The sequence below is a fragment of the Helianthus annuus genome, chromosome 12 (genome assembly GCF_002127325.2).
Source record: "Helianthus annuus cultivar XRQ/B chromosome 12, HanXRQr2.0-SUNRISE, whole genome shotgun sequence".
NCBI classification, from domain to species: Eukaryota; Viridiplantae; Streptophyta; class Magnoliopsida; order Asterales; family Asteraceae; genus Helianthus; species Helianthus annuus.
In genome coordinates, this window is record NC_035444.2 from 130175055 (window position 1) to 130319233 (window position 144179).

Below are 144179 nucleotides of genomic sequence, written 5' to 3' on the forward strand. Positions count from 1 at the left end.
TATATTGTTGTTGATTGATTTGAGTGATATTTGATTTTCTTAATTTGATATTATAAAAAATACTATTACTTGTAATTCATAATTATTATTGAAAAGTATATTCATTGTGATGATTGTTTTAGTAATATTAACATAAACTAGGTTTAAAGAATTTCGCCACATTGCGGAAAATTTCTCTTGTTATTTAGTCTGTGTTTATATGCATTTTGAAATTGCTACGAGCGTGTTGCGAACGGAACTGCTGACAAGAATAAAAAGAAAATGTAGAAAAAAACACTAAAAGATAACCGAAACAAAATCAACCAAAAAAGTTGTATGGCAACGATGTTCTTCGCATGAAATCCATGGTCAGAGATGAGCAAATTGTTTTGGGTACCGATACCAAATTTGCCGAACCGAAAGATCTTAAATACTAATTCGGTACCGACTTTTGGCGTTCCTTGTACCGGTTCACTACCGTTTTTTACCTTCATATACCGGTACTGTAACCGGTATTTTCGGTATCAGTACCGATTCTGTATCGGTTGGCACCGAGCTCATCCCTACCCCTGAAACTAAAAAAAGAAAAAAATAAAAGTTGAAAAAAATCAACAAAAAAAAGTTGTACAATACCGTTGTTCGTACGGTACCCGTGATCAGGGATGAGCAAATGGTACCGGGTAGCAGCACTGAATTTCCCGAACCAAAAGATTTCCAATATCAATTCGGCACCAACTTTTGGAGTTTTCTGTATTAGTGTCGTTTTTACCTTCATGTGCTGATACCGAACAGGACCGTACCGGTATTTTCGATACCAGTACTGTTCGATACCGGTTGACACCAAGCTTATCACAACCCCTGATATTAGAAAAAGGATTAAAGTTAAAAAATAAAAAAATAACTATTATTATAATATTAAAATCACTATTTATTTCAATTCGTTTATTAATATGTAATATGTAATATGTAATATGTAATAATAATAATAATAATAATAATAATAATAATAATAATAATAATAATAATAATAATAATATAATATTAAAATAATAAAAGTATTTAAAAAAACTATATATTATATTAATATTAAAACCACTGTTCATTTCAATTCGTTTATTAATATATACATATGTATTAATAATAATAATATAAATTAAAATAATAAAAGTATTAAAAAGCTATATATTATATTATATTAATATTAAAATCACAATTCATTTCAACTCATTTATTAATATATAGTAATTAACTTTTTTAAGCGTTCCATAAAGCCATTAAAGAATAAATTACTTATAGATTGTTAGAGTGTTGCAGTGGTTTTTTTTTCCAATTCTACATGATTCTTTTTAGATATTTATATTAAGAGAAACAAACAAAACGTAAATGAATCTTGGGCACTAGCATAGTTGTAAAAATCGCTTCTAGGTGGTGATTGGTCGCTCGTCGGAGGTCTACCGCTTGGATTATGCCAAATCGGTCAAACTAGGCGGTTAAAGTCAAAATATGTCAAAATCGGACCTAGTCAGTCAAAATTGGATTAAATGGGTCTAACTGGACCAAGTCAGTCAACCGGAATGGGTTATTACCTCAATTTGAACCATAATCGGACCAATTTCTAGCCTCCCTAGTGTTGCATGTGATGATATTCCATGATTCTGAACCCCCATTGAAGAACCAATCCATTACATGAAGCGAATTTAGGGCTATAGTTTCTTTCATGGTTGTCGTATGATGATACGAGGAAGAAGCGGAAGAAGTTATCTATTATGTACGTGTGTTCGATATTAGGTTTGAATAAGTTTAGGTGTTTTAGCATTTAACCCCCCCCCCCCCATCTTCCTTAGTTTACATATGGTCCCTAAAATTATTCCTTTATGCATAAAAAAGAATAAAAATAATGTTACACACACACACACACACACACATATATATATATGTGTGTGTGTGTGTGTGTGTGTAAATCTCTAAATAAAAGTCAATCCGACTAATTTCGATTAATCCTTAGTCGATACCAGTAGAAACTTTACCTAGTTATACGTCGCTATGTCAGATGACCTGATTGTAATTGGCCTAAACGTCAATCTACAAAACAAAACACCGTTAGAACTCGTTACAGGAATGTGGTTATTCTTGTAACCACCCTCCTGTGTGAGAATAAGTACTAGTAGATGGGAGAAAAAGTGTTTGAGAGAGAGATTGAATGAATTTACCTTGTGATTTCATCCTTTATTTATAGTTTCTTGCGAATTAGGGTTTCCCCTTAAATCGGAGATTTGGTTACACAACATCTCCTATCTTCTCAGAGATCATATGAACACTCTATTTGCATGGGGATATTTTTCATATCTTCATTATTAATATTCCTTATTTAATGAAGATTTACCTGACCCGGGATGACCGAGCCGGGTCATTCCTCCATATGTCCCCCCCAGTCCGATACTATGGGAATTTACATTGGGTCAGACTTAAGAAAAAACCATCAAAAAATAAAAAATAAAAAATAATGGGAAAGATAAAAAATGGAAAAATCATTGTCAAGGTACACCTGCGGAGTCAATTGGCGACGCTAGCTGTCATATGACAGAACCTGTAAATGAGTGCATCCGTGTACACGTGTCAATTTGGGCTCCAACTTTTGAATTTCGAAAAAGTGGATAGGAAAGTATAAATAGGAGTGTAACCCTATGGTACGAGAGCTTTTCCCCAAAAATTTCAACCGTCGTTTCTATTCTTCCTTCTTCTCCGATGGCACCAAAAATATCCGACCAATCCCCTCGCAACGATGCCCTATACTTCAAATGGAATAAAACGTCGTTCGATTCTTTACTGCAGGCGTGTTGTATTAGGCTGGAGTGGCACACGGTGATGCCCTCGGAGAAAGACACCGCCTTTCCCTTACGAAATGGCCAAATCACTCTGTTTACCGACTTCTTTAAGTTCTACAACTTCCGGCTTCGGATCACCAAGTTATGCAAGGAAATGCTCGATGACTATGTCGTGCATATATCATAGATGCGCCTGCTTGGCCTTTCTAAACTTCGCTATTTCGAATACACCTTCTTGAGTTTGGGGTTTCTACCGAAGCCTTTGGTATTTCGTGCTTTGTACACCTTTGCATGGAAAGCACCCTTTTTTACCTTCGATCGCAGGAGCACCGACGAGGCATGTCTGCGATTGGTACCCTTGAGCTCTCGAGATAAGGAATGGAAGAAGAAATTATTCTTCATTGATGTTGACGTCATCCCTAGGGAGATGCATTGGAAAACGATGGCATCGAAAGAAAAAGTGAAAGATGTTGGCCTAGCCAAGGCGGAGTACCAAGAAAACGTGCTGTTCAAGGCCTTGACCGCTCACCCTTTAGAGTGTATGGTTATTCCTGAAGGTGCGCTGACGTTGGTTGGGATGAGCCTGTGTTGGCATAACATCCAAACCTATCTAGCTTTCAGGACCACTAATGGAAGTAAGCTTTCTAAAAGTTATGTGTTTCCCAATTTTCCACTAATATGCATAATAAAAGTCTTTTGCAGCGCACTACGCCTTGGCGGATTTCTTGTACCCGGAGAAGTCTTCATCTATTCTGACCGCAGACTGTCCGCTTCAGCCAAGGGTAGAAAACATCTTACGGATGCATGCGGGGAATTTCCTGGTGTCCGATCCTCATCTCGATGCTGTGCTCCAAGGTTTCCCCGTTATTGGAACGGTAGGTGAAAGTGGGACAGTTATGATTGCCCCTAAGAAAACTATTCGCATCCGAAAGACTAGAGGAGAGAGCAGCACCAAAGGTCAAGCTTCCAAGGGCATCATCATTGCGACGTCACCTGTGACTACGGGGGTAGCCAATGTGTCGTTTACGAGTTCCATGGAGACTACAGCAACATCAGTTCTAGAGCCGTCGTTGAAAAGAATGAAAACCACCCCTCTGCTAGCCCAAGTTGACGCCAAAAGGCACGCCGTGCTAGCAGGTCTTGGTAAGTTGCTCAGACTTTCCCACCCGTATCATGTATTTTACTTGTGTCTTATTCCTATGTCACTTCTACGGGTCCTATTCCTAGAGCGACGCCAGGCGCTGCAACTGTGCCCTCTTTATCTGATTCCCCTAAAAGCAACGAAACAGCCGCTACTGTTGTTGGTGACGTGTTTGCTACTGAGACAAGTAAGATTATGGATATTCCGGTGGGCATTAGCTCGGGAACTCCCATTGCTACTGTTGAAATTACTACCCCACTTTTTTCCAAAGTCACGACTGTTACAACCACGATAACCCCCCGGCTGGATCAAGCAGCGGGATGCACGATGAAGGTAACGCCATTGAAGGGTTATATTTGCCTACCATAGCCTAGGATCCCCAGATGCCTAACAAGCCTTACAAGCCGCGGTGGAAAATTGCTGAATCTACCTGCCTGATATATCCCAATGTGGTTAGTCTTTGCGTAGATTATGCCTTCCCCCCTGTGGAAGTTACATATGTGGAGGGTCACGTAGCCAATTGCTAGATGCTACTTTGACGGATGCTGTATCCGGGGTTAAGAGGCTTGCAGAAATAAAACGTCGATGGATCCAAGACAACCGTGAGCTTCATCAAGCAAGCCAAGCTGTTCAAAAAATGATGGATGAGCTCCATCGGCAAGATAGTTTATTGGACGCCGCCAAAGTTAGGGATTCTCGCCTGTTGGCGGAGGAGGACATAAAACGGGTAACCTCGAATCTTGCCGAGGAGCGTGTGACATGGGATCGGGATTGTCAAGAATAAAAGCGAATGATATCTCATGCGTTAAAAATACAAAAGGAGGTGCAGAGAAAAGCAGTGGTGGAAGCGCAAAAGGTTTGTGTTCTGACTTGTTCTGACTTCTCAAGTACAAAGTCTTCGTATTGACTACGAGTTTGTATCACGTGTGTAGGAATGGCATACCGCCTTGATAGTAGAAATGGAAGTTACCCAAGCACAATATGAGCAAGCGATTCAAAAGTGTGACGAGCTCATGGTCCAGAGGACTCGCCTTCAGTAGGACCTTGATGCTGAGAAGTCCCGCCATGTGGAAATTGAGAGTGTCACCAATCAAGCATTAGCCGAAGTGAGTGAGGTTACCACTCAACTTGGCATGCTGAAAGATGAGAAAAAATGGTGGGGCTCGCACAGCGTAATCTCCTGCTTTAAGTATCTTAGGAGATCTCCTCATTTCAGTGGCTTGCTAGATGACTTGGCGACTGCAGCATACGAAACTAGACGGCATGATGGTATGCATGTTGCGTACCTGGGTTGCAACCACCAGGAATTGCTAACTGAAGAGTTCCAGGCCGCAAATTCTGCAGCATCAAACCGTATGGTGGAAACTTTATATGCTGTGGCCAACGATCCGCTCTCAGAATTTCAGCAAATCCTAGATGCCACGGGAAATGAAGACCCGAAAGTATTACGCCACTTGCTTGACTATTCCACTTCCAATGTTGCTGTGTTAGTTAATATTTGAAGTACATGTCGCTATATTTACAATTTAAAACAATATGTATTAAGGCTACTATTTCCTTTATTTGTTTAATCATCATACTCAGACGTAAGCATCAGGGCTATGTTTAGTGATTTACCATGATTACTCTGGTTCCGCCGCCTGACATGGAGGCGATGTGACTATCTGATGTCCATCTAATTAATTGCTCTGATTTATATATAACTATGATTAATTAAACACCTAATGACCATTTTAAGACCATGAGTAATATTTATCATCGTCGTCGTGTTTCTGAGTATTAGATACATGTGAGGCCGCTGAGACCTTACTATACCTGCAAAAAATACCTGAATGTACCAGCATACTGTCTCCTAGCCGATTTCCATCAACTAGAGATAACATGGGTACATCATCGTCAAATCATGGTGGACTACTTCCCATCATGCCTGGTTTGTATCCTCCTTTCCCCAAGGGTCCTCGAGGGAAGTGTTGTGCTGCAACGAGAAAACCTGCCGAAGATACTGAAACTCGTCGCTTTGGTCTCTCCTATGTCCTTTATCGGAGGAGTTTCCAAATAGTGACTAAAGCATCCCTCTACGAGGATGTTGATGCGATGCACCCAGTTGTACTAGAAGATGGTCTGCTTTTGTTTCCTGGTTTAGTTGGTTTGGACACCTTCATACTCTATACTCCTACAGAAGTAATGGAGATGCTGTCGAGTGTTGATTAGCAGATTTGTTAAGAAATTTGCTTTTTGTTGTTCCCAATTATGTAGGAACGGTACAAGTACTTGGTTTTTGTACTATGATGAGAACGTATAAGTTCCATGTAAGTCAAACAGTAGAAAGTTAATGCACCTTTTACCAAGGCACCCATATTAGCGCTATAAGTTATTAGGGATTTTTGGTCAAAACGACGTGTTTGTTTAAGTCGTTGCTTTGACGCTAATGTGTTGTATACTCCTTGTTACTTAATGTTGAAAGTAAAGGTTTTAATTGTATTATGCACGAGTGTTTATTAAGACAACTGTAATCAAAAGATCGAAATTTTATTTCAGACAAATGAAGACATGTAATAAAAGGTGATCAAAAGATCAAAACTGTATTATAAAAGAATAAAGACATCTAATAAAGAGAAAAAATAAAATAATCCTCTATACCGTTAAGGGCGAGTATCACATGTAGCACTTCTTGAGTTGAGCGACGTTCTAGGAGCGCGGGATAGGAGTTGCATCTAGGTGTTCCAGCTTATAAGCTCCCTTTCCTGGAACTTCACTGACCCTGTAAGGTCCTTCCCAAGTGGGGCCTAGTTTTCCTGTACTTTCCGCCCTGCTGGCTTCGTTGTCCCGTAGAGCGTAATCGCCTATCTTGAAACTCGAATGAGACACCCGCTTGTCGAAATAGTTTGCCGTGGCATGTTTGTGCCTTGCTTCGCTGATGGCGGCTGCTTCACGTTGTTCTTCCAATAGGTCCAGGATTTCTCGCAGGCGCTGATCATTGTCATCCTGTGTGGTTAAGCGTCTTAAGAACGGGAGCCCCACCTCCATCAGGATCATTGCTTCTATGCCATAAGTTAGACTGAATGTTGTTTCCTTGTTGCCAGATTTTGGTGTGGTACGATGAGCCCAAAGGACTGTTGGTAATTCGTCCACTCAACATCAGCCTTCCCAATCAAGAAACTTCTTGATCTCATCTAACAAGCTCCTGTTGGCTCTTTCCACTTGTTCGTTGCCCTAGGGATGAGCCACAAAAGTGAAGATCTGTTGTATTTTCAGCTCTTTGCACCAATCTTGAATTGTCTTGTCGGTGAACTGTGTTCCATTGTCACTGACCAAGTATAGTGGTAGACCGAAAAGACAACTATGTGTTCCCACAAAAACCTTTTAGCATTATCCGCCGCAATTTTCGCCAAGGGTTTAGCCTCTATCTACTTAGTGAAATAATAGATTGCAACAACGAGGAATTTGACTTTCCCAGGAGCCACTGGGAAAGGGCCAACAATGTTAAATGCCCACTTCTGGAAAGGACATGCCGCGGTTACCGGTATCAAACTGTTTTTCGGGCGAAAGGCTTGCGGTGCATACCGCTGATAGCTCATGCATTTACGTAACTCCTTCATAGCGTCCTCATGCATCCCGGGCCACTAATACCCAACGTTGGTTATTTTTTATGCCGGCATTTCCCCACTTGTTAAGTATTTGACAAAGGGCGTCATCCAGCATTCTTCCAAATCATTCATAGAAGACACCTCTCCTAATGTTGTAGACGGCGTGTTAAGTGTTTCTACTCTTACTTCATGCTCTAATTCCGACGTAGCCAATTTGCTAAGTGCGTCAGCTATCTGGTTTTTTCCCCTATGAACGTGTGTCAAGCTTACCACTGGATGAACCATTCGTATAAAACTTCCAGATTTTGTTAGCGGTGTCAGATTCTAGGGGCATCTGGAGCTATTCCCGGGATATGTTCCCCATCCGGGATTTCAGCTATGAAGTCGGCCAATACTTGGCCCTTAATGGATGTTCTCTTTCGATACTCAATATCCTGCGCGCCTAATTCAATGGCCCAATTTACTAAATGCCCAGAAATCTCCGGCTTATTCAAAATTTGTTGCAGCAAGTATTTAGTCAAGACTTGAACCTTGTGCCCTTGAAAATATCTCCTGAGGCGTCGAGAGGTGCGGACTAACGCTAGGACCAACTTTTCCAACTTTGGGTATCGCGTTCTGGGTCCGCCAGTACTCTACTGACGTAGTAGATTGGCGTTTCTACCGCCTCTCGCTCTACCATAAGAACTGCACTGACCGCGTAATGAGCAGCAGAAAAACACATTTTCAAAGTTTCTTCAGGCTTTGGAGTGGCTAGCGTTGGTAAACGGGCCAGGAAGCGCTTCATTTCTTGCAGTGCACCTTATGCTTCCGCCGTCCACCGAAAATTGCTTTTATTCAGACAATCTTTCAACTCTTTATAAAGGGTAGTGATCGTTCGGCGTGTTTGGCTAAGAATCTATTGATTGCTACCAACCCACCGTTAAGCGTCTGGGCCTCTTTGAGCGTTCTCGGAGAAGGCATGGCGGTGATTTCCATAACATTTTCTGGATTTGCCTTGAAGCCATCGCGTGTAATGGTAAACCCCAAGAATTTGCACTCTTCAACACCAAAAGAACACTTCTTTGGAATGATCTTAATGTTGTATTCCCTCAATGTTCGGAACATTTCATCGATGTCCCACAACATGTTTTTTTCTTCCTTGCTTTTAATCACTAGGTCATCTACGTATGTCACACCCCGACCGTGTATTACATGCAACCGCGGCGGAAACGTCGGGGAGTGTTGAGACAGAATTATTTGTTTCACAACCATGGCATACAAAGTTATATTTTATTTATCAAACAAACGTGTTACATTGTCTTCAAACAGGAAATAAAGAGTTTATAACATAACTAAACTAAGTCTATCTTCGTTTTATGTCTCTAAGGCACAGGTCTGCCCTAGTATCACAATCATCATCCTAAGCGACAGCTCCTGAAAACACATGTGAAAGTAGGTACGTCAGCATAAAAATGCCTGTGAGATACATAGGTTTTGTGAAAATAGAATTCATGACTTATGTTTGTGAAAATGTTTAGTCATGAACCTTGTAATTTGCTTTGTCTTATAAATCATATGAAAAATGATAAGATCGGATGATATGTATAAATAAAATGTAAGGTTAAATGAAAGTAAAAAATGAGTTTGTATAAGATAAGTTGTTTGTAAAACAATGTCTTGTGAAGAATATGTTATTTGTGTAAAATGTAATATGTCTATACTGAAATGATTTAAATAATGCTACGATAGGAAATATTATACAAACATTTATATATAGGAAGTACCAGCGGAGTATCCACCATGTTTGTATCATATTACATACACCACGTTACTCAAACCATTTACCCAAACCAACCACCATGTTAATTGTTCATGTATAAATCAATTGTCAAGTGTTATTGTGTAAACCATATCAAAATGTTCATGTCTAATGTAAACCACCAAATGTGTATATCAATGTCAGATTGTTTATGTTTACTGTAAATTATATAATGTGTATCCAAAATATCATGTATGGCATGTGAAATATATCAACTAGGCCATAGGTAAAAATGCACAAAAACAGGGTATTGAATTAAACATAGTTTAAGTCAAAGTTATGTTTTGTGGAACAAATGCATGCTATACTGATACAAACATTTATGCGGTATTGTGAAAATGCATACATTCAAGCCTTTGTGACTGTGGTGATAGACCTTTAAACAAATTAAAGGTCTATATGTGTTATTGTTTATCGAATTCGGTCATTCCTTCCAATCCAAACAAACCCGAGATTTCAGGAATGGGAGTTGTCAAGTCCTATGGTACCATTACCTACTAACGAGTGGCGTAGCTAATGTTAATGAATGTACATTGTATCATTTGAACAAACCAAATGTCATACCAAAATGTAAGCATGTGATGAATAAATGTACTAAGTACGCACATAATGGGCATACATAGCATAAAATGTAATGTAAAATGATGTACTAAGTACGCACACAATGGGCATACATAGCATAAAATGTAATGTAAAATGATGTACTAAGTACGCACATAACGGGCATACATAGCATAAACACAATGAAATCATGTACTATAAGTGTACTAATGAACATAATAAGCATATGATATAAAATCATGGAAAGCATGAAAGTAACAAGTAGGCACATGTGTTTCACCCCAAAACAGTTTGGAAAACAGTATAAGAGGGGTCTATGTACTCACCTGAGATTGCTTTGAAGTCCTTGTATAACAACCAAATAATGCTAGAGATCACGGATATCAAACGGCACCTAATATAGGTAACTATGTTAATATACCGGACCTAAATCGGAGGATTTGGATAGAATGAGGGTTTGTAAACCAAACGAGTATGGAGACTCGTGTAATATGGTTTAACAAAACCTTCATACTAAAATGAAACCTAACCTAAGTGCTTACGACCCATTACGACCCGTTTAGGTAGCTTATGCTACTTTAACGCGTCGTTCGCGTGAAACGCCTTTGGAACGCCTAACGTCGTGACCATAAGGTATAACCTCGGAAGGTTATTCCCTATACCGCTATGGTCACCTAATGTGTTTGGTCAGATCCTAACGATCGACCAAATGGGTTGGGTTCGAAAGTATAAGCGATTGTTTAGATCGCTTACCTTACGACCCTATATAAGCACTATACTAAAACTGACGAGCTAAGCATGTTAGAACATGCTTAACTAAGTTTAGAAAACAGGTTTGGTATCAAAACAAACGGTTTTGATACCCACAAGTAGTTTGGTTACAAAATACGCAAGAATGCGCATTTTGGCCGAAACTACGACTCGTCACTGAGCCTAGATAACATGGTAATCAGTAGGTATAGTCACTATGGACTATAACCATCGTGATCACGCTCACGTTATGAAGTTCCAACGAACTTTGTGTTGACCATAAGCTGGTCAACGCAGAAAGTCAAACAAAGTTTGACTTTAGCACTTGAAAAGCGATAAAAGAACGAAAGAACACTTACGAAGGGTCCCCGAAAGCTAATCTTGATCCAGGAGCTCAGGTATGAAGCAATGGCATCAACTTAGAGCTCTTTGATCAGATTTGTGGGTTTAAACAAGAATGGGGGGGGGGTATTTATAGGATATGCAAGACCGTTAGGATCGTTTCTTGAATATCGTGCCTTGATCTCATTCGTACACTTGTCAAAATGTTGTGGTATCAAAATGTGACCCCAACCCCAGAGATTGTGAAGAGGCATTGCCCCTTGAATGCTTGAAAGGCCATTTTCAGCAAGAAAAACGAGTTTTTGCATCTGCAGGGCTGACGCGGGCCGCGTAAAGGTTACCCCTAGGCTTACGCGGGCCGCCTGGAGGTTCTGATCAGAAGCCAAGTTTCAAAAATGACAGTTTAGGTCCCTGTTATGGTTTAAGGCCATTTTCGACACGTTCAAGGCCCGTTAAGCCATCTTTAAGGCCCTAAAATGATGCCTAAACATTGAAGACATGAAACATGCTCAAAAATATGACGGATTTTGGTTCGTTTGGCCGTACGATAGCGATGATCGCTTAATTACGACGGAATGCACATAAGCGCGAAAAACGATCCAAATTGCGCGACGAATGGATTTTTCTCATGCCAAACACTAAGGCATAATATTATGATGCTTACATAAATTTTTGGATGTCCGGACGTATTCAGAACGTAAGTTATGCGCGAAAGTGCAAACTTATGCACTTTTTTACACTTTTAGTCCCTGAATGATCCAAAAGTCTATTTTAGCACACCGGACACCTCAAAGCCTATTTCTAAGCTTTGTAAAGGATATTTAAGGTGTGTTTAACTTATGGTCATGTTCCGGAATGTTTTTTATAGTTCAAATTGGCATACTTTCGCAGTTTGTCAAGTTTAGTCCCTGTAAGCGAATTAACTTGTTTTTGCCATACCAAAGCCTTCAAAACTTATTTCTAAGTTATGTAAAGGTTATTTAAGGTATGTTGAGTTTATGTTGATGTTCCAGAGTATTTGTCGCATTAAACTGAGTACGTTTACGCACCAGTTTGCGTATAATTCTCCAGAAAGCGATGTAGAGTTTAAAATCGAACTAAAGTCGAAACATGAAAAATGTAAAACATAACCAAACAAACGTTGGGATCAAATAACATTGTTTTATTGATAACTGAACTATTCACAATGATTATAAGCACAAATGTTACAGTCTCCCCTACTTGTGGAAAATTTCGTCCCGAAATTTTATTTAGAGGAAACTCGTGGAAAAAGATGTGGATACTTTGCCTTCATTTGATCTTCGCGTTCCCAAGTAAACTCGGGTCCACGTTTAGATTCCCAGCGAACCTTGACCAAAGGAATGCGCTTGCGTTTAAGCCACTTGACTTCACGTTCCATGATTTCCACCGGTTTCTCAACAAATTTCAGTGTGTTATCAACACGAATTTCGTCAAGCGGTATGTGGAGGTTCTCATCAGCTAAACACCTCTTGAGATTGGACACGTGAAAGGTTGGATGAACATTTCCAAGTTCAGGAGGTAACTCAAGTCTGTAGGCTACCTTACCTATTCTTTCGACACGTATCTAGGTGCAAGTTCTCCTTTCCTTCCGAATCTGATCACACCTTTCCAAGGTGAGACCTTAAGTAATACACGATCACCGACTTGAAAATCCAAGGGCTTGCGTTTTTGGTCCGCGTAACTCTTTTGACGGCTTCTAGCTGTCTGAAGGTTATCACGAACTTTCTTTACCTTATCTGTTGTCTCTAAAATGAGGGCAGGTCCAGTAAGTTGAGCCTCGCCGATCCCATTCCAGCAGATTGGTGAACGACATTTTCGACCATAGAGAGCCTCGAAAGGAGCCATGTTGATGCTGGAGTGATAACTGTTGTTGTAGGAGAATTCAATCAACGGAAGATGTGAATCCCAACTACCACCAAAATCGATCACACAAGCTCTAAGCATATCCTCCAGAGTCTGGATTGTTCTTTCAGATTGACCATCCGTTTGCGGATGATAAGCTGTGCTCAGATTAAGTTGGGTCCCCATAGCAGATTGCATGGTTCTCCAAAAATGAGAAGTGAAACGAGCATCTCTGTCAGAAATGATGTTCAAAGGAACACCATGTCGAGCTACATTTCATCCACATAGATTTTAGCAAGTTTGTCAGCAGAAAAATCCTCACGGATTGGCAAGAAATGCGCCGACTTGGTAAGACGATCAATGACTACCCAGATGGCATTATGACCTTTCTTTGTGCGCGGGAGTTTAGTAATGAGATCCATAGTAATGTTTTCCCATTTCCAAACTGGGATCTCTGGTTGCTCCAATAAACCAGAAGGACGCTGATGTTCAGCCTTAACCTTAAGACAAGTAAGGCATTTTGATACATATAAGGCGATGTCTTTCTTCATACCAGGCCACCAATACTGAATACGAAGATCCTTATACATCTTATCTGAGCTAGGATGAATAGAATAACGAGACTTATGGGCTTCATCCATAAGTAAGGTACGAAGATTATCTTGGCTTGGGACCTATAACCGGTCCATGAAGTAATACGATCCATTGTCCTTCAGTTCCAGATCAGGCGTTATGTGGTAGGGAAATTCCTTATCCATCAAGCCTTGTGAAACACAAGATTGTTGAGCCTGAGAAATACGTGCTTGGATATCGGATTGAGCTTGAATAACAGATTGGACACGAACACAATGAAGCTTAGTATGTTCCTTGCAACTCAAAGCATCGGCCACGACATTCGCCTTACCAGGATAGTAGCGAATTTCGCAGTCATAGTCATTTAGAAGCTCCACCCAACGTCTTTGCCTCATGTTGAGTTCTTTCTGATTGAAGATATGCTGGAGACTTTTGTGGTCAGTGAAAACCACACATTTTGTACCGTACAAATAGTGTCTCCAAATCTTAAGAGCGAAGACAACTGCACCCAACTCAAGATCATGAGTGGTGTAGTTTTTCTCATGTATCATCAACTGCCTTGATGCGTATGCTATGACTTTGTTTCTTTGCATCAGGACGCAACCAAGGCCTAGTTTAGATGCATCGCAATACACGATGAAATCATCATTGCCCTTGGGCAAGGTTAGAACAGGCGCGTCGCCAAGTTTTTGTTTTAAAGTCAGGAACGCTTCCTCTTGCTTGAATCCCCAATCAAATGGCTTGTTCTTCTGAGTTAGAGCAGTTAGAGGAACTGCAATCTTCGAGAAATTTTCAATGAAGCGGCGATAATATCCCGCTAGACCAAGAAAAGAACGAACTTCAGTAGGAGTAGTAGGTGTATCCCAATCCTTAATCACACTGATCTTGGAGGGATCTACATGAATACCTTGTTCGTTGACAATATGCCCTAAGAATTGAACCTCTTTAAGCCAGAATTCACACTTGGAGAATTTGGCGAAAAGTTGCTCTTTCTTTAGGAGTTCCAAAGTAAGACGAAGGTGTTGCTCATGCTCAGCTTGCGTCTTAGAATATATCAAAATGTCATCAATGAAGACGATGATGAACTTATCCAAATAAGGCTTGCAGACCCTATTCATCAAGTCCATGAAAACAGCAGGAGCATTAGTCAAACCGAATGGCATGACTGTGAACTCATAATGCCCATAACGAGTGCGGAAAGCTGTCTTGGGAATATCTTCTTCATGCACACGAAGTTGATGATATCCAGATTGCAGATCAATCTTTGAAAAATAAGAAGTGCCTTGCAATTGATCAAAGAGATCATCAATGCGAGGTAGGGGGTATCGATTCTTGATGGTAAGCTTGTTAAGCTCACGATAATCGATACACATCCTAAAAGATCCATCCTTCTTCTTGACAAAAAGAACGGGAGCACCCCAAGGTGAAAAGCTAGGACGAATAAAACCTTTGCCAGAGAGTTCCTGAAGCTGCTTAGACAACTCTTGCATCTCAGACGATGCAAGACGATATGGAGCTCTGGCAATGGGATTTGCACCAGGTACGAGATCAATACGGAACTCGACTTGGCGTGCTGGGGGTAGACCAGGTAACTCCTCAGGAAATACTTCAGAATAATCCCGAACGACAGGAATATCTTGAATAGATTTACCTTTGCCCTTATCTGCTACAATATGTGCTAAAAAGGCCACATAGTTCTTTCGCAGATACTTCTGAGCTTTAAAACAAGACATGAGTTTAAGACCACCAGCAGGTTTCTCACCACGAACTTGTAGGATCTCGCCTGTCAAAAGTGGCACACGAACAATCTTCTCAAAACAAATTACCTCTGTGCGATGCTTGGCTAACCAATCCATACCCACAATAACGTCGAAGCTTCCAAGTTGCATAGGCGTGAGGTCAATAGGAAAAAGATGGTTGTTAAGGTTCAATTAGCAGTTGCGGAGAACAGAATTAAGAACAATGGGTTCACCGCTCGCCACTTCTACTGTCAATGGTTTACCTAGTTTCGTTCTAAACACGTGAAGCAATGGTTCAAAAGATAACGACACAAAACTCTTATCGGCACCCGAATCAAAAAGAACAGATGCTGGCTGATTATTAATAAAGAACGTACCGTTCACCACATTATCATCTGCTTGTGCCTCTTGTGCGTTCATGTTGAAGACTCGACCTCGAGCCTGAGCCTGATTCTGGTTGGCTAGCCTTGGGCACCGGTTTCTGTAGTGGGTCAGATCCCCACAATTGTAGCACGAACCAGGATGAAAATGAGGTCGTGCAGCTTGACCCTGTTGCTGAGCAGGAGGCTGAGCAACCTGTTGAACGGGTTCTGAACTGCCTGATTCTGAGCAAAACGACAAACACCAGCAAGATGACCTGGCTTCCCACAGTTAGTACAGATACGGCATGGAAATTGCGGCTGATGGTGACCGTTGCATCTATTGCACAAAGGTGAATTCCCTGCATAAGGTTTCTTCGCTGGAGGCTGTGCGGGTTGGTTGGGAGCTGCCTGGTTAACCTGGGTAGTGACAGCAAAATTTTGGGAAGCCTTACGCTTCCTTGACCCCCTTGAGGAACCAGAATCCTTTCCCTTCTTGTTTTGACCTTTCTTGCTATCTTCTTTGTCAGCTGCCTGCTTCTTACCCTTGTCACCCTTTTTGTGCAGCTTTCCCTTTCGAATCTGCAACTCAGTCAATGTCGCTGCTAACTCGATCGCCTGACGGAGTGTGGTAGGGTTACCACCAGTAATGATGTCTTGTACCGAGTCAGGTAGGCCGTCGGTGTACCTTTCGATGGCCTTGTCGAGTGGGGCAACCATTGTCGGGCAAAGCAGACTCAACTCCTCAAACCTATCAGTATATGCCCGGTGCTCGCCACTGTATTGTTTTAAGTCATCAAACTCTTTCTCCAAAGCTCACTGTTCATGATGAGGACATAACTCCCTCATCATTAGTGCCCTAAGTTCAGCCCATGTCTGTGCTAGAGCAACTTCTGCACCGCGATCCCTCATAACCCCGTTCCACCACGTAAGAGCCCTCTTCTGAAACACACTCGAAGAAAACTCGACCTTGCGATTGTCAGGACACTGCACGTGACGGAATGTATTCTCAATGATCTCGAACCATTGAAGAAGCCCAGTTGCTCCTTCAGAACCACTAAACTTGAGTGGTTTAGCCGAGTTAAAATTCTTGAAATTGCATGGAGCATTGTTGTTGTTGTTGGCTTGGTTCCATTGAGCAAAGAGGTTTGGGAATTGAGCAGCCATTTGCTGCGCAATAATTTCTGCCAGTTTGGCAGCCGCTATCTGGTTTTCGCGTCGAGGAGGCATTCTAAAAGAGGAAAACATGAAAGGAAACGAGTGAGATGATTGGATGAAGAGAATGAGATGAAGCAAAATCAACAAAAGCAAAGATGGTGGTTATTTGTCCGCATCGCAAAGCAAACAAGCGACACACAATGTCTAGTAAATGGGTCAAAAATAATGTATCGCGAAGACATGTTCGCTTATAAGTGAACACTCACCCCAAGAGTTCCCAGGTAAGAGTGACTGGTCCGATTGTGTGGATTTGTACGAACACTCTAGCCTTAGACAGAAAACTCAGGGTACAGGCATTCACTCTTCCAGTTTGCACTTGTTCACACTATTAAAACCCAAAACTTTGACGAGATTTTTGAAAATTCAAAAGGGTTCAAAACCTTATAACAGAGGGTTCAAAATCTAGTAATCAATCATCCTAGAACAGATGATTAATTTTCAAAGCGGATTCAGAGTCGAAGTTCTCGTTGTGGTTATCACCTAAGGATAGGTGAAGTGCATGTTTTAAAATCTAAACACAAGATAACTAGTGTTAGGGTCCTAGAAAGTTATAGTCTAGGTCAAAGCATTACTAATAACCTAATTCCCTATAACCATTGGCTCTGATACCAACTCTTCTGTCACACCCCGACCGCGTATAACATGCAACCGCGGCGGAAACGTCGGGGAGTGTTGAGACAGAATTATTTGTTTCACAACCATGGCATACAAAGTTATATTTTATTTATCAAACAAACGTGTTACATTGTCTTCAAACAGGAAATAAAGAGTTTATAACATAATTAAACTAAGTCTATCTTCGTTTTATGTCTCTAAGGCACAGGTCCGCCCTAGTATCATAATCATCATCCTAAGCGACAGCTCCTAAAAACACATGTGAAAGTAGGTACGTCAGCATAAAAATGCCTGTGAGATACAAGGTTTTGTGAAAATAGAATTCATGACTTATGTTTGTGAAAATGTTTAGTCATGAACCTTGTAATTTGCTTTGTCTTATAAATCATATGAAAAACGATAAGATCGGATGATGTGTATAAATAAAATGTAAGGTTAAATGAAAGTAAAAATGAGTTTGTATAAGATAAGTTGTTTGTAAAACAATGTCTTGTGAAGAATATGTTATTTGTGTAAAATGTAATATGTCTATACTGAAATGATTTAAATAATGCTACGATAGGTAATATTATACAAACATTTATATATAGGAAGTACCAGCGGCGTATCCACCATGTTTGTATCATATTACATACGCCACGTTACTCAAACCATTTACTCAAACCAACCACCATGTAAATTGTTCATGTATAAATCAATTGTCAAGTGTTATTGTGTAAACCATATCAAAATGTTCATGTCTAATGTAAACCACCAAATGTGTATATCAATGTGAGATTGTTTATGTTTACTGTAAATTATATAATGTGTATCCAAAATATCATGTATGGCATGTGAAATATATCAACTAGGACATAGGTAAAAATGCACAAAAACAGGGTATTGAATTAAACATAGTTTAAGTCAAAGTTATGTTTTGTGGAAAAAATGCATGCTATACTGATACAAACATTTATGCGGTATTGTGAAAATGCATACATTCAAGCCTTTGTGACTGTGGTGATAGACCTTTAAACAAATTAAAGGTCTATATGTGTTATTGTTTATCGAATTCGGTCATTCCTTCCAATCCAAACAAACCCGAGATTTCAGGAATGGGAGTTGTTAAGTCCTATGGTACCATTACCTACTAACGAGTGGCGTAGCTAATGTTAATGAATGTACATTGTATCATTTGAACAAACCAAATGTCATACCAAAATGTAAGCATGTGATGAATAAATGTACTAAGTACGCACACAATGGGCATACATAGCATAAAATGTAATGTAAAATGATGTACTAAGTACACACACAATGGGCATACATAGCATAAAATGTAATGTAAAATGATGTACTAAGTACGCACACAACGGGCATACATAGCATAAAATGTAATGTAAAATGATGTACTAAGTACGCACACAACGGGCATACATAGCATAAACACTATGAAATCATGTACTATAAGTGTACTAATGAACATAATAAGCATATGATATGAAATCATGGAAAGCATGAAAGTAACAAGTAGGCACATGTGTTTCACCCCAAAACAGTTTGGAAAACAGTAAAAGAGGGGTCTATGTACTCACCTGAGATTGCTTTGAAGTCCTTGTATAACAACCAAATAATGCTAGAGATCACAGATATCAAACGGCACCTAATATAGGTAACTATGTTAATATACCGGACCTAAATCGGAGGATTTGGATAGAATGAGGGTTTGTAAACCAAACGAGTATGGAGACTCGTGTAATATGGTTTAACAAAGCCTTCATACTAAAATGAAACCTAACCTAAGTGCTTACGACCCATTACGATCCGTTTAGGTAGCTTATGCTACTTTAACGCGTCGTTCGCCTGAAACGCGTTTGGAACGCCTAACGTCGTGACCATAAGGTATAACCTCGGAAGGTTATTCCCTATACAGCTATGGTCACCTAATGTGTTTGGTCGGATCCTAACGATCGACCAAATGGGTTGGGTTCAAAAGTATAAGCGATTGTTTAGATCGCTTACCTTACGACCCTATATAAGCACTATACTAAAAGTGACGAGCTAAGCATGTTAGAACATGCTTACCTACGTTTAGAAAACAGGTTTGGTATCAAAACAAACGGTTTTGATACCCACGAGTAGTTTGGTTACAAAATACGCAAGAATGCACATTTTGGCCGAAACTACGACTCGTCACTGAGCCTAGATAACGTGGTAATCAGTAGGTATAGTCACTATGGACTATAACCATCGTGATCACGCTCACGTTATGAAGTTCCAATGAACTTCGTGTTGACCATAAGCTGGTCAACGCAGAAAGTCAAACAAAGTTTGACTTTAGCACTCGAAAAGCGATAAAAGAACGAAAGAACACTTACGAAGGGTCCCCGAAAGCTAATCTTGATCCAGGAGCTCAGGTATGAAGCAATGGCATCAACTTACAGCTCTTTGATCAGATTTGTGGGTTTAAACAAGAACAGGGGGGGTATTTATAGGATATGCAAGACCGTTAGGATCGTTTCTTGAATATCGTGCCTTGATCTCATTCGTACACTTGTCAAAATGTTGTGGTATCAAAATGTGACCCCAACCCTAGAGATTGTGAAGAGGCATTGCCCCTTGGATGCTTGAAAGGCCATTTTCAGCAAGAAAAACGAGTTTCTGCATCTGCAGGGCTGACGCGGGCCGCGTAAAGGTTGCCCCTAGGCTTACGCGGGCCGCCTGGAGGTTCTGATCAGAAGCCAAGTTTCAAAAATGACAGTTTAGGTCCCTGTTATTGTTTAAGGCCATTTCCGACACGTTTAAGGCCCGTTAAGCCATCTTTAAGGCCCTAAAATGATGTCTAAACATTGAGGACATGAAACATGCTCAAAAATATGACGGATGTTGGTTCGTTTGGCCGTACAATAGCGATGATCGCTTAATTACGACGGAATGCGCATAAGCGCGAAAAACGATCCAAATTGCGCGACGAATGGATTTTTCTCATGCCAAACACTAAGGCATAATATTATGATGCTTACATAAATTTTTGGATATCCGGACGTACTCAGAACGTAAGTTATGCGCGAAAGTGCAAACTTTTGCACTTTTTGACACTTTTAGTCCCTGAATGATCCAAAAGTCTATTTTAGCACATTGAACACCTCAAAGCCTATTTCTAAGCTTTGTAAAGGATATTTAAGGTGTGTTTAACTTATGGTCATGTTCCAGAATGTTTGTTACAGTTCAAATTGGCATACTTTCACAGTTTGTCAAGTTTAGTCCATGTAAGCGAATTAACTTGTTTTTGCCATACCAAAGCCTTCAAAACTTATTTCTATGTTATGTAAAGGTTATTTAAGGTATGTTGAGTTTATGTTGATGTTCTGGAGTATTTGTCGCATTAAACTGAGTACGTTTACGCACCAGTTTGCGTATAATTCTCCAGAAAGCGATGTAGAGTTTAAAATCGAACTAAAGTCGAAACATGAAAAATGTAAAACATAACCAAACAAACGTTGGGATCAAATAACATTGTTTTATTGATAACTGAACTGTTCACAATGATTACAAGCACAAATGTTACAACGTACACTTCTAAATTCTGCCCAATCTGATTGGCGAAAGCCCTATCCATAAGCCTTTGGTAGGTTGCCCCTACATTTCGCAATCCAAAAGGCATTTTCATGTAAGAATAGATCCCAATGTCGGTATGAAAAGCTGTTTCTATTCGTTATCTTCCGCCATCTGGATCTTGTGATATCCTTTATACACGTCTAGTACACACTTGAAGCGGAACAGCACCAATAAATCAACTTTGAAATCGATCTCTGATGATGGGTATGCGTCTTTAGGGCACGCCTTGTTTAAATCTTTGTAGTTGACGCACATCCTCCATGTACGGGTTTTGCTACCCAAGTATGGTAACGTGTTTCTCGAAGTATCCCCGCTTCAGTTAACTTCTGGACTTCTTTCACAATCGCCTCCTTTCTGTCAGGAGCCATGCTTCGCTTCCTCTGAGCTATGGGCTTAACTCCTGGTAATGTGGATAAACGATGCTCCGCCCTATCCCGGGGTATGCCAGTCATGTCGCTATGCTTGAAAGTGAAAACGTCCTTGTTGTTACGGAGCAATATTTTAAGGCTATACATTGTTTCCGGGGAGAGAGTATCACCTATAGTCACCATTTGATCAGGGTGTTCAGTGCTTAATACCCACTTCTCAGGTCCAATCGCCCTAGTTGCGTCGTGTCTACATCTTTTTGCACTAATAACTTCGCCTACGTGGTCGTCACATACCATTGTAACCCCCTTGGAGTTGGGAATTTCACGAGTCCTCATGCTATGGAGACCACATCATCCAACTTACCAAGGGTATATCGCCCAATAATGACATTGTAGTGGGATTCCACCCGGACCACAAGGAATGGAATAACAATAGTTCTTTCATACGCGCTTTACCGAAAGTAACTGGAAACGTTATTTTCCCAATCGGATCCACCTTTTCTCCTGTGAAACCTTTAATGGAAACATAGATTGGCTTTAGAAGGGCTCTGTCCTCTCTTTGCATCAGGTTGTAACAGTGTTTATAAATAATATCTTCCGAGCTTCTGATATCCACCAAAATTCTTCCCATGTTGTAATCGCTAACCGCGGTGGTGATGATGAGGGGATCCGCGCTAAGGTGAGTATCCCACTATCGTGGTTCCACCAAATCGACCAGCATCCACGGTTCCAGAATTTTGATACCCCATTTGTTTTCTCGTCCGTCTTCCACGTACACAATATTCATGTCAGGTTGTTTTCTTCCTGTCTTGCCATCCTCATCTTTAACAGGTAAAGGACCTTGCTTAACGTCCTTAACCAGATGGGCTAGCTTTCCTGACATGACGTGATATTTGATTTGCTTCTTCAGCTGGAAACAGTCATTGGTATGGTGACCGTGCCCTTTATGATACTCACAATATTTGGAAGAATCTTTTCCGGACGAGTCCTTCAAAGGCTTTCGTGGATTAAGCTCAAGGTTCTCCAAAGCCAAAATTTTGGCTGGCGTTTTTCTTAGCACGGGGAAATCTAACTTCACCTGATTCGGGGAGGCCTGAGATTTCCCCAACATGCCCCGCGGTCTATCATATCTTCCTTGGGACTCAGTGTTACTTCCCCTCGTAAATCTTCCACTTTGGATTTTGAATTTTCCTCCATGACGGTTCGTATCATCATACCTCTTATAAGATTCTTTCTTTTTGTTTGTCGCATGACTTGCTATTATTGACTTTTCTTATCGTACATAAATCTTGGAAATCTTCATGATTTCTTCTATAGTGTCTAGGACCCCGTTTCTGTCATGTAATTTTCTGAGAAGCTCATCATCGTTCACTCGTTGTAAGAAAGCTCCACATGCCAAGTCCTGGTATTGCTATGCTTTCCTTATTGAACCTGGAAAGAAAATTCTCTACCGTCTCATTATCTCATCGGTGTATATGCAATACCTCATTTCGGTCTTTGGTATGCCTTCGCTGCTGACTAAATTCTTATGTGAACTTTAGCACCAATTCATCGAAACTATCAATCCCTCCGACCTGTAGGCTGTCCCACCAAACTCCGACCACCCCTACCAATGTCTGAACAAACATTTTACACCATAAGGGCATTGGCCATAGGGCCCCCTGTCATGCACTTCAGAAAAGGTTGATATGATCATCTGGGTCACTTGTCCCATCGTATTTGCCCATCGTTGGTGGCATCTTTGGCTTTTCCTTGAATGGATCTTCTACTATCCGTCGGGAAAACTTTGATCTGAACGTGATTTCGGCTGGCTTGTATGGTCTGGTTATCTCATCTTCCTCCGGGTCTACTGGTATCCCCAAAGGCAGACCCTGAGTGGCCGGGAGGTTCACAGATGGTGCAACGATAACGGTCCAGTTTGAGCATGATTAGGTTGTTGTCTTGCATTAGAAGTATTTCCCTCAGGGGTCGTAGTTGTGACCTTGTCGCCCGGTGTGGGATATGAACCAGTGCTTCCATACCAAAACGTGGGTTGTGTGTACTGGTATCCCCACTGCGCTGATTGACTTCCTTCGTTGGACTTCCAAAGCCACACATCTGTGGCGACATGTAACTATAAGGTGGCATGTAATAATAGGGCGGAACATATGCTTGATTCCCTGGTGTGAATGAAGCATGTTGTACAGCCCGCGGAGTTATTACCGGCTGATGGGGCGGTGTTGACATCGCTGCAGTTAAGGCCGCCGAATATAATGGTGGGAACAAAAAATTGTCTGCTGGTGGATAGAACCGAGCCATTGTCCTGACGGCGCATGTGTAGACAGGCTGAGTTGTTGATAATAGTAATCCCTTGGACCTGAGGTTGGTGTAAACCCGGAAAATTGGTGTTTAGGGATATCATGTGTGAAGTCAGTAAGGTAACCGCCATTGTGCTGATGCAGTTAGAGGTTGGGTCGGCCCTATGCTTTGGGTTGAGGGTCCCACTCCTATGACTGTTGTGCTGATGGACCGACCATCATACCCTGGTGGCATCTCAACATCAAACTCCATGTTCAAGGGCCTTGTAATCGTCGGAGAAGAAATCATAGCCGCCACAATCGTTAAAACTATACTTTCCTGACCGGTGGGAACCGGAACGGTACTAACTAATGTAGTGCTTACGTTCCAACCACTCATCATGCCAATGGATTCTCAGTATCTTCTGTCCCATGGATGACACAATGTAGAAACGTTACCTAGTTATACGTCGCTATGTCAGATAACCCGATTGTAAATGGCTTGAACGTCAATCTACAAAACTGAACACCATTAGGACTCGTTACAGGAATTGGGTTATTACTGTAACCACCCTCCGGCGTGAGAATAAGTACTCGTAGATGGGAGAAAAAGTGTTTGAGAGAGAGATTGAACGAACTTACCATGTGATTTCATCCTTTATTTATAGTTTCTGGCGAATTAGGGTTTCCCCTTAAATTGGAGAGTTGGTTACACAACATCTCCTGTCTTCTTGGAGATCATACGAACATTCTATTTACATGAGGATATTTTTCATATCTTCATTATTAATATTCCTTATTTAATAATGATGGCTTACCCGACCCAGGATGACCGAGCCGGGTCATTCCTCCACAATACCCATCGCCCAATTAGCGCCTAGTGATCGCTACAACATTGATCACTAGCAAATACACTACTTCTAATCACCATTTTAAAAAGAACACAATTTTCAATTGTAAGAACTTTAATCTATTAATTAATGAATATAATACTTATAGATTCTTATTTTGAACTTTAATATATTTATTAAAAAATACTATGTAGATAATAATCATATAATAGTGAATACAACATACATTAAGGGGCTTGCATATTCTAGTTTACCCACCAGTATATATAGATTCTTAGGACCTTAGTATGCTTAGTGGTGAACACACTAATAATGGTAGTCTTCATAGTTCATCACTATACATAAGTTACAATAATATTTTATATAAGACTTTCACTTAAAATAAGCTAAAAATTAAGAGAAATTTTTTTTCTTACTTTATAGAAGTTATAATAGATGCTAATATAGTTATATGATGTGTCACTTTCAAATAATTTTAGTCATATACAAAATCATAACCCAAGTTGTATAGTTGATACATTTATAAAAACAATTATGATTAGACTTATGGTGTAATGTCATTGTCTTTGTCTCGGGAGCTTAATCATGATCCACCAAGCTTTACCTGTACAACATTAAAGCTTAGTATAGAATTGTAATATCATGTATCTACAACAAGACATCGCTAAACAAAGCAATCGTACACAAAATGCCAAAAAATGAGTTTTGTAGACTAGTTTATACAAATTTGTTTTTCGTAGATGAGTTTATGTAAATACATTATAACGCCCCAAAATCCAATGTTTTAATAAATATGGCTTTTAGTAGATTTATGGTGTGAAATAACTTAACTAGGTTGTTCAACCTAGTTAAAATAAAAGGTTAAATAGAAAGAATGAAGGAAAGTACAAGGGCCAATTGTGACATCTTTGGAAATTGATGAAACTGGTCAACGAAAGGAAATTTAGAGTTAAAATTGTGTGCGCGCGTGCATCGATGTCTCTAGAGTGAGAGGAAGAACTTTCTAGTTCAACTTATCAAGTTCAAGACAAATCAAGACCAAATTTAATGTTGAAATCAATGCGTGAATGAAGAATCCTTGCATCTAATGCTAATAATCATGTGGTAAATTGTAGAATTTAATTTGGTGATTTTGTATGAAGTGGGTTTATGATCAATCCATGAATTAGTATGAAATTAAGCATGAATGTTGTTATAATCACCATATGGAACATGAATTATGCAATACTTTGAGTTATTTGATGGTTTAGGGTGAAACTCACTTGTAGCAGTAGCAGTAGTAGTAGTAAGGATGATGATATGGGTGAATCACCCATGTTCAATTCTTGTGCAATTTTGATGTATTATTTTGTATGTGATGAATTCTTGTTAGGTAAACTGACAATGGTATGGAATTAATTGATGCTTAGTTGTGTTAATGAATGAAAACAAGAAGTAGGGAGTAAAGCATGAAATACTTGTACATTTTTCTTAGATAGTGGTATGCACACAAAGTGTTTGATGAAATGCCTAGGTGAAATTAATAGATGAAATTGTATGCAAGTGATGGATGGAAATGTATAGAATGTGGATATGATGTATTTGATAGTAAACTAAACATGAGAAATATGTTTTAGATGGAATGCATGTGTGAAATTTAGTTGATGGGATGATTTGGTAAGAAACATGCATTAGGGGCTTGTACTCTATATTTCAAAGGGATGATACACATTATCCGTTTAGTTGATTGTGTAGTTGGGATCAAGATGTGAAATTGGTGTCATTGTATGACATGTGGATTTACTAGTAAGGATAATGTTAGGATCATGTAAGTTAGCAAATCTTGTATTATGGTGTCAATCGTAGAATCTTGATAATACTAGAATGTGTGGAAATGCATATAAATATCTATGTGTGTGTGACTAGTTAATCATGTTGAGTAATACAACATGAGTATGACATGTGTATGCTATGGTGGTTATGCTCTATCATGTCAAGATGAATGTGTGTGTCTAATTGGGAAGTTAGAATACTTGATAGTTGACTTTCTGAAAAGTTAACAAATGTGGGAAATGAAATGGTTAGGTTTACTAACATGATTTTAAGATTAGTAATATCATGTGAGGCATGATAGATCATTATGTGTTAAACTTGATGATATGATGATTTGTGTGGATTTGAAACGACGCATTTTTAATCTCTGCCTTGTTGTCACACCCCGACCACGTAAAACAACAAAACGTGGCGGAATCGTCGGGGAGTGTTGTAACAGAATCATTGTTTCATAACACATGGAAAAACTAAAATGTTGTTATATTGATATAAAGAGTTACAATGTCTTAACAAACAAAGAAGTATAACAAAATTAACTAGTCTTGCATCTTTTATTGTCACTAAGGCCCAAGTTCGCCTATGTGTATGTTGATCAATCCTATGCATCATCTCCTGAAACACATGTGAAAATAGGTACATCAGCATAAAAATGCCGGCGAGTACATAGGTTTTATTGATTTAGGATTCATGACTTATATGTTTAGAAAAAGTTGTTTAACAAAAATCAGTCATGATCCTTGTAAAATGTTTTGTTTTATAAATCGTTTGAAAAGTGATGATAGATATGTATAGATAAAAGAATGTTTGTAAGGTTAAATGAATAACCAAGTAAAATGAATTTGTATAAAACAAACTGTTTTGTAAAGCAATGTCTTGTAAAAAAAAGATATGTTATTTGTGTAAAAATGTGTAAATCCAAATTGAATGATTTAAATAACGCTACGACATGTAATATAATACAAGCACTTATATATAGGAAGTACCAGCGGCGTATCCACCATGCTTGTATCACATTACACACGTCTCGTTACTTAAATCACTTACCCAAACAAACCACCAATGTAAATTGCCCATGTCTAAACCAATTGTCAAATGTCATTGTGAAAACCATGTCAAAATGTTTATGTCAAATGTCAATCATGTAATGTGTAAACAAAATGTCATGTATGGCAAGTGAAATATGTATCAACTAAACCATAGGTGAAAATGCACAAAACAAAGAATTGAAGTAAAACTCAGTTTAAATCAATGTTATGTTTTGTGGAAATGCATGCTATACTGATACAAACATTTATGCGGTATTGTGAAAATTCCATACATTCAAGCCTTGAGACAGCATGATAACTTTCGGGTAAAAGTTATCAAAAAGAAATGTTTTTTCGGATTCGGTCATTCCATCCATCCAAACAAACCTAGGATTTTTGGAACGGGATTTGTCAAGTCCTATGGTACCACTACCTACTACCGAGCGACGTGATCAATGTTAATGAATGTACATTGTCCCATTTAAACAAACCAAATGTCATACCAAAATGTAAGCATGTGATGTGATGTGTATGTGAATGTACTAAGTATGAACAAAATGAACATACATAGCATGTGATGTGAAACAAATGTACTAAGTATGATGAACATACATAGCATGTGATGTAAAACAAATGTACTAAGTATGATGAACACACATAGCATGAAAAGGTGATGTAAAACAATGTACTAAGTATGCGCTAAACGAACATACATAGCATAAAATGTCATGTAAAACGATGTACTAAGTATGCACACAATGGACATACATAGCAAAAACATAATGAAATCATGTACTAATAGTGTACTAGTGAACATAGCAAGTATATGATATGAAAACATGAAAAGCATGAAAGTAACAAGTAGGCACATCTGTTTCACCCCAAAACGTTTGAAAAACAGTAAAAGAGGGGTATATGTACTCACTTGAGGGTGCTTAGAAGTCTTGAACAACAACCAAGCAAAGCTAGAGGGATCACGGAATCAAACGGCACCCTATATAGATAACTACATAAATAACCGGACCTAAATCGGGGGATTGGATAGTATGAGGTTTTGTAAACCAAATGAGTATTGGAACTCATATGATATGGTTAAACAAAGCCCACATACTAAAATGAAACCTAACCTAAGTGCTTACGACCCATCACGACCCGTTTAGGTAGCTTATGCTACTTTAACGCGTCGTTTGCGCAAAACGCGTTCGGACCGCTTAACTAGTCCTATGACAAGTAAAATATGCCTTAGCATGCCTAATAGAGTTACTTAAGCAGTTTAGATGTCAAAATTTAGATTACATACGCTTAAAATGAATTTATGTGTAAAAAAGGTATTTTGGTAATTTTCCTAAGGCATATAAACTACCTATCATACAACTACTTAAACGATGTGACCATAAGGTATAACCTTGGAAGGTTATTCCCTATACAACTATGGTCACCTAATGTGTTTGGTCGGATCCTAATGATCGACCAAATGGGTCGGGTTCGAAAGTATAAGCGATTGATTAGATCACTTACCTTTACGACCCTAAACAAGCACAAATCTAAAAGCGACGAGTTAAACATGCTAGAACATGTTTAGTAAAGTTAGAAAACAGGTTTGGTATTAAAAAAACGGTTTTAATACCCTAGAGTAGTTTGGTTACAAAATACGCGAGAAAACGCATTTTGGCCGAAACTACGACTCGTCACTGAGCCTAGATAACGTGGTAATCAGTAGGTATAGTCACTAGGGACTATAACCATCGTGATTACGCTCGCGTTATGAAGTTCAAACGAACTTCGCGTTGACCATAAACTGGTTAATGCAGAAAGTCAAACACAGTTTGACTTTAACACTAAAACGAACGAAAAACGCGAAAGAATACTTACAGAAGGTCCCCGCAAGATTGAATTCCAAGTATTTCTCAGGTATGAAGTGATAACCACTCCAACTTAGAGAAAATCTCAGAATTCAAGTGACTTGGGGGTGAAAAGGGTGGGGGTATTTATAGTTTTCCTAGAACCGTTAAGATCGTTCATCGAGAAACGTGCTTCGATCTCAACCGTCCATGTGTGCCCCTTGTTTTGGGAAACCTTGGGCACCCATAGATTCAGTCCATGGTTTCAGAAATACCATTTGCAAGAGCTTTTTGGGTGTTAAACAGCTGTAAACAGCTGTTTGCAACAATTATGCAGATCTGGCACTCTCTCGCGGGCCGTGTATGGTTTTATGGGGGCTTACGCGGGCCGCCTGAGCCTTCTGATCAGCAAACAAGTTTGAAAAATGACAGTTTCAGTCCCTGTTGGTGTTTAAAGCCATTTCTGACATGTTAAGGCCCGTTAAGCGAACTTTTAGGCCCTAAAATGATGCTTAAACATTGTGGACATGAAACATGCTCAAAAATATGCCGGATGTCGGTTCGTTTGGTCGTACGATCGCGATGTTTGCTTAATTACGATGAAATGCGCATAAGCGCGAAAAACGATCCAAATTGAGCGACGAATGGAATTTTATCATGCCAATCACTAAAACATAATATTTTAATGATTGCATAAATTTTTGGATGTCCGGATGTATTCAGAACGTGAGATATGCGCGAAAATGCAAACTTATGCACTTTTTGACGCTTATAGTCCCTGAATGACCAAAAAGTTTATTTTAGCACACCGAATACCTCAAAGCCTATTTCTAAGCTATGTAAAGGATATTTAGGGTATGTTTAACTTGTGGTCAAGTTCCGGAATGTCCGTTACAGTACAAATTGACATATTTTCGCAGTTTGTCGAATTTAGTCCCTATAAGCGAATGAACTTGATTTCGGCATACCAAATCTTCCAAAACTTGTTTCTAAGTTATGTAAAGGTTAGTTAAGGTATGTTAAGCCTATGTCACTATTTCGGAGCATTTGTTGCATTAAACTGGTTATATTTACGCATTAGTGCGCGTATAACCTTCCAGAAAGCGATTTAGAGCCCGAAATCGAACAAGAATTGATATGTGGAAATGATACAAATATTTTTTTTTACAAATCCCAAGTATGAAATACAATATTTCATTGGTTTGGTATTTGTTTGATGGTTGAAGTGACATATGTGTCACACTTGTGATTGTTAGAATTGACTAATGAGGATCAACGTAAGATATAAATTGGATATGATTTAATGATATGGATGACCACATATGCTAACAAAGAATGTGAATGTGGTGACATGAAAGGATAGAAACCACATTAGCACGGACTCAAGCACAGAAGGCTAACGGGTCAAAAGGAGGCGTGGAAACACGCACGAACACGGACGCTTAAGGTAAGTGATTCCCGAACTCAATTTCTTATTATGCGTTAAAGTTTTGTATACAAGAGGAAAGGGAATCATGAAAGGATGGATAGATAATGATAATGATAATGGTAATACCAAGGTAAGTAATGTCGTAATGGGTTATTTGTGGTTTAACTATGAATGGATACACTTGTTGGGAGCAAACAGGTCAAACTTAGAATATGTTTATCACATGGATTGAGTTATCAAATACTCATTAGAAAGGATTGGAAATGATATAATAATGTTTTTATGTATTGATTAACTTATTTGGGGATCAAGTATTGGTTGTGGGAAAAGGGATGCCCAAGCCTACAAAATATTTAAAGGAATAAAGATGCCTAGATGCTACACGACCGTGTTGAATTCTATACATTTTGCTTAGATACAATATATATACATGGGCAAGGTTGACAATTTAAGCACTTGTAAGGGTTATTACTCACTTGTATCGATTATACAAAACCCTTGAGGGTATATGACCAACATGATAACTTGGATTACGCCCAGTAAAGATAAATGGGTCATGAACCAAACGACTCAAACCGAATAAACATGATATGCTTGTAGTACGTGAAAATAGTGGTGTAAGGTACGGGTGAGTATGAAACTCGTATTTAAGCACGTAAAAGGATAAAATAGGTTTGTTGGTGCACATGTACATATATATGAGATCAAATTGTATGTAAGTAGACGGACTAATATGTGTGTGCTTATGTGTGTTTTTTGTATGCATGGGTATATTTGACTAGGATTTGTAACGTATGAATGTATTAGTACGTAAGTTGTATGTATGTGTATTTATAGAAAGGTATGAATTGGAATTTTGGATATACGAATGAATGGGACTTGTATACGTGGTTTTAATATGTATGAGTATTAGCGATGCTAACCATATTGATTTTGAGAAAAGAATGAAAGTGCAAGTATGCTATTGTTGGCCTTATGAAGTTTCGACATTGGGATGCAAAGATTGAGGGGAGATATCCGAATGGATTAGTATATGTAGATAGAATGTAACGTGGTCGTTTAATTAGGTACGTTTAGATCATGTATAATGTCACCAAGTACTAATGATGTGAATCTATGTGCTGACTGCAATTTACACAACATCACGGATCATCGTCATGGAACGTAAGCGTTTGAAGATTGAGTCATAACCTAGATTGTACGGGAGTGTGTGGTCATGTAGTTAGTAACGTATGTCATGTTTTATTTCTTAAATGAGAACGAATAATGTAAATATTTTTAAGGAGTCATTTTAAAGGGATTTTCAAGTATGCTAGAATGTTCATAACGAAAGAAACTTTAAGGTTCGTATTTCCGCTGTGTATTTTCACTTAAAATGTGTTAGGGTCTTACATACATTCACATATAAATTTGTATAACTATATTGATGAATGAGCTTCTATGACTGTCACACCCTGACTTTCGCGGAAGCGTATGATGTGTGACTTGTTCAATACCATTGCATTCAATTATAATAAACAACTATATGATTAAAACATGATGTTCATCCATTCATAAGTTCAAAATGTTACAAACACGTGTCATTAAGTTTCAACCAAAATTCTCAAGTTACATTAGAATACAAAAGTGGATGACATCTAAACTTGGATTTTACGTCTTGTAAACAATACATGCGCCCAAGATCCATCTTGTTTCCTGAAATACATGTAATTTTGAAAACATCAACAAAAGTTGAGCGAGTTCATGTGTTTCTATATGAGTTCGAATAGTCTTGTAAACATTTGTATGTATGCCTTTGTAAGCCGGTATGAAAGCGTCTATGAACAGATCAATTAATGTGTAGCAAAGACATTAATATGTGTGCAATGGTGCAGGAAGGCTCAAACCTTGCGGATTTTGTACCGGGCTTCCGGCTGTAAGACATAGTCACCACCTTCAGCCACTTCCGGCCCAGGGGTGGGACTCGCAACACCCAAATAGATCTATCACTCATGTCCCTCGGTCCTTATACGAGGAATAATGATCTTAAGCGTTGTACCCACCACTCACATGATCTAACAGTTCATTCCTTAGCTAACCATACCATATGTAAACGTTTGTAAACAATTTGTAACATGTACTTCACCCCCGAAATTATAAAACTGAAAACAATTAAAAGAAAAGGGGGACATGAACTCACAGGTTTGCGTCCTGTCTCCTGTATACCCAAAGTATGTATCCTTACGCCGTACTACAACCTACACACGTGTTATGGTTTATTAGACAGCTGGGTCATGCCACGACTTTTAGTGTTGTTTGTAATGACTTAGTATCTTTGTGTTACATCTTTGATGTACTTGTGTTATTCCAAAGTGTATAACTATTTGTTAATATAATAATATTTTAACTTAAATTATATTCATTAATTATTTGGAATAATTGTTAAAATAATATATCTTGACTTTGTATATCATGTATTTCACGTATTCTCCCAAGGATGGGTGTAATTATACTTGTGTATTTTTGCCAAGTCTTGGTGGCGTATTCCGGTGTGTATCTATACGTACGAGAATACGTATCTTTATTGTATTTTTTAAGTATTCTTATACTTAATGCTTATATTTATACTTTCCGAAATATTATTTTTAATAAAAAAAATCACCAATTTATATATTCTAAATATATATATATATATATATATATATATATATATATATATATATTAAGAAAAACTTTTATAGAAAGTTACCTATAACTTTTCCCTTGGCAAAAATAATTGTATTTTTATATAAACCTCAAAAATAATATATTTTCAAGATTAACTTAGAAAATATTTATAAATCCAATTTTTTCACCCCAAAATAATATATTCTAAATATATATTTTCTCCAAAAATATTATATTTTCTATTTATTCAAGAAAACATATATATTTTCCTCACCCAAAATAATATATTTTCTTCTTGACAAAAATATGATATGTATTTTTGTAACAATTGTAAAAATCATATTTTCGTTTTCTTGGTTTCCAAAATACCGTTTTACCCACTTGTCAAAATATGTATAATTTCCGGAATATATATGCAATCCATATCCCTTGTTCGGTTTGTCTAATTTTTGGGGCATAAATTATATATTCATTTTTTGGAACTTTTGGTAATATTTTGTATTATAATTCTTGGTATTTTGGTGAGTTATATTATTTCAAGTCCTAAAATAATATAACTAATACACATAATATATAAGTAATCACACAAATTGTGACATCTAAGTATATATTTTCCTACAACATATTTAGTCACTTTTATTTATCAAAAACTAACCTCCAATATTTGTAATTTTTGTAACAAAAATTATGGCAAGTTTTATATGAAACCATGGTTAAAATATACTTGTAAACACTTGTTTAAAAATATTTTTCTAAGTGTTTAAATCTTAGAAAAATTTTTCCATAGTTTCTCCTTAAAAATGGTGGTTTCCATGCTTTCAAAGCATATCATTCTCTTTTAAAAATCATCACAAATTAACAACAATTCATTCAATGCTTACCAAGTGCCAAAATCATGCATTCTACACTACAACGTGAACTTGAAATTTGGTAAAAATTTGTAGTAACTTAGTATATTGTTAAGTAAGCTTAGTTACCCTTTAAAGTGTGGTTATTTATTTATAAATCACATTCTTGAAAATTTTAGACTTTCACAACTTGTAAAATGATTTTTCTAAAAATCATTCTTTTGAATTTTTCTTGTTAACAACATATTCCTACACTTGTTTTAACACTAAAAATGTGATTAGTTTCTTTAAAAATCATGGTTATGTAAATCTTGTAAATAAACTTGGTTTCTTGAGAAAATCATATTTGAAATCATTCATGTTCAAGACTAATAACATGTTTCATACTTCATCATTCAAGAAAACACTTCATCTTTCAAGTTCATATTTACATAAAAGGATGATCATCTTGATTCATCACAAAATCATCCTCTCACTTGCTAGATCATGTGTTTAATCACAATCTAGCAAGTTTCATATGATGTTTAACATCATAAACACAAATAATCAACAATCAAGAAGCATACATACACTAAAACAATAGTGATTCTTATGATTTTTAACTTTATGTTAAGAGTTATGTTCTTGATCTTTGATGTTCTTCATGTTTAGTCTTTTACAAATACTTTTAACCAACATAATAAGAAGTAAAATGGAATTATAAGAGCCTTACTACCAGCACAAGGCTATGGAAGAGATCAAGGTTGAAGAAGATGATGAACTTGGTGGTTAAAAGCACTAGAGAAAGGTCCTTCCACTTCTAATGGCAACAAGCTTCTTATATATGCTTGAAACACCCTAGGATCACCTTTGAATGTATGGAAGAAAGCTAGAGAATGAAGATGATGATGGTGATGTTGTGGTCGTGAGTATGGGGAAAGAAGAAGAAGAGTTTGAGTGGTGAGAATGGTAAAGTGATCTTGTAGTTTAGTCTTGTGGGTTTAAATAAAATTCCTCCAACATTTAATGATCCTTTGGTTCTTATGTTTAATAATCTTCCAACAACATCAAATAAAATATTACAAAGAAATCTGCTTGTGGGCCCCTTGTCTAACCGGTTATGAGGGGCGGTATAGTTGGATTGTAATGGTAAGGTAAGTAATCTAGTTAAGTTATAAGTGTATTAGTTAGTGTTTTGGGTGTTATAATGTTTTAGGATGAATTATGACGTTCGGTGACCATAACTAGCTTCATAACACTAAAACAATGCTTCTTGTGAAAATTTGGTGTTTCGGGTAGTTTCCGGTTGTTCGGTTGATTACCGGTTCGTTAAGGTGCTAAATTACGCAGTTTAGTGTGCTCTATGTTCCCTTTTTTGACAGTTTTGATTCCCGACACGTAGGAAAGTATTATGGACCATTAAACCCAAATTCTGCATTACTTTTTAGAGTTAAAATGCTGAAAGTTGCTGATTTGTGTTATTTTCGGCAGAATTCTGCAGTTTTTGTGTGTTTCGGGCACTTTCTGACACTTAAATCACCACTAGGAAGGCAGTTTTATGATCCTTACTTTCCTACACACTATACTAGTGTAACTCTTGGTTTCTGGCTCATTCTGTGCTCTAACATTATGTCTGTCTGAGTACTGAACTCCCATCAGTACTTCTAATTTATCTGATAACTGTGCTAACTTGGTTTCGTGCATCGTTTGAATCATAAAGTGTTGCATGCTATAATGATATGAAATCATGCAATATGTGATGCACTTGTATGTATATGACAATAATCAGAAAGCATTTATGTCATTAATTTAAATCAAGCACAGTAATTAAGCTGCAAATTACTGTTTAACATTGTACGGAATATGTGGAAAAGTACCGGTTGTCACAATGACTAGGTTCACATAAATGAATTTCCACGAGAATGAGTTTAGATAAAGGTAATTAATAGTCTTGGTTAATCACAAATACTAGCTGAAATAGGTTTATGTACATGATCTAGTAAAGTGGTTGATGTGTGAAAATGTATAAACATATATTTTAGCAAGTTTTAAAGTCAGATCTCAAATAAAGCACACCCGTACGACAAGTGTACAGTTGCAATGTAGTATACCTTATAAGACCAAATATTGAACCTAAGAACTTTGTTTAAGCAACTTTTAACGAATAACCCTACCAAATATAAGTCAATTTTTAATAATAATTTTTGGGATCTTTATTAAATTAATTTTAATTCTACTAATTTAACTAAGAAAACTAAGACAGATACTAGCACGGACTAACTTGGTGAAAATCAGATGAAGAAAGGAAACTACCTAGACAAAGGATTCTACTAGTAAACTCGTACACTTTTAGAATTGGATAATTGATTGGTAACCGGTTTCTAAAGATACGATTAACACGAAACTACTAGAACACGCTGAATCACATCCTAGTCACTCTAGTGATACCCAACTATCCCAGTATGTGTAAAGCTCAACAATACCCAAGACTATATCTCTTCTCGGTCTCACTAATCACAATACACTCGAAGATGTAAAGGGGTAACTTATCTACTATTGTTTGAACTTGGAATTGCTAAAGATCTAAAGACTACTAGGATAGATCTCCTCCGGGTCTCACCAAGACCTGTAAACTAGAACTAGACAACCCGATACTCTATGTTAGTACATTATTCGTGTGGCCATAGATAGAAATCTAGTTGTACATGTAATGTCTAGAGTCTTGAGTCTGTATTTTACCAGACAGAGGTTTCACTAGGTTTAACTAGGTAACATTATACCGGGTTAGGATACGGTACGACACGGTGCGTAGAGAGCGGGAATGATCGGATATGATGGCATCATTTCATATGATGACATCATAAATATGATATCATATATGCAACTAAAAATCTACATTCAAGTTATGCATGCATGAGAAAAGCAAAAAGCAAATAGTCAACATGCATGCAGATTATTCAGTCGTATAAAAAGCCAATCGCAGGAATGACATTTCTCCTCTCGTACGAGAGGATGCTTGTATAATGATTTCATTTGTACAAGAGGATGCAGGTATATATAGTGTGCATGATCATTCGTTCCAAGCTCAGACCTTGAAGACAAATCAAAGAAGCACATCTTCGCACGAGCACATCGATCCGATCTCGAGTGTTTATCGTAGATTGAGTCGAAACTCTGTCCGGTTGTCATTTTTTACGTACTAAACAAACAACGTTTATATTTACGATTACGTGTTCACACTTACGCTTCGTTTTACAGATTCCGTGTGTAAAAACAAAGTTAAACGCAGATCTTGTGTTCTTTACGAACCATTCCTGACTCACACTCTATCTCCTCCCGGTCTCAAGCATAACAGATGTAGGATCGGTTTCGACCTGAATGAGTCGTTCGGAAGAGCTCTCGTACGTTTCAGAGGCGGAAACTAAGAAACGCACTAGAAAACAGCTTGAAATACACTATAATCCTCTTATATATTCAATTAACAGTAATTACAATGAGAGGAAATACCGGCAGCACTTCGGTATCACTTGACCTGACCGTTACAAATGAACTCGTTTGACACCTATTTATACTAACAGCCTATCCGTTTGAAATCCTTCAAACGGTTACAAATACAAACTAAAGCCATTCAAACGGCCACCCTCAAACGAAAGCCTTCATTCAAACAATTATATACTTTCAAACGATTGGACCTCTAAATTTAGTCAACTTCTTCAAACGGTCAACATTTCAATCAACTTTCCTTCTTACAATTGGACCTCAAATGGTATCTCCTCATTGGACCATCAAATGGTAGCCTCCTATTGGACCAAATTGACTTTGTCTTATATGCCTTTGCAATGATGATGTCATCATTGTGATGTCATCATCAAAGATGATGATATAATGTATGATCATATCCGCAACGCACCGAGACTCGACATAAAACGAAGACGACAGATGACTGCACCAACAGACTCCCCCTCAGATGTTGACGAGTCTTAAGTGTCGAGTCTTCAACGACTTCAGTCTTTATCAGTCTGAACACTCTCTGAAATATCTCACAGTGTAAGCATCCTCAAATCTTTCTCTTCTCTTTTCATCATCATCTACAGACTCCCCATGAACAATCTTTACTATGATGTCTTCAGACTCCCCCTTTCGATATGCTGGGATCGCAGTCTGGCATGTTGAAATCACAAAGACTTCAGGTATTGGAAACTGCCACTCTATCTTCGGATATCCTGCACATTCTCTACCCAAAAATAAATTCTCTGATGATAACATGTAAAAATCTAATGAATCACTCGCAGAAATTTTACATTCAAAGAATGATTTTACAATTAAAGATATATCATTTTTTCAAAATAACACACTCTCCCAAACCATCTGTTCATCATGTTTAGCACCCGGAATTTTGAAAATCAACTTTTCAATACCAGTTATCGAAAATCTTTTTGAATTTTTCAAAAATTTATGCTAAAACACACTAAAAATCTTTTTGGATTTTTGACATAAGAGAAATAAAATGCAGTAAAGAAATATTTGCAAACATTATTTTTTGAGAGTTTGTGAAAGAGGATCATATCAGCTTAGGAGACCAATCACCAACACCGTTAAGCTTGATTTCATTTTAAGTTTTAAACAACTTACCTAGATTGTCAGTATACTGGTCCACTTAAATTTTCACACAAAGTTCAACTGATCAGAGATACTATATTAATGTTTGAAGCACTTAAACTTATCCGTGTGTCCCACTACTTGAATATACTCCCGTATCCAGATCCCCATATTCAGTCTTACAGGTGAGTATACCACAGATGATATCTGTAAAGGGTTAGGTGCGAAACCGTGAGAGCTCAGGTCAGAACTTCCGTTCAGCAGAGAGATGACGGCTCGACTTTTGGTGGGTCCCCTTTAGAGGATCTTTTTTACAACAGCAATGACTATCAATTTTATTGTTTCATCAATTTGCTGAGGGCGGCGCTTTTTCAAGCATTAGCAGAAAGTATTATCCGGGGACTAGGTCAGTACTTCCATATAGCAGAAGTCCCGGGATAATACCCCAGATATCACTGAGCATAAAGACCTAGTATCTCAGAATAAGGGACCTTTCAAACAAGATTTCAGGGGTTACCTATATATCCGAGAAGTTGTTACCCACAGAATAAGCAAGTTTGAAAATTAGGTTTATATCTCGTCACAGTTTATTAAATGTGTAAAAATCTACTGACACATCCACAGTAAGATTGTTTATCACTTTTAAACTTTCCAATTCTTTAGCATGTTGTGATAGACTGCTGACGTACTATCATTTCCTCTTTTTCACAACAAACTCATTTTTGGTTTTTATCATGTTTTTGTGTTTTTCAAATTTTCTAATGTTTTTGGATTTTCTGAAAAATTTCTACTCCCCCTAAAATGCAAACACATTATCGAAAATTGAAAACAAACTGTACAGAAACATGAAAACCGATATCAAATCGCCTCAATTCGCCATTCACTTGGCATAAACAATCAGAACTCCCCCTATCAACAAACTATTTTCTCATTTTGATTTCAAAACACTTAAGTTTGTTTTAATCAAAATGATTTTTCCGGAAAATAAGTTTGGTTGATTTTACCACTTGTAAGTATATCAATACTAAGTTCGGGGATGTGGTTCATCATCTTGTCTCTCAATCACTTGTAGGAAAATGCAAGTACAAATTAATGTCCTTGATTTACCATATGCAAAAGTTATGCACAATCAATTCTTCTAACCACTTGTAACACAAACATAAACAAACCTTTTTACCGTATGCATGATTGACATTACCATAGTAAATTCCTCAAGAAAGATGCCGATACCTGCTCCTCGCTTACCAACCTGGAAGCTCCGGCATAGTCCTTTATTCTGCAAAAATTTTAACAATTACAAACACTTTCAAATCATCCTAATTAACATGAAAGATGCCGATTCCTGATCCACGATTACCAACTTGGGATCACCGGCAAGTCCGGTGTTTTACTCAAACATAGTATCCACCCAAGCCTCACCAGCCTTGGGTGACTTTGGAACACATCTGTCCCACCAACATTTTGATTTATAAAATTCTTTAGCACCTTTTACCTTCTTATCAACCATCTTCCCAAAAATATGTTTGACTTTCCCGTTGAAAGCCTTCTCAACATCAAATTCTCCTTTATCAGCGAAGAATTGATTTGAGATCTCTACCTTTCCAACTTTCTTCATCAAATTTTCTTTTGACAATTTCGGAAAATTCTCATCGTTCATCACAGGAACGGAATTCACAATCCTTTTATCAACCAATGACTCCTCTGATTTTATGGAATCAGATTCATTGTCAGAACTACTTTCAGACTTTACAACCCATTTTTGTTTACTCAAACCGACTTGTCTTTTGTAAAAACGTTTTGAAGTTTCACCAACTTCCAAAGTCGATTTATCAACACATTTCTTTTTCATATCAGAGTTAGAAGACACTCCCTGTTTTGAATAAATGGACTCTTGGCAGTTCCAAGCAATGTGTCCAACTTTTTGACACTTGAAACAGGTTATTCTATCAACTTTCGAAGCAAACTTCCTCACATTATTCTTTACTTCAGCAAGAATCTCTTGATTCGACTGCTTCCAGAACGGTTTCTTCTGTTCATCCTCTGAACTTTCTCCTGAAATAAATTTAGTTTTTGGTTTATAAGTTTTCTGATTTTTATAATTTTCTGAAGAATTGAAACCAAGACCTTTCTTTTTGAGATTACCATTATGGTTTGGTTTCTTTCGATAACCTGAACCATAACCGTAACCCTTTTTCTTTTTCAATCTCTGTTGAACTCTTGAAGTGTACCTTTTAGGTTTTTCAGTAAGATTTACATCTTTTATTTCAGAAATATTCATTTCTGTTAATTTGAAAACATGTTTGATCATTTCAATTTTGACACTTCTTATTGGAAATTCCTCATCAGAATATAATTTGTCTGAATCATTCAATGTATATGCTACTTTGATTGATTCGTCATTCAAATTAGATTTTGATAACAGGAATTCTTTATTGTAAACCCTCTTAGCCGGTGAACTCGAACTTTTCTCAGACGAACTCGAACTATCTGACTTAGACTCCGACTTTGACTCTTCATCCATATCCAACACCTGATCGAGAACTCTCTTAACTAACTCAGACTCATGATCAGTGTCAGACGCTGTGAATGTGACATCAATATTGTCTGGTAATTCATCAGTGATTTCAGACTTTAATTTGATGTTTAGAGCCTTGTCTACTTGTTCCTCGTTTGGTTTCCTGGGGGAATAACTTTCAAAGATAGAAGGCGAACATCTGTTATACTTGACATTTGGTTTCTTACCAGTATCCTCTTCTTTTTCTTTTTCTTTCTTCTTGAACGCTTCAAGACCTGCAACAGTAGGATAAACCCGATCAATCAGATAATCGGTTAATCCTTTCACTTTCTATTTTCTCAAGTTCCAACTCCTTCTTCAAGTTAGCACAGTCTTCAATATAGTCATTGATGACGCTTTGCTTTGTCATTAAAGTTGCACTCATCTTGTCATTTGCCTTTTCAATTTCTGCATTCGTTCTTTTTAAACTGTCAACTGTCCTGTTCAGTACATCGTATGACTCTTTCACGTACTTCACATCTGACAGTAACTCTTCCTTAATCTTCTCTAAATCAACAATCTTTTTATCTTTTTCTTCACAAACTTTGCAAGCTTCTGAACATTTCTCACAAGGCTTTGTGACTTCAACCACCTTTTCAACTATCTTTTCGACTTCGACAGTCTTTTCAACTTCTACAAGTTTCTCGACTTCGACAATCTTTTCAACAATTTTCTCAACTTCCATGAGTTTCTCGACTTTGACAATTTTCTCGACCACTTTCTCTATTTCAACAATCTTTTCTGGTGCAATCTCAGCAATTGCTTCATCTTTTGTTTCTACAACTTCAGTCTTCGCCTTTTCATCAGCGAGTAGCTTTGCTGCTTCTAGCTCTCTCTGCAATCGAGTAATCTTCTTCTGATTCAACATCTCAACTTTATCTGCATAGAAAAAATTAAAACTGTCAGGATCAATGCTTTTTCTACATTTGTTAAGATACTCTTCCTCATCATCCGTATCAACATCACTTCCAAGATCTGGAAATATTGGAATCCTTTTCTGACAATCCTCATTTTGATCCAAAATCCTGGTAACTAATGCCACATCTGGTTTAGTTCCACTGGGTATATACTTATCCCAGCTAAACCCCTGTGCAACAAACTCATCACTTTGGTCTATTATCCCATAATAAGCTTTCCTATTGGCTTCTTCAATCATTTTCCCATGAGCAGTTTGCGGTTCCTTTTGTTGAGGTTTTTGATCGATTTGATGAAAGATCGATTTCTGATAATAATTGCTCTTTTCTTGACTACCAGTTGACTCTTGGTTCTTACATTCCCGTTTAAAGTGACCTTTTCCTTTACATCGGAAACATGTAACCTTTGACTTGTCAAAACCAAGTGGAGAAGCAGCCATTCCTCGGAACTCGTCTCTGCCAGTAATCTGTTGAAATTTTTCAGCTCTCCTGCAGGCACTAGCTAAGCACCACTTCACATCCATCAGCTCTAGCTCTTCTGCATCGATTTGGTCGTAATCTTCTTTTGTGAGCATCGGATTACCAATTCTTCCGGCAATCAGACTTTCATACGATTCTAACATGGCTACAAGAGATGCCATGTGTTGTTTAGCCACTTCAGGAGATAGATGTTGACCATTCTGAATGTTCAAGGTCACATGACACTGCAGATTTGTAGAATTTTGTTTCTGAGGGCTAGGTGTGTTGCTGTTTGGATCAAAGCTTGAGAATGATGAAGTAGATCCACCACTTTGAGTTGTAGTACTTGCATTTGGACTTGCAGAGCCATCAGCACTAAATGCAGTACTAATATTTGGACTTTGACTGGGAGTGGTCTCAAACTTGTTCCCTCGATAGTACAGACTAACATCTTGCTTTGCATTTGGATTTGTCATGATAGCAGTCTTTTGAATATCCAGCTCCTGTTCTTCGATTTTCTGAATAAACTGGGCCAAATTCATGCTCTCGGACTTTCTCATAAGTTTCACAACCATCAAATATGTTCCCCACTTATGCTGTGGTAAAGCCTCAGCTAATTTGTCGACCCATTTCCAACACCAAATGACAGTATCTATCTATAGTCTGCTTGGTTGTTTCATGATCAAATGCAGTAAACATGTCAAACGATTTCTTCAATAATGCCTTCTTGTTTTTGATCATATCAGCACTCCCTCTGAATTTTTGAATCAACGCTTCCCAGATTGATCTAGCTGTACCATTATGTTGAAGTAAGACAAAGATGTCTTCTTTAACTGCTTGCTGAAGGATGCTGATCATCATTTTCTCACTTGTGTATTTCAACTTGTCAGCTTCTGTAAAATCATTAAAACCCTTCTCTAATCCACGTTCATTCTTTGGTTTCTCATAATCTTTCAGCAATGAACACCATGCGTCGAATCTGTAAGCTTGAACCCAGTTCTCGAATCGATTCTTCCAACGTTGAAAATCTTCAATGTACATGAGTTTCGGCGGTTTTTGATGAGTTCCCGTCTCATTCTCATTATACAACGCTTCAGCAGTGGTTACAGGGGCAACGGGTGTCGCGAACGCATTGTAGAACTCTTCAGCCATGTTTCAAAACTCAGATGATGCTTCGGGAAATACCTGAAAACACACAAACAACACAGTCAGTTTAAAGTTTTATCAATTAATAGAAATGAACTGGTACTCGAACTGAGGAATATTCAGTGCGGACTGAAGGTTGACACACTTTGCGAACAGCTATGATCTTTTTCAAATGACCTCACTACACCTCACGACCTTGACCGAGTTTGAAATCAAACGAACTGAAAAATTATGAACGTGTGTAACGGTTGAATCGAACTTGTGTCGAAAATTTGCGGACTCGTTCCAATATGGTTTGAATGAAATCACCACTGAATGAATGAGCTTGATTGGTTGTGACTAGAAATATGCTTAGACTGATTTGAACTCCCTTTATACACACTTATCACCTAAAACGAGGCCGTTCAATACATGCAAATCAAACAACTGATTGGACCTTTAAATGAAGGTGATCAACAAACTTAATTCACAACACCACATATTCATTAATATGATCACATGTAACACTTCAACTGTTCGACAATGTTAATTCCCAAAGAAATATGATTGGTCGATAAACTAGCTTGTATTTGATAGGACCGATGTATGACACAACAAAATCCTATAGGACCTCTAAACTGAATGTCACATGCACAACTTTGATTGTATAATCACCTAATTAGACCTTCTAACATCAAATTTTAATTTTACCTCAACATATAGTGGCCGACAACTTCTTTACTAAAATAAGATTGTGCCACAAAATCACTTATCCAACAAGTGATTGGGCCGCACACAATATCAGACATTCACATGCAGCTTTGACTAACAAACTGATTTAAAAACTTTTGATTGTGCCGATTGATCTTAACTATGATTCGACCGTTTAACTTGGGCTTTTAATATGCACAACATCAGCCGACAATTTGGTAATATTTATTTCATATGGGCTTTTAATATCTATCACATGCAATCTGACAACATCCTTGATCGAATACTTTGAGATTATCATCAATCACATGCAACCTTTTTTAATTCAAACCAAATGATGACATTTTATCACGTGAACTAATAAACCATTTTCAACAAACCAAATGATGACATTTTATCACGTGAACTAATAAACCATTTTCAAACGGAAGTTGGTTCAAACGGTCAATACAGCTTCAAACGATTAATTCAAAGTTTTCAAACGGTCATGGCAATTTTCAAACGGTCATGTCACATATAAACTGTTATGTCCAGTTTCAAACGATAATGGTCAATTTCAAACGGCCAGTTGCAAATTTCAAATGGTAAGGTGCATTTTTCAAACGGTCAGGGTCAGATTCAAACGACAGATCAAACGGTCACTCTTGTTTCAAACGATAGAACCAATTTCAAACGGTCAGTCACTGTGCTCGTTCAAACGGACATCAATTTTCAGACCATTTTGACCAGTTTTATGTTGAGTTTTAAGCTGAAACTTTCAAGGGTTTGTCAAATGTCAAGTCCGAACACTGTGTAAAAATTTGAGCCGATTTTAACCGTGAAAAATATCAATTTTAAGAAAGAAGGTGTAGAAAATCAGATTTTCAAGCTGAATATGGCAAGAACTCTTCGTCCTGAGCTCTGATACCACTTGTAGGATCGGTTTCGACCTGAATGAGTCGTTCGGAAGAGCTCTCGTACGTTTTAGAGGCGGAAACTAAGAAACGCACTAGAAAACAGCTTGAAATACACTATAATCCTCTTGTATATTCAAATAACAGTAATTACAATGAGAGGAAATACCGGCAGCACTTCGGTATCACTTGACCTGACCGTTACAAATGAACTCGTTTGACATCTATTTATACTAACAGCTTATCTGTTTGAAATCCTTCAAACGGTTACAAATACAAACTAAAGCCATTCAAACGGCCACCCTCAAACGGAAGCCTTCATTCAAACAATTATATACTTTCAAACGATTGGACCTCTAAATTTAGTCAACTTCTTCAAACGGTCAACATTTCAATCAACCTTCCTTCATACAATTGGACCTTAAATGGTATCTCCTCATTGGACCATCAAATGGTAGCCTCCTATTGGACCAAATTGACTTTGTCTTATATGCCTATGCAATGATGATGTCATCATTGTGATGTCATCATCAAAGATGATGATATAATGTATGATCATATCCGCAACGCACCGAGACTCGACATAAAACGAAGACGACAGATGACTGCACCAACAACAGAACACTAGTTTTAGCTAAGACACAACTCATTCCTAGGGTTTTGTAAGATAAGAAACCGTAAGTCAAATCACAAACGTAAACTTAGTGATATACATGTGAACCTCAAATCGAATAGTACGAAATCAAACATCATCAGAACCATACTGAACAAGATCCTAAAGTTAGCAAAACATAGCATGCATACGTATTGATGTGCTAAAATTAGTTTAACCATTAATAACTAAACTAACCCTAAACTAGACACTAAGTTAAACTCAAGACTCTCTAAACTAAACTACTAACCGGCAAGTGATCCGATCGACTCTAGAATGGCTAAGTAAGTCTGGATATCGAACCCACGAGACTCTATTAATTACGTTAACTAGACTCAATTGACTTATCTACACGACTGATTTAGTTGTTTTTATGTTTTGAGGGGGGGTTTTTATTAACTTAATTGCAATTAATTAAAAACTAGCTAAAATTGAACTAAGATGCAAACTGGTATTTTGGATTGATTCAGATGATGATAACGTCACTACCTAGTACAGAATCCTACACGTATTGCTTTCTATCGCTGATGAAACTGTTGTGGAACCGGGACCTTAAAGTACTAAACTTACTGGATAACCTAAAGGACCCTTGACCCTTCTCGAGAAGAAACCTATGGAACCCTAATAAGCTATTAATATATCGGTTTAAATGTATTCCCTCACAGGCTTTCCAACTATACTAATAAAGTACCTTAAATGAAAGTCAAGGGTAACTATGGGAACCTGATTTGACTCGATTAGCAAGTATTGTAAGATAAATTAAGGCGGTCTTCTCACAAAGTACCTAACCCTAGCAATCTAACAACCTAGACAGGCCGATAATCTCTCACATCTCGGATATTAAGATTAGTTGAACACCTAGACCTACTTGATTCACGAGAATAACTTCTATGGATACTACGTCTAACAAACCATAAACTAACCAAAAACACACAGTAATTGATGTAACATGAACCTACCAATGAAAGACATTCAACAACGAAACATGTGAAGTTATAATCATGTAATCAAGCAAGTATAGATACGCATATACACCGAATCAAAGAAACTAAGTCATTACTTTATTAATTAACCACAAACATGAATCAAAACCGATAAAAATTTAAACTTTAATGTGTAATCATCTTTGTAAGTCCCGAAACGAGAACACAATGATATCACACAAGCTTGTTTGGTGGCAGAATCACACAAACAAGCAATGATTCAAGAAAGGAGATGAAGTATAAAGATTCTTTGATTGATGATTATAGATCTTGCATACAAAAGAGAATTGTCAAATATAAGATCTCCTTGATGTCACTAACACTAATGACCTAACCACAAATTACTATTTATAGAAAGTGTTTAGGGAGGATGCTCCCTAAACCCTAAGCCCATTTCCATAAAAGCCCACTCCAATATCCCCTAATCCACTTAGCCACTAATCCATAAACCTAACAAGGGTCTAACAATCTCCCCCTAGGTTTACTGGATTAGTTGTTGCATCAAACTTGAGGACTGCCCAGATCTGGCAATGGATCAACAAACAGATGATGTCTCAGTATATTTGCAGCAGCACTCGTCTATTCCTCCACACATACTTCTACTTGTCATTAAAGCGAATTTGATGATTGGATAGAACCAGGATGTCTTCCTCATGAAAACTCATCAGATCATAGGAATTTGGAATCCGGATAGATTGCTCTTGAGTTACAATCACAGCTTCGGCCATCTTGGAGTCATAGGTCCATAATTTGAAGTTTCTAAGAATTCCCTTTTCAAAATTTTTGTTGATAGGAATAATCTTCTCTTTGTCAGTTGCTGGCCAAATGATAGACTTGACAGTACGCTTGGTGTGGGGGTCACAAACCCCAAGATTCCTTTTAACTGTAGGCTCAGTTGTCTTCATCATTGCAAAGTTGCTTTTCACTTCCTTCTCAAGTCTTGAATGAAAGGCCCAACCTCTGCCTCTTTGATTCGGCTCTGGATCATAATAAGGGGCACGTGGGAGACTTTTCAGGTCGATCTACGTCCATGACTCAAACTGGGATTCTTTTGCATAGTACTCCCGATGCCTGCTTTCACGTGTGATCAACCACATCTGCTTGTCGTGTTCATACCTCCAGTTTGCGACTGCAAACTTGTTTCCCACTTTATCATAATGCATAGATCCTAATTCCATCCCAAATTTGTCACGCCTTTTTGTCGGATCCTTTAACTGAAAGTTTTCATCGAGAGGATTCATGTCTTCGTTCTTCATCACCAACATCTGTTTGTTGCTTTGTTTCTTCTTAGGCTTGCTACTTTTCTTCTTTGGCTCAGCGGCCAGATAGGCATTTAAGCCAGCTTAATGTTATGTGTCTGCTGCTACATTCGTTGCTGCTCTCTCTTCAGGAGTTTGCACTGGACGACCAACGTTATACTATTCATCTTCTTTATCAATGAATTCGTTTCCAAACTTTTTCTCCAGCTTCGCCTTCAGATCGTACACAACAAACATTAACATATCCAAATCACCTCGCAGCTGATCGATTGTTTGATCCCTGCTAGAGATTTGAACCTGAAGAGAGGAAATCTGAGCTTCTTTCAAGGCGGATCTTGTTGTAATGATGAAATCTGAGCTTCCTTTATTGCTGCATCCTGTTCTAATACAACCACTCGTCGTCGCAATCTTGTCACATTTGCATCTTCATCACTATCACTATCACTATCACTCTGATCGACGACTTTTCTTTTCTCTGTTGCATAACGGAAGGCAGCTTCATCGTGTTCAGTGATTCCAGCACCACTAGAGCTTCCTGCTTCAAACCTAACACCACTCGAGCTTTCTGGGTGCGAGGGTGTCGATTCAAAGTCAAAATTGAAATCATACAACTAGGCTCTTGTGTGTTGGTTTCTTTGGTAGCAGTGGCGGACTTTGGATCAGAGGACATGGTAGGCTCTGGATCCTGAGCTAGTAAAATCAGGATTAGGATCAGTGTCAGTTCTTTGTCTCTTACTTGATGCTTGTTCAACATCATCTACAATAGCTTAAATTTCATCTTAAACTTGATCTTCAGAGGTAGGTACGGATGGAGGGTTTCCGTCACCACCTTGTAGGGTCAAGAGTAGGGCTGCTAAATTCTCAGCTGATATCAGATCTGGTTGTCTCACGGTTTCTTCTTTCTTCTCAGACGCAATTACTTCCACTTCATCATCGAAATCGGATTCTTCTTCACTGAAGTCTGTTTCTGAATCTGAATCAAGTATCTCAGTTTCAACCTCAACTTCGTTTGTCGCCACTTGTTGTACATCATGTTCTTCAGCTATTTGTGCATTCATCGGTTGAGGAGCTGGTATAACAGGTACTACAGGCACAACGTCGCTAAATCTCCGTGCTTCTCAAGCGGAAGTTTTCCAATGAAGTTGTGCTGCTTGGCTCTTTTGGCTCTGTAGGCGTTCTCAAAGCAGCTGGCCCCATTGGATTCAAGTTCACATAATTTGGGCCCTTGATCAACTCTGGGTATTTCTCGTCTAGAATCATCTGGATGAATCTTGGATACAGCATAAAGATCTTCTTCTTCGGGTCTTCGAGCATCTTCTTCATTCTATCGAAAATGAAAGCTAAAAAGTTGTAATCCCATTCGTTGACTAATGCCACTAAGGCACTCGTCTATGTCTTGTTCAGCTGACCATATCCACCTTTGTTCTCTGCAATGCATTGCAGGAAGATGTGCACTAACAATCTCCAGTACGGCGGGAAAAGCTTCTTCAATACGGTGGGATATCCTCCTTCGTAGCTCATTCTTTGAAGTGCCAAAAGTACTCTGTTTTGCTCGAGGGAGGTAGGAAAGTGCGGTTGATCTCCAAGCCTTAACACCTCCTGAATAATTGCTTCTGTAACAATAATTTCCTTTTTATGTACCGAAGCTTCAATAGCTCCAGCTCCATTTGCTCCCTTTCTGCTCACTCTTGTAGTGTTCCAAAACGTGTTGACGCAGTCATTGCATATCACTGGTTCTGCCCTCAATGCGTGAATAATCGGACAGTTGTTTAATCCTGTCATCAGTGAGCCAAACATCTCCGCATATTCGACTAGAGGCTCGGAGAGATATGCCGCTTGGTTGTGAAAGAGCTCCACTTCCAGCTATTGTTGGTTTTGCATCATAACCTGCACCATAATCTGCACCAAACGTCCAAGTGTTAAGCTTTTTCAACAATGGTTAACCTTCATTTGAAATGTCAATGAGCCAAGAAAGTCAACAAGTCAAGAGTCCAAATGTTGGTCAACAGGTCAGAAACAGGGGTCAAAAACAGTCCAGGTCAACAGGTCAAAAGAAAGTCCAGTTCAAGTGAGGGTTCAGGATGATCAGGGTTCATCTCGGATGATCAGGGTTCATCTCGGATGATCAGGGTTCATCTCAGATGATCAGGGTTCATCTCGGATGATCAGGGTTCATCTCGGATGAATCTTAATCATCTTGGAATCAATCTCCTTGTCTGGGATGATTCGAGATGCAACCTCCTTGTCTGAGATGATCCGAGATGGGATCTCCTTATTCGAGATCATCTGAGATGGGATTTCCTTGTCCGGGATGATGTACCTTCAGTCTGTGATGAGTTCGAGATGGTTCGAGATGGATTGTTCGAAAGAGAGAATCTTCTAGTGTTCCGGGATGCTTCTGTTCAGTCTTGGTTCAAGATGAATGTCTTGATCCATGTCTGTTGTGCTTATATACACCATCTCGAATGGGCTTAATGGGCTCGGCCCATCTCGGATGACTGATCCGAGATGATACGCCTGTCAGACTTTGATCTTTGTTTAAAGCAAGTGGGCCCCATCCGAGATAGTGGGCCATGCCAGATCATTATTTTAATAATATTTTTCAAGACAGAACATACCCCTTTCAAAGTCAACGATTCAACCCACCGGGCAACTATTTGTTATCAATATTATAATAATAATAATAATAATAATAATAACAATAATAATAATAATAATAATAATAATAATAATAATAATAATAATAATAATAAAGTAATAAAATACTAACACTGGGGTATTTTGGGAAGACTGTCATGTGATCAAATCGTTCTTGAACTGATTAAGGAACATTTTTCAGCTCAAGCTTACTTAGACTGGTCCATGCGATTGTTAATATGCTTGTCCTCTTAAATCTAACGCTCAACCTTCAACTTTCAAACTTGTGATACGCTTAGGGTAGAATTATACTGTGACATCCGTGTGTCCCATTCCAAGGCATACCCCCGCGATCAAGGCAAGCACAACCGTTCATCGTAGCAGATGAGTATACTGAGTCCATTCTTTGTTTTTACAATGCCAGACTTTCTGGTGAACAGGTCAATACTTTCATACATCAGAATGACTAGAGAAGTCTGACGAGGGCTGGGCTGATACCTTTAACGGTACGAATTTGGTTTTATATAAGCGCACGGAATTCTCTTTGTGAGATTTTCTTCTGTTTTAAGGTTTTGGCCCTCTTTGCAGCTCTTTTTCAAGATATCCTGACTGTGCCTAGGTCTGCATATAATCTGGATGCAACAGAAGGACAGTCCTGATATCCCGAATGACTCATCAGTATAAAGACCCGAAACATCAGATGTTTGCTATCTATCAACGCAGAATTTAAGACCATGAAATCATACACTGTTGGTCTGTTACCCACGTGATGTCCAGCCCATTAGGTTTATATCACTTGGTATCTCTTTGCTTTTCGAGCATTAGACCTATCAACACATCGCAGTGGATCCTTGCCTTTTCAGCTTCGAAACCTTACTTATGTTAATCAAATTCTTTAGCACGAAATTTATTTCACTTCCCAGCAACTATTTCTCCCCCTAAATTTGTGCAAAAGTAAAATACTTTATGCCCAGATTTATTAGATGAGATACCATTATTCTTAAAAACCCTTTTTTTAAATGCTCAGTCGGTGAAGCACATCATTTTCAAATGGTCCACAAGCACATTGAACCTCGAGATGCTGACAGGTTTTGTAAAAAGATCCACTGTATTAGCATCAGTATGGATCTGTTCAAGTTTAATTAAGCCTCTATCAAAGCAATGTCAAATGAGTGCACCTTGATATCAATGTGCTCGGTTTTAAAGTGAAAGACAGGGTTTTTAGTGATCTGGATAGCGGCATCATTATCACAATAAATAGTAGTGTCAAGATAAGTCAAACCGTAATCCTCCAGCTGACGTTGCATCCAAAGAACCTGGGAGCAGCAGGCAGATGCTGCAACATACTCTGCTTCCGCTGTGGAAAGAGATACAATTTGCTGCTTCTTGCACTGCCATGAGATAAGTCTATCTCCCAAAAATTGGCATCCAGCTGATATAGATTTTCTATCCCTGTCCGTCCCTCCAAAGTTGCTGTCTGAAAAAGCAACCAGATCAAAGTTTGAATCTCTGGGATACCAGAGTCCGAGTTTTGGAGCTCCCTTTAGATATCTAAATATTCCTTTAACAGCAGTTAGATGAGAGAGTTTAGGATTGCTTGATAACGAACACACTGACAGACAGCAAACATGATGTCTGGCCGGCTTGCAGTTAAGTACATCAGTGAATCGATCATAGATCAATACAAAGTCTGGTGAACAGGGCTTCCTTCAGGATCATCAGTCAGCAACGGCCACTCTGAAATTGGGGAGTCTATCGGCTTTGAGTCTGTCATGCTGAATTTTGCAAGAACATCATGAACGTATTTACTTTGATGAATCAAGATTCCTTGATTGTTCTAATGAACTTGCAGGCCCAAAAACATCGTCATCTCTCCTAATGAGCTCATCTCGAACTTCCTCTTCATTACCTCTTCAAACCCTTCGCAAAGCACATCATTTGTGGAACATAAATCTCCTCCTTGACCTTCCCGTATAGGAACGCTGTCTTGACATCCATCTGATATACTGTAAAGCCCATGAAAGATGCATATGCCAATAAAATGCAGATGACTTCAAGACGAGCTACTGGAGCATATACTTCATCATAATCCAAACCTTCAACTTGCCTGAAACCTTGGACCACTAATCGAACCTTGTTCCTAACGATCACTCCAGTATCATCTTGTTTGTTTCGAATCACCCATCGTGTGCCAAGAGCATGTTTTCCTAGAGGTAGCTTCTCAAACTTCCGTACTCCCAGTCTTTCGAACTGATTGAGCTCTTCATTCATAGCATCAACCTATCCAAGTTCCTACAAAGCAACATTAATGTTCTTAGGCTCAATCTGTGAAATGAAGTAAGAGTATAGGCATGAGTTGATGTCCCCCAATTTGTTGCAAGTTTGAACACCGGCAGCTACTAGGCCAATTATATTCGTGACTGGGTGACTTTTCTGAACACGCTGTGGAATTGCTGCAGCAGGGGCTTGCAAGCTGGATTGCAGATTTGAGAAACTTATTGATGCTATTCCAGATTGCTCCCCCTCATTTGGTGTAGTAGCATTGTTGATCATCGGCGGATATACAGTGCAATCTGAGGGAATTGCTCCTGGAAACAGCGAAGTTCCTTGAACGTTTGAGGGTCCTGAGGAGGCTTCAGTGTTACGGAGTGCACCATCAGGGATAGCTATAGCAAGTTCAGAAATCGGCTCCTGAACTGTCGAAGAATGAAGTTGCGCTGGAGTACCTTTGTGAAATCCTGATGGATCCACAGTGAGTTTCTTGAGCATGTTTTGCAACGGCACATCTTCATCTTCATCTTCAATGGGAATAAGCATATCTGAACTAGAAGCACCTACATTAACAATCTCATCAGACAAAATAGGAATCGATTTAAACAGGGAGGAATAATCATATAACCAATTAGGTCCAATGCAAGCATCTTTTGGATTTTCTTCCAACCAATCCACATGATATGCTTCCACAATCTCTTCCTGTCACACCCCAACCGATGGCGGAAACATCAGAGTGAGACGAAACAGATTGCAAGAGACTTCATAACACTATTTGTGACAAGTATTTAAAGAATAAATTTTCATTTCATTTCTAAAGACTCAATTACAAGGATTTGAAGCAATTACAACATTAATAATGAAATACAATACAATAAGAATACAAATTCAAAGTGTGTATCTAAGCATCCTACTAGATTCAATGCATCACCAACGTCATCGCTAAACCTGCAACATGTTTTAAAAGTGTAGTTCAATACAAAGGTATTGGCGAGCATACAAGTTTGGTGCGTAGTATATAAGTATAAAAATAATAAGGAACAATTCAAATGGCAAACCTAGTTATCAAGATTGACGTATTAAACTGGCATGCGAATAACAAGTCAACCCTCTGTTTACACAAGTATGGATGAATAAACCTAACATGACCTCTCGTTCACGGGCGGTGGGTTATTCCTATAGCGCTATACATGTTAAGTGGAGGCTTGTATGAAGCTAATGACAAGTTCATCACATAAAAATCACCTAGAAAACACGAATCAAGCATAACAAATAGTAAGCATGTATTGGGTTGTTTGTTTATGTATTTGCATAAGAATATATGTTAAGTATGTTTTGTATAAATAAATATGTTACACCCAAAAAGTGTGAAAACGGTAAAATTGGTCAAGTATACTCACAAAATTGCTAAGTTTTCCGATTATCCAAGTGTTGACGAGTGTAAGAGATTAGAAAGTTGAATGTGTTCGATTTGGAGTTTAAGAGATGTTTACATATGGTTTAAGGATTTTGGAGTTCGAAGACATGAAAATAAACATATGAAAATTAATCATCTAGTCACATAATACTTGTTTGACACTACGAAACCCTAAGGGTTAGAATGTTTTCATGGGTTCAAATAGCCATTAGAATCATAACAAGTTGTTACGTCTTAGATGATGTAATCTAATACTTTGACAAATGACATTAATCCATCATCAAAGGTTCGATTATTTGGATAATATATATATGTATTACATAGTGTCCATCATATCGTATAGGTCATGTAGGAGGTAGGAGGATAAATCCACCATTTAGGAACCTCTTTGTATCATAGAAGTCATGTAGGAGGTAGGAAGAACAAGTCTTTCATTTAGGTACCTCTAGGTGTTCACTACTACACTTGATGTTATGAACATGCAAGGAGGGTCATGAACATGCAATAAGAAAGGAAATAATTACAACTAATTTAAGAAATCATCAAGTAATGTGTGGATTTTTAGTAGGCTAGCCCAAGCTTGTCCTATAATCTCACAACCATCAAGCTTGAAGCTTGTTCTGATTTTAAGTGTCACAACCTTGTTTTTAAGCACACTTAATCATAGTCTTGATTAGTGGCATAATGACATAGGAATGTATGAAGAAAACATGAATTTTCTTCCAAAACAAAAACATAAAAATGAACAGAATTATAGGTGCACTTTGGACCTCAAAAATGGTGAGGTTTCACCTTAGTTTGCCCAAGCAAACTTGTGAGAACCTTCCTAGAGGTTATCCAAGTGTTGTAGAAGAAAAACAACAAGAAGAAAAATGAAGTGGAAGTGAGTTAAAACTCACTTTTTATGGCTGGAACTTTCAAAAACGTGGCTGAAACTCAGCTGAATTTGGGAGAGTTTTTTAACTGTTTGGAGGCTTGAAAAAGTGGATTAAGGAGTGGGGAAGTGTTTATTATATAGGGAAGGGATTAGGGTTTCAATGGGTTGGGCTTTGGAAGTGTTTAGTGGGCTGAATAACTCAAAACAAAAGACTTAAGTGGGCTGATGCAAGGCTGTTAACAGCCCTATAATTTTTATTTTATTATTTTTTTTAACATTAGAAAGTATATATTTTATGTTTAATAAAGTGTTACATGTTGTCTAGTATGTATGTAACTTGTAACAAGGTCCAAAATGCATAAATGACATCTTTTAATTTAGCAAAAAGTGTGATAATATAGGTATGTATAACACATGAAATGTAACAAGTATGTATGGTTTATAGTTTGGTATAATTAAGTGAAAAACATACAACTTAATCATATAATCGAATAACCAAGTGTTTGAATGTATAGAGATTTAAGGATTACGAATACACAATGATCGTGTATGAGTTAAACTTATGTTTATGAGAATTACATGTCATGTATCAAACGAATGCACGTTTCAATGTAGAAGATTAATTTTATTACAATCAAAGTCTCGGATACGATTACAAGGAATACAAGTTTCCAAAAATAGAAACGCACGGCAAGCTTTCTAATTAAGGAAAGTTACGAAAAAGCACGGCGTTACAGTCTCCCCTCCTTTAGGAAATTTCGTCCCGAAATTTATTCAAGAAGAAGACTTTGAAAGGCGTTTTGGCTAAAATAATGATCATCAAAATTCGTGGCTAAAATAATGATCATCAAAAATAGAAACGCACGGCAAGCTTTCTAAAATAAGGATAAATTTGTAAAGGAGTTCGTTTGTCTAATATTGATTTAAGGTAATTGACAACGTATATGTGTGTATATGGCTAAAGCGAGTTTAAACAAGTTTTAAAATCTTACATTGGATGTGTATTAAAATGTGTCGTATTAGGAAGGAAAATTTTGTACAAGACGGTTTGTATTTTGATGGAAAGTGAGGTAGTTTGCATAGGAAGTTTTAAGGATAATATAAAATCATACATTTGTAAAAATTGTTTATTGAGAGGAACGAGAAGGTTTGGTAAATAAAGTGATAACAGTCTACTAAGTATGTTTATACAAGAATAAAGAATAAAAGACGTTTTTAAAGGTGAAGAGATAAGTTCGGGTTCGATGTTTTAAATCAATGTGATTGTGAACGAGGTTCGTATAAGAGGACAAAGAATAATGGAGAATAATGAGAGTATAAAAGTGAACAATTTACTCTTAATGAATGCAAGCATAAGATTGGCATAAGTATTGGATAGACGAAAGTAGCGTGCTAAGAATGAAGTCTCGTCGTGGATAATCGGATATAATGCGTTTGTGAGTTGTTTGAAGTTTGTATTAGGTCCAAAAAGGTCTGCAAAACACCGAATTTCTCATGGCACGCTTTACGAAAGTTTGGTAACATGGTGAAAACACTTATATATAGGAAGTACCAGCGGCGTATCCACCATGTTTTAACCATGTTACGTCCGCCTCGTTATTCGGTGTCATGTTACGTTCCGTGTCTTACCATACACAGTAGTACACTCTATAGTTTTCATACGCCTATCACTATAATCCCGTGTGCACCCGCGATTATTTTGATCGTCGCATGATCCGCATAGCTTATACTAATTGTGTATGAATCAGGGTATACATAATTTAAAATATAAGAACGTGTACGTATAAGAATGTAGTATATAAGCAAGTCCATGCTTAAGTATGTATGGGACCCACATAAGCGAATCCCTCGGATTACGCTCGCGTACGGGTATGAATGTATGAATCATGAGTATGAATGAAAGTATGAGCATAAGTATAAGTTTAAGTATGAATATGCACGTAAGTATGAGTACAAACATAAAACGTATGAGTAGTATGAGTATAAGTATAAGCATAAAATGTATTGTTATGAGTATGAGTATGAGTGTAGGTACGAATAATAAAATTTATGTATATAGTATGTGTTGGAACATAACAGGTTTAAGCGTATAAAAACGTTCCAAAAGGTTAAGTATGTAAATACGAACGATATAAATGAAATTGTCGCGAGATATCGACTAAAACGTGTACGAGGATATGGATGTATAGTTGTTTAAGCGAAACGTGGAGTTTATCAAATCAAAAATAGATTGAGTTTGATTGGGAAGGTAGAATATCATTTGTATATGTAAGAGAATATAAAGTACTCATTGGTTACGCATAACGTATTTTGTAATGAATGGAAATGCTACTTTTTTAAACGAGTTTACGTAAGTTGAAGATTGTCGGTCCCTATGAAGTCCTCTTGCCCACGTGTTCTGAAATGACAAATTGAGCGGTGTAGGAAAAGGTTTTCGAAAATAATGAGTTTGTTTCATTTGCATCAAAAAAAGAAATTTTGAATTTTGGAGGATCTTGTGAAAACGTTGATCCTTAGAAAAGAAATTTAGCAAAATGGACTTAGTGATCATTGAAAAGAGTTTTAACAAATGATTCGTTGATGTTGAAAAGAGTCTCTGGTAAAACAATCATATAATATCTATAAGGTCTTATAAGTATATGAGAAAGTTGGTTTGAATTCCGATTGAGAATGAAAGTCTTTAGTATGGTGATATAACGTGAGTGTGTTTTAGTGATTAAGTCGAATATGAAATTTCGTGGGCAGTGGATTTATTGGGCCGACTAAATTGATAAGTAGCATTTCGTGGGATTGTGAAAATCAAGAAATGAGCGTTTACGGTATTATTAAGAATTTCGTGGATGTGAGAGAATGTGAAATTAGATTGTAGGATAAGGAGTAGGTTTAAATAGACAATGCATGTGGAGACGAATAAGAATTTGACTAATAATAATCAATTTGGGTATAAACGTGATAGTGTGTACGTAATAAGGTTTATTAAAAGTAAGTCTTGGTAACGATCACCTACATAAGGGAATCACCCCTAACTCGTTGGTGAAGTCGTTGTAAGATGAGAAAAGGAACGGAGTTAGTCGTCAAGGTAAGGAAATCACTCCTATCTTGACGATATGCCTCCATTTATTGTTACAAGGGATATAAATAAAATTATGTGAAATCATGTATGTGAATAATGTATAAATGCATGAAAAAGTATTAGTACGATATACGCGTAAAAGTGAAATCTCAAAATAATTCGAATTCGAAAAAAGAGGGAATTGTATCATAAATGATCGAGAATAATAAAACGTAATTTTGATTAAAACATGGATGGTTCCAAAACGGAACGTTGACTAACCAAAGTGGTCGAAAAGTCTTTTGAATTTGAGAAGCATGCTTTGGCCTAATAGGTGGTATACTCTCGCCGACACGTCGGTTAACAGTATTCACCCTTCCGGTTACTACATGTCCTAATTCAATAGAAAATTCGAGACTTGGCGGGATTTATAAAAATCAAGGAGTGGGACTAGTCGACAAGATGCGGGTTTCACCCCTAACTTGACGATTTCATACCCTAAGTGTGGTTGGTACTCGTCGGGTCAAAATTTAATTTCGACACGTTGACGAGGGTCCAGTAGAATTTGAAATTGAAATTCTTCATCAATATGAGGACTTCACTCCTAACTTGATAACGAATCTCGTGTAAAAAGAATAGGTAGATTGAGAGTCATTCACCAAATTGTGGGTTTGATGCGTGTGTAGTGTGATAGGTTTTTATGTATATTTTTAGTCCTTTTTACACATTAGTCAAGTTCTAAATTTATAAAACACGATATTTTACTAACACTAAACACACATATGGGCAAGTGCACCCATCGTGAGCGTAGTATAGCCTTGGAAAGATACCAAGGTCGTCCAAGGACACAAGAGCTTTTAGTACCGGTTTATCCTCAACGTCTAATCAAATCAAAATTTTAGAAAAAGGTTTAAACATGAAAATAAAAACTAAAAAATGCTGAAAATAAAAATAAAAATAAAAACAGATAGACAAGATGATTCACTTGGATCCGACTCGGCTTTAGTGTAACCTTTGATTATTTCCGCACTTTGGCACTTGTTAAGAGATTATCTTAGTTATAGTAGTAGGCTCCTCTTTTGAAGGTGACGTTACCCTCAACCCAGTAGTTTGAGTCAGCAAGGATACAATCCTAAAGGGTTGGATTATTGAAAGATAATTAATTAAGTTATTAATGCGTAATGTGGTAGGCCCCTCTTTTGAAGGTGACGTTACCCTCGGCTAAATAGTTTGAGTCAGCAGGGATATAATCCTAAGTAGTCGGGTTAATGTTTTAATAGTAGTTTACATATGAGGGGATCAAGAAATTCGAACCCCCGCCATCCAATACCAGCGGGTATTGAAGAAGGTCCTACTAAGCTTGACCCAGGTCCTTGCAGGATCTATACACTGAACAAGGCAATACGCTTAGGGATGATATCGGTATCATACCGGTACCGTACCGGTACCGATACCGCAAATACCGTTACCGAAATTGAGGAAAAGTGGTTACCGAATACCGTACCGAATTTCTCAGTTCGGTAACGGTACGGTAGCGGTACCGGTATTTCGGTATTTTACCGCATTGGTACCGCTTTTGTGTTTTCCGTTGATTACCTAAAAAAATATCATGTAAATCCATCCATCCGTTATTAACTGAATTAGCGTAATATATAGTGGAAAAACTAGACAAACGTATGTAGTAAAAACTAAAAAATCAAAAGGAAAACATACATGGGTTCGAATTTTAAAGATAAGTTTAGAATAAAATATAACTTTAATTTATTGGTGGCAAAACTGTAACTTATTATACTGTACTCATAAAGTCCTCTTTTCTAGTTTCAATTTACTACAGCAAAGAGCTTTTAATCATGTTTTTCTTAACAAAAACTGTGATTTTACAAAGAGTATATGACGAATTCCTATGCCACGTAAGCAATATATTGACCCCTTCTGTTGATTAACGAATATACTTGGTCATATGAGTTCAAAGTCATGAAAATATAAAGGACAACAATGATAATTAATAGAAAATATAAAGGAGAACAATGCTAATTAATAGTATTGTAGTAGTTCTTTGAAGTTTGAATATTTTGAAGAAGATGGCTTTGGATCTTTAATTAATCACAAGACGTAGATTACTTTGGAATGGAAAATAAGATATTTTAGGTTTAGGCTATGTTTATTATTAGTACAAGATTATGATAAATTAATTATATTAGTCAAAAAAATACCTTAGTAAAATTCGGTATTAATACCGTTTTTTACCGAAAAATTACCGGTACCGATACCGTTATTTACCGATACCGAATTTTGAAAATTCTAATACCGATACCGGTACCGTTTATAATTATTCGGTACGGTACCGGTACGGTACTGGTATGGTACCGGTACGGTACCGGTATGGTACCGGTACGGTACCGGTATTTTGGTAAAAAATCTCATCCCTAAAGACGCTTACCAAACCATTCCCTTAACCCCTGACCACGTAGCCAACATATCCCCATATAGACCGTTGAGATATGAATGGTGTAAATCTTTTATTTTATACAGACAGTAAAATAACGCCAAGACACCTCGGATAAATGATAAGGAAGTTTCACATTCAACATAAGAAACTAGTTATTAAAGTCATTAATACATAACCAAATAAAAAGTACGAAAAGATTAAAAATAAAAAGTATTACACTAAATGCTTGTCTTCACCAAGTGATGTAAGAAACTTAGGCAAACATGGCCTTTGATTGTCAAGAACTCTTACTATCAATCTTGGACCCCGAGACTACTACACACACTCTATGATGGATGATGGATGATGGTGGTGGATGTGGGTTGTGATGGTGGTGGTGGGTGGGTGAAGTGTGAGAGAGGTGGTTTGCCAAAGGATGCTTTTGAAGTGAACCAAGCACCTCTATTTATAGCCTGCACAGAAGCCCGGACACGGCCCCGTGTCCATTGGGGGCCCCGTGTCCATCCATCTTCTCTTTCTTCAATAAATGCAGTTTGTCTGCATTAGTTGATCACGCCCCCGTGTCTGCTGGGCACGGCCCTGTGTGCAGAAGCGTATCTGTACTATCAAGATTTGCATGGATTCTGCGAATCTTAGCATTGACCATGGCTCCGTGTCCGCTGGGCACGCCCCCGTGTTGGGAAATATAAGCTTCTACAAATTTGCCTTTTCGGCAGAGTCTTGGGCACGCCCCCGTGTTCAATGAGCACAGGGCGTGTTCAGCCTTCTGTTCTCTTGTTTTTGCTTGGGAAGATGCGGTCGAGGGGTCGGGCATGCCACGTTTATTCCTTTTCTTGTATTATTGTTAGATTTGGTTGCATTTTTGCTTCTTTTGTTCATTTAAGCTCTTCTATTCCTGAAAATACAAAAGGAAGACAAAAGCACACTTTTTCCAACATTAGTACTAAAAATGGATTAGTTTTATGCCTCATTTGATGTATTTTATATGTTGCATTTTACACACATCAAATACCCCCACACTTGAATCTTTGCTTGTCCTCAAGCAAAACTCTTTATAATGTGGCTTACACTCCTAAATGGAACGGATAGAAGAGAAGGTTTTGGGCTTGTCATGAGTGTCGGGAATCCAAGATTTTTATTAGGCTTTATTTTTATGTTATTTACGATCCTATTCGTTATGATTTATTTAGAACATTACGTAAGAGAAATTATTTATTTTGGCATAACATGCCTCCTTAAAATTCCATTTATATACAAGTTCACATACCTCATGGGAGATCACTTAACACTCGGCCAAAGATGTATTTTTGTGAAACACTCAGGACTGGCATGGAACTTACTTCTACCATATGCTTGCCAAGTAATCAATCCTCCTCCTTTTTAAGTATACACCTTTGTAAATATCAAGAGGACTTTTGGGGAAGGGTTAGGCGTGGGTTAAAGGTAGGTGGTTTTGGGTTAGTGGTTAGCAGAAAAAGGTGAAAAGCGTAAAAAGCGTCGGTTTTCTTAAGACTTTTATTTTTGTGACTTTTTATTTTAATGAAGCAAGTTTTCAAACAAAGTTCCTTTTGATGAACTTGTTTGTTTATTTCTTGACTTCATCACCATATATATATATATATATATATCTTTTTTTATCTTTTTATTTTTATTTATTTATTTATTTTTTGATAGGGAATGTCATATGAAAAACCGAGTTTTCTACTAAAATAAAGGGTTTAAAATGAAAAAAGGGTTTTGGTGGGTAAAGGGTGTTTGTGTTTATGGGTTAGAAATGGAAAGGTTTAGGATCAAAGGGGTTAATTAGGGGGATTTTGGGTAGGTGGTAAAAAAATAATAATGGTGTTGAAAGAAAAAGGGTTAGTCCTAATGCCTCCATCATTTACTTACTTGGGTTTAAGTTGGTAAGGACCGGGAATGTATCGTCATGGCAAGTTCTAGAGTCGTAAGCAACCAAGCGGCTATTCACATAATAAACGAAAAATGAGCATTTAGTTTTAAAGATGTGTATTTGTATGCTCAATAAAGGCTCAAAACTCACTTTTGTGGGAATGGGTTTTTATGTGATCAAGTATATATAATCAAATTTTAACTAGATTTGTCATGCCGTTTCATAATTTTCTTGTGTTGGTTCTTTTTATCATGATGCTATCGGTTGTAAATTTGTAAAAATATAACATTTTTAGAACTTTTAATTCCCAAATTAAACCAAGACAAGTAAAAAAATGAAAAATTTTTTTGAAAAAAAATTGGGGTGTTTAGCGGTTCCAATAGAGTTTTGTGTAAGTCTTGTAATTAGGACTTGCAAAATTCAAGGTTTTAGCATCCCCCCCGCCCCCACACTTAAATTACACATTGTCCTCAATGTGTCTCAAAATTAAGTTTTTAGGTTGATTGAATGTATAAAAGGTGTGTTAAAAACAAAATTTAATGTTACTGGGCATCTGGACACGACCCAGTATCGGATGAGCACGGCCCCGTCATCATATTGCCAGTAACGGGAACTTACAGAAGGTGGACACGGGGGCATGTCTGGTGAACACAACCCCGTGTTAAACAAAAATCTGCATAATTTTGACAAACAGCAGGTCTGGGTGTTGGGCACGGGGGCGTGTCGGCTGAGCACGACCCCGTGTGGACAAACTGCAAAAACCTAAAACAGGTTTCTGCCTTCGGTTTTGCTGTCCCGGCTTTAGTAGCACTAATGTTTAGTGCCTTAAACCTCGTAGGTACCTGTTTTACTAATAAATACCACACCAAACAATAACAAACATCCTAAATTACCAAAGTTTAATCATCCACACCATAAGTTAAAAAGAAAAGAAATGCAAGACATAAAAAGTGTTAAAGGAAGTAAATTGTTAAACAAGTGGCACGCAGGCCAGAAATTGTTCATGAGATAAGGGGGTTAACCTGTGAGACCTCCAACCATGGGATGCTACCTCCAACTCCTTTCGCTCAATCCATGTCCTCGTCTTCATCATCATCACCTCCTCTGTGGCCTGCCATATACTCCCGGATGTTTCCAATGTCATCCGGCATGTCGGAGATGTTTCTCTCTATTACTCCGACCCGGGCGTATGTGTTACTAGCCATGTTGTAGGTGTTCCTAGTGCACATAAGGTTTTCCTACAATAAATCATGTAAGCTTTGAAAGTTAGGAAAACCGCCTCCTTGTGAGGAGGATTGACCCGGATCACCATGGTGTTGGTAGTGGTACTGGGGAGGAGGACGGATGTGTGGAGCGTGTAGGACTAGAGCTTCTTGAGGGTTCCATGCATACCCTTGAACCGTTTGAAATCTGATCGACCTGTCATCTGCTTCATAAATCAAGTTCATGGAGCGGCAAATGACCATGTCCACTCTTCCCGACCATGGGCTCTTTTGAAAAAGACCTTGGCATCCTAGCAACAAAGTGTTTGAAAAGGCGGTAAATCCACCCTCCAAAGAAGATAGGAGTCGGGGGAGTAGCAAGTTGGTTCAAGTGCATGTTACGGAGTGGCAGGTATGGAACATCCAGGTTGATACGGTTGTGGATGCAATGGAGGACTAGCAGATCCCGTAACCCTACAACATCGTTGCTGTCGTGTCTCTGGCTAAGAGAGTAGGTGAGGACCCTGTGGATGTAGCGGTAAAGAGGGTCTCCTAACTGTGTGCTCTTAGTTCGGCTCGGGTTATAGTTGCCTTCCCCTATTTGAGCCCAAGCAGTTTGGCGTTGATTTTTTGGAATCTCGCGGAGACCGCCGGTGTTTTCTTCATCTCCAGCATCCTCATCTGCGTACAACCCAACTATTGCCCCAAACTGTGCAATCGAGATCGAGTACACAGTCCCCCCACAATGGAACTCTACCCCATCATTGTCAAACGGATCGGCTTTTGTCTTGAAAGCGAACGTGCTGTAGAATTCCATGTTGTATTCATGCACGGAGCGAAGCCGAGTGCGAAGGGCAGCTCGTAGTGGGCCGGTGACAATGTTGTTGAAGCGGTCTAGCTGGTTCACTGTTCCTAGAAGATCCATGCACACTTGTCGTGGGTACTCCTCGGGCCTAGTTCTTAGCACATCGTATCTTGCTTGAGCATCCAACTCATTTGCATTGAATCGGGTAAATTTCTTGGCCATCTGAAAGAAAACACCAAACAATTAGCTAGAAACAGTGAAATTCTCAGAGAAAACTGAAAACAGTCGGCTGAACACGGCCCCGTGTTCAGCGGACACGCCCCATGTTAGAGTGAAATTGGCTGGACACGCCCCCGTGCTCGCCGAGCACGACCCCGTGTCCAGGCGTCTATTTCCCAAAAATCCCATTTTTTGACCCGGTCCCAAAAACTTGAAAATTTTTGGTCCAGTAGGGGCGGTTTTCCCCGAAAATGAAACCCCAAGTGCCTTTTTTCTCAAAACAAACCTTTTACCCCTTCAATTTTATCTTTTTCGGTTCAAAAACAAGGGTTTGGGGTTTTTGTGAGAAATCGGGCGAATCTACAATCAATACAAGTTGATTTACTTCCTATAACATGTATCTAAACTAATGCTAACAGATTTATGCAATAATTTGAGGTTCGATCCGGTTCAAGTTGAAAAACCCTAGATTTTCCCCAAATCTTGATGTTAAACTACATGCAAGTATTTAATCTAACTAATTATAAGCATAGAATCATACCTTGATGTTGTTAGAAGAAAGGGAAACGTCGAAATCTGTAGAAAAAATCACCGGAAACAGAGAGTTTGTGGGGAAACGGGGCGTGTGGAATGAAGAAAGTGAAGGAAAAAAGGGGTTTTATCCCGACAGTTGCGCGGACACGGCCCCGTGGGCGGGCAAATTAATTTTTTTAAGTGCTCGTGTGAGTGCCCTGTTTCCCAAAACTTTGGTTTTAGAAATCTTACCGATTTAGATGTTTTCCCGATTGTTCGTAACTTACCAGGTATGATGTTGATGCTTGTGTCACACCCTGACTTTTGCGGAAGCGTGGGTTATTGGTGTGACTTCTTATTACCATAGTAATCCATCATAACAATGCTATATGATAAAAACCATGAGATGTTCATCCATTAATAAAGTTTAGAAAGTACCACAACATACTTGTCTTAAGACATCAACCCCAAAATAAGTTACAAACCATGACTTGTTTAAATGAGTTCATAAAGACACGACAAAAGACTTTTAATAAAACGAGGTTTAAGACATGTAACCCGTCCAGGTAAGGGTTACACCTCCTAAACTTATTGCCCTGGATGACATCTTATTCAACGCAGCTTGACTTATGCATACTTCGCCAGATCCGCTAATTCCCTGAAATACATGTAGTTTGAAAAATCAACATAAAGTTGAGCGAGTTCATGTGTAAGTGAGTATGTATAAACCTTTGTAATGTGTCTGTATGTATTAAAATCCCTGGTATGTAGCAATAAGGAAAAAGAGATCACCAACGGTTTGCAAGGCCATTGATATGTGTGAAGTGATGCAGGAAGACTCAAACCTAGCAGATTTCGTACCGGGCTTCTGGCTGGAAGACATAGTAACCACATGGTCCATTCAACGGACTCAGGAGTGGGGCTCGCTACACCCAAATAGATCTATCACTCATGTCCCTCGGTCCTACAACGAGGATTGATGGCCTTAAGTTTCCGCCTACCCACTCACATGATCTAAGCGTCTAAACCCTCCTTAAGCTAACCATACCATTAATAAAAGCATCTGTAAATTGTAACATGTATTTCACCCCCGAAGTATAAAACTGAAAACAATTAAAAGAAAAGGGGGACATGAACTCACAATATTGCGTCTTCTGTGCTTGTAACTCAAGTCTTCTCAGCAAACACGACTCCCTACAATGTACTATGGTCTATTAGACGAACGGGCCGTGCCTTACCTTTGTATTTACGTTTTTGAGTTACGTTTCTGGTATTATTCCAAGTTATAATAATTATATTTAGCTTTGATGTAATTGTTTATACAATATTTCTGTATTAATACTTCTCAAGTATTTTTGCTTCGTATTTCCTTCCCAAATCTCACTCTAGCAAATATATTTGTAACTCATTTTGTCCCATAATAATGTGTTGTCCTGAAAATATATATTTCTCCAAAATAACATATTTCACTTTGTCCAAAGATAATATATACCAAAATATATAAGTAACGGTATTGTTTTTGGATAATAAATTTCACAGTACTTTGTTAAGTTATATAGTATAACCATTTCACCGAGTATGCAAACCCTCACACAAGTGTCTTAGTATGTATATATATTCTAAATATTTATGTTTACCCATTTTCATGTGCAAAACCAACCTCCGATACTTTGTATTTTGTTACAAAAATTATGGCGAGGTTTAAATTTGAGAAGCATAGTTCAAAACGTACTTGCAACACTTGTTAGAAAATATTTTCTAAGTGTTGGAATTTTTAGAAAATTTCGCCATAGTCTCCTTTGTAAATGGAGGTGCCCATGCTAAATAGCATATCATTTTCTTTAACATATAACCCGTTAGATCGTTCTCAAATAACCAACCTGACATTTGGACATGCAAAATACTATTTATATCATTTCAGTTTTAATATACAAAACCGGGCTGTTTTCGGGCATTTTAATAAAATAGTTATCTTATTCCAAAAATTTCCATTTTTTTACAGAATGTCTCATACGATCCAAATATTATTGTGTAAAGATATCGAGGTCCATTTCATTACCAATATTTTATAAAAATTTATTTATCGGACTGAAATCACATTTGTCACTTTAGGATTGCAGTCTACGAAATAATTCATCTAAAATTTATTGTAAGTCCGTTTGATGAAATTCCAGTGGGAGAATTATTAAGACATTAGTGGTCATCTATAGTACCATTTTCATGAGCTGATTCAACATATACTTCAAGTTATGACTAAAAACATATCACCCATTTACTGCAGTAAAAACTCAGCTTTAGCTGCTGTTACAAAATGGGTCTTTAAAAATAGTAAACGACCTCGAAAAATTACGATTCCAGTTCCATTTGATCAGTTTTTCGAAAATACATAATTTAGGCTTCAGAAAATCAGTTTTTCGATTTACTATGACCCGTTTGCAGCCCATTGAAGTCGGCTGAAAATGTTATTCAGCAAGCTGTTTCTAGTTTAAATATTACTAATATGCACACATACGATCACCATACTTCCTTATAACGATTAACAACAGATCATAAGTCATTTACAGCAGGTTAACGTGTATATAACTCAGATTTATCATGTATTATCACCTCTCTTTTCATGATTTTTATGCAAAGCTTTATGTGAACTTTTATGTTCAAGTTCCTTGTTATTTAGTGTTCTTGTATTTCATATGATCCCATCATAAATAATCTATCAACTACTCAAAATAGGCATAAACAAGAGTAAATCAAGACTTACTACTAGCTTATAGCTAGGGATGATTCTTAGTGAAGAAGATGATGAAGAAATGATGAAAAAGCTCGAATAAAGCCCTTTTTGAAGTTCCACAAGATGCAAGTCTCTAGTATCCACCTTCTACACTTGAAGGAAGCTTGTAAAATGGAAGATGGTGGTGGATTAATGGTGGTGAGGGTGGCGGTTTGGGGTGGAGCCGAAAGAGAGAGAGAGTGAGTGAAGTGAGAGAGTGAACTTGTGAATGATGGTTGTGATCTAGGCCATGCTTCTTATAAGATTACTTCAATATTATGTTCATGTCTACAAGCAAAGATCTAATAAAATAATGGGTTATAATCTAATCAAATATTGGAGGCATGGAGGATGATTCGTGTGGGTCCATGAGGACCGATTTCGGTTTAGTGGGGGGGGGGGGTTGGGTGTAACTTTTGTAACCAAAATGTAATTGTTAGTTAGATTCCAAGTGTCATGCTCATATATATTAGTTTGTTGATTTTTAGTGGGTGTTATGGTAAACGGGAACCACGACTAGTCAAAAATAATAAAACAATGTATATGACAAAAATTTGGTGTCCCGGGTAATGCCCGGTTGTCCGGTTAAATACCGTTTCGTTAAAGTGTTTAATTTCACCGTAAAGTGTCTTTTGTACATATTTTTGCAACACAAGTTATTCCCGGAACTTAGGAAAGCATACAGGATCATTCCACCATATTTTTGCACTTTACTAGTATGTTTAAATGCTGAATCTTTGTTAATAAATACATAATTCTGCACTTAAAGTGTGTTTTAGGCACTTCCCGGCACTTTAACTATCACTTAGTGACGCAGTTTTATGGTCCTCACTTCCCTACACTCCATACTAGTGTAGTACCTTGTCCCTGGCTCATACTGGGCCTCAATATAGTGTCTGTCTATGTGCTGGCATTGTCAGCATGTGTCTGAGTTATCCGCTCTCTGTGCTAACTGTGCTTTGTGCATCAAGTTTGTCACTAAAGTTTGTATGTAATGAATGGAGTGACAGTATGAGATGTGACGCATATGTAGGTATGATACAAAAATCATAAAGCAGTTTAAATTGTCAGTTGTAATCAAGCCCAGTCATTAAGCACATAATTAAAATTAATTAATTGTACGGATGCATGCAAATTTGACGGTTGTCACAGCTTGAACCTTTGTTTCATTCTTCGGTCGTTTGAAGCGAGATTTCTTCCTCTTCATCCTCAACGAATCCTTGATAGAGCTTCAGCCGTTGGCCATTGACTTTGAATGGAATTCCATTCCGAGATTTAATTTCGACTGCACCGTATGGGAAAATATGGGTGATGGAAAAAGGTCCTGACCACCTAGACTTTAATTTACCAGGAAAAAATCGAAGTCGTGAATTAAATAATAGAACTTGATCTCCTACCCGAAATTCATTAGGTTTAGTGTGTTTATCATGCAAATTTTTTCATTCTTTCCTTATAAATTTCGGAGTTAGAATATGCAAAATTCCCTAATTCATCTAATTCATTTAATTGGCAAAATCGATTCTTACCTGCAAATTCTAAATCCAAGTTTACATTTTTAATTTCCCAGTAGGCCTTGTGTGCTATTTCTACTGGCAAATGACAGCTTTTTCCATAGACGAGCTTATATGGGGTTGTATCTATTGTTGTTTTATAAGCAGTTCGAAAAGCCCATAAAGCATCGTCTAATTTATCGGCCCATTCTTTTTTATTTAACCCCACGGTTTTTTCGAGTATTCGTTTTAAACCTCTATTAGTCACTTTGGCTTGTCCGTTTGAGGGTGATATGTCGTTGAGACCCGGTGATAGACCCCATATCTTGTTAAAAAAATTTCAAGTTGATGGTTACAAAAATGGGTACCTCTATCACTAATCAATGCTTTTGGGGTTCCAAAACGAGAGAATAATTTTTTCAGAAATCTTACCACGACTCCTCCATCATTTGTTGGAAGTGCCTCGGCCTCGGCCCATTTAGACAAGTAATCTACGGCCACAAGTATATATTTGTATCCTTTTGACGGTGGGAAGGGTCCTATAAAGTCGAGTCCCCACACATCAAAAATTTCACAAACAAGAATGCCATTTTGTGGCATTTCATTTTTGGAAGAAATATTACCTGGTCGTTGGCAAGCGTCACATGTCTTGACAAGACTTTGGGCGTCTTTGTAAATGGTTGGCCAATAAAATCCTGAATCAAATACCTTTCGTGCGGTACTAGCGGCACCATGAGGTCCTCCGTATGGACCTTCATGACAATGGCGGAGAATTCTTCTTGCTTCACTACCATGTACACATCGGCGGATGAGTTGATCGGCACACATTTTGAAAATTCCCAAAAATAATGCTTTACATCGGCAAAGAATTTCTTTCTTTGATGATGTGGCCATCCTTTTGCGAGTATACCGCTAGCTTGGTAGTTAGCGTAGTCGGCGTACCATGGCTCTTCTCGGTATTCCACCATTTCTAGGGACTCTGTTGGAAATTTTTCATTTATTTGCTCATCCCTGGTTGCCTCCAAAGCTGGGTCTTCCAAGCGCGAAAGATGATATGCTGCGGTGTTTTCTGCTCCTCTTTTGTCTTTGATTTCAATGTCAAATTCTTGGAGGAGTAGAATCCACCGAATCAAACGTGATTTAGCATCTTGCTTCTTGAAGAGATATCGAATGGCCGCATGATCTGTATAGACTATTGTTTTAGAAAGAACAAGATAAGAACGAAATTTATCAAAAGCAAATACCACGGCTAGTAACTCTTTTTCTGTTGTTGTGTAATTTTCTTATACATTGTTAAGTGTTTTACTAGCATAATAAATTGGGTGAAAATGCTTATCTTTTCTTTGTCCCAAGACGGCTCCAACTGCAAAGTCACTTGCATCACACATGATTTCGAAGGGTAATTTCCAGTCAGGGCTATCATGATAGGTGCATTGACTAGCATTTCTTTTAGTGTTAGAAATGCCTGATTGCAATCCTTGTCAAAGATGAAAGGGGCATATTTTTCAAGTAATTTTGTTAGAGGCCTTGAGACTTTAGAAAAGTCCTTGATAAATCGTCTATAAAATCCGGCATGCCCTAGGAAACTTCTGATAGCTCTAACGGAGGAAGGGGTGGTAATCGAGACATAGTGTCTATTTTTGCTCGATCAACCTCCATTCCCTCGCTTGAGATTTTGTGACCGAGTACTATTCCCTCCGTTACCATGAAATGACATTTTTCCCAATTAAGGGCGAGGTTAGTTTCCTCACATCGGGATAGCATTCGTTCAAGGTTATCGAGGCATTGGTCGTATGAATCTCCAAAGATAGAAAAGTCGTCCATGAAGACTTCCATTGTCTTTTCTATCATATCATAGAAGATGGCCACCATGCAACGTTGAAAGGTTGCGGGGGCATTACATAGACCAAAAGGCATGCGTCGATAAGCAAAAGTTCCATAGGGACATGTAAATGTTGTCTTTTCTTGGTGCTATCAGGATTTGAAAGTATCCTGAAAAACCATCTAAGAAACAATAAAATTTGTGACCGGATAATCTTTCTAACATTTGATCAATAAAAGGCAAAGGAAAGTGATCTTTCCTTGTTGCTTCATTTAATCGTTGATAATCTATACATACCCTCCGTCTTGCGATGGCTCTCGTTGGTATTAATTCATTTTTCTCGTTAGTTATTACCGTCATACCTCCTTTCTTTGGAACTACTTGGACGGGACTTGCCCAAGGACTATCGGAGATTGGGTAAATAAGTCTGGCGTCAAGTAATTTGATGGCTTCGTTTTTAACCACTTCTTGGACATTTGGATTTACCCTACGTTGTGGTTGTATTACCGATTTATAGTCATCATTCATCAAAATTTTGTGTGTGCACATGGAAGGACTTATTCCATTGATGTCTACAATCTTCCAAGCAATCGCATTTTGTGTTTTTTTTCAAAAGCGTAATTAATTTTTCTTTTTCTAAACTAGTTAAATTTGACGAAATAATTACCGGTGATTTACCATCTTTGTCTAGAAAAGCATATTCCAAACCTTTTGGGAGTTCTTTGAGCTCAAGAGGTGGGTCTTTTGGAGACTCCTTATTTGGTTGCTCATTTTTGTAAAGAATTATAAAGGTTTGTTCTATGGCGACCTCTTCTTCAACAAAGTGGTCAATTTCTTCTCTTGTATCGGATAGTTCATCTTCATCTTCAATTAGGGGGTCATTATTGCCGAATGGATATTTCATTAAACGCTCAAGATCGACACTCTTTTTAAATGCCCCTAATTGAATAGATAGATTGTTGTACTTCCGGTTTTTCAAAGCTTCGTGGGTTGTTACAAAAGGTCATCCCGACGCTAGAGGAGCGTCATCAAGGATGACAAAGTCGGTGGGGATTACCATTTGGTGGGGTTGGACCAAGACATCCTCAACTACCACTATTGATTTTATTACTTTCTTATTAGATAGAAAAATGGGTATTTGAAGTGGAGAAAAATCACTAATACTTAATTTTTCAAAAATGTAATTTGGCATTATATTAACACAAAGATTTTTATCAATTGTGACATTACTAATAAAGGAGTTTTGAAAAAAACATGGAACCGGTGTATTGTTAATTTCAAATGGGTCTTCTTTAATTAGCGAAGTTTGATCATTTGTTAACTTAATGCTTACCATTTCGTCAATTTTAGTGTTTAACTCTTTTAAAAACTTAGCATGAGTGGGTACTAAACAATGATTTTCGAAAGAAGGTGACAAGAGATTAATTTTTTGAAAATAGACTCTTCTTGAATTTTAACGTTATCAGACTCACCTTTCTCGCTGTTTAAATCATGTGTCGGTTTTTCACTTGCTTGTTCTTCCATTTTTACATTTTCAACTATCTCTTCTTTATTACTAGTTAATTCTTCCTTTGCGCGGGACTCCTCTTCCCTTGCGCGAGATTCTTTTATGCAACGTTCGATAGTTTTAATGTGTTCTATTATCTTATCGGCTATATGGGTGATAGAGTAAGGATCAGGATCCTCAAAGCTTGAATCCGGATGTTCGATCCTTTGTTCCTCATAATACTCATAGGAAGTAGATGGTTCACACCATTGTTCTTCATTGTAAGTATATGATGGATAAGGGTCGTAATTTTGTTCTTCGTAATACTCATATGAGGTGGGTTGTTCACGCCATGGTTCCTCATAATAAGCATATGAAGGTGGAGGCTCATATCTTGGTTCCTCAAAGTATGAGTATGAAGGCTCATACCTTGGTTCATCAAAATATGAGTATGAGGGAGAAGGTTCATACCTTGGGTCTTCATAGGATGTGTATGAAGTTGATGGCTCGTACCTGGGCTCCTCATAGTAGGTGGATGAAGTGGATGGTTGAAATAAGTCACAATATTGTACCGAGTGAGGGTTACCACAAATGGTGCAATAATCTTCCCTATAATCATCCTCCTCATAGGTGTAGTTGTAATCTCGTGAGTATTGATCCATAAGAATCATTCAGTAGACCACAACAGAGTCTCGGGACCAGAAAACAAAAATAAAAACGGAAACAGAGGCTGGACACGGCCCTGTGTTCAGTGAGCACGGCCAGTGTTCAGATTCTGTATCTGGGCGTTTTAATAAAAGTAACTGGTTTTGTGCAGCACGGGGGCGTGTTCAGTGAGCGCGACCCCGTGTTCAGACTCTGTATCTGGAAGTTTTATGAAAAAAATGCAGCACGGCCCCGGGTTTAGTGAACACGGCCCGGTGTTCAAGCCACCGTAAATGCAAAAACTAACTAAAATGCAGAAAATGTGCGCGCGTTTTAAAAAGGTTTTCAAAAACTGATTAGGCCGTCGATTTTAAACTTTCTTAAAATCCTTGTGTCCCTGGCAACGACGCCAAAAACTTTATGTGCGTTAGGTTTGATAGGTTTTTATGTATATTTTTAGCTCTTTTTACACTTTAGTCAAGTTTTAAATTTATAAAACACGATATTTTACTAACACTAAACACACATATGGGCAAGTGTGTGACAACTCGAACTTTAGACTTACTTTGATGTAACGTTACGTGCTTACGAGAACTGAATTATATGTTGGATTTAATGAATGCTAGGTTATGAGTGTGCATTATGTGTGTATGTATGCTAATGGCCCGATTGCACAACACCACTTGTCCACACAAGCCTTCGGGCTTTACACTTGCTTGCGGATCACTAGGGAAGCCCAAGTGGGTTCGGCCCACTTCCCCTAACCGAATAACACTAATGGAGTTGTAACTATTCCCCACTTTTTACAAAACACACATCACACACAAGAACCTTTCTCTCTCTCGTTGCGTGGAGACCGACGGCACAAGAACCAACTCCCCATTCGGATCACATCCCTTTACTTGTAACCGGTTAGTATGTTGATTATGTTAGTATGATGATTATTGTTTGATGATGTTTGATATGCGTATTATATAGCCTAGCATGTTTGATCTAGGGTTCGTGATTAGCATGATTGATTATGAAACCGGTATTGTATGTGATGTTGTTAACAACCGAGAATCCTTGTTCGCATGATCTCTTGTGATTATAGTTAATAGTGTTTGTAAATTGGCTTTCATGTATTAATTTTATGGTTGTTGATGATGTGATAATCGGGTACTAGTTCACAGGATTTGGATGTTTGTTTATATAAAAACCGGTTGATAGAATGGCTAGATGATTGGTATGAATGTTGTATGGTTCTTGATGAATTGTTTAAGTGTTGTTCATGTTGTTGTTCATACGGATTTAGTACTAGAAATCCTGTTTGATCGATAATTGCTTGAAAGAGAAACTGTTAATTGATGGTGATTAATTTGGAAACTGATAGTGATAATTGATTTGCATAAATGTTGTAACCGATCTGCTTGAAATCAGGAAAACGGTTATACACTTGGTTGCGACACAGATTGCGACTCGAGACCTTATGATCCCGACTCGAGACCACAACAGCATGAACCGAAACCACGGTTGCGAGTCCCGTTGCGACTCGTAACCAGACCATGACAAGCCGAGATCACCATTGCGACTCGTAATCTCCTGTTGCGACTCGTAATCTCCTGCTGTGACTCGTAATCCCCTGTTGCGACTCGAGATTGCCGGTTGCGACTCGAGACCAAATATGCACGTACACTGTTTTGGGCCTACACTGTCACGAGCCAATCTATTGGGCCAAATAATTGGACTTATGACTGTTAGGTTTTTGGACTGCTTATTTGTTTGGGCCGGGTTTACAAGAGATCGCACAATATGTTGGACTTGTTGTTATTCGCACATTGTTGACTGTTATGTGTTTACCATGATATTCGCATGCTCGTACTATGTTAACCTATGTGAAACAAACGTGTATTATCTAAGTCAAGACCTGACTTGTATTATAACCATGATAGGACGTGGTTGACCATTTACTAGCTTACCTGTACTCTTTGTGTATCTACCGAGCAATCCAAGGTGAGTTCACACAGCCAAGGCATGGGATTCCCGGGTTGGGAATTGGGTTGGAATGTTGATATGATATGGTTACTCGTACTTACGCAATCACTAGACTATAGACCATCGTCCTCAGGATAGTCAGGACACGTTACGTAAAGCCTACGTAACCCAGTATTTGCCTTTTGTCTCCCGGGTTGGGAGGACACGTTACGTAAAGCCTACGTAACCCAATACCAACTACTGTCTTCCGGGTCGGAAGGACACGCTGCGTAAAGCCTGCGTAGCCCCCACGCGTACCACTGTCCTCGGGGAAGGGCACGTCACGTAAAGCCTACGTGACCCAGTACGTATTCTTGTTCTCGGTTTAAGAAGAACACATGGTTGCACTAGTCTAGTAAGTACCATAATGGGAATCCCCCATTATTAAGGATAAATGTGAGAATCCCTCACCGATAGAATATACTTGTATGGGAAGCCCCCACCAGTTGATTATACGCATTACTATTACGAACTTACTTTCTGTGAACTCGCTCAACTAGTTTGTTGATTATTTGTTGCATGCCTTGCAGGACCTTAGGTACCTTATGGAGCTTGCACAGAGAGGAGCAGGTCGTTGTGGGATGCGGGTCATGAACGATATTTGAACTTATAACTATTTCGAGTTTACATTTGCTTCCGCTACTTAAACAATGTTTGGTTTTGAAACATCAATCATGTCATGATGAACTACCTTAACTACCTTTATTATTATTAAATGCTATGTTTGATATGATTGATGGCTTGATCCTGGTCACGTCACGCCTCCAAGCGGTGGTACTCCGCGTGTGGGATTTTGGGGGTGTGACAGATTGGTATCAGAGCCATTGGTTATAGAGAACTTGGTTTTAATATGGGAAAACGTTTTTTATTAAAACCAGACTATAACCAGAACAGTGCTCTCAACGATCCACAACGACGCTTCGCTCCACGTGCAAGACTCGACATTCTAGGTAATAAGGTTTATGTTTATTGCCTGTATGCTAGAACTGCTTAGAACTTTGCTCGCATTACTCTTAGATACACATGATCCTATTACATGAGAATACCTATGTGCTTACGCTTTTCTGTCATCGCCCTACTCGCGAACCACTCTCACTTACATTACTTTTACTATGAAGATCATGTCTGGAAGAATTAACATGACACAAGCCCAGCTTGAGGCTCTCGTCCAAGCTCAAGTTGCTGCGGCACTTGCAGCTGCTCAAGCAGGTAGTATATCCTGTAGTCATAACTTACGCTAGGATCTTTAGATCCTACACTCCTAAACTAGCCCTCGTATTTAAACTTTGCCCTATTCGTACACAATAGGTCAACCAGCGCAGCAAGTTTGCACCTTTAAGAACTTCATGGACTGTCGTCCAAGTACTTTCAGCGGCACAGAGGGGGCAGTGGGACTCCTCCACTGGTTTGAAAAGCTAGAGTCAGTATTCGAAATGTGCGAGTGCCCTGAGGCTCGCAAGGTCAAGTATGCAACTGGCACCTTGGAAGGAATCGCGCTAACCTGGTGGAATGCGCAGGTGCAAATTCTGGGGTTGGCAGCTGCTAACGCCACCCCATGGAACGATTTCAAGGAACTCATCAAGCGTGAGTATTGCACGCGTGAAGATATTCACAAGCTGGAAGATGAGCTGTATAATCTGAAAATGGTTGGGTCAGAGATCGAAGCGTATACTAAACGGTCGAATGAGCTGGCCGTTCTGTGCCCAACTATGGTAGACCCTCCATACAAGCGCATTGAGATGTATCTCAAGGGATTGGCGCCAGAGATCCAGAGCCATGTTACTTCGGCTAATCTTGATAACATCCAGGAGATTCAACGCCTCGCTCATCGCATCACCGACCAGGCAGTGGATCAGAATAAACTGCCTAAGCGTGTCAACGCTACTGCTACAGTCACTCTTTCAGCTACTCCTGCTACTACTAGCGACAGCAAAAGAAAGTGGGATGGAGATTCCAGTAAAGGTTCAGCATCTGTTCAGTCTCAAGCTCAGCAACAGAAGACTGACCACTACCAGAGTCCCAGTCAGCAATCCTCTGGTGGTCATAGACGGGGAAGATATCAGGGTTTTCACCCCAAGTGTCACAATTGCAACAGGCACCATAGTGGCCCATGCAACAAGGGTCGTTGCCAAAGGTGTCTCAAGATGGGGCACGAGGCTAAAGACTGTAGGAGCCCTCGTCCTGCAAATCAGAACTAGCAACCTCAACTACCAGCTTCGCAGAACCAGAACCAGCAACAGCAGCCACAGCGTGGAAACCGGGGATGTTTCCAGTGTGGGGCTGAAGGTCACTTCAAGCGGGATTGCCCTCAATTGAACCAGAATCAGAACCGCAACAACAATCAGGGCAACGGGAATAACAATAATGGCGGGAACAACAACAACAACAACAACAATGGCCACGAGGCTAGGGGACGCGCTTTTGTGCTAGGTCGAGGTGACGCAGTGAACGATCCCAATGTGGTTATGGGTAAGTTTCTCCTCGACAATATTTACGTTACTGTTTTGTTTGATTCGGGTGCGGATACAAGCTATATGTCTGTGAAAATGAGTCAACTGTTAAAACGTGCACCAACACTTTTACCCACCAAGCATGTAGTAGAGTTAGCTAACGGTAAAAGTCTAGAAGCCACGCACGTAGTTCAGGGTTGTAATCTTATCCTAGCTGGTCAAGCTTTCTCTATCGATCTCATTCCTATAGTTTTGGGTAGTTTCGACGTCGTGATTGGGATGGATTGGTTATCCCAACACCAGGCAGAAATCTTATGCAGTGAGAAGATAATTCGCATTCCTCGTTCTGGTCAAGAACCTCTCGAAGTTCAAGGTGACAAGAGTGGTGCTGTGGTTGGCATCATCTCTTTCTTGAAGGCTCAGAAATGCTTACGAAAGGGGCACACTGCCATTCTGGCACTCGTTACAGACGCATCAGCAAAGGAAAAGAAATTGGAGGATATTCCAATTGTACGTGACTTTCCTCAGGTGTTTCCTGAAGACTTACCTGGCTTACCGCCTCATCGACAGGTCGAATTTCAAATCGAGCTCGCTCCAGGAGCAGCACCCATAGCTCGCGCACCATACCGTATAGCTCCATCAGAATTGGAGGAACTGTCGAAGCAGCTACAAGAGCTCTTGGAAAAGGGTTTCATTCGTCCAAGCTCTTCGCCTTGGGGAGCTCCAGTACTTTTCGTGAAAAAGAAAGACGGTACATTCAGGATGTGTATCGACTACCGTGAACTCAACAAGGTAACGGTGAAGAACCGTTATCCTCTTCCGCGCATCGACGACTTATTCGACCAGTTGCAAGGGTCGTGTTACTATTCCAAGATAGACTTGAGGTCAGGGTATCATCAGCTGAGAGTCCGGGATGAGGACGTCTCCAAGACAGCCTTCAGAACTCGTTACGGCCACTACGAGTTTCTTGTCATGCCGTTCGGGTTAACGAACGCGCCTGCTGTATTTATGGACCTTATGAACAGGGTGTGCAAACCCTATCTTGACAAGTTTGTCATAGTATTCATCGAAGACATCCTGATTTACTCCAAGAGTCAGGAGGAACACGAGCAGCATCTTCGCCTTATTTTGGAACTCCTTCGGAAGGAACAGCTATATGCTAAGTTTTCGAAATGCGACTTCTGGCTTCGTGAAGTCCACTTCTTAGGTCATGTGGTGAGCAAGGATGGGATCCATGTCGATCCATCCAAGGTAGACTCGATCAGAAACTGGCCTGCACCACGTACGCCAACGGAAATACGCCAATTCTTGGGTTTGGCAGGTTACTACAGACGGTTTATCAAGGATTTCTCGAAGATCGCGCAACCACTTACACTACTGACACAGAAGGGTGTCACCTACCGTTGGGGCAACACGCAGGAAACTGCTTTTCAGTATCTAAAGGATAAGCTTTGCAGCGCACCTATTCTCTCATTGCCAGAGGGCACGGATGACTTCGTGGTATATTATGACGCATCAATACAGGGTCTGGGTTGTGTATTGATGCAGCGGGATAAAGTTATTGCCTACGCCTCTTGTCAACTAAAGATTCATGAACGGAACTACACGACGCACGATTTAGAGCTGGGAGCTGTGGTTTTCGCGCTTAAGATATGGCGACACTACCTGTACGGTACCAGGTGCACGATTTACACCGGTCACAGGAGTCTCGAGCATATTCTTAAGCAGAAGGATTTGAACATGCGTCAACGATGATGGGTTGAACTACTGAACGATTATGAATGCGCCATCAAGTACTATCCAGGCAAAGCCAATGTTGTGGCTGATGCCCTCAGTCGAAAAGACACTTTACCTCGGCGCTTGCGAGCGCTACAGCTTACGATTCAGTCTAGCCTCCCTGCACAGATACGAAATGCTCAGGTAGAAGCATTGAAACCCGAAAATGTCAAAGCTGAAGCCTTACGCGGCTCACGACAACGAATGGAACAGAAGGCAGACGGCGCCTACTATGTAACGGGGCGTATTTGGGTCCCACTTTATGGCGGTCTACGCGAACTTGTGATGGACGAAGCACACAAGTCTCGCTACTCGGTACATCCAGGGTCGGATAAAATGTACCACGACATCAGCACTACTTATTGGTGGCCTAGCATGAAGGCCCACATCGCTATGTACGTTGGAAAATGCTTGACCTGTGCGAGAGTCAAGGTTGAATATCAGAAACCAGCTGGCCTACTTCAGCAGCCTAAGATACCTCAATGGAAATGGGAAGAAATTTCCATGGATTTCGTTACAGGCCTACCTAGATCCCAGCGTGGGAATGATACTATATGGGTGATCGTGGATCGACTCACCAAGTCTGCACACTTCCTAGCTATAAAGGAAACGGATAAGTTCTCCACTCTCGCAGACGTCTATCTTAAAGAAGTTGTTTCGAGGCACGGGGTGCCCACATCCATCATTTCGGATCGGGATGCACGATTCACGTCAGAACTATGGCAAGCAATGCACAAATCATTCGGCTCAAGGTTAGACATGAGCACAGCATATCATCCTCAGACGGATGGGCAGTCTGAGCGAACGATTCAAACACTTGAAGACATGCTTAGAGCATGCGTTATTGATTTCGGCAACGGCTGGGAAAGCACCTCCCTTTGGTGGAATTCTCGTATAATAATAGTTATCACACCAGCATTCAAGCCACTCCATTCGAGGCATTGTACGGCCGTAAATGCCGGTCACCTCTCTGTTGGGCAGAGGTGGGGGATAGTCAGATCACGGGTCCAGAGATTGTAGTGGACGCCACAGAAAAGATTGCACAGATACGACAACGCATGGCGGCAGCACGCGACCGTCAAAAAGCCTACGCGGATAAGCGTAGAAAGCCGTTGGAATTTCAGGTCGGGGACCGGGTGTTATTAAAAGTTTCACCCTGGAAGGGTGTGGTTCGTTTTGGCAAACGGGGCAAACTAAATCCGCGCTATGTCGGACCATTCGAAATCATTGAGAAAATCGGCAAAGTAGCCTACAAGTTGAATCTACCAGCTGAACTCGGGGCAGTTCACAATGTCTTTCATGTGTCGAACTTAAAGAAGTGCCTATCAGATGAAACCCTCATCATTCCTTTTAAGGAACTCACTAACGACGAGCGGTTGCAGTTCGTCGAGGAACCAGTTGAAATCACGGACCGGGAGGTGAAGGTCCTCAAACACAAGAGAATCCCTCTTGTTCGAGTTCGTTGGAACTCCAAACGTGGCCCAGAGTACACCTGGGAACGCGAAGACAGGATGACAGAAAAGTACCCCCAGTTATTCGGAACCAAGGCAACCACTACTGAGGCTGAAGCTACTACTTCGGAATTTCGGGACGAAATTCCAGATCAACGGGGGGAGGATGTGACACCCCAGGAAAACCAGTGAACGTTATAACTTACCTAGCTTCCTCAGTGAGTGCATACCAAATTTCGGGACGAAATTTCCAATTAGTTGGGGATAATGTGACAACTCGAACTTTAGACTTACTTTGATGTAACGTTACGTGCTTACGAGAACTGAATTATATGTTGGATTTAATGAATGCTAGGTTATGAGTGTGCATTATGTGTGTATGTATGCTAATGGCCCGATTGCACAACACCACTTGTCCACACAAGCCTTTGGGCTTTACACTTGCTTGCGGATCACTAGGGAAGCCCAAGTGGGTTCGGCCCACTTCCCCTAACCGAATAACACTAATGGAGTTGTAACTATTCCCCACTTTTTACAAAACACACATCACACACAAGAACCTTTCTCTCTCTCGTTGCGTGGAGACCGACGGCACAAGAACCAACTCCCCATTCGGATCACATCCCTTTACTTGTAACCGGTTAGTATGTTGATTATGTTAGTATGATGATTATTGTTTGATGATGTTTGATATGCGTATTATATAGCCTAGCATGTTTGATCTAGGGTTCGTGATTAGCATGATTGATTATGAAACCGGTATTGTATGTGATGTTGTTAACAACCGAGAATCCTTGTTCGCATGATCTCTTGTGATTATAGTTAATAGTGTTTGTAAATCGGCTTTCATGTATTAATTTTATGGTTGTTGATGATGTGATAATCGGGTACTAGTTCACAGGATTTGGATGTTTGTTTATATAAAAACCAGTTGATAGAATGGCTAGATGATTGGTATGAATGTTGTATGGTTCTTGATGAATTGTTTAAGTGTTGTTCATGTTGTTGTTCATACGGATTTAGTACTAGAAATCCTGTTTGATCGATAATTGCTTGAAAGAGAAACTGTTAATTGATGGTGATTAATTTGGAAACTGATAGTGATAATTGATTTGCATAAATGTTGTAACCGATCTGCTTGAAATCAGGAAAACTGTTATACACTTGGTTGCGACACAGATTGCGACTCGAGACCTTATGATCCCGACTCGAGACCACAACAGCATGAACCGAAACCACGGTTGCGAGTCCCGTTGCGACTCGTAACCAGACCATGACAAGCCGAGATCACCATTGCGACTCGTAATCTCCTGTTGCGACTCGTAATCTCCTGCTGTGACTCGTAATCCCCTGTTGCGACTCGAGATCGCCGGTTGCGACTCGAGACCAAATATGCACGTACACTGTTTTGGGCCTACACTGTCACGAGCCAATCTATTGGGCCAAATAATTGGACTTATGACTGTTAGGTTTTTGGACTGCTTATTTGTTTGGGCCGGGTTTACAAGAGATCGCACAATATGTTGGACTTGTTGTTATTCGCACATTGTTGACTGTTATGTGTTTACCATGATATTCGCATGCTCGTACTATGTTAACCTATGTGAAACAAACGTGTATTATCTAAGTCAAGACCTGACTTGTATTATAACCATGATAGGACGTGGTTGACCATTTACTAGCTTACCTGTACTCTTTGTGTATCTACCGAGCAATCCAAGGTGAGTTCACACAGCCAAGGCATGGGATTCCCGGGTTGGGAATTGGGTTGGAATGTTGATATGATATGGTTACTCGTACTTACGCAATCACTAGACTATAGACCATCGTCCTCAGGATAGTCAGGACACGTTACGTAAAGCCTACGTAACCCAGTATTTGCCTTTTGTCTCCCGGGTCGGGAGGACACGTTACGTAAAGCCTACGTAACCCAATACCAACTACTGTCTTCCGGGTCGGAAGGACACGCTGCGTAAAGCCTACGTAGCCCCCACGCGTACCACTGTCCTCGGGGAAGGGCACGTCACGTAAAGCCTACGTGACCCAGTACGTATTCCTGTTCTCGGTTTAAGAAGAACACATGGTTGCACTAGTCTAGTAAGTACCATAATGGGAATCCCCCATTATTAAGGATAAATGTGAGAATCCCTCACCGATAGAATATACTTGTATGGGAAGCCCCCACCAGTTGATTATACGCATTACTATTACGAACTTACTTTCTGTGAACTCGCTCAACTAGTTTGTTGATTATTTGCTGCATGCCTTGCAGGACCTTAGGTACCTTATGGAGCTTGCACAGGGAGGAGCAGGTCGTTGTGGGATGCGGGTCATGAACGATATTTGAACTTATAACTATTTCGAGTTTACATTTGCTTCCGCTACTTAAACAATGTTTGGTTTTGAAACATCAATCATGTCATGATGAACTACCTTAACTACCTTTATTATTATTAAATGCTATGTTTGATATGATTGATGGCTTGATCCTGGTCACGTCACGCCTCCAAGCGGTGGTACTCCGCATGTGGGATTTTGGGGGTGTGACAAAGTGCACCCATCGTGAGCGTAGTATATCGTTGGTAAGATACCGAGGTCGTCCAAGGACACAAGAGCTTTTAGTACCGGTTTATCCTCAACGTCTAATCAAATCAAAATTTTAGAAAAAGGTTTAAACATGAAAATAAAAACTAAAAATGCTGAAAATAAAAACAGATAGACAAGATGAATCACTTGGATCCGACTCGCCTTTAGTGTAACCTTTGATTATTTCCGCACTTTTGCACTTTTTAAGAGATTATCTAAGTTATAGAAGTAGGCCCTCTTTTTAAGGTGACGTTACCCTCAACCCAGTAGTTTGAGTCAGCAAGGATACAATCCTAAAGGGTTGGATTATTGAATGATAATTAATTAAGTTATTAATGCGTAATATCGTAGGCCCCTCTTTCGAAGGTGACGTTACCCTCGGCTAAGTAGTTTGAGTCAGTAGGGATACATTCCTAAGTAGCCGGGTTAATGTTTTAATAGTAGTTTACATATGAGGGGATCAAGAAATTCGAACCCCCGCCATCCAATACCAGTGGGTATTGAAGGAGGTCCAACTAAGCTTGACCCAGGTCCTTGCAGGATCTATACACTGAACAAGGCAAGACGCTTACCAAACCATTCCCTTAACCCCCGACCATGTAGCCAACATATCTCCATATAGACCGTGGAGATATGAATGGTGTAAATCTTTTATTTTATATAGACAGTAAAATAACGCCAAGACACCACGGACAAATGATAAGGAAGTTTCACCTTCAAGATAAGAAACTAGTTATTAAAGTCATTAATACATAACCAAATAAAAAGTGCGAAAAGATTAAAAATAAAAAGTATTACACTAAATGCTTGTCTTCACCAAGTGATGTAAGAGACTTAGGCAAACATGGTCTTTGATTGTCAAGAACTCTTACAATCAATCTTGGATCCTGAGACTACTACACACACTCTATGATGGATGATGGATGATGGTGGTGGATGTGGGTTGTGATGATGGTGGTGGGTGGGTGAAGTGTGAGAGAGGTGGTTTGCCAAGGGATGCTTTTGAAGTGAACCAAGCACCTCTATTTATAGCCTGCACAGAAGCCCGGACACGGCCCCGTGTCCATCCATCTTCTCTTTCTTCATTAAATGCAGTTTGTCTGCATTAGTTGACCACGCCCCCGTGTCTGCTGGGCACGGCCCCGTGTGGAGAAGCATATCTGTACTATCAAGATTTGCTTGGATTCTGCGAATCTTAGCGTTAACCACGGCCCCGTGTCCGTTGGGCACGCCCCCGTGTTGGGAAATAGAAGCTTCTACAACTTTGTCTTTTCTGCAGACTCTTGGGCACGCCCCCGTGTTCAATGAGCACGGGGCGTGTTCAGCCTTCTGTTGTCTTGTTTTTACTTGGGAAGATGCTGTCGAGGGGTCGGGCATGCCACGTTTATTCCTTTTCTTGTATTATTGTTAGATTTGGCTGCATTTTTGCTTCTTTTGTTCATTTAAGCTCTTTTATTCCTGAAAATACAAAAGGAAGACAAAAGCACACTTTTTTCCAACATTAGTACTAAAAAAGGGTTAGTTTTATGCCTCATTTGATGTAATTTATATGTTGCATTTTACACGCATCAGGGTTTCACGCCTATTTTGGTGAAGTTGTCTCGTTTGTATAATACAAGTGTTTGCGGATTTAGAATAGTCGACTAAAATGTATGAGGAAAAGCGTATGTTGAAGATTAAACAAACAAGTATAAACATGTCAAGAATGGCACATAAAGAATGAAATATTAAAACAAATATTAACACATAATAAAACATGTATTAACACATAAGAATAGCATGTCAAGTATGATACATAAGGAACAAATATTAACACATAATAAAACATGTATTAACACATAAGAATAGCATGTCAAGTATGATACATAAGGATAAAACGACATATATGTTTAAAAGCCTCAAAGAGAATAAATAAGAAACACATAAAGTGGCATGCATGTAGTTTCAAGCCAAACATAAGAATAAGGCTCTAAAACTATAGACTAGGTAAAAGCATTCCTACTTTTCCTAATTCCCTATAGTTATGGCTCTGATACCAATCTATCACACCCCAACCGATGGCGGAAACATCAGAGTGAGACGAAATAGATTGCAAGAGACTTCATAACACTATTTGTGACAAGTATTTAATGAATAAATTTTCATTTCATTTCTAAAGACTCAATTACAAGGATTTGAAACAATTACAACATTAATAATGAAATACAATACAATAAGAATACAAATTTAAAGTGTGTATCTAAGCATCCTACTAGATTCCATGCATCACCAGCGTCATCGCTAAACCTGCAACATGTTTTAAAAGTGTAGTTCAATACAAAGGTATTGGAGAGCATACAAGTTTGGTGCGTAATATATAAGTATAAAAATAATAAGGAACAATCCACATGGCAAACCTAGTTATCAAGATTAACATATTAAACTGGCATGCGATTAACAAGTCAACCCTATGTTTACGCAAGTATGGATGAATAAACCTAACATGACCTCTCGTCCACGGGCGGTGCGTTACTCCTATAGCGCTATACATGTTAAGTGGAGGCTTGTACGAAGCTAATGACAAGTTCATCACATAAGAATCACCCATAAAACAAGAATCAAGCATAACAAATAGTAAGCATGTATTGGATTTTTTGTTTATGTATTTACATAAGAATATATGTTAAGTGTGTTTTGTATAAATAAACATGTTACACCCAAAAAGTGTGAAAACGGTAAAATGGTCAAGTATACTCACAAAATTGCTAAGTCTTCCGATTATCCAAGTGTTGACGAGTGTAAGAGATTAGAAAGTTGAATGTGTTTGATTTGGAGTTTAAGAGATGTTTACATATGGTTTAAGGATTTTGGAGTTCGAGGACATGAAAATAAACATATGAAAATTAATCATCTAGTCACATAATACTTGTTTGACACTACGAAACCCTAAGGGTTAGAATGTTTTCTTGGGTTCAAATACCCATTAGAATCATAACAAGTTATTACGTCTTAGATGATGTAATCTAATACTTTGACAAAAGACACTAATCCATCATCAAAGGTTCAATCATTTGGATAATATATATATGTATTACATAGTGTCCATCATATCGTATAGGTCATGTAGGAGGTAGGAGGATAAATCCACCATTTAGGAACCTCTTTATATCATAGAAGTCATGTAGGAGGTAGGAAGAACAAGTCTTCCATTTAGGTACCTCTAGGTGTTCACCACTACACTTGATGTTATGAACATTCAAGGAGGGTCATGAACATGCAATAAGAAAGGAAATAATTACAACTAATCTAAGAAATCATCAAGTAATGTGTGGGTTTTTAGTAGGCTAGCCCAAGCTTGTCCTATAATCTCACAACCATCAAGCTTGAAGCTTGTTCATTACTTGTGGGTTAAACCCTAACCAAAACAGAAAGTTTATGAAGTTTTAACCTCTTATTTTAAGTGTCACAACCTTGTTTTTAAGCACACTTAATCATAGTCTTGATTAGTGGCATAAGGACATAGGAATGTATGAAGAAAACATGAGTTTTCTTCCAAAACAAAAAGATAAAAATGGGCAGAATTATAGGTGCACTTTGGACCTCAAAAATGGTGAGTTTTCACCTTAGTTTGCCCAAGAAAACTTGTGAGAACCTTCCTAGAGGTTATCCAAGTGTTGTAGAAGAAAAAAACAAGAAGAAAATTTAAGTGGAAGTGAGTTAAAACTCACTTTTTATGGCTGGAACTTTCAAAAATGTGGCTGAAACTCAGCTGAGTTTGGGAGAGTTTTTGAAGTGTTTGGGGGCTTGAAAAAGTGGATAAGGAGTGGGGAAGTGTTTATTATATAGGGAAGGGATTAGGGTTTCAATGGGTTGGGCTTTGGAAGTGTTTAGTAGGCTGAATAACTCAAAACAAAAGACTTAAGTGGGCTGATGCAAGGATATTAACAGCCCTATAATTTTTATTTTATTATTTTTTTAACATTAGAAAGTATATATTTTATGTTTAATAAAGTGTTACATGTTGTCTAATATGTATGTAACTTGTAACAAGGTCCAAAATGCATAAATGACATCTTTTAATTTAGCAAAAAGTGTGATAACGTAGGTGTGTATAACGCATGAAATGTAACAAGTATGTATGATTTATAGTTTGGTATAATCAAATGAAAAACATACAACTTAGTCATATAATCGAATAACCAAGTGTTTGAATGTATGGAGATTTAAGGATTACGAATACACAATGATCGTGTACGAGTTAAACTTATGTTTATGAGAATTACGTGTCATGTATCAAACGAATGCACGTATCAATGTAGAAGATTAATTTTATTATGATCAAAGTCTCGGATACGATTACAAGGAATACAAGTTTCCAAAAATAGAAACGCACGGAAAGCTTTCTAATTAAGGGAAGTTACGAAAAAGCAGGGCCTTAAACTTCTTGACCTTGTTGTACACATGATATGAGGTATTCTTAGCATAGCCAATGAAATAGCAAGGATCTCCCCGAGCTTCGAATTTTCCTTTGGAATCCATGAGAAGAAGTACACAAGGACAACCAAAAGTGTAAAAGTGTTGCACTGAGAGTTTTTGACCTTCTACTATTTCATAGGGAGTCTTCATGTGACGTTTATTGATCAAGGCATGATTCTAAACATAGCAAGTTGTATTCACTGCTTCTGCCCAAAATATCAGTGGAAGACCTGAATCTATCAGCATTGTGCGAGCATCTTCGATGAGAGTTCGATTGCGTCTTTCTGCTACTCCATTCTGTTGAGGAGATCTAGCTGTACCGTACTGACGATCGATTCCTTTTAAGGCATAAAATTCGGCATTCTTGAATTCCATCCCATTGTCACATCGAATAATCTTCACTCATTCATTTGCTTGATTCTCCATAAGAGTCACAAATTTCTTGATTAAACCAGTTGTCTCACTCTTCTGCTCCAGGAAAAACACCCAAGTGAAATGAGAAAAATCATCGGTGGACGGTGATGACCAAACAGTAAGCCTTTCCTCCAATACTAAGCACATTGACAGGACCAAACAAATCCATGTGCAACAGCTCCAGAACTTTTGAGGTCATGTGCACATGTTCGGACTTATGAGGCCTACGATGTTGCTTTCCACGAGCGTGTGCTTCACATTTTTCTATCTGCATGAAATCCTTGATTGGCAAGTTCCTGACTAGACCTCCCTTGGCTAATCGATTGAGATTTTTCGTGTTCAGATGACCCAATCGATGGTGCCACAAGCCCACAACATAGCATCATGTTCAGCTATCACTGAGAATAAGCAAGTAACTTGATCAGTGGGAGCTTTGTTCATGTCAATCACATATGCGTTTCCCCGGCGTTCAACTTCAATCAACAACCAGTCTTCAGGTATGATAATTCCTGGTTTCAGAATGACGCAGCCACTCTTGGTGAAGAGAACCTCCGTTCCATTGTCGCACATCTGTGATACACTCAACAGGCTGTGCTTCAGCTCAGGGGCATAATTGATGTCAGAAAAGGTGAGAACTCCATTTTTGACCGTGCCTTTCATGGTGATTCTTCCAGATTCTCCTCCCGCGAAGTTGACACATCCCCCGTGGAATATTTTATGTCATTCAACTGGGATATGTCTCTCGTCATGTGCCTAGAACAACCACTATCAATAAACCAAATTCTAAAGATAGCCCTCCATAGTCGTTCTGTCTCGGAGAGCGATTTCGGTTCCTCGGTCAGTGCCATCAAGCATTGATGGACCTTTTCAGCAGCAGCTTCAGACAGCTTCATGGATTCCACTTGTGCAACTGCATCAGCCCAATTGAAGCCACATTGTTCCTGTGCAATCAAAGCCCTTCCAGCTCCAGAGTTTCCTTGTCTAGTCGAAGTCGAAGTCTCAGCAGGTGTGACAGGAACCATTGACTTTTCCTTGTTCCGAGCTGCAGCTACTTGAGTAGCCTCATATCCCACTGATGCCCTTTTGCAATCCCTGGCAAAGTGTCCCAACTCATAGCTCCTATAGCACCTCAACCTGTCTTTCAGCACTCTAGGATGAACATTCATTGGATGACGCCCACACCTTTTAGTAAACTTGTTTGCCTTAAAGGCTGACATTGCAAGATTCCAAGCCACATCCAGTTCATCCAAGACTTCTTCAACCACCTGATTCATTTCTGGAGTTATTTCACTTGAAGGCATGAGATCACCAGCCAAGAAAACATTTAAGCTGCTGATCATAGAAGCTGCGAGAGCCAATTTTTCTTCATCTTGCTTAGTCAAGAAGGCCATATGTTCCATTGAAGGTGTGGATGGAACACTTTGAGTTGCAGGCTGGGTGGTGAACCAAAGGAAACATTAGCCTGCTATGGCTGAGGCTGGGGTTGCTGTTGAGCATTGGTGGTATTGACAGTAGCCGCTTGAGAAGAGGGAAGTGACATTCCGTGCACATAGTTGGATTTTGGTGCTGCTACAGGACTGAACACAATATTTGGATTGTTATTCATGACTCCATGAACTGGACCGAAAACCAGATTTGGATGACCTTGAGACATTAAAGCAGCATTGTTGGGGCTAGACATACCAGCAGCCATCAGTGAATTCTTGTGATTTATCTCTCTCTGCTGATTATCAATCTCACAAGACTTGATTGTGGCAATCAAATCAGTGAGTGTCATTTTATTCAGATCCTTCATACGCTTGATCATAGAAACCTCGGCAGCCCACCCTTTTGGCAGTGAATTCAGCAATTGATGGTTCATTCCACGGTTTGAGATGTTGATTCTAGCACTAACCATCTGTGACACAAGTTTGGTGAACCTCCTTATCTGATATTCAATAGTTTCTCCATAGATGTGATTAAAAGAACTGAACTGTTGATTCACCATGTTCACTCTGCTTTCCTTCATATCAGCATTTCCCTCAAATAAGTGTGTCAGCTGATCCCAAATTTCCTTTGCACTCTTGCAGTTACGAACGGCAATCGAAATGTCTGGACCAAGTGCCATTGAGAGAGTTCTAAAAGCAGCTTCATCCTCAGCAATGACCTTTTTGTCTTCTTCGGTATATATACCTTTGGAATCTGGGTTTGAGGGTCATCTTCGGTAGCATACATGATAGTGTGTGGTCCATTCTTAATACTCCTCCAAACATGAGGTTCCTTTGCCTTACAGTATTGGTGAAACCTAAACTTCCACTCATAGTAGTCGTCTCCGTACAGAAACCTTGGAACCTTGGTAGACGTGCCAATAACTTGATCGAGTTCTTCATTAAAGCAAGAGACTGAGTCTGAATAGCAGCAAGGGTAGCATTGGCGAGATCAGCAGCAGTCACAACACCGTCCATAACACCGTTTGGGTTCAACATAGTGTCCGAGATGAAAATTCTGAAATCTGAACAGTGATTCGAGATGGTTTATCCGAGATGGTTGGTCCGAGATGAAGGGTTCGAGATGAACAGTGGTCCAGGATGGAATGTTTGTCCGAGATAAGGTGTTTATCCGACATGAAAGATAAAGACAATCTTCAAACAGTTGGTCCAACATGGCTTGAATATTGTCCGAGATGCTTTGATGATTATCCGAGATGATGACTATCTTCAACAGGTTTTATCCGAAATGGCTTGATGATTATCCGAGATGGTTTGACGATGGTCCGAGATGACTTGAAGTTTATCCGAGATAGTTTGATGATGGTCTGAGATGGTTTGAAGTTTATCCGAGATGATATGATGATTATCCGAGACGAAGGCAATCTTCAAAGCAAGTGATCCAGGATGAAGTCCGAGATGGTCCGAGATGCGATGAATATTATCCGAGATGCAAGCAAACTTGTCCGAGATGTGCAGAAACAGTTCCGAGATGAGCAGTTCTTCAGCAGACACGAACAGAAACAGTACCAGTTCAACAGTCCGAGATCAGAATCGTTGTGATATCAGATCCGAGCCTGGAAACAGGTTCGACAAAGCTCTGATACCAATTGTAAGTCCCGAAACGAGATCAAAATGATATCACATAAGCTTGTTTGGTGGCGGAATCACACAAACAAGAATGATTTAAGAAAAGAGATGCAGTAGAAAGATTCTTTGATTGATAATATAGATCTTGCATACAAAAGGGAATTGTCAAATACAAGATTTCCTTGATGTCACTAACATTAACGACCTAACCACAATTTACTATTTATAGAAAGTGTTTAGGGAGGATGCTCCCTAAACCCTAAGACCATTTCCATAAAAGCCCACTCCAATATCCCCTAATCCACTTAGCCACTAATCCATAAACCTAACAAGGGTCTAATAATCTTAAACCTAGGCAGCGTTATGAAGTTTAGCCAATCATTGTGAAAACAGAAACAATCAAGTTAAGTTTAATAAACATCATTCAAGAAACAAAAGTAACAAGGAATTAAGAAACCTGGTGATGAACATGCAAGGATACACGATCCAAAAGCCTAGAAACCTTCAATCCTTACCTTCTTGCACTTCCGTACATGTAAAATCTTCAAATTCTGCGTTTACAACTCCCAAAATTGCCTTATGGTTTCACTCATTAATCAAATATTATGTAAATCATGTTTTGATTAAGTTTCGTATTGTTATATTATGTAAATATATATATTTTTTCTGTTTTTTTGCAATGGTCGTTTTGAAGCAAGCTAAGGTTCTTACTTATACATTTAAATTCTTTGTTTGTACTTTTTGTTGGTGAACTCCATAATAATAGTCGTGGATATGTGTTTGTTCTTTGATTTCTATTTGTAGTGTATTCGTTCTTGAAACTTCATATTTGTATGTTTTAGATGTAGGTTTTCTAGTAATACAATAGAGATTTCATTTTTGGTGTTCCGGTGTGTTTTGATATGTTCTGATTTACTCTTTTATTTCTTATTATTCACAATGAGTTGGATTTGTGTTTGTAAAGGTTTTATATTGTGTGTGTTTTTTCTTGGATTATGGTGTTTGTGTTTCGGTTAATAAATTGTGTTTCATATGTTTTATTAAATTTAGCGTGTATGTTTCATTCGTTGAGGGTGTAGTTGTGTTTCTTACTGAACATTAAAGGGGGGAGGAGTGATGTAATGGCTTTGATTTGATTTCACACGTGGTGAGGATTGTGATATTACGTTTTAACGGGATGTTTTTGTGCACTGATAGTGGTGACATAATTATCTTTTATATACTAGTATTATGAGTAGAAATACTAATAATAATGATAATGATAATAATATCATTTTAACATAATTTCAATATATGTAAAATCATTTTTACTTTAATATATATAAATTACAAACAGCAGAGTAAAATTAATCTAATGAATGCTTTTAGGTAAAACATTTATTGAAGGTGTAAGTTTTTGACTTTAAAAAGTAAAGTTCATAATTATTGAAACCACGTAATAATTTTTGAATGATTTGTGAAATCAAATAAGAAATTTAAGTATTAGTTGTCCTCGGTGCGGTATTGCGGAGGAAGATCCGGATCACATTTTGTTCAACTGCATTTGGTCGAGAAGCATTTGGTGGAATATTTTGGCCTGGATCAAAATCGGCTTCCCTTTGGAGGTTAACTCCATCAATGATCTTTTTTCTTACATCTTTAATAACCCGGGAGGAAGAGTTTGGAAGAAGTGCGTGTCCACGGTTGTCCTTGCAGCGGTCTGGAGACTTTGGCTTAGTCGGAATAAAAAAATCTTTGAAGACATCTTCATCCCAGTTTCTTCAGTTGTCGAACAAATAAAGGAGGAAAACTACGTATGGATATGCTATCGGTCTAAGATCAAGAAGCCGAGTTGGGGAAATTGGATGTCTTTTGGTTTAATAGACTCGATGTAATTGTGGTCGGTGTTTGTTTTTGCTTTCTTGTTCTCAGCTTCTTGCTAGCCCTTTATATATATATATAAAGTGTGTTTGCTGTTAAAAAAAAAGTCCAACCTACTCATCCTACCAAGCTTGTGATTCATGTTTTGAAGACATCACCCATCATTCAATTCTAAAATTTTAAAATATTAAAACATTAAGAAACTATTTCAATTCTAGAATTTTAAGATATTAAAATATTAAGAAACTATTATCTTATAGTACAAATTTTAGTCCAATATAGGCACTTGCTACAATTATCGTACCACCAATAACTATAAAAAACATCAAAAGGAATAAATAACGAAACTATTATCTTATGGTAGATACAAATTTAGTCCAATATAAGCACTTGCTACAATTATCGTACCACCAATAACTATAAAAAAATATCGAAAGGAATAAATATTATAACGAAAAGAGTTAATTATGTTTTTCGTTCTTGTGATTTATCCAAAATCACTACTTCACTCCATTAGTTTAAAAATTGCTAAAACAGTTCTTGTGGTTTCACTTTTGTAACTGTTAGTACTCACTAACAACATCCAGTTATTTTGTTAGTTTATTTGAAATAAATAATAATCCCTCTGTTATTAAAATCAAAATAAATAAAGTATTATAATTAAATGATTGTATCGAATCAATAAAAACAAACCACTTTTTAGGTCAATCCACCAAAAACATGCATCATGAAACATGAAACTTTTGGTAATAGTTATTTATATTCAAAAAGGTTATCTATTTAAATACTTCTTTCGAAGTTTTTTAGCTTGGATGTTAGACTGGTGTGTAGAGATGGTCCATCACTTGGTGATAATCCGTCACGTAAGTGGTTAGGTCATCGGGGGCATCACCTCACCCATGTGATGGGCCTAGAGTGTGGATTATGAGTCTCTCCTATATTGTTTGTATTTCCTTTTTTGTTAATTAATATTCAACATTATTTTAAAGTTTTAAGAAATATGAAAATTAATTAATAAAATTATTTAAAATATTTGACCGCCAAATTTAGAAACAAAACATAATTGATCTAGAAATAAATAAAAAAGTAAATGGAAATAATCAAATATACAGAAAAAAAAAACTAAATTCATTTGTTTGCTATAATATATGATAAATAATGAATAAAATTAAATAAAAGGAACAAAGTAGGAGTAATAAATAATAAATTAAATTTAATAAAAGGAGAAAGTGGCTTGTCACCAACGGAAGCAACGGAAGCGAAGCAACGGAGCAGAAGGAGGCGGTGATGCGGTGCCTCGATGGGCCGGGGACGCACCCCACACCCACCAGCCTTACTATGTTAGGTAGTTAGGTGGGTGCTGGGGTTGTGGTATCATATGAGGGGTGTCAAACTTGACACAAACTCAAAAGATTATATAAAACTAAAACATGAGACAACTCAAAAAGTGCAACAGATGTATAAACACAAACTTTTAAAGAGTTTTTTTTTTTTTTTTTTTTTTTTTGGATTGACATGAAAAACACCTATTTAGCATGAAAACGTTATTTTAATATATTCTTTTGCCTATTTAAACTTGAAAATTACAAATGTACATTGAAATATATATTTGTTATGAATTATACAATCATTATAAGTTATGACATAATGACATGTATCCTTTTAAATTAAAAAAAAAAAAAAAAAAAAAAAAAAAAAAAAAACTAAACGGATCAACTCATAAACCTTTCTGGTCAAACCAACACATGTTTTTGGTTTGACTTGAAACTGATATTTACGGGTCTAGGCCAAAGTAAAATCCGTAAACGTGTGTTATGCGGCATAAGAAATTGACACCACTATTGTTAACCATCCGAGTTCAATTATATTTTAACAAAAGAATTAAGAATACCTAAACGTGATTGGTGGTGATGAGAAGTTGGACTCCATTTTAAAATTAATTCATTTGCGCCACGTAAGTATTTCTAAAAGCATTCTATATTACAAGTTGTTTTAGTTATAACCTTTAAATATTGTTGGTGACGAGTGACATAAAACGACCAGATTTATTTTGACACGTATTGAACCGAGAATAAACGATATGTTTATAAATGTAAGTTGTGTTATAAATATATTGTTTATATTATGGTTATCAACACCAAAAATAGATTAGCTTCTTCTCCAAGTTTTGTTCTCCTATATATACTTCCCATTGTATCTCTTGTGTGACATATCTATCAATGAAATATCTCTTTCTCCCTACATCTCTTTCTATTATTGTTTGCTATTAGGCTAGTTTCACAACACGTTATCAGCACGAAAGTGCTCTCTCTAAAACCTGTATTTTCAATAGTATGACACCCGCACCTAAATCACTCGTTCTCTGTTAACTATCTTTAACACAAAGCCTACCACAACCATCCCACACATCTCGCTGCTTTGGCTGGATTTATGAGGCACCGCTGATTGGAAAGGATTTAAGATGGTTCAAAACCTATGGTGTTTCACCGTGGAAAACATGATATTTGTATGAGGTAATTCTTTGATCCCTTCCATTAGTTTTAGAGTTCCGATGCATATATACTATTTTAAATAGCAATCAATTAAAACTAATATCTTGCTAAAATATAAATGTGTTGGATAGTGCATTATGATATTATTATATATATCAATTCACAACGTATGTTTGCGCCAGGGATTTTTCCGACTCTTCGCTTTTGCCACTGAAGTTTGTCTTATTTGATTTCCACCCTCAGCAGACAAAACAACAAGCAACTCTCAATCTCTTTTCTTCCTGATCTCGGCGACCATTGCTGCTCTCACTGATCTTTGCAAGGTGTATGTGCCGTTTTCTTCCAGCGTCACCATCAACGTGACCACCACCGTCTTCCGCCTCTTTCCCACTTCCGCCGTCACGCGCAGCCGCTCCAAACCCTCTCCTTCAACCCCCGAAGACTCAACCCCTGAAGACCCACCCACCACCGACTCACCGGACACTGGGAGCTTCGAAGACCGTCTCTGACAGGTCCGTACGGAGACGAGGATGAAAGCGTATGCGATTCTAGGGTTTCTCCTCCTCTCAGCCTTCACCGACAACGTATCGCCGCTCTCAGTCACCGTCAACAACGTCGAATGTGTATACGAATACGTACTCTACGAAGGCGATACGGTTTCCGGTAACTTCGTTGTCGTCGATCATGATATCTTCTGGACCTCCGATCATCCCGGCATCGACTTTATTGTGAGTCTATCGATCTCTCTACTTCAAATCATGTGTTGTTATATATTTGAATTGAGTTGACCTAATTGTATGATTTTACCCAATTTTAGGGTTTTCTGGGTGTTGGGTGATGGATTTGTGCTTCTGGATGAAGGCAGGAAGAAAGGGAAAAAGAGAAGATAAAGAAAACGAGTTACCTTAGTGACGAGAGCGACAAGGAGGAACGATTTAGAGATAAGCCATAAACAGAGGTATAGTCTTCCCTGTTAAAATATATTTAAAAAATGCTCTAAATACAAGGTTATTAAGTATTGTTTTGAATTAAATGATAAGGAAGTTGGTTGTTTAAAAGATACAGAAGAGGCATGCTATATGCTTCAAAGTTAGGACATAGTTCATGAAGATGTAGAGGCCCTGTCTTGCTCTGATTTAAATATCCAACTTAACCACATTTAATTTTGTATGCTATATCATTTCATACTTTTATTCTCTAAAAGCATTTTCAAAAATTGTTTTGAGTCGCAATGAGGCTATTATGTTTTTCTCATAGCTTATAAGAATACTCTATGTGCATCGGAAAATGCTTACTACTTTCTTCATAACAAGTGAGTTTAACTGTGTTAATATTAACAACCCATGTTTACTACTTTCTTCATAACAAGTAAGTTTAACTGTGTTAATTTTAACAACCCATTAATGTTAATTAGAAATGAGAAGTCCAAACTAAAAAGTCTGTTTACTTATTTTTTATCTGTTATGAGCTCATAGGTAATGAATATTTTAGTATCAAATATTTTAAGCATTCATTTTCATGTTATAGTACTTTGTTATGTTCTGGTTATGCTCGAGCAACCGCATTGCTACTTTAATATAGGTTAACATTAAGTTTTCTTTAGTCAAATAGCCACAAAAATAATTTATTGTGATACCGAATATATTTTTGCATAGGGTTTTGCTAAAAGTAGGGCTGTGGATATTCGTCATCTGGTATTAATTGTTGTCTTCTGGTTGTGCAGCTTATTTATACAAATTACAGGTGGCATCACAATTTGATATATTCCGTCTTGCGTAAGATTTTGTTTCCCCTTTTATAAGTTTTTTTTAATCTAGGCAGTGGGTTGATTTAGTCGTATGCCAAATGTATTCTTTTAAGATAACGTGAAGATTGGTGAACTTGGTGATTGTTGTTATATTGGTGTTTTTAGGGGAAGCTGGCGAAGTGGTTAGAGAGTTGTGAAGTGGGAAAAAGACATTTCAGAACAGAACAATTTGCTTCTATTTTGTGTGAAACTATGTTGTTTCTAATTCGTAAGTTGAACAATTTGTAAGCCCCCAGCCGCAACGCGGCGGGGGTTAATCCTAGTTGTTATTAATAAATATTTGAAATAGTAGTGATCAGTAATACCTGCAGTTAATTAATTAAAATATACAACTAAGGTTTTCTTTGATATGATTCAAATTTATAGTGTTTGTATCCTAATAACTTTTTGTAAGTTTTGGGTTTGATTTTTATATTTTTCTTTTATAAAGAAAGTTAATATATGTCAACTTTTAATTTTCAGCAATATATGATTGATAAAAGAAAAGAAATCTAAGTCGTAAAATTTGGGACTAATCAGCGTAACTAATTTTTTTTTTTATTTAGATAATCAGTCGGAAGGTGTCTTATTATTTTCAATGTCATTTAAAATTATTTTCAAAAAAAAAAAACGATAACTCAAAGTTTAAAAACATAGATGTTGAACAAATCTTAAAACGATAACTCAAAGTTTAAAAACATAGATGTTGAATAATAAATCTGGACTAGATTTTTTTTATGTAAATTTGAGTGATGAGTTATTGGGGTGTTGGTAATTAGTTTTTTTTATGATCTCTAAATTTAATAAATATACTTGGGTTGTCTTCTTTCTAAATAAATATAAGTTTTTCATTGATCTCATCACATGATATTGATAAAGTAACATGTTTTCTACAAACAAGATTTCTACATGCATCAAGCTAAAATGGTTTTATCGATGTAGTATGCGATAACACTTTAAAAGAAAATGTGTTATTATCATGGATATAGTATTATATATAAATTGATAGTAACAGTAATTGTGTCCACGATTTGATAACTAATTAATTCGCATGTTGGCTATATTGTTCCATAATAATAATATGGAATTTGTTATTATTTGAATAACAGTAAAAATAAAATTAAAAATTACAATAAAATGGTTAAGTTTTTTCACAATATTTCTCCTTTTTCACAATTGGTTTTAATATTTTTGTTTGATTCGTTTCTGCTTCGATTACATATGATGAATGATATGAATAATCAAACTTATTTGAATTGGTGATTTATAAACCCAAAGATTGTTTTGTAATATGCTTTTAGTGAGCTGTGTAATATGATTATTAGTTGCACCATGGTATGTTTATACATATACGCTATATGTTTGCTTGTAAGCGATAAGAAAATTATTATTTAATAAAATCTTATTATGACTCAGTTAATATGTGACATGTTATATTATTGTCATGCATTGTATGAGTTTAGTATCCATGTACCTTTGTATTCTATATGTTATAGTATAATAGAACCATTAAACCAAAGTTATAGTTTATTATCAGTCTCATGAAATAGTATAAATATACTTTAATATGACATTCTATACTTCTTAGATCTCATTATCAGTTTGTATAAGGTCATGATATTTTATATTGATAAATCTTATATGACCCGTATATGTAGTTACTTCTGAATTGACAAAGAGAAGTTTATTTATAACGGAAAATCGAATAAGACAAATTTTGTTTGTCAAACCTCAGATATGCTCTCGAAGTAGCAATATTAATAAAGGTTATGGTCATGAAAAAGTATTTTATTTTATATAGCTTTTATATGTGGCAACTTATAACAACATGTACTCTATATATATCTCATATTTTGTATGATATTATTTATTTACGTATAGTATTAAGTAGAAAAACTAAACCAAAGTTGGTTTATTATTACTATCATGAAAGGGCGTATATATGCATAGATATGACACATGAAGTGTCATACTCCTTGAATCTTTATAAAAGGTTGTAAGATATTTAATCAGTGAATCTTACATGAATCGAACATTTAGTTACTTCTTTATTCGTGTTATGTAAAAAGAAGACTATTTACAAGGAAAGATCAGATCAAACAATTTCCATTTGTCATATCTCAAATATGCTAAAGTAGCAATATTATGGAACCATGAAACTTTGTTGGTTCTACTCCATTCACTGAAGTGAATGTGATTGTATAACTATCATTGAAAATGTTGTGAGAAACTTGTAATGTAGTTGAACTATTAGAAAATGTAAGATAGCCAAGTTAATAGTAAGATCGACCATTAATATTGTAATGATAGGGATGATGAGATCGACCGCTAGAAGTGGCAATATAAGGGAGTGGTAGTATGCGAATAATATGTGGAAATAATGATAGTGATATAACATGATAGTTTCAAATGATATCTCTCGTGTGTTACATACGTGCAAGTAATATATCTACAATCATAAACTAGAAGTTTATGGATCATGATATTATATTGGCATGACCGGTTAGACCATGCCGAGTCAATGATGATGTGAAACTCAATGAAGAACTGGAAGATTCTTCCTGACAATTAAAGATATCTTTGCTCTCAAGAAGAAATTAATTATTTACCAACCAAGATAGGGTGTGAATCCCTAAATATTCTGTAACAAAGAAAGGATACGTATATCCAAAGATGATACCATTTAGTGTTTTAAATCGATGCATCGTCTAAATGGTTATCAAATCCACAACCCGAAGTTTGTGTGATTGTGACTTAGCTAATGTGATAGCAAGCATATTAATCCAGACTGGTATATTTATTTTGGTAATAACGATGAATTCAATTCCCAAGTTATTAATGATTATTGGATTAAATGTTGAACTACATATAACTTATGTTTATACAAGAATTGCTTTGTTGAGATGATCACTAAACGTCTACTATTGATTACAAAGCCAATGATATGAAAGGAGCAAAAGTTCATTTAGGTACATGTAAGTTTACATATAGTACCATTAATTCACATCAAGCCAATAAGTTATAGTTCTCCCCATACAGTTGGTTTTTGGTCAGGAACCAAAGATGTCTCATCAAAGATTTTGGTTGTGTGACATATATTGAAACTCATCCACCACACCGCACAAAGATGAGACTTCTAAAAGTTTGAGAATATGTTGGGTATAAATAATCGTCTATTATCGAATACTTAAAGCCATTAGTGAGAAATTTGTTTATGGCTCATTGTTTTTCACTTTGGTGAATGAATGTTCCCAACATTAGGGGGAGATAACATGAAGTTAGAAAGTGAAAAGTGGAATGAATTATCATGTCATCTTGATCCTTAGACTATAAACGGTGAACCAGAAGTTCAAAGGATAATTCATTTACCAATATTAAAGAAAAAATTACCAGACAAGTTCACTGACCTAAATAGAGTGACTAATAAGTCACATAATCAACTGCTTATGCTCTAGTTATATTTGGGTCCCAAGAGGACAACAACATAGTTTGTAATAAGTCTATTGCACGCCTAAAGCATGGTAGACTAGTTGATTCCAATAATAAAATTCCTCGAAAATTGGAGCAAATAATTAAGATGGTCAAGTCGAGGTTATAGTAATAAGATCTCCTGAAGAGACAGTAGACATGATGGTTCAAGAAGAACCTCAGGTACCTGAAAATAAAGAGATCTCGATAAGTTGTATCATGTCTAAGATATGTATGGAATCGAAATAAAATCGACGTCGTTATACTTTTGTATATAATATAGCGCTTGAAATGATGAAGTGTCGAGGATCAAGATTTAAGATCTGCCTATGAATGAAAACATATAAATGATTGGCCAAATGGAAAGACACAAATAAAGCAGAGTTGAATTCTCTAATAACATGGAAAGTTTCTGGACCAACATTCAATACAATTGAATTTGTAAAATATGTTGGATACAAATGGGTCTTTTATGCTAATCATGTGAAAATTAAACAAAGTGATATACGACAAAATTGGTGGCACAAGTATTTTCGCAAAGACCTATAACTGATTATGAGGAGACGTATTCTCCGGTGGTGGATGTATTGGCTTTCCAATATTTAATTAGCCTGGTAATATAAAAAGAGAATTGATATGTGTCTTATGAAAGTTATGTATCACTGGATACTAAAAGTTTACATGAAAGTCCCTCAAGGATTTAATTTATTAAAATCATTAAAAATAAGTTCTCGAGAACGATATGATCATCGTATACAGATTCATATTTGAATACGTTGAATATAATTGGAACTCCTGATGAGTATCCTAAAGCATTTAAGTGCTTATAAGGCTAAGTGAAAACATCTTATGGTTGTAATTCTTGTGCACCAATAAACAGACATAGAATACTTATACTTGGTGATTATGGTATCTCAATGTACAGTGTATAAGCATGGTACAATATGTATTATACAAATGAAGCAAGTGTTAAAGACATCCTTGCATATGATATAGAAATCAATGAGGATGTTTATGTAACAGAACTCCTAAAGAGTGTATGCACATACATTGTTTTTCAAAGTGGAAAGAAGTAAGTGATGATTGTAAATGCCTGAAGCATTGATTTCAAAACCTTATGAGTGTATCTTTATAAACTTAAAAAGATATTATGGACAAAATAGTTGGATTGAGTATTATACAACTCATGAGATATTCTGATAAAGATCAATATGAGTTTGATAATATCATCCATCTTTATCAAAAGTCCTATTCTAAAAGTTCACTATAATCGCAGTTTACAGTGATGATGTCTAGGCACCATCGAGAGAAACTGTCGAGCTTTTAGATGGAAAATTTTTGGGACACATTATAATTATTGCTTGACCTGCAGTTCGAGTATATGTGTAATCAATCAAACTATATCTATTAGAGGTTGACGCGTTTTACCATGGGTAAACCTTATCCTTTAACTACGTTAAAGGTTGTTCAATTACTTAACATATAAAATGGCTGTTATAGCTTCATATGAAAGAAATTGAAATTTTTGGTCTAGAGGTACCATCTTTAAGTGCAATTGTGCATTATTATTTCTTGCTATCTATTCATGATTTTATATATCTTTATTGAATTTATCGATTTGATAAGCATGTGTTAAACAACGAAATAGGAAAACATCTATTTCAATACATCTAAGGTATGAATTTATATTTTACTAACCTATCAAAACAAGTTTGGTTAGTTTTGTAAATGCAGGGAATGTAACAAATCACAGTTGTGGATCTTATGATATTTATTTAAAAGGAGAGGCACTAGAAGGCTTATATGAAGATATACAACATTGCGAACATAAAGAATTGCACATTAAAGGATCAAGCGGCAAATCATTGACTACTAAAACTTTGAGCAACTTTCAAGAAAAATGGGCACTAGTCACTTGAAGAATACATGTTCAAATGAGGGGGAGTGTTATACAAGTTGCACTCTTTTTCCCTTCACTAAGTTTTATCCCATTGGATTTTCTTAGTAAGGTTTTAATGAGGCAACGTACATGATCCAGAAGTATCAGGGGGAGACGATACGCGCTGCACTCTTTTTCCCTTAGCTAAGGTTTTGTCCCACTGGGTTTTCCTGGCAAGGTTTTTAACGAGGCAGCATCTCCAAGCGTATCAAGTTGATAACCAAGGGGGAGTGTTATAAATATATTGTTAATATTATGGTTATCAACACCAAAAATAGATTAGCTTCTTCTCCAAGTTTTGTTCTCCTATCTATACTTCCCATTGTATCTCTTGTGTGACATATCTATCAATGAAATATCTCTTTCTCCCTACATCTCTTTCTCTTATTGTTTGCTATTAGGCTAGTTTCACAACAAGTTGTACCATGTATATTATTGAGTTTCAGTTTAATTAATTAATTGCATATCAAGTAATCCAACTAAAATTAAAAGATTATTCATTAACCTCAACATCATTATTTCCACTTCAGTTTTTATTTATTTATAAGATTCAGTTTAATTCATGAGTAAATTACAAGTTTTGTCCTTTATGTTTACATCAAATTGCAGGCGCTGTCCTTTTGGCGAAAAGTTTACAGGCGGTGTCCTTAACATTCCAAAATCTTGCACGTTTTGTCCTTTAGGTCAAACCTGGTTAGAAATCTCAATTAATTCTTGTCACGTACAATGCACATGAGGGTACAATGGTCTTTTTCCCTCAGCCCTTTCTATTTCCCCCTTTATAACCCTCACAAACCCTCAATTCATCTCTGTTGATTGATAGTAGAAATAGAAACTTCAATACGAAATAGTCTTCTCTCCTTTTTAATCTCTGCAACACCCAACCCACCACAATCTTCAGCACTATGAATTGGTGTTCAAGTGGATTCCTCATTAGCCACTCCCCTGACATATTCAACACTATCAATCCGTGTTTGGACCAGATTAATATGCAAACTTCAAAGAAGTATTAATTAAATGTCTGAGCTCCACTTTATAATTGGCAAATTCCTAGTAAACTAACAGATGATCATATATTTTCACAAAAACATATTATTTTTATCACCATCTACAGATCTCAATCCTCCCACCAACTACCAAGACAATTTCATGGCAAACTCTATATCAAATTAACCAATTTTTTTTTATCATTAGAGTATTCATATTCGGGTGAGTAGAGAGAATGGAAGGTAAAAAAGGAAAGAAGATAAACTGAAGTGGTAAAAAAGTCAAACGTATGCAGATCTTCAAGCGGTCATTTACCACCCACTTGATCCACCCCTACCAGAAGCTTTATTGTTTACCCAAGTCGTAGATCCAAAACCGCTGTTACCGGTTCTAATTCCTTTTCTCTACTTCGATACGACAACATCGCAACGACCACCGCTTGTCCAAACACAGGGAGGAAGCCCTCATGTGGGTTGGGTGTTGCAGAGATTAAAAAGGGGAGAAGACTCTCTCTTCCAACTTCAGGGTTTGTGAGGGTTTTAAAGGGGGAAATAGAAAGGGTTGAGGGAAAAAGACCATTGTACCCTCATGTGCATTGCACGTGACAAGAATTAACTGAGATTTCTAACTAGGTTTGAACTAAAGTACAAAACGTGCAACATTTTGGAAGGTTAAGGACACCGCCTGTAAACTTTTCGCCAAAAGGACAGCGCCTGCAATTTGATGTAAACATAAAGGACAAAACTTGTAATTTACTCTTAATTCATTGTATCTAATAACACTCAAAAACAAAAACAAAAACAAAAACAAAATCATTGATTTCATGATACAATGATACATCAACACCATAATTATTGTTAACATACAAGTTAAATCAAGGGCCAGAATATAATAGAAAGTTTATTTACCTAAAAAGACTATAAAGTAATATTAACAATCTATTTATTAATCAATGGTTAAAAGTAAATAAGTGAAATTGAAGAAGAAAGAGGAGGCGCTTTAGTTTGTATAAGGGCATTCTAGTCCATTCAAATCAATAGATTTTCTGTCCTCCAATTCCCTCTCATTTTTTAAACATTAATAACTCTTTCATACGACATTATTTTTTTATAAATATAGCACCAAAAAAACGAGCGTTTTTTATCTTTAAAACAAGTATACTATTGCTATATTTTCAAATAAAAATTTCAAAAACTCAGTTGCGTAAAACCCAATGGACAAAAAGCATAAAAAATGATTTTTTTTTCTAAAACGCAATGGACAAAAAACACAAACAAATGTCTTATTTCTAAAACGCAATGGCCAGAAAACACAAAGAAATGTCTTATTTCTAAAATGCAATGGCCAGAAAACACAAAGAAATGTTTTTTTTTTCTAAAACACAATGGCCTAAAAACACAAAAGAAAGTGTTCTTTCTAAAACGCAATGGACTGAAAAAACATAAGAATGTGTTTTACCTAAAACGCAATGGACTAAAAACACTTCAAAATGTGTTTTTGTAAAACACAATGGACCAAAAAACACATAAAATGTATTTTTTCTAATACGCAATGGCCTAAAAACACTTCAAAATGTGTTTTAATAAAACGCATTGGACCAAAAAAAACATAAAAATGTGTTTTCCTAAAACGCAATAGATAAAAAGACAAAAGAAAGTGTTTTTTTCTTTTTCTAAAACGCAATGGACTAAAAACACATAGAATTTGTTTTACCTAAGACGCAATGGACTAAAAACACAATAAAATGTGTTGTTTATAAGACCTAGTGGACTGAAAATACAAAAAAAACAGTGTTTTTTCATTACTTTGTAAAACGCAATGACACAATTCAAAAACACAGATCGTAAAAGTGCAATTCAAAAATTTCTTACATAGATCGAAGCCGATTTCTTCAAATTTTTTCAACAATTGATGAAATTTGAATGTTAGAAACACTTATCAGCGATCGGATCGAATCGAACGAATCAAGTGATTCGATTCAAAATCACGAGAAAAAATGAGATATTGTATGAAATTAAACTAAGTTTCTTCAAAAAAGTTGAAGAACACGTTGATTGGGTGTTTGAATCATTGATTGGTGACGAAAATCGTACTATAATGTAGTGATTATTGAGATAGAAAGTGAAGAAAAGGTTGAAGATGGTGGGTTTTGAAGTTACAGAGAGAAAAAGCGAGAAGATTGGATAAGATTGACTAAAATACACTTCCACTTTATTTTGAATTTTATCACATGTCATAATCTTATTGCTTCCTGACATTCCTAGCCAAAATAAACTTCCTACTTGATACTCTCCCACAAATCAAACGTTAAACTTAAATCAATATCAAGGGTTAGGATATATTAGAAAGTTTATTTTGGTAGGAAGGATAGGAAATAATCTTGACCATCAATTGAGTGATCAAGGGCTTGGATTAAATGGATAGAATTGAATAAAAACTAGGAGGCGCGTGAGATTCTCAAGGGTATTCTAGTCCATCCAAGTTAATAGTTTCTCTCTACTCCAATTCCCCCTCGTTTTTAAAAAGTTAATAACTTTTCCATACGACATTATTTTTAAAAACAAATTGCACCATAAAAACGAGCGTTTTTTTATCTTTAAAACGAGCACACTATTGCTATACTTTCGAAAAAAAAGTTTTCGGTAACCTAGATGCGTAAAACGCAATGGACAAATAACATAAAAAAATATTTTTTTCTAGAACGCAATGGACTAAAATCACAAAAAAAAATGTTATTTCTAAAACGCAATGGACTAAAAATACAAAAGAAAGCGTTCTTTCTAAAACACAAAAAAAATGTCTTTTCTAAAACGCAATGGATCAAAAACACAAAATAGTGTGTTCTTTCTAAAACGTAATATACTAAAAATATAAAAGAAAGTGTATTTTCTAAAACGCAATTAACTAAAAACATAAAAGAAAGTGTTTTTTTTTTCTAAAACGCAATTGACTAAAAAACACAAAAGAAAGTGTTTATTCTAAAACACAATTGACTAAAAACACAAAAAAAAGAGTAAATTACAAGTTTTGTCCTTTATGTTTGTCCCAAATTTCAGGCGCTGTCCTTTACCTTTAAAATTGATGAGTTTTGTTCTTAATGTTTAGAAATGTTGCACGTAATGTCCTTTATGGCAAACCCAGTTATATTTTTCAGTTAAATTAAGTCATGTGCAGGGCACATGAGGGTAGAAATGTAATTACACCTCCCACTTGTCATTTCCCCTTATTTAAAACGTCATTTACCCCAATCCTTTCACCTGGTAACACCAATCCACCAATAATCATTCACATCTCAACCCCCCAATCCACAATGTTAACACTTCAATCTCTAGCCACCGGAAACCCCCTCCCCTGCCCGAAACCCGGACGCCGCCTTCTCCAACCGATCACATCCCCAACCAATCTACCCCAAATCGACAACAGCCATAAAAACCATATCCAAAGCTCGGGTTCTCAGAAGAGTCCAACAACAAGAACCGAATACTAATCCGTATCCAGATTTGATTAAGAATGAAAAACGACATCAAACTTGTAATCCGGATAAATCGGCCTTCGATCTCTATCCCTGCGGTGCAAATCGAGCAGTTTGAAGTCTCTTTGGCAGATGAGTTGACGGCGATCAGTGAAAAGATGGAGCGATTGAAGGCGGATAAAGAGAAGACGGAGAAGACGTTGAGAGAGAGGGAGTTAATGATGGAGATGAAGATGAAGGATCTTCATCAGTGAGGTGAGATCCAGAAGGTGTTTGAGATTGAAGTCGATCGGCTTTACAGGTTAAATGAGCACAAATAGTTGTGCAATGTAAGCGTAAATGTTGGAAAATTAATTAGAGATTTTATTTCAGATTATTCATGATTTTGTTTTCTTTTTTTGGTTGTGTTATCAGATGATATTGCCGATTTGGTTGTATTATCCACAGTAGCTAATGCGGATTGAGGGGGTTGAGATGTGAATGATTGGTGGTAATGGTGATGGTGGCTTGTAGTGGTTGTGATGGGGTGATGTGAGGATGGGTAGTGGTGGTGAACTGGTGATGGTGATGGCGATGGTGTGGTGGTGGTGGTGGTGGGTAGGTGTAATTACATTTCTACCCTCATGTGCCCTGCACATGATTTAATTTAACTGAAAAATATAACTGAGTTTCCCATAAAGGACATAACGTGCAACATTTCCAAACATTAAGTACAAAACTCATCAATTTTAAAGATAAAGGACAGCGGCTGAAATTTGGGACAAACATAAAGGACAAAACTTGTAATTTACTCAAAAAAATGTTTTTTTTTCTAAAACGCAATGGACAAAAATCTCATAGAAAATGTATTTCATTCTTTGTAAAACGCAATGAACAAAAAACTGTGTTTTTTCATTATTTTGTAAAACGAAATGGACAAAAAACACACAAAAAATGTGTTTTTTCATTCTTTTGAAAAACGTAAAAGAAAAAAGGGCAAATTAATTTTTCGTCCTTTATGTTTGTATCGAATTGCAATGGATAGCCATTAACTTCAATAATTACAGTCACAATCCTTTATTTGGAAAATTCATTACACTCTACGTCCTTTGATGTGGTACCTGAGGAAAACCCACAATCATCTAACAGTCATCTTAAATTATCCCCTCACTTTTCTATGACTGCTTATCAAATTTCAGGATGAAATTTCTTTCAACTTGTGGATGATGTGACAACCCGCAATTTTAGGTTAATACTTTAACCTAACCAAGTTAACTTAAACTTACATACATAGCACTGCATTTAACTAGGGTTGGTTAAATGAGTCTACATTGGTAATTCGGGGAATTGCCGAAACACACGTACATGTTAATTCTCGAACGTTGGTGACTAACTCGAATAATAACTATAAAAGGATGGTTTATACGAAACTTGAGTTGCATGACAAATACATGAACTATATGCTGTGATTGTAAACTACTAGATGTTGTGTGCTTTATGTGAAAATTAGATAATTAAGAGTGTGTTATGGATATTAGGGAAGTTATAATAAAACACAAAACCCTAAGCATCCTTCACATTCTCATTGCACGGCATTGCAACTCTCTAATCATTTCTGGCTACACAAGTTCACACACAATCCGCAATCCTTGATCTTTCAATTCTTCAGGAACAAACTCTAAATCAATCTAAGGTAAGTGTTCATGTTATACATTGTTATCTTTGTTCTGGTGATTTCATGCAAACCCTAGACATCCAAACAATCATTTGTGGTTAATTGCTTATGCCTAATGAATGTGTGATCGATTGCATGAGAATGTGTAAACTATTTATCAGATAATATTGATGTTATTGATATGCTGGAAGTGTTAATCTGTGAATTGATTCGTAACATTGTAGAGTTTTGATCGTAGAACTGCTGCAACTGTTACATTAACTATTTTGTGTTAATGTGCGATTGGGGTTTGGTATATGTTTATCTGAGTTTACATGCATACGAGTTTAATAATTAAAAGCGTTGTCCGAGTTTGTAAGCATGAGGAGTCCGAGTTTATATGTAAACAGGAGGGTTCCGAATATATATATAACATGACGTTCGGGTTTTATCTTGATTCCGAGTTTAGGAGGGAGACTAAGAGTCCAAGCTATTAACAAAATACATCCTTTGAGTCTACTTCAAAGAATTGGTCCGAGATAATAAAGGTATATAGTCCGAGTTTAATAAGAAGTTTATATGGTCTGAATTTACAAAGTGCTCGGAATTTCTTATTATATTCCCGAGTATATGTTGGGTCATGGCAGTTCCAATTTTATTAGAAGTGTTAGGCCGGGTTTATGTAGCTAGTTGGGCCGAGAATATATATTTAGTGGGTTCTGAATATAAAACTTATGTTCTGAAATTCTTAAATATTCCGAGTTTACATAACTACTGAGCTGACTTTATTAACATGAGGGAATCTGGGTTTGCGGCTGCCATGTAGTCCGAGTTTATTGGTGTTATTGTGGGTTCCGCATTTATAAATAAAATGTGTAAAGGTCTGTGACACTCGAGGTTTTTCCGAACGAACACCTTGTAATATTTTGTGCATATATGATTATTATTAAATGAAAACGTGACTTTAGTACATGATATGTGTTGTGTATGTGTATTATATATAAATATATAAGAGCCGAGACTACGACCCGAGACCATGACTCGCAACCACTCGGTTGCGAGTGGGCCACTCGGTCTCGAGTGGGCCTTTGAGCCGAAACCATTTGGGCCGAAATCCCTAGCCCAACTCGTGACCCCTTGGTATATAATCCCCAACTTTCCCCATTTCTCTCATTTGTTACCAAACAATCCACACATAGACTCTTCTATTCTCTCCCACTAGAAAACCCCAACAACACCACTTTCCTTCTCCTTGATCTCGGTTCAAGCTTGGAGCATATCGGACAAGACACTCGGTCAAGACCATCACTCGGACACTTCATCTTCTCTCATTTTCTTCCTTTCTTTCGGCTCATCCTCCTTCTTCACAACCGGTTAGTGTTGTTACTATGTGCATGAGATTTATGTATGTTGAATGAACTAGAAATGCTTGGTTAGAATGGTTATGCATGATTCTTAGGTTGATTTGTAAAGTTTGACAATATTTGGTAACATGTTTAGAAAATGGTAGTCTAAGAGAGTTCATGGCCAACCAAACTATACTTCTTTGTTTCTTGCAAAATGTTGATGTTGAACTTAAGATTTCGGCTATGTAATGCATGTTTCTTTGTTCTTGCCATGATAATCTTGTTATAAACATATGATTTTTGTTCATAAAATATGGTTATATGTGACATGAAAACCCTAGAAAACTATGAATGTAAGATGAACTTGTTTGAATGTGGTTTGAAGATTTTAAAAAGGGTAATGTTTGATCTATTGTTGTATATGGGCAGATTAGGAAAAGTGTTAGTGAAATATTATTGGTTGTTTCCTAATCTGGGTCTGAATACATGGTACAATTTCGGACTGTTGCTTCTGCATCATCACGTGTACGTGAAAGGGACAGCTTACGACTCGCAACCGCGTCGTTGCGACTCGCAACCAAGGCAAGACAACTCGAGACCACATAGTTGCGACTCGCAATCATAGCATGACAACTCGAAACCTCATGATTGCGACTCGAGACTACGACGGTTGCGACTCGCAACCACAGCATGATGACTCGAGACCGCACGGTTGCGACTCGCAACCATAACGTGACAAGCCGAGATCTCCTGGTTACGACTCGAGACCATCTGGTTGCGAGTGGGCTGCTCACTTTGGTTATTGGGCCATTATGTGTATCATGGGCTATCTGATAAATGGACTATGTGTCACTGTGTTCTGTTTGAATGTGTGAATGTTAGGGCCGGCCCAATAACCTCATGACTGTTTGTATTGTTTTGCATGTTACGTGCCAGTATGCGTTTTACGTGAATACTTGTATCTGACCTATACCGGTAACCATGTTAGGACGTGGTGACCAGCGTGTTTGACCAAGTAACCTAAACCTACCGAGCAACCCAAGGTGAGTTCACAACTTAAAAGCATGCGTCCCGGTGGTTTGGGACACGAGACTAACAACCCTATCCCCTGGTAAAAGGGGATACCATTTACATACTTTCCCTGGTTATTGGGAACAAAACTTACTTTTCCTTCCCTGGTATTGGGAAACCTTTTGGACAATCCTATCCCCTGGTAAAAGGGGATACCATTTACATACCTTCCCTAGTTATTGGGAACAAAACTTACTTTTCCTTCCCGGGTATTGGGAAACCTTTTGGTTAATTACTGTTTATACAGATTGCAACCAACGGCACTAAACGAAACTCTATCACTCAAGTCCCTACTACAAATACCGATTAGTCGCCGGGTTAGGCGAGCGGGTTATTAGTTGATAGCGCTATTTAGGTGTTTACCAGCCTCACACCGTGCCCTGGTTTGGGACGGTCGTGAACTAATGTACTCAGAAATCCGTCAATGATGATAGAACATTGACATCGGGGCATCCTGCGGATACGCAACGGTTACCTAGTGTTCGGTATTGGAAAAACAGTTTAGTCGCTAACTTTTGGGGTAGCTCCCCATGGCATGTATAAACGGGTAAATTAACCGGCGAAACAAGTTTTTGGTAATTAAAACTGGACAACTAGTGAACTCACTCAGCATTATTGTTGACTCCTTACTGCATGCTTTGCAGGTAACCATGATTCAGGAGCTGCTGCTTGGGGATGTGTAGTGTTCGTCAAACCCGTGTGTTGGGATAACTGTTTTGACCAATGAACTGTCTTTAAAACTGTTTTGGTTTATGCTTCCGCTGTTTTGTCAAACCAATTACCAAATCTAAACTCTAATGTTGTTAATTACTTCGGATATTAAATATTTCTACTATTAATTAAATGCTCAGTATAATTGGTGGCTGGATCCTGGTCAGTCACGCCCTCGAAGCGGGTGTTATCCGCAGGTGGATTTTGGGGGTGTGACAGATTGGTATCAGAGCCATTGGTTATAGTGAACTTGGTTTTAAAAAGGGGAAAATCTTTTTGGAGAAAACCAGACTATAACCCGTGACTCGTGACGACACTACACTCCAAGTACAAGGCTCAACACTTTTGACCTCATAGCTCGGACCAGTGTTTACTTGTTTGCTTACTTTATGTTTCCTGTTTCGCTATACGTACTAGTATGCCTAACTAGTGAACGCCCACATACGATATTGCATGTGATTGCACGTTAGCACACCAATATGAATTCATGAACACTTTCTCGTATCATGTGATTGATAGGGTGGTAATTCCCTAAACCTCCGTGACTTACACTACTTAATACTCTTTGAAATCTACTCGAGTGTGGGGAACCATTTGACATGAGTTAAGAGGAGCTGAGATGAACATGCAAATCACAATATTATTGTGGGTGCACACATAATAATATAGTGGGGTGGATGTAAGTCCCAGTGAGGCTTAACAAGTGAAAAAGGGGTTCCGTTTCGTTATCTGTATGATGAGAAACACAACAGTCCATAGGAGCCGTAGCAGTGATTGTCTCCTACTCGAACACGATCTTTTCACTTTTCACTGCACCCCTTTCGAACCTCGATGCTATCGAGTATTACCTGAACACCCATATGAACGCCTAGCGAACTGTGTAGAACATTAGGTGCTTGTACGAGCATCCCCGGGATGGGTGTTGAAACGACAATGATTGGTCTATATCCTTCTCACCTTTCTTCGCTTGCTGGAACGTAACGTGTTGACGTCTTAAATCCTGAAGTGCGATCACTCCTGCAACACTATCTCAACATACCGTGTATTAATCAGTCAAGAGGATAGACGTAGTACCCTACTGGCTTCAGCATTTGAACGACCCTAGTCACCGACAACGAGCATCAGCGAATTGACTCCAATCGAACCCTTAACCCTAGTCAGCGGCTCATAGGAGCCAGCTCTTACGAATCAGTCGGGCCATAAGCGATGACAATCGACAATGGTGCGGAAATGCGTAACAGCCAGCTCAATAAGTACACCTTGGGACGCGGCACGGAAACGCGACAAGATGGACTTGTCAGTGAAGGATCGTAGCGCACCATTTCAAGCAACGACATCAGAAACAACAGTCGCGACAACATCAAGGTCAACAACCAGGGGAATGATAATAGGGAATCCTCGCAACCGTAACAACAACATTGGAAATGATGCTCGTGGAAGGGCATTTAGGATTGGCGCAGGCGACGCCAGGCATAGTAGCAACATGGTAGCTTGTATGGGTAGTTGTTTGCTTCATCTCTATTCTGCTTGACCCTGATACTTCTTAAAACCGAACCAGATGTGGAATCGACTGATGGCAAGTCATATAGAATCTCAAAAGTTCGTTAGGGTGTAAACACGACCTTGTGGGACGAGTGTCCGATGTCGACCTTCCTTCTACCACCCTCGATGGTTACAACGCAGTAGTTAGTGTGAATTGGTTACCCAGGAATCACGCGAATATACCCAGTGAGGAGAAAACTTTGTGTGGAGAATCGGCATTTGTTCTAAAGCATCAGAGTAGTTCAATAGTTAGCGCCATTTCAGCTGTGAAGGCCAGAAGCGTCTACAGAGGGATTACTCCGTTGTGTTAGCAACCGCTACGGATGTTAAGGCTAAGGAAAAGTGGATCGAGGATCCACCAGTTGTTCGTTGTTTCTCTCGGCGTGCTATCCGAGGAACATTCAGTTTTTCTTCCGAAAATTTGTTAGGCGGAATCTCAGTCTGATCTCACGTCTGAGGCAGCCCTGATTACTTGTACTTTTACCATTTTGCGCCAGGAAGGTCGCAAGATCTATCAAAGCAACTATAGGAACCGTTGGACAGGAGTTTTGTAGGGTCTAGTTCTTCGCTTTGGGGGAGCCCCACTTATCCTAGGGAAGATGGGCCTTTTTCGTGTGTATACTGACTATTAAGAGCTCATCAAGGTGACAGCCCAAAACCGTTTGACTCGATCCTGTATTGACAACCTGTTGGCCAGTTACATGGGTCATGCTCCTATGTGAAGATGGAGTAGCGAACGAACTAACATCAGATGGAAGTCCAAAGGGAGGATGTTCCTAAAACGGCATAGTGAACGCAATAAGGCCATTTCCAGGAGACACCGGATGAACTATTCCATGACCTTTTGGGGTGAACAACCCACCGGCTGCTTTATGGATCACACTGCAACTGTGTTTATCTAGTACGTTTTGAATCACTTCTAGGAGAAAGGGGCACCTTGAACAACCCTTGTATTCCATTGTAGAGCTTCTAGGGGAGGAGCGTCTACGTGCGAAGTCTACCTAAGTATGACTTCAGGATTCGGGAAGTACACATTTTCTTTTTATCAAACAACGAAGTGGGAATACACATGGATCTCGCTAAGATCCATTTGGTTAGGAACTGATCAACATCAAAGATCCCTTCGAGGATACAGGAGTTTCTTGGTCCCACTAGATACTATCGCAGCTTAATCACAAGATTTTCGAAGGTCGCACAACTTAAGTCTCGTTGGCACATCAGGGTGTTGTGTTCGTGAAAGACCAAAACAGGAGGACGTCTTTTCAGCTTTCGAATCCCAACTTTGTAATGCACTGAACATCGTCTTCACCCTAGGGTACGGGTGATCTAGCGGTATACCATGATGCTTCGAATCAGGATCCCAGTTACACACGGATGCAACGCGAGAAGGTTATTGCTTACGCCTCTCGACAACTTAGGACGCACGAAAGGAACTACACAACGCTTGATTTGGCACTGGGAGCAGTGATCTTCGCACTTAAGTTATGACGGCATTACCTATACGGAACCAAGTGCGCCATCTACACCGACCACAGAAGTTTAGAACACATATTCAAGCAGAAGGAACTAAATATGCGACAGCGACGATGGGTCGGACTGCTGAATGATTACGAGTGCCAGGTATCACCCGGGCAAGGCCAATGTAGTGGCAGACGCCCTCAGTCGGAAGGACACTACGCCTAAGCGCGTAAGAGCTTTACAACTCACGATCCATTCTAGTCTACCTTCGCAATTACGAGCTGCTCAGATAGAAGCACTGAAACCAGAGAACGTTAGAGCTGAAGCCCTACGCGGGTCAACGCTTAGAAGGAAGACGGTGCTTATTATGTAACAGGACGCATTTGGGTCCCACTCTATGGCGACTTACGAGAACTTGCGATGGATGAAGCGCACAAATCTCGCTACTCAGTACACCCTGGTTCGGATAAGATGTACCACGATATTAAGACTACGTATTGGTGGCCTAGCATGAAGGCCCACATAGCAACTTACGTCAGCAAGTGTTTGACTTGTGCGCGAGTCAAGACGGAATATCAGAAACCCTCAGGCCTACTCCAACAACCAGAGATACCACAATGGAAATGGGAGCGAATTTCCATGGATTTCATTACTGGCCTACCTAGATCACAGCGCGGAAACGATACTATCTGGGTGATCGTGAATCGACTCACGAAATCCGCACACTTCTTGGCGATCAAAGACAACAGATAAATTCTCCACTCTGGCGAAGATATACCTCAAGGAAGTTGTTTCGAGGCACGGGGTGCCCACCTCTATCATCTCTGATCGAGATGCACGTTTTACTTCGGAACTGTGGCAAGCAATGCACAAGTCTTTTGGCTCACGTTTAGATATGAGCACAGCGTATCACCCACAGACGGACGGGCAGTCCGAACGCTCTATGCAAACATTAAAAGACATGCTTCGCTCTAGTGTAAACGACTTTGGCAACAGCTGGGAAAGGCATCTGCCACTCGTGGAATTCTCGTATAATAACAGCTACCACACCAGCATTAAAGCTGCTCCGTTTGAGGCATTGTACGGACGTAAATGCCGGTCACCTCTTTGTTGGGCAGAGGTGGGGGATAGTCAAATCACTGGTCCAGAACATGTGGTAGACACTACTGAGCGGATTGCTCAAATACGACAACGCATGGCGGCCGCTCGTGACCGTCAGAAGGCCTACGCCGATAAGGGCAGGAAACCACTTGAGCTCCAGGTTGGGGAGCGGGTATCACTCAAAGTTTCACCCTGGAAGGGTGTGGTTCGTTTTGGTAAACGAGGCAAACTCAACCCACGGTACGTTGGACCTTTCGAAATCCTTGAGAAAATAGGCAAGGTGGCCTACAGACTGAACTTACCAGCAGAACTCGGTGCAGTTCGCAACGTTTTCCATGTGTCGAACCTGAAGAAGTGTCTGTCAGATAGACGCACGTAGTTCCTCTGAAGGAACTCACTATCGACGAACAGTTGAAATTCGTCGAAGAACCTGTCGAAATCACGGACCGGGATGTTAAGGTCCTCAAGAGCACTAGAATACCTTTTGTTCGAGTTCGTTGGAACTCACGTCGCGGCCCAGAGTTTACCTGGGAGCGGGAGGACCAGATGAAGTCCAAGTATCCCCAGTTATTCCCAAACGAAAACCCCAGCACTGAAGCTACAACCGAATTTCGGGACGAAATTCCAAACTAACGGGGGGATGATGTGACACCCCGTTAAAACACGCTAGCTTGGCAGTGGCTGCTTCAACTTTCGGGACGAAAGTTCTTAAAACTTGGGGATAATGTGACACTCGAGGTTTTTCCGAACGAACACCTTGTAATATTTTGTGCATATATGATTATTATTAAATGAAAACGTGACTTTAGTACATGATATGTGTTGTGTATGTGTATTATATATAAATATATAAGAGCCGAGACTACGACCCGAGACCATGACTCGCAACCACTCGGTTGCGAGTGGGCCACTCGGTCTCGAGTGGGCCTTTGAGCCGAAACCATTTGGGCCGAAATCCCTAGCCCAACTCGTGACCCCTTGGTATATAATCCCCAACTTTCCCCATTTCTCTCATTTGTTACCAAACAATCCACACATAGACTCTTCTATTCTCTCCCACTAGAAAACCCCAACAACACCACTTTCCTTCTCCTTGATCTCGGTTCAAGCTTGGAGCATATCGGACAAGACACTCGGTCAAGACCATCACTCGGACACTTCATCTTCTCTCATTTTCTTCCTTTCTTTCGGCTCATCCTCCTTCTTCACAACCGGTTAGTGTTGTTACTATGTGCATGAGATTTATGTATGTTGAATGAACTAGAAATGCTTGGTTAGAATGGTTATGCATGATTCTTAGGTTGATTTGTAAAGTTTGACAATATTTGGTAACATGTTTAGAAAATGGTAGTCTAAGAGAGTTCATGGCCAACCAAACTATACTTCTTTGTTTCTTGCAAAATGTTGATGTTGAACTTAAGATTTCGGCTATGTAATGCATGTTTCTTTGTTCTTGCCATGATAATCTTGTTATAAACATATGATTTTTGTTCATAAAATATGGTTATATGTGACATGAAAACCCTAGAAAACTATGAATGTAAGATGAACTTGTTTGAATGTGGTTTGAAGATTTTAAAAAGGGTAATGTTTGATCTATTGTTGTATATGGGCAGATTAGGAAAAGTGTTAGTGAAATATTATTGGTTGTTTCCTAATCTGGGTCTGAATACATGGTACAATTTCGGACTGTTGCTTCTGCATCATCACGTGTACGTGAAAGGGACAGCTTACGACTCGCAACCGCGTCGTTGCGACTCGCAACCAAGGCAAGACAACTCGAGACCACATAGTTGCGACTCGCAATCATAGCATGACAACTCGAAACCTCATGATTGCGACTCGAGACTACGACGGTTGCGACTCGCAACCACAGCATGATGACTCGAGACCGCACGGTTGCGACTCGCAACCATAACGTGACAAGCCGAGATCTCCTGGTTACGACTCGAGACCATCTGGTTGCGAGTGGGCTGCTCACTTTGGTTATTGGGCCATTATGTGTATCATGGGCTATCTGATAAATGGACTATGTGTCACTGTGTTCTGTTTGAATGTGTGAATGTTAGGGCCGGCCCAATAACCTCATGACTGTTTGTATTGTTTTGCATGTTACGTGCCAGTATGCGTTTTACGTGAATACTTGTATCTGACCTATACCGGTAACCATGTTAGGACGTGGTGACCAGCGTGTTTGACCAAGTAACCTAAACCTACCGAGCAACCCAAGGTGAGTTCACAACTTAAAAGCATGCGTCCCGGTGGTTTGGGACACGAGACTAACAACCCTATCCCCTGGTAAAAGGGGATACCATTTACATACTTTCCCTGGTTATTGGGAACAAAACTTACTTTTCCTTCCCTGGTATTGGGAAACCTTTTGGACAATCCTATCCCCTGGTAAAAGGGGATACCATTTACATACCTTCCCTAGTTATTGGGAACAAAACTTACTTTTCCTTCCCGGGTATTGGGAAACCTTTTGGTTAATTACTGTTTATACAGATTGCAACCAACGGCACTAAACGAAACTCTATCACTCAAGTCCCTACTACAAATACCGATTAGTCGCCGGGTTAGGCGAGCGGGTTATTAGTTGATAGCGCTATTTAGGTGTTTACCAGCCTCACACCGTGCCCTGGTTTGGGACGGTCGTGAACTAATGTACTCAGAAATCCGTCAATGATGATAGAACATTGACATCGGGGCATCCTGCGGATACGCAACGGTTACCTAGTGTTCGGTATTGGAAAAACAGTTTAGTCGCTAACTTTTGGGGTAGCTCCCCATGGCATGTATAAACGGGTAAATTAACCGGCGAAACAAGTTTTTGGTAATTAAAACTGGACAACTAGTGAACTCACTCAGCATTATTGTTGACTCCTTACTGCATGCTTTGCAGGTAACCATGATTCAGGAGCTGCTGCTTGGGGATGTGTAGTGTTCGTCAAACCCGTGTGTTGGGATAACTGTTTTGACCAATGAACTGTCTTTAAAACTGTTTTGGTTTATGCTTCCGCTGTTTTGTCAAACCAATTACCAAATCTAAACTCTAATGTTGTTAATTACTTCGGATATTAAATATTTCTACTATTAATTAAATGCTCAGTATAATTGGTGGCTGGATCCTGGTCAGTCACGCCCTCGAAGCGGGTGTTATCCGCAGGTGGATTTTGGGGGTGTGACAAGGTCTGAGTTTCATTAAGTTGGACAAAGTTTAGTTGAACACCATCATGTGACCGGATTTAAAAGGGGTATTATGTGTCTTGCTTAAATTGATAACGAGGTTTCCGAGTTTAAGTGTGGTATGTGTTCCGAGTTTCTTTGTTGAATCCGAATTTAAATATATATTGTTAATGTGTGAATTAATATAAATAATGTTAAAGTTGTCTAAGTTGTTAAAGTTGTCTGAGTTATTGACATATGCAATGTTCAATCCGAGGTTGTAATAATGCTTAAATACACACACATGTATTCCGAATTACTTGTAATGCATATTATTGTTGGAATTATGTTTATAATACCCAATATGTTCCGAGCTTACATATTTGTTCCGAGGTTATATATATGTATACATTGTTCTGAGTTTAGGATATATATGTGTATAACGTTCCGAGTTTGGTATAGTTGTTTTAAGTTTAGTACATCTATAATTGGTCTAGTTGTAACAACTGTCACGAATATCCATAATTAGGATGGTAATTAGGTAATAAGGAAACCCTAATTGAGAAACCCAAGTAATTTCGCATAAACCCTAAAATTTTCATGACAATCAGAATCAGGATCAGGGCCCCTAAAACTTAGGGGGGATAAACCCTAGTTGGTAATATCTTAATAAAATTTACGTGGGAGCTAAGTTTCCGTCGAAACTGATTCAGCAAAGCTATACCACGACAAGGCTACTCCAGGCTAGATAGTCACCTCAGGCGAGTCGCGACAGATGTCACGACTTCTTCCGCGACACGCGGGGAAGTCCAACTTTCAGTATATATAGAGGGGGTTGGGACTTGAATTCAGATGTTCGTTCGACGTTAAAATTCATAATATACGTCGAGTTATAAGCAACACAGTCCAACACACACACACTAAATCACGGGGTGCTGCCACAATCAGGGTAATAACTCGATCGCTATTACGATTCAACGTCCGATCGATTATAACTATCCAACGATAGTCCGGGTGCTGCTCAATTGAGCTTGTACTTTGATTATTCGTCGTGATTTCGACTTGAATATTAGAGTGCTGTTCGAATTCGGACTATGCTCTGTTATTCGTTGTGAATCCGATTGAATTATCGAGTATTGCACTGATTAATTGTTGTGAAGGTTTAATCTCGTGAATTGGCGTAACTGCTGTATTAAGTTACCTACCTAGTTGTGTGCACTAGATTACAAAGCTAACTCAATAAGCTAAGCTCTACCTGTATAAATCTGCAATATATTAAGGCTTATCTGTAAACTAAACTTTGGCCGTATGAATCTGCATGATTATAATGAGAGTCATTCCTCTTTTATAAACTCTTTTCTCACAGTTTGTGAGTCATTCTCTTTTTATCAACTGTTTTACAATACTCCAAATTATTTTCAAGGTTATAAGTACAGGGATTAAGTCTTTGTAATCACCAAATTACAGCTGGTATGTGGGGTATTGTGCACATTACTATTTTTATCACTCTAGGTGAGTGAGTATCACTCTATGTGAGTGAGTATTACTCTGTGTGAGTTAGCCGTCACTATTTGGGGCGACGGGACCCAATAGTGGTATGACCACAGTCACAGATCCGGTCGAGTGACAAATACCTATTCTTGATAATTGGTTGATAAAAACATTGTAATCGCTCTTAATACTGTGAATTATAACAAATCTGTTTTTATAAAACCTGAATGAACTCACTCAGTATTTCCCGCTGACAAAACCTTTTTAAAACGCGTTTCAGGTAATTACAGTAGATTGGAGTAAGGATTAGATCCAGCACTGAAGGACTTCAAGAAGTGGCTTATTTCATTAATTAAATCAAAATTAAGAAATATCGTTTTTATATTAAAAGCTACCTTTGTAAAACATGGGTTTATCCCATCTATTTAATAAATAAAATCCGGTGTTTTTAAACTCTGATATTTTTCCTAACTCACGGTCCTGATGACATTTCCGTTGTAATGTTTTTTTTAAAATAAAAATAATCACCGGTACCACGGGACTGCTCACGACACCCGATTCCGTCCAGGGTGGGTCGGGGTTCGTGACAGAAGGTGGTATCAGAGCTAAGCCACTGCTTTAAGCCTATAAGTGTTGTGATAATAATACTTAAGCTTAAATAAAAAGAGTTAGGAGATTTCTATTAGATGGTAGCACAGCTGATAGCAGTTAGACTTGAACATAAGAAAAGATGCCTTAGTATAAGCTAAGCCACTGGTTTACATAATTAGGTATTATAATAATACCTAAAGTGAAACGGAGAATTAGAAACTTAATATTATCTGATGGCACTCTGGATGGTATTTAGACTTGAATTTAAGAATTTTGCCTTAAAATAAATTTTAAGGTAAATTACTTATATAATGTAATGGATACTGGTATGACGGTTAGCAGGCAATAGCACTTAATGGGTTGAGATCCTGTACAAACAGTGCTAATTATAAGAACTGTAAGAACAGATCTGAACCATTGTTAATTTAAATCAAGGGTTGATATTGATTATAAATAAAACTCTTATAATTAAAAATTACTACTAACAAATTAGGGGTAATTTTGTAAAATTGCTAGTCATTTGACCATTTTCTATTAAATACAAATTCCACCAAGGTTTTTTAAACTAAAATAACTTTTATATACTTCATTATTTTTTTTAAAAATATATACCATAAAATCAAGTATTTTTTTATCTTTAATATGAGTACCATATTGCTATACCTTTTTGTATTTATAAAAGTGTTTTTTAAAAAAAGTTAACAAAAGGTGTTTTATATTTGTGCTAATAAGGTGCTGATTATGTGTTAATTACAAAATAATACAAACAAACACCAAAAGTAGATATAATCAGCACATCTGGTGTGCTGATAATGGAGAACGATTGAAGATGTTGTGCTAATGTCGTTTATGTTGATAATGGAGAACGATTCGAGGACGATGTGCTGATAATGAAGAACGATTAATGATGTTGTGCTAATTATATAGTGTTGTGCTGATTATATTTTTTGTAATTATTTTTAATTAGTTATAAATAAATATGGTCAAAAAGTCTAAATTACCCCTAAACTAATTTTTTATTGATGGACACTTGTCAATTATGTATTGGTTCTTATGGTTCTTACAAACTTAAGTGTTTGTATTTGATCCCATTCCATACTTAATTGCTATTTATTCCTGCTTATTGATATTATTTGGTCCAGAATAAGATATGTTATGGGGATACAAATTTCCTTGATAAAAGCCCTAATAAAAGAAGCACTTTTTGAAAAGATACTATTTATGGGAAATAGAAAATTTTCTCCGGCAAAACTGGGTATAGAGTAGCAGACTCTCCAGCTTGACCGGACATATTGAGATTACCGCTCCGGCGTGAACCGGATAAGACGGGGTAAATGATATGTCAAATCAGCGACAAGATTTCCCTAAATAGTATCATGACCAAATACCTGAGTGGTTCTTGGAAATATGAATCTGTTAAATACATTGACCTGATAAATGATATGTTTATTTCAGCATATGAAAAATGTGATTATATAGATAGGTATATCTATAAGGAAATTCCAAAAAAAAAAAACCCATAAGGATTGACAAATTGAAGTAAAGCACAAGCATCCGTGTCTAGAATTCTTTATCAGGAATCTCTTTTTCAATATCAAACATTATTTTGTTTGATCATTTACCTCGTAACTCATACAAAGAGAACCCTTTAAAGATAGGATATCATCGAAAGTATAAAAAAAATTACAATGCACAAGTAAGAAACACATAAAGTTGTGATAATGCACAAGAAAACACATGAAACTTAAAATATACATCCACAGATATTGAAATATATCACACACGACTTTCCAAGGCAAGACCTTTTTAAAAGTATAAATTGGACACGATGACACCAATACTAATTCTGTCGGTAGAAAACTACTAATTAGAAAGAAACACTCTTGCCACACGATTCTACAAACGACACAAATCTCGCTAAGGTACGTTCCATAATCACACTGCAAAAAAAAGAAATCACCTACCTTTGTAAATTCTCTATTTTATTTTATTTCGACATTCCATAATAACATCACACTAGTATCACACGGAAATCCAAGTAAAGTTTTTATATTATTGAAATTCTGACTTCTGCCTATAATAAGTTAAACTCTCGTGTTTCTACTCCTTCTAATAGGCATCATACCATGAGGATTTCTTTCATAGTAGCAAATTTTTACATTTCTTGGTAAAACCACACGTTCATCGTACGTATGGTTCATTCAAATTAGGAAGACCGTAGGAGGACATTATACCAATTGTTGTTTAATCAAAAGTTCAAATATCATTTCGCTATAGTTGATCTTTGCATAAGTAAAACCTCGTTTTACAAAGCAATGACTCTTTAATATCAAATCCATGAATTTCTTGAAAAACTCGATTTTCCATGGTTTCTGTTATAATGATGTCCGAACTTCCTTATTACCACTCGTTTTGTTCAACCCAGTTAAATTGCTCACAATTCGTATTCAATTCCAGGTCCCATATGATATTTTAAGCCATCATATTCAAATTCAAAATAATCCCAATAAGCACTTTGATTCTCTTGAAACTATAACATGTTTTTGGCCTTCGATTTCACTAAAATATTTCTTTGATCACGATCACCCTCTGGTGACATCTCCACAAAATCTGAAGATTACGCTAATCTCGGATTTAATTATTTATTTATTTAAAATTTTTTATATTAAATTTGCCTTATTAATTTATTCAATATAAGCAATCTTAAAACAATCATATACCCAGATAATGATACACAAATTCACCTCCTATTCCGATTTAAGTTTATGATAATATATCAGTATTGTAAATACCCTGGTTATTGTCAGGAGCAGATATTGAGTAGCCTAGCCTTAGTTAGGCATGGACTGATCACCTATGCTTAAACAAGGCAGCACTAACCAATATCCAACCATAATAATAACCATTTAATATAAATTAAGTTATCATACTTATTTATTCCAACAGTCAAAAAGAACATTGTGAGCATTTGCATGCACTCTTAACTTTGTTAAGAAAAGAGAAATTGTACGCCAAAATTCTCGAAGTATGAATTCTGGCTACAGGAAGTGCAAATTCTTAGGTCATGTGGAAAATCACGAAGGTATCCATGTGAATCCTTCTAAACTAGAAACAATTACTAAAAAATAGAGGGTTCCGCAAACAGCCATAAAAGTTCTAAGTTTTCTAGGTTTAACTGGATACTATAGACAATTTATTAAAGATTGTTCCAAGATAACTAAACCCTTAACTAAGCTAAACCTGTAAAATAGTTAAGTTTGAGTGAGGACCTAGACAAGAAGAAGCTCTTAAGATATTAAATCAAAGGTTAACAAGTGCTTCAATTTTAGCATTGCCAAAAGAAACTGAAGATTTTGAAGTATATGGTGATACTTCAAAACTAGGAATAGAATGTGTGTTGATGCAACGCAAAAAGGTAATTGCGTATGCCTTCAGGCACTTGAAAAAGCACGAGGAAAATTTTACAACTCATGATTGAGAATTAGGAACTATAATTTTGCCCTTAAGATTTGGAGACATTATCTGTAGATACAGATCACAAAAGATAAAGGTACGTATTTGGGCAAAACAAACTAAACATGAGGCAAAGAAGATGGATGGAAATCCTAAATGAGTACAACTATGATATCCAGTATCACGAAGAAAAGCAAATGTAGTTGCAGATGCTTTAAGTCATAAGTATCATGAAAAGCAAGAGTGAGTCCATGCTCTTAGATTAAGATCTACGGTTAGATTTAATGAAGCAACTAAAGAAAGTTCAAGAAACAGCAATCGAAGACGATGCTGAAGGAATGAAAGGACAAGCCAAAGAATTAAAACAAGGAAGTGATAGAATTTGGAGATTCCCTAAGAAAACAATTGGGTACCTAAGCAGGGAAAATTAAGAAATAAGATTCTAGATAGATCTAGGTATACCATGTACCCAGATAACAATCAGATATACCAAGATTTAAGAAATAACTTTTGGTGGATAGGAATAAAAAAAATGGACATAGCCAGTCATGTATCTAAGTGTCTCACCTGTTCACAAGTTAAGGCAGAGCACTAGAAACCTTCAGGATTACTCCAACAATTAGAAATGCTTATATGGAAATAGGAACTCTTAACAATAGACTTTGTTACTAAGTTACCCAAAACCAGAAAAGGTAATAAAGCGATTTGAGTAATCATGGATCGATTTACCCAAATCAGCTTATCTTCTAAACTATGAAAGAAACCTTTAGCATAGAAAGGTTAACCAAGTTGTACATAGATGAAACAGTATCCTTACATAGAGTTCCACTCTCCATTGTATCGGACAAAGATAGTCGTTTCACTTTTCATTTCTGGAACAAGTTTCCAAATAGCAATGAAAACACGACTAAATTTAAGTACAGCTTATCATCCCCAAACAGACGGACAAAGTAAAAGAACCATTCAAAACCTTGGAAGACATGCTGCGAGCATGTGTGATAACCATTCAAGTAGGATAACCACTTACCCTTAATTAAATTCTCCTATAGCAATAATTATCATTCAAGTATCGAAACTGTCCCATTCGAAGCACTGTACAGACGCAAGTGCAAAACCCCAGTTTGTTAAGCAGAAATAGGAGAAAGTTAATTATCAGATCCTAAAATTGTACAAGAAACCCCTGACAAAATAACTCAACTCAAGGAAAGACTGAAAACAGCTCAAGATCGTCAGAAGAACTATGCAGATAATCGTCGTAAACCTTTAGAATTTCATGTAGGAGATAAGGTACTTTTAAAAGTTTCTCCTTGGAAAGGTATAGTACGATTCGGTAAGAAAGGAAAGCTAAGTTCGAGATACGTTGGACCATTCCCAGTAATTCAACGAATCGGACCAGTTGCTTATCGTTTACAACTACCAGAAGAATTGGCTGGAGTACATGATGTATTTCATGTATCCAATCTCAAGAAATGTTTAGTAGATGAATCCCTGGTAGTACCTCTTCAAGATGTAGAGGTGAACGAAAAGTTGAAGTTTATAGAGAAACCACTACAGATCGAGGACAGAAAAGTCAAGTTTCTCAAGCACAAACGACTAGTACTAGTAAAAGTCAAATGGGAATCCAAAAGAGGACCAGAATACACTTGGGAGCTAGAATCCGAAATAAAGCGAAAATATCCACATCTCTTCCAGTAAATCTCGAGGACGAGATTTTTCTTAAGGTGGGGAGGATGTAACAACTGTCACGAAAATCCATAATTAGGATGGTAATTAGGTAATAAGGAAACCCTAATTGAGAAACCCAAGTAATTTCGCATAAACCCTAAAATTTTCATGACAATCAGAATCAGGATCAGGGCCCCTAAAACTTAGGGGGGATAAACCCTAGTTGGTAATATCTTAATAAAATTTACGTGGGAGCTAAGTTTCCGTCGAAACTGATTCAGCAAAGCTATACCACGACAAGGCTACTCTAGGCTAGATAGTCACCTCAGGCGAGTCGCGACAGATGTCACGACTTCTTCCGCGACACGCGGGGAAGTCCAACTTTCAGTATATGTAGAGGGGGTTGGGACTTGAATTCAGATGTTCGTTCGACGTTAAAATTCATAATATACGTCGAGTTATAAGCAACACAGTCCAACACACACACACACACTAAATCACGGGGTGCTGCCACAATCAGGGTAATAACTCGATCGCTATTACGATTCAACGTCCGATCGATTATAACTATCCAACGATAGTCCGGGTGCTGCTCAATTGAGCTTGTACTTTGATTATTCGTCGTGATTTCGACTTGAATATTAGAGTGCTGTTCGAATTCGGACTATGCTCTGTTATTCGTTGTGAATCCGATTGAATTATCGAGTATTGCACTGATTAATTGTTGTGAAGGTTTAATCTCGTGAATTGACGTAACTGCTGTATTAAGTTACCTACCTAGTTGTGTGCACTAGATTACAAAGCTAACTCAATAAGCTAAGCTCTACCTGTATAAATCTGCAATATATCAAGGCTTATCTGTAAACTAAACTTTGGCCGTATGAATCTGCATGATTATAATGTGAGTCATTCCTCTTTTATAAACTCTTTTCTCACAGTTTGTGAGTCATTCTCTTTTTATCAACTGTTTTACAATACTCCAAATTATTTTCAAGGTTATAATTACAGGGATTAAGTCTTTGTAATCACCAAATTACAGCTGGTATGTGGGGTATTGTGCACATTACTATTTTTATCACTCTAGGTGAGTGAGTATCACTCTATGTGAGTGAGTATTACTCTGTGTGAGTTAGCCGTCACTATTTGGGGCGACGGGACCCAATAGTGGTATGACCACAGTCACAGATCCGGTCGAGTGACAAATACCTATTCTTGATAATTGGTTGATAAAAACATTGTAATCGCTCTTAATACTGTGAATCATAACAAATCTGTTTTTATAAAACCTGAATGAACTCACTCAGTATTTCCCGCTGACAAAACCTTTTTAAAACGCGTTTCAGGTAATTACAGTAGATTGGAGTAAGGATTAGATCCAGCACTGAAGGACTTCAAGAAGTGGCTTATTTCATTAATTAAATCAAAATTAAGAAATATCGTTTTTATATTAAAAGCTACCTTTGTAAAACATGGGTTTATCCCATCTATTTAATAAATAAAATCCGGTGTTTTTAAACTCTGATATTTTTCCTAACTCACGGTCCTGATGAAATTTCCGCTGCAATGTTTTTTTTAAAATAAAAATAATCACCGGTACCACGGGACTGCTCACGACACCCGATTCCGTCCAGGGTGGGTCGGGGGTCGTGACACAAGTTTTGTGAGACTCTTGGATAAGGAGTCCGAATTTATGAGTAAACAAGATATACGGGTTTATCAACTTGACTATGTTTGAGATTCTCAGATTACACAACATGTCACCAACCAGAGAAATCACTAAATGTTACTGCATGTTAAACAAACTGGCAAACTTGATCACATAAACACTTGGTTGTTTGGACATTAGGGTATTGTATAACCCTACGCACATACGTACTTACATTTACTGTACATTAGGTGGTGTATAATGGATCAAACACTTATTTAACATGTTGAAGCACATTAACAATTACCGAGCATGTCACACCCCAACCGATGGCGGAATCATCGGGGCATGGCACTGAGCGAAACAGATTTTCCAGAAGTTTCCATAACAATTATCATCACTATTCAGTTTAAATTAACACGTCCCATACCGTGTCCCAAATAACAAACAAATTATTACAGATAACAACTAGTCAAATATTCTGTTCCGACAACTCAGATTTTAAATAAAACAAATAAATATTGTTCAGATGCTCCTAAAGACCCAGCCTGACAAGATCTACGGACAACCATGCTCTAGTTGCTTTTTCCTGACAAACAACTATTTGTTGGGGGCCTCTAGAGCTTTATTCTAGCCTCGCTTTCCTAGCAAGCAAACATCATAAACACCTGTCACATACGTTAAAATAAAGTCAATACACATAATGTAAAGGTGAGCATACAAGTTTGATAATAGCATATAGAGTTCGAAATAGTTTACGCATAACCAACACGTACACAGAGGAAAACGAAGCATGTTAATTATCGACATGGATCTATCGATACCAATGACTGCGGGTTGACCGTCCGAGACGGTTCGCAATACATGATTACCACCGTAATCCATGCAAGTAATTGTCCTTAACACTCCCGTGTGAACGGGTGCTGAGTCCAAACTATAGTACTACGTCGTTAAGGCAGGTAGACAGCATTCCACGTGTAAACACAATTAACAAGCATTCATTTAGTCACGTAATACATGCAATTCGGTTAGCGTTCAAAAAATTAAAGTAGCATGTTCGATAGTGGTTTTGATAAGTAACGTATGTAACACCCAAAAGTGCTAAAAGCAAAAAGGGATCGAGTATACTCACAGCGATTGATTGATGGATTAAAGGGAGTGCTTGGGAGTAGGGTTGGCCTGAACAGTTCGATAGCATAACGATGAATACACGTAGAACGGAAACAAGTGTAAGTGGGTCGAACAGCCTGGTCGATCGAACAGCAGGTTCGATCGGATGGGATGTTCGTTCGGTTAGACAATTCGTTCGGACAGTCTGTTCGATCGGCCGGTAGAATCGATCGGCTGGATTGTTTGAGTGGATTGTTTCTTCCTTTGAGTAGGATGTGTTTGTGTATGATGGTTTGAACTTTTGAAGTTTTCGTTGCAGTATTTGAGAACACTGAAGTGTTCTTACCTTTCAGGTCGATCGATCGAACGGTCGGCTCGATAGGCCGGCTTAACCGATCGGTTAGGAACTTCAGTAGTAGTCCTCAGCAGGATGTCACTCGATCGAACAGCATACTCGATCGAACAGCATGCTCGATCGGGTGGCATTCCGATACGTCGAACGAATTGAAAATCGATTAAGTGTTAAAGCATAGTATCTGATGATCCGAGGAGTAATGTTGACAAACGGCTGTTCGATCGAATAATACCTCGTTCAATACCATACTTCATGAAATTGTTAAGGTGTGGGGCCATATGCTAGCCGATTGGCTGGCCTGGTCGATCTGCTGGCATGTCCGATCGGTTGGGCTGTTCGTTCGAACAGCCTATCCGTTCGGCCAGCATCCTGACCTGGTCGGCCTGTTCGTCTAACACTTGGCTGTTCTGATTATTTGGCGTTATATTGAGGTAGTTTGACAATGAGCTTAACAAGGGAACCTTCGTTCTTACTTGTTCCTCCTGCTCGGGCAGGAATCACCCAAGTCCGGCCGGTGAACGGTTCGGAACTGCGGTTTACGTTTAACCCGAAGTCGGTGAACCTCTTAGATAGAATCTGAATCTTGAACCTCACAACCATTAGAATGATTAGTGAGTTGGCTCAAGCTTCGTTTCTACCGGTTTGAAGGCATTGAGTGTAAAAGAGTTGAAAGAATGTTGGAGTTCCTTCTTTCAATTCTTCACATCATGTAAATGTCTAGATCTTTGGTAGATCTTAGCTTGTTTATGTGGAAATTGGTTAGATCAGAGCTATTCATGGTGGATTGAAGCCAAGACATGATGTTCTTGAAGAACACCATGATGACATCATCCAAGAATGCTTAGATCTTGTTGATTTCACGGTTAGAAATCAAGATTTGAAAGATAGAAAGGTGTGGGAGCAAGTTTTGATCAAGGAAGTACAAGATTTAGGATGAAAACTTACCGGAATCGGAAGAAATCTGAGAAAAGAAGGAGGAGCACGAGCTGGTCGGTCAGAGCTTTCCAAAAGTGGTAAAGAGTGACAATGACAACCCTATTTATAGGCTCCAAAAGAGGAAAGGGCTGGCCGATCGGCCAGGCTTCCCCGATCGGACAGCCTGCTCGATCGAACAGTCTGTTCGATCGGCTGGGCTGTTCGATCGGCTGACAGCCTGATCGATTAGCAGCCTGGTTCGAGGGTTCGGTGCGACGATTTTTGATATTTCGATTTCGATTGAAGGCGATACGAGTACGATAGAGTTTCCAAATCAAATTACTTTTAATCCCAACCACTATATCTAACATACAATCATCTATGCTTCAACCTATCCTTACGTTATCATTCGTCATAATTCGATTTCGATTGCATTCGATTTGAGCTTCGAGTTTCGATTCGAGTTTCGATTGGTTCGATTGAATACCACAGAAAACATAAAGTAAGCACGCACAGGTAACACATAAGGCACACACACGTATAGCAACAACCAAAGTTCGTGTAATTTGAGATTCGAGTTCGATGATAGTTAGATCGGTTTGATTACTAATTAGTTAACTTTATCGCATTGTTACTTCCTACTATTCACAGTCGTAAATCGGTTCGCGTTGATCAAACATTCGATTACTTCGATTCTTTCTTAATTATAACACTTACTCCACATAATACCAATAAAACATAAAGTCGACTATATACAGTCAAAGAAAGTCAAAGTTGACTTGGACTTTGACTTTGACATTCGAAAACACGGGGTGTTACAGCCTCCCCTTGTTTAGGGAATTTCGTCCCGAAATTAGGCTCGAAGCTGCACAGCACCGGGAATTACCAATTTGACGCTTCAGATCTTCATTTGAACAACTGCGGGTACTTGGCCTTCATGTCGCTTTCGAGTTCCCAAGTAAACTCCGCGCCTCGTTTGCCTTCCCATCGGACCTTTACGATAGGGATGCGTGAGCGTCTGAGTTACTTGGTTTGGCGATCCATGATTTCGACAGGCTTTTCCACGAAGTGTAGCGTTTCGTTGACCTGAAGATCGTCGAGAGGTATAATCAAATCATGGTCAGCTAGGCTTTTTCGGAGGTTTGACACATGGAAAGTCGGGTGGACGTTACTGAGTTCCTCCGGTAGTTCGAGTTTTAAGGCGACTTTTCCGATCCTTTCCAGAATCTTAAAAGGTCCAACATATCGAGGCGCTAGTTTCCCTTTCTTGCCAAATCTGACTACACCCTTCCAAGGTGATACCTTTAGGAGTACGTAGTCGCCAACATCAAATTCAATGGGCTTGCGTCTTCTATCGGCGTAACTTTTCTGTCTATCCCTGGACTTTGCCAAGTTGTCCTGAATCTGGAGGACTTTGTCAGTCGTTTCTTGTAGTAACTCGGGACCGGTTAATTGCGAATGACTGATCTCGTGCCATACAATAGGCGAACGGCATCTTCTTCCATACAAAGCCTCAAATGGTGCCATTTGTATGTTGGCATGATAGCTGTTGTTGTACGAGAATTCGACTAGCGGTAGGTGTTTGTTCCAACTACCACCGAAGTCTATGACACACGCGCGGAGCATGTCCTCAAGAGTACGGATCGTTCTTTCAGTCTGACCGTCAGTTTGAGGATGGAATGCAGTACTCAAGTTAAGCGACGTACCAAGGGTCGCTTGAAACATTTCCCACAGTCGCGAAGTAAACCGAGCGTCACGGTCTGAAATGATGTCACGAGGCGTACCATGATTACGAATGATCTCGTCGGTGTAGATTCGGGCTAGTCGTTCTACCTTGTAGTTTTCCCGTATTGGCAGAAAGTGGGCTGATTTGGTCAGACGATCTACTATAACCCAAATGCTGTCGTGACCTGATGGTGTGGGTGGAAGTTTCGTTATGAAATACATAGCTATACTCTCCCACTTCCATATGGGAATTGGAAGTTGTTCGAGTAAGCCGGAAGGTCGTTGATGTTCAGCCTTAACTCTTGCACAAGTCAGGCAACTTCCAACATAGAGGGCGATATCCCGTTTCATACCCGGCCACCAGTACTTGTAACGAAGGTCCTGGTACATTTTATCGGCACCGGGATGAATAGAGTATCGGGACTTGTGGGCTTCGTTCTTTATAATCTTTCGCAAATCAGTCCGCCTAGGGATCCAAATTCGGTCCAGATAATAGAAAATCCCGTCTGCTTTGCTTACAATTGAGCTCCATCGTGGTAGATTCTCTCCTTCTTCAAGATGCGTTCATTAAAACAAGCATGCTGAGCTTCGCGGATAAGAGCTTCGAGGTTGTGCTGGGCTTGGGTATTGCGAATACTGAGCAAATAACTCCGTCTGCTGAGTGCGTCGGCTACAACATTTGCCTTGCCCGGGTGATAACGAATCTCACAGTCGTAATCGTTAAGGAGTTCTACCCATCGGCGTTGACGCATGTTAAGTTCTTTCTGATTAAAGATGTGTTGTAAACTCCTGTGATCGGTGAAGATCGTACACTTGGTACCATACAGGTAGTGTCGCCAAATCTTCAATGCAAAAACAACTGCGCCTAGCTCGAGATCGTGGGTTGTATAGTTCTTCTCGTGGATTTTGAGCTGACGAGATGCGTACGCTATAACCTTGTCCCGTTGCATGAGTACACAGCCAAGACCAAGGTTGGAAGCATCACAGTAGACAATGAAATCGTCGTTTCCGTCCGGCAACGTGAGAATAGGAGCATTGCAGAGCTTGCGCTTCAGGGTCTGGAAAGCAGACTCTTGTTCAGTTCCCCAAACAAAAGACCTGTCTTTATGGGTAAGAGCGGTAAGCGGCACAGCGATCTTAGAGAATCCTTCGATAAATCATCGATAATAACCCGCTAATCCAAGGAATGATCGGACTTCAGACGGGTTCTTAGGCGTAATCCAGCTTTTGACTGCTTCAATCTTCGCGGGGTCGACATGAATACCCTGACTATTCACGATGTAACCCAGAAACTGAACCTCCTCCAACCAGCATTCGCACTTGGAGAACTTGGCGTAATGTTGGTTCCCCTGGAGTAACTCAAGAACCAAACGTAGATGTTGCGCGTGTTCGGCTTTCGACTTGGAATAAATCAGGACATCGTCGATGAATACGATGACGAAACGGTCAAGATAAGGCTTACACACACGATTCATCAGATCCATAAAAACCGCGGGTGCGTTGGTTAGTCCAAAGGGCATAACAACGAATTCGTAGTGGCCGTATCGAGTGCGAAAGGCTGTTTTGGTTATATCTTCCTCTTGAATGCGCAACTGATGATAGCCTGAATGTAGATCGATCTTCGAAAAACACTTGGCACCTTGCAGCTGATCAAATAAGTCATCGATTCGAGGCAATGGGTAATGGTTCTTGATGGTTAGCGTATTCAATTCCCGATAGTCGATGCACATCCTGAACGTCCCATCCTTCTTTTTGATGAAAAGGACTGGCGCGCCCCAAGGAGAGGTGCTTGGGCGAATAAAGCCTTTTTCAAGTAACTCCTGGAGTTGGTTTGAGAGTTCCCTCATCTCGGATGGCGCGAGTCGATAAGGGGCTTTAGCAACAGGGTTAGCTCCAGGAATAAGGTCGATACGAAAGTCGATATCACGACTTGGTGGTAATCCAGGAAGATCATCAGGGAATACCTGAGCAAATTCACGAACCACTGGGACGTCTTTGACTTCAACCTTCTTTTTCTTTTCCTTCTCTGCTACTACAATGTTGGCCAAGAAAGCGCTGTATTCCTTGCGGAGATACTTGCTAGCTTGGACGCATGACATAAGTTTAAGACCCTTCGAAGCTGTTTCACCGTACACACACAATAAATCACCATTCGCGAGCGAGAATCGAATCATCTTTTCGAAGCACACAACTTCAGCATGGTTTTCGTGAAGAAAGTCCATGCCTACTATGACGTCAAAACTTCCAAGTTGCATCGGAATAAGGTCGATTGGAAAGAGGTGGTTGTTGAGTTCGAGGGTACAATCATGAAGAACAGAGTTAACAGTGACGGTTCTTCCAGTAGCAACTTCGACTTCGAATGACGAGGGGAGATAAGAACACTTACGACTAAGGAGCTTCTCGAATTCAAACGACACAAAGCAGTTATCGGCTCCAGTATCAAACAAACATGATGCATAAATACCATTCACAAGGAACGTACCATTAACCACGTTGTTGTTAGCCTGGCTTGACGGGCATTGATGTTAAAGGTTCCGGCACGGGCTGCTTGCTGTTGCTGCTAAGGCTGCTGCTGTTGCTGCTGCTGCTGGGGTTCTTGTTTCACAACCCTGTTCGGGCACATGTTTGCAAAGTGGTTAGGGTCACCACATGCAAAGCAGACTCGAGCATTGACCGCGGGTGCTTGAGTTGCAGGTTGGCCTTGAGGGGCTGGGAGTAGAGCTTGATGAGCGGCGGCTTGACGGGGACCATAACGACAGTTCGCCGTGAAATGTCCGTATAGGTTGCAGTGGGCGCAGAAACGACAGGAGATTCCCACCGGATGATGGTATGAGCATGTCGGGCAGAGCGGGTGGGGACCTGTGTAAGCGCGCTTAGCTGGTGGCGCATTGATCACTGGAGCTTGTCGGTGGTGAGACTGCTGCTGAGCCGGTACGGCTTGCAGAGGGGCAGCAGTTGTTGTCACAGCACAGTTCTTGTTGCTGGAGCTGTTGTTGTTGTGCTTCTTCTTTCTTCTTGACGACTTGGAGGGTTGAGCAGCGGTGGTGTCGACGATTGACGTGGCGCTGGCTTGGTGCAGAGACTTGGTATGCTTATCCCAAAATCCAGACTTTACCCGCTTGTCATTGATCTCAGCGGCAAGCAGATGGGTCTCTTCAATCAATGATGGCTTGGCGGCATGAACGAAATCGGCAACACAATCGGGTAGAGCTCGAATATACTTCTTGATGGCCATGTCTGACGTCTTGACCTGATCGGGACAGATGATGCTGAGCTGTTTAAAGCGTGCAGTTAAAGCAGCGTTGTCTCCATCCTTCTGCTTGATGTTCCAAAACTCGTCCTCCAGCTTTTGGCGTTCGTGGGGAGGGCAAAATTCGTCCATCATAATTGCCTTTAACTCCTCCCAAGTTAGCTGATAAGCTGCATCATTTCCGCGCTTGTTTCGTTCGGCCATCCACCAGTCTAGAGCTCGGGACTGGAAGACGCCTGTAGCATTGAGGGTGCGGAGATTCTCAGGACAACCGCTTTGGCGCAGAGTGACTTCAACTGAATCGAACCATTGAAACATGGCGGTAGGGCCATCCTCTCCGGTGAATTCTTTGGGTCCGCATGCTTTAAACTATTTAAAGCTGAAACCAGTCTTGTTGGCATCCTTAGGAGCGTCGATTCGTGACTCTTCAGACGACTTGCTGGCATTTTCAAAGACATCGCTCACAGCTTTTGCCACACTCTTGGCGATGATAGTAGCGCGACGCCTGTCTCTCTTCTCTTGGCGAGTGAGTGGGGTTCGGTGTCCAGATGATGACATGGTCTGCAACAGACATCGTCGTATGTCTCAGACGCAACAAATCGAATCTCACCTCACACGTCTACTACTTACTAAAGCATAGAAACACGTCGAATCACGCATCACATAAACACGTAGGTACATAACCACAGATTCACGTAATCACAGAAGCACATAGGCACATAGAGCACAGAGACACATAATCACAGAAGCACATACACAGAAGCAATCAGAATACAGAAACCTATTATTCAAAGCTCGCGTGTCATTCGTATATAATTCCCTATAGTTATGGCTCTGATACCAATCTGTCACACCCCAACCGGTGGCGGAATCATCGGGGCATGGCACTGAGCGAAACAGATTGTCCAGAAGTTTCCATAACAATTATCATCACTATTCAGTTTAAATTAACACGTCCCATACCGTGTCCCAAATAACAAACAAATTATTACAGATAACAACTAGTCAAATATTCTGTTCTGACAACTCAGATTTTAAACAAAACAAATAAATTGTGTTCAGATGCTCCTAAAGACCCAGCCTGACAAGATCTACAGACAACTATGCTCTACTTGCTTTTTCCTGTCAGACAACTATTTGTTGGGGGCCTCTAGAGCTTTATTCAAGCCTCGCTTTCCTAGCAAGCAAACATCTTAAACACCTGTCACATACGTTAAAATAAAGTCAATACACATAATGTAAAGGTGAGCATACAAGTTTGATAATAGCATATAGAGTTCGAAATAGTTTACGCATAACCAGCACGTACACAGAGGAAAACGAAGCGTGTTAATTATCGACATGGATCTATCGATACCAATGACTGCGGGTTGACCGTTCGAGACGGTTCGCAATACATGATTACCACCGTAATCCATGCAAGTAATTGTCCTTAACAACCCCCGTGTGAACGGGTGCTGAGTCCAAACTATAGTACTACGTCGTTAAGGCAGGTAGACAGCATTCCACGTGTAAACACAATCAACAAGCATTCATTTAGTCACGTAATACATGCAATTCGGTTAGCGTTCAAACAATTGAGTAGCGTGTTCGATAGTGGTTTTGATAAGTAACGTATGTAACACCCAAAAGTGCTAAAAGCAAAAAGGGATCGAGTATACTCACAGCGATTGATTGATGGATTAAAGGGAGCGCTTGGGAGTATGGTTGGCCTGAACAGTTCGATAGCATAACGATGAATACACGTAGAACGGAAACAAGTGTAAGTGGGTCGAACAGCCTGGTCGATCGAACAGCAGGTTCGATCGGACGGGATGTTCGTTCGGTTAGACAATTCGTTTAGACAGTCTGTTCGATCGGCCGGTAGGCTCGATCGGCTGGACTGTTCGAGTGGATTGTTTCTTCCTTTGAGTAGGATGTGTTTGTGTATGATGGTTTGAACTTTTGAAGTTTTCGTTGAAGTATTTGAGAACACTGAAGTGTTCTTACCTTTCAGGTCGATCGATCGAACGGTTTGCTCGATCGGCCGGCTTAACCGATCGGTTAGGAACTTCAGTAGTAGTCCTCAGCAGGATGTCATTCGATCGAACAGCATACTCGACCGAACAGCATGCTCGATCGGGTGGCATTCCGATACGTCGAACGAATTGAAAATCGATTAAGTGTTAAAGCATAGTATCTCATGATCCGAGGAGTAATGTTGACAAACGGCTGTTCGATCGAACAATACCTCGTTCAATACCATACTTCATGAAATTGTTAAGGTGTGGGGCCATATGCTAGCCGATTGGCTGGCCTGGTCGATCGGCTGGCATGTCCGATCGGTTGGGCTGTTCGTTCGAACAGCCTATCCGTTCGGCCAGCATCCTGACCTGGTCGGCCTGTTCGTCTAACACTTGGCTATTCTGATTATTTGGCGTTATATTGAGGTAGTTTGACAATGAGCTTAACCAGGGAACCTTCGTTCTTACTTGTTCCTCCTGCTCGGGCAGGAATCATCCAAGTCCGGCCGGTGAACGGTTCGGAACTGCGGTTTACGTTTAACCCGAAGTCGGTGAACCTCTTAGATAGAATCTGAATCTTGAACCTCACAACCATTAGAATGATTAGTGAGTTGGCTCAAGCTTCGTTTCTACCGGTTTGAAGGCATTGAGTGTAAAAGAGTTGAAAGAATGTTGGAGTTCCTTCTTTCAATTCTTCACATCATGTAAATGTCTAGATCTTTGGTAGATCTTAGCTTGTTTATGTGGAAATTGGTTAGATCAGAGCTATTCATGGTGGATTGAAGCCAAGACATGATGTTCTTGAAGAACACCATGATGACATCATCCAAGAATGCTTAGATCTTGGTGATTTCACGGTTAGAAATCAAGATTTGAAAGATAGAAAGGTGTGGGAGCATGTTTTGATCAAGGAAGTACAAGATTTAGGATGAAAACTTACTGGAATCGGAAGAAATCTGAGAAAAGAAGGAGGAGCACGAGCTGGTCGGTCAGAGCTTTCCAAAAGTGGTAAAGAGTGACAATGACAACCCTATTTATAGGCTCCAAAAGAGGAAAGGGCTGGCCGATCGGCCAGGCTTCCCCGATCAGACAGCCTGCTCGATCGAACAGTCTGTTCAATCGGCTGGGCTATTCGATCGGCTGACAGCCTGATCGATTAGCAGCCTGGTTCGAGGGTTCGGTGCGACGATTTTCGATATTTCGATTTCGATTGAAGGCGATACGAGTACGATAGAGTTTCCAAATCAAATTACTTTTAATCCCAACCACTATATCTAACATACAATCATCTATGCTTCAACATATCCTTACGTTATCATTCGTCATAATTCGATTTCGATTGCATTCGATTTGAGCTTCGAGTTTCGATTCGAGTTTCGATTGGTTCGATTGAATACCACACAAAACATAAAGTAAGCACGCACAGGTAACACATAAGGCACACACACGTATAGCAACAACCAAAGTTCGTGTAATTCGAGATTCGAGTTCGATGATAGTTAGATCGGTTTGATTACTGATTAGTTAACTTTATCGCATTGTTACTTCCTACTATTCACAGTCGTAAATCAGTTCGCGTCGATCAAACATTCGATTACTTCGATTCTTTCTTGATTATAACACTTACTCCACATAATACCAATAAAACATAAAGTCGACTATATACAGTCAAAGTTGACTTGGACTTTGACTTTGACATTCGAAAACACGGGGTGTTACAGAGCAAACTGAGGTGAGTTCACTGCTCTTTCACAAACATGCGTCCCGGGGGGGGGGGGACAAACAAACTACTATTCTTGGGAGGAATACTTTTTAAACTATTATTCATACGAGGAATACTTTTTTGTATGTTTTAGTTTAAATTCGATGTTGGTTAATAAACTCAAACTCTATCATGAAAGTTCCTACTTACTACCAAGCTAGTTGCCTGGGAGGCAACAAGGTATTAGTTGATAGCGTTATTAGGCTTGACAAACCTCACACCGTGCTGGGAGCCGGGCGTGAACTAATGACCTTAAACACTTGTATCAATGCTGATAGACATTGATAAGGGCACAACAAACATGAAAATCATTCGGTATCGAGTTTATTATTCTTGGCATGTATTCTTACATGTGTTACCTACTTATACTATGATGACTCGTTAGTATGACGTTACTTCTTAGTCTTTTGTGATCCTTACCGTTTTGACAACACCCACTTTTGACACTCGAATCTGAGATCTTTTGACACAAGTTAGGAGGAACTGAGATGAACATGCAAATCACATTATCATTACGGGTGCACACGTAATAATAATTGGCGGTGCATGTGAGTTCCAGTGAGACCTAGCGTGTGTAGAGGATTCTGACCCATTATCCGATATAATTGGAGACTCAACAATCCATTGGAGTCATGGTGATGATTGACTCCTACTTGATCTTGATTTTTCCTCTCATTTCTGAATCCTTATGAATCTAGACGTAAATGTGTTGTTGTTTAAACCCTTATCTGAACATCTGAGTGATTGACTAGGAATAGTTTGCGCTAGTATATGATGTTTCTAAGTTAGTTGTCAAATCCACCCTATAAGCGAATTGAGTTTCTTCTCAACGGTTTAGCGTCTCAGATCAAGAGTATGGTTACTTCGGCTAATCTCGACAACTTGCCGTGGATCGTGCGTTTGGCTCACAAAATCACCGACCAGGAAGTTAAACGTGGTGCATTACCGGAACGTGGTGCTATGATTGCTCCTGCTACCGACAGCAAATGCAAGTGGAACAATTCAGACAAAGCCCCTAACGCTAGCCAGCAATAGAAAAGAACCGACAACAACAATAACGACCACAACTTCAACCAGTCTTCTGTTACTAATCAGAAGCAAGGCTCTAGTCAGAACAAGGACTCGTATGCTGGCAAAAAAACGAAGTGTAACAAGTGTAACTACCATCACCATGGGCAGTGCACTAGGACGTGTCAGAGATGTGAGAAGGTGGGCCATATGGCGAAGGATTGCATAGATCCGTTCCCGAAGCAACAGCAACAATAGCAACAGCAGCAGAGGCAACAACATCAAGGTAATCGTAAGGGGTGCTTTCAGTGTGGAAGTGAGGGTCACTTCAAAAAGGATTGCCCACAGCTAAACCAGAACGCCAACAACAACAGAGACAACAACAACAACAACAACAACAATGCAGGGAAACAACAACAACAATGCAGGGAATGGTGCTCGCGGGAGAGTAGTCACTACTGGTGCAGGTGACGCAAGGAACGATAACAACGTTGTGACCGGTACGTTTTCTGTGAACAATCTCTTCGCTTCTATTTTATTCGATTCTGGTGCCGATTAGAGTACGTGTCCTTGAAATTCAGTAGACTTTTAGGAACGACCCCGACACCTCTCGAAACCAAGCACATCGTAGAGTTGGCTGACAGTAAGCTGATTGAAGCATCCCATGTCCATGTTGGGTGCAAACTCGATCTTCTAGGTCAAGTGTTTGACATTGACCTTCTTCCTGTTACTCTCGGTAGCTTGATGTAGTCGTCGGTAGAGACTGGTTGTCCAAACACCGAGCTGAAATTCTCTGTAAAGATAAAATCGTCCGTATTCCACTCCCTAGTTGTGATTCTCTGTCTATTCAAGGTCACCAGAGTGGTTCTACGGTTGGCATCATTTTGGCTACGAAAGCCCAGAAGTGCATACGGAAGGGTTATCCTGCTATTCTAGCCCTCGTTACCGATAATCAACTCGAGGAGAAGAAGATCGATGACATTCCAATCGTTCATGACTTTTCTGATGTTTTTACCGAGGAACTTCCAGGATTACCCCCACATCGACAGGTGGAATTCCAGATCGAAATCACGCCAGGAGCAGCTCCGACTGCTCGTGCTCCTTATCGTCTTGCACCGGGAGAGTTGCAAGAACTGTCTAACCAATTTCAAGAACTGTTGGATAGAGGTTTTATCCGACCTAGTTCTCCGCCTTGGGGAGCCCCAGTTGTAACATTTGTGCTTGTAATCATTATGAACAGTTCTATTATCAATAAAACAATGTTATTTGATCCCAATGATTGTTTGGTTGTGTTTTACATTTTTCATGTTTTGACTTTTGTTCAATTTCAAACTCTACATCGCTTTCTGGAGAATTATACGCAAACTGGTGCGTAAACGTACCCGGTTTAATGCGACAAATACTCCGGAACATCAACATATACTCAACATACCTTAATAACCTTTACATAACTTAGAAATAAGTTTTGAAGGCTTTGGTATGGCAAAAACAAGTTAATTCGCTTACAGGGACTAAAATTGACAAACTGCGAAAGTATGCCAATTCGAACTGTAACGAACATTCCGGAACATGTCCATAAGTTAAACATACCATAAATATCCTTTACATAGCTTAGAAATAGGCTTTGAGAGGTTTGGTATGCTAAAACAAACTTTTGGATCATTCAGGGACTAAAAGTGTCAAAAAGTGCACAAGTTTGCACTTTCGCGCATAACTTACGTTCTGAATACATCCGGACATCCAAAAATTTATGTAAGCATACTAATATTATGCCTTAGTGCTTGGCATGAGAAAAATCCATTCGTCGCGTCATTTGGATCGTTTTTCGCGCTTATGCGCATTCCGTCGTAATTAAGCGAACATCGCGTTCGTACGGCCAAACGAACCAACACCCGACATATTTTTGAGCATTTTTCATGTCCACAATGTTTAGGCATCATTTTAGGGCCCTAAAGTTGGCTTTACGGGCCTTAGAAGTGTCGGAAATGGCTTAAATACATAACAGGGACTAAAACTGTAATTTCTGAAAGTTTGGGCGGATCAGACAGGGCCAGGCGGCCCGCCTGAGCCTTGTGTGAATCCTGACGCGGGCCGCGTGGGACATGCAGATCAGATAAGATCGATTAGTCAGCAAATCTCAGCTGATTAAACCACAACCACATGATTTCACTTGCCCTTTCAGCTCACTAAGGGTCATTTTCAGTAACCACAACTTTCCGACAAGTGTACGCACGAGATTCGATCACGTGTTTCAAGAAACGATCCTAATGGTTCAGGAAATACTATAAATACCCCACCCCCATTCTTGTAAAAATCCACAAAAATCTGATCTAAGCTCTAAGTTGGAACCTTTGTTTCATACCTGAGCTATTTTGATCTATATTAGCATTCGGGGACCCTCCGTAAGTATTCTTTCGTTCTTTTATTCGCTTTTCGAGTCCGAAAGTCAACGTTTTGTTGACTTTCTGCATTGACCAGCCTATGGTCAACACGAAGTTCATTAGAACTTCATAACGTGAGCATGATCACGATGGTTATAGTCCGTAGTGACTATACCTACTGATTACCACGTTATCTAGGCTCAGTGACGAGTCGTAGTTTCGGCCAAAATGTGCATTCTTGCGTATTTTGTAACCAAACTACTCGTGAGCATCAAAGCCATTTGTTTTAATGCCAAACCTGTTTTCTAAACTTAGTTAAGCATGTTCTAACATGCTTAGCTCGTCACTTTTAGTATAGTGCTTATATAGGGTCGTAAGGTAAGCGATCTAAACCATCGCTTATACTTTCGAACCCGACTCATTTGGTCGATCATTAGCATCCGACCAAACACATTAGGTGACCATAGCTATAACCTTCCGAGGTTATGCCTTGTGGTCACGATGTTAGGCGTTCCAAACGCGTTCTACGCGAACGACGCGTTAAGGTAGCATAAGCTACCTAAACGGGTTGTAATGGGTCGCAAGCATTTAGGTTAGGTTTCATTTTAGTATGTAGGCTTTGTTAAACCATATTACACGAGTCTCCATACTCGTTTGGTTTATGAACCCGAATACTATCCGATCCTTCCGATTTAGGTCCGGTATATTAATATAGCTACCTATTAGGTGCCGTTTGATATCCCGTGATCTCTAGCATTGTGTGATTATTACACAAGGAATTCAAAGCAATCTTAGGTGAGTACATTGAACCCCTATTTTACTGTTTTCCAAACTGTTCTGGGGTGAAACACATGTGCCTACTTGTTACTTTCATGCTTT

The 144179-nt window shown here is 38.7% G+C and overlaps 1 long non-coding RNA gene across 2 annotated transcripts; it reads left to right on the forward strand.

Moving 5' to 3' along the window:
* Positions 1 to 95982: 95982 nt before the first annotated feature.
* On the forward strand, positions 95983 to 98401 carry LOC110895903. 2 transcript variants are annotated; one of them, XR_004874934.1, is made up of 5 exons: positions 95983 to 96288; positions 96450 to 96995; positions 97085 to 97225; positions 97991 to 98042; positions 98180 to 98401. It is a non-coding gene; the product is annotated as an uncharacterized LOC110895903 (long non-coding RNA). The 2 variants fall into 2 exon arrangements; XR_002567436.2 differs by having other exon boundaries at positions 95986 to 96288; positions 97991 to 98401.
* The last annotated feature ends 45778 nt before the right edge of the window (positions 98402 to 144179 follow it).